The following is a 144,179-nucleotide window of genomic DNA, read 5'->3' on the forward strand; positions in this document are numbered from 1 at the left end:
GGCACGGTGGATTGTGTTCACTGACAATGGTTTCTGGAAGTATTCCTGAGCCCATTCTGTGATTTCCTTTACAGTAGCATTCCTGTTTGTGGTGCAGTGTCGTTTAAGGGCCCGGAGATCACGGGCATCCAGTATGGTTTTACGGCCTTGACCCTTATGCACAGAGATTGTTCCAGATTCTCAGAATCTTCGGATGATGTTATGCACAGTTGATGATGATAGATGCAAAGTCTTTGCAATTTTTCGCTGGGTAACACCTTTCTGATATTGCTCCACTATCTTTCTGCGCAATATTGTGCGAATTGGTGATCCTCTACCCATCTTGGCTTCTGAGAGACACTGCCACTCTGAGAAGCTCTTTTTATACCCAATCATGTTGCCAATTGACCTAATTAGTGTTAATTGGTCTTCCAGCTCTTCGTTATGCTCAAATTTACTTTTTCCAGCCTCTTATTGCTACTTGTCCCAACTTTATTGGGATTTGTTGACACCGTGAAAATTTGAATCAACGTATTTTTCCTTTAAAATGATACATTTACTCGGATTAAACGTTTGATCTGTCATCTACGTTCTATTACAAATAAAATATTGACATTTGTCATCTCCACATCATTGCATTCAGTTTTTATTCACAATTTGTTTAGTGTCCCAACTTTTTTGGAATACGGTTTGTGTATATATATATATATATATATATATATATATATAATAAATATGTATTGTAGGCTTTTACTTACTTCACGGGGGGGGGGGGGGGTATCTGGATAAACTCAAGACACCAGAAAAACCTTTTACCCCCCTAGCCTGGATCGCCTGTAGGATGTATTAGAAGATGAAGGCAGGCAACACCAGTCGGGGCTTCTGTTCAAAATTATTTTATTTAGAATCAAAATCCGTCTCAACGCGTTTTGGGACAAGGAGGTCCCTTCCTCAGGAGAAGCTTACATAAAACATACATAGACCGGACATATATACCTTATTGATCTTGCAAAAGTCCGCCAAAAATAGTGGGAGTGTCTTTGGGTGGCCGAGGTGAGGACGCCATCTGCGCCTATGCGTGTATGTCCGGAAGAGGAGCGGGCGGGCGAGCTCCAGAAGAACCAGAAGAAGAGCCACTGGCGATGCGTGTCACGGTCTGAAACGCAACGACTCCAGTGTGCATGTCCGGAAGTTCCGTTGCGATCCGCTCTAGACTTGAGCGCACCAGAGACTAATGCGCATATCCGGAAATGAAGTCCGGTGCGATGCTCTCCAAGCTGGAACGCATGCTAATGTGGTTGTCAGGGAACTTGCAAGGCTATTGTTGTTGTTATCAGTGCATAGCGACACAACCTCTGGCCAGAAATGTAAGTCTATAGAGTAAACTTTTATATGCTTACATATATAGTGGCTTGTTAGAGTATGATTGCTTTAACCAACTATATATCTATATATTTATGTACTTGCATATAAAAAATATATAATATATACATGAAGAAAAATGCATGAAAGGGGTTGGTAGAGCATGATATTTAGAACCAATCCTATGTTAATAGTGGTGGATCCAAAGTAAAAAAAGGGATATAGTTGCAAAATCTTGAAAGGATCATCTAGAAAACAAATACATAGGTATGGATATAAATATAAATAAAAATATAAATATAAATCCATGAGTTAAAAGACAATATTCCATACATATGAAAAATATGCATAACAGGAGGTTGATAGAGAATAATGTTTAAAACCAAACCTATGTTAATAGTGGTACCAAGGTAAAGAAAGGGATATAATTGTAAAATCTTGAGAGGAACATCAAGACGCAAATACATACTGTAGGTATGAATATAGATATAAATACAAATCTACATATAAATCCATGAGTTTCTTACTCAGAACGTAAGAGACAATATTCCATATTCTTTATTCATATGCCCTAACGAATTGGAATAAAAGTATTAGTGATGGTGTGTATCGACTTAAAGTGTGGAAATAAGAGGCATATGTTATTGTATATATTATAAAATGTACAACGTGCAAATCAAATGTAAATACAACTGATGAGTGGTGAGTTTAAGTTTGAGATAAAGAGTGGGTTCTCTAATAAAGGGAAGGTGGATGATAGAGGAGTCATATATAATGGTTCATCTAGTAAAGATATCCACTAAAACCACTAAAAGAATTATATAATAATAAACCACCAGAGAATACAATAAAATGAAATAAAATAACATCGCCCAAAAATAAAATAAAATTGCCCAAAAATAAAGCAGTTCCTGACTAAGAATTGGGGGCGTGGGATAATATTGGTATGGGCTCTTTTGAAAACCACATCGGCTTGCTCACCACCCTAACGTCGCCTTTTTACAAAAGGTACATCGATGATGTTATCCTTATCTGGCAGGAGAACAATGACGATCTAAGGGCATACATTGAGAAAATAAACAATAATGATTGGAATTTACACTTGACTCTAGAGTCCCACCCTAGAGAAGAAATTTTCTTGGAACTTCATCCAAACAGTATAAATAAATTTTAAAAATGTTGATGCAAATCGTTTTCTCGATTTTAGAAGCTGCCACTACCACAAATGGAAGACAAACATACCATTTAGCCAGATGAAACAGATCAGATGCAACTGTATCCCCCACAACTCATCATTGAATCCAAGAACAGAACCCTACAAATTAATCAAAAACAAAGTCTCCAACCAAAAACTAGTAAAAAAAAACCTCAGAGAACCTATTTAGAACGGGCCTAAAAACAAGTTACAATTATAATCATAAATTTATTAGACACATTTTAACTAAACACTGGACAGTATTGTTAAAATATCCCATTCTGGGCAAAGACATACCCAGACAGCCCAAATTAACTTTTCGTAGAGCAAAAACCCTCAAAAACATGTTGGCCCCCTCATGTCCTAAAATTAAACACCCTCAAACACAAAAACATATCCCCCCAAAAAACACCAGAGACAAAGGGTTTCTCTAAATGTGGCGCACGAAAATGCAAATGCATTTGAAATGTGACATGTGGAAGTAAAAATAGAATATATCTACTACAATGTCCCTGTAATCTCTATTACGTAGGCCGTACCACACAAACTCTCACACTCACAATGTGTCACATCATTTTTCACTAATACATGAGGGAAATTCCATAGGCCTTAAGGTAATTCCACTTGAACAGATCTAATCCTTCTCCCAACAACTGCTTTGAAAGAAAATGTTCTGGATTTACCAGTTGAACACCCTCACACCCTACGGCCTTAACAAAACATAGGAACATGTCAATTATGAAAACAAATAGCAATATTATCCCACGCCCCAAACTCTTAGTCAGGAACTTCTTTATTTTTGGCCAATTTTATTTTATTTTTGGGCGATGTTATTTTATTTCATTTTATTGTATTCTCTGGTGGTTTATTATTATATAATTCTTTTACTGGTTTTAGTTGATATCTTTACTAGATGAACCATTATATATGACTCATCTATCATCCACCTTCCCTTTATTAAAAAACACATTCTTTATCTCAAACTTAAAGGGAACCTGTCACCTCTACAATGCTACCTTCACTGAGCGTTTCTAAATGTTCATTGTGTTACCCTAAACATATAAATTACACTTTTAATTTCATTTGCAGACAAATTCTATAAGTTTTATGCATTTTTGTACTTCCCGCCATTTATGCAAATTAACATAAAAGAGTCATATCTTACTTGTGTGACCAGAGAAGAGTCATATTTTCAAGCTCTGACTCATCTCAGGTTAATTTGCATATGTATCAAATAGGTTTTTTTACACAATAAAAGCACACAGAGCTATGGGGACTAGGTATTGCGGATGTGCTAGTAGCCATCTAGCAACCCAGCTCCTCAGCTCTATACACAAAATCTAGGTGACAGGTTCCCTTTAAATACTTTCCTCACCACTCATCAGTTGTATTTACATTTGATTTGCACGTTGTACATTTTATAATATATACAATAACCTATGCCTCTTATTTCCACACTTAAGTCGATACACACCATCACTAATACTTTTATTCCAATTCGTTAGGGCATATGAATAAAGAATATGGAATATTGTCTCTTATGGTCTGAGTAAGAAACTCATGGATTTATATGTAGATTTGTATTTATATCTATATTCATACCTATGTATTTGCCTCTTTATGTTGCTCTCAAGATTTTACAATTATATCCCTTTCTTTACCACTATTAACATAGGTTTGGTTTTAAATATTTTTCTCTATAAACCTCCTTTTATTAATATTTTTTTATATGTATGGAATATTGTCTTTTAACTCATGGATTTATATTTATATTTTTATATCTATACTTATGTATTTGCTTTCTAGATGATCCTTTCAAGATTTTGCAACAATATCCCTTATTTTACCTTGGATCCACCACTATTAACATAGCATTGGTTCTAAATATCATCCTCTATCAACCCCTTTCATGCATATTTCTTCATGTATATATTATATATTTTTTATATGCAAGTACATAAATATATAGATATATAGTTGGTTCAAGCAATCATACTCTAACAAGTCACTATATATGTAAGCATGTAAAAGTTTACTCTATAGAATTACATTTCTGGCCAGAGGTTGTGTCGCTACGCACTGATAACCACAACAATAGCCTCGCAAGTTCCCTGCATGCGTTCCAGCTTGGAGCGCATCGCACTGGAACTCCATTTCCGGATATGCACATTAGTCTCTGGTGTGCTACAGTCCGGAGCGCATCGCACCGGAACTTCCGGACATGCGCACTGGCGTCCGTGCGTTCCAGACGGCAACACGCATCTCCAGTGGCTCTTCTTCCGGTTCTTCTGGAGCGCTCCCGCTCCTCTTCTGGACATGCCCCATGAAGTGATTAAAAGCCTACAAAATATATTTATTTTATATATATATATTTCTTTTTTTATATATTTCTTTTACTCCATGTTATTTTAACAATTTCATTTACAATCCTCACATGAGATTTATTACCCCCTGACTTTTTTCTACGGGCACATTCCTTGGGCACAAGTATATCTTTACCCCACCCATGAGGTGTCTCCATAGTCCGGGTTTTAAAGGGAGTCTGTCATCAGCATTTCACGTTTTTAACCCTTCCCATAGCTTTCTAGCATGCTTACAGTTAATAAAAATGTTACCTTTAGCCTCAATCCTGGACTTATAAAACCGTCAAAAACATCTTTGTAACATATGCAAATGAGGGCTCGCAAGTGCGAAGCCGACGCATGCGCATTAATTACTGTGATGCATTACAAGGAATGGGCATCGCAGTGCGCATGCGCCAGCCGACGGACTGAGTGTGCAGGTTCGGGATCTCAGCGAAACAACAAGTTAGTAGATAGGCGGTCAGAGGGAAAGGATGGGCGGGCGGAGGGAAGGAAGGGGCGGGTGAAGCGAAGAAAAGGCTGAGCTAGCAGGGCAGCTACGAGGGTAACGCCGCCCCTGGGCACTTGCGAGCCCTCATATGCATATGTTACAAAGATGTTTTTTGACGGTTTTATAAGTCCAGGATTGATGCTAAAGGTAACGTTTTTATTAACTGTAAGCATGCTAGAAAGCTATGGGAAGGGTTACAAACGTGAAATGCTGGTGACAGACTCCCTTTAAATAAGTGACCCTACAATCTGAACTAAGTCATCAACAGTGAACTGGCGCTGTACTTTGGGTTGTTGGAGCAGGTTGTGTTCAGTACAAGGTCACCACGAGCCTGCTGCACTCAACCTTTTTGTCTCTCTTCCACTAATATTATATACAGTGACAGTATATACTGTGACTTGACATTGAGTATATACGTGTAAGAAACAGATGATGCAGCTGCTGGACCTGGTCTGAGAGAGCAATCTTATAATATTAAACATAAGGGTCACACTTACCATAACGAGGAGTGCAAAAACGGTTTAAAAATAATAATGAACAGGTGAAAACCAAGAAAATGCAATAAAAATGCACCTCCAATTAAATAAAATGTATGAAGCTATTTTATTGTGAAGGAAAAACACACAAACACTTGGTATACAATGAAAGGTGTGCCGGTATAGATTAGACCAGGCACAGACAAACAGTTAATACTGTATATAGGACTGGCACTCATATATGGAATAGAGACATGGTTTATTATAATTTTAAAAAAAGTCAGCCTGTCACATATACGATCTTAATAAAATACAATATTGATACAGTCATAAATCAAAAACACAATATCAATGTTAAAAGAATTCTAAAAAATCAGAAACGGTGCAGGAGCCGATGGCACTTTTTCTAGTATGGACCTATAGCGGTCCTAGGTGTCAATTATATATTATTGTCTTGGAGAGACCGTAGTGCCGTCGGTTTCTGCCACCTTTGTTAATATTCCTCCCAAAGGTCAAATTACATGAGACTCTTCCATGTGCTATTCCCAAAGACAGGAACTGATTAACCCCATAAATCTCTGTGTATTGGAAATGTCCTGTATCCACGAAGTTCAGAAATGGCATAAGCAGTCTGCGCTTTCAGTAAGCTTTATAGGATATGTCTGTTTCCGACAATAACCATGCACTCAACAAGTACTTGTCAACAAGGTTACCAACAAGTTACAAGGTGACTAACCTTGTTGACAAGTAAATTACAGCAGCAGAGTGCTTGTTTTGCAACAGTGCATGGTTATTGTCGGAAACAGACATATCCTATAAAGCTTACTGAAAGCGCAGACTGCTTATTCCATTTCTGAACTTCGTGGATACGGGACATTTCCAATATGTCCTGCACCGTTTCTGATTTTTTTAGAATTCTTTTAACATTGATATTGTGTTTTTGATTTATAACTGTATCAATATTGCATTTTATTAAGATCGTATATGTGACAGGCTGACTTTTATTTTTATTTTTATTATAATAAGCCATGTCTCTATTCCATATATGAGTGCCAGTCCTATATACAATACTAATCAGATTCAGCTTTGAAGGGTGTCTCAATTTTGGTTTAGAGCACCTACCCTGAGGGGAATGTGGTGAGTGGATCCCTTTTTCCATTTTCACAGACAAACAGTTCACCAGAGTCCACAAATAGGGAACAGGAAGCTGGGTATGCCAGGAGAGAAGCGTGGGGCAGCTTTTCTGACAAATGCTCACCCACATGTCTGGGACTTATTGAACTTTATTGTATTAGCAGGAATTGTCTTACATTCATTGATGCTCCATTATTATTAATATTTGGATATTGGGTTTGATTCTGTATTGTCCCGGACTTTACATGTTTGTTCCCTATTTGTGGACTCTGGTGAGCTGCTTGTCTGTGCCTGGTCTAATCTATACTGACACACCTTTCGTTGTATACCATTTTTAAGTGTTTGTGTGTTTTTCCTTTAAAATAAAATTGCTTTATAGATTTTATTTAATTGAAGGCGCGTTTTTATTGCGGTTTTCTTGGTTTTCATCTGTTCTGAGAGAGCAATCTTGACTAGACACAGGAGCGGGGGTTGCGAAGAATTTGTTGTGGTGCTCAGTCATTTGTCGTTATGCCACTGCAACAAAGACTAAAATCTCAATTACACTCTTCTCCAATTTCCCTTGGTTACCACCATTATTCCCTGCAGTAGTCTTATCCCAGGCTATAAAAGCAATATGTTCCCCTGCCACCGCCTGAAATCTCATGTACTAAAGGTTTGGTTGGTACTTGTTAAAGATGAGCGAATTTCTTAAAAGTTCGATTTTGCTGATTCACCGAATTTCACAAAAAGCGCATTTTTTTGTAAGTAGCCACTGCCATTGTACCCCTCAGATGCTGAGTTCATACATGATCGCACCATCTGAGTGTAAAAATGTACTTGCCGCCTCCATTTGTTTGCGACAGGCCAGCCGCCGCCATCTGGCTTGAAAATCTTGGCCGAAATCCTGTGCGGCGCAAGATTACGCACAGAATTTCTGCCGAGATCTTCAAGCAAGATGGAGGCTGGCTGCCTGTTACGAGCAAATGGACTAGGTAAGTTTGAATTTTTTAGTTTTTTTATACTATTTCAGGTTAAATCGATTTGATGACACGAATTGAATTTATCCTAAAATTTTGATCGAATTCCACTTTGTGGGATTCGATTCACTGGTCTCTAGTACTTGTGATGGAGCAGCCTTTAAGCCTATGTATTGGAATAAGTCCCTGTAAAATTAAAGGTGTTGTCCGGGCTTTTACTATTGATGACTAGGGATGAGCGAACCCGAACTGTATAGTTCGGGTTCGTACCGAATTTTGGGGTGTCCGTGACACGGACCCGAACCCGGACATTTTCGTAAAAGTCCGGGTTCGGGTTCGGTGTTCGGCGCTTTCTTGGCGCTTTTGTGACGCTTTCTTGGCGCTTTTTGAAAGGCTGCAAAGCAGCCAATCAACAAGCGTCATACTACTTGCCCCAAGAGGCCATCACAGCCATGCCTACTATTGGCATGGCTGTGATTGGCCAGAGCACCATGTGACCCAGCCTCTATTTAAGCTGGAGTCACATAGCGCCGCCCGTCACTCTGCTCTGATTAGCGTAGGGAGAGGTTGCGGCTGCGACAGTAGGGCGAGATTAGGCAGATTAATTCCTCCAAAGGACTTGATTATTGATCGATCTGCAGCTGTGGGTCATTGAGCTGCTGATACTCAATTGCTCACTGTTTTTAGGCTGCCCAGACCGTTTGTCAGTCACATTTTTCTGGGGTGATCGGCGGCCATTTTGTGTCTTGTGGTGCGCCAGCACAAGCTGCGACCAAGTGCATTTAACCCTCAATGGTGTGGTTGTTTTTTGGCTAAAGCCTACATCAGGGTGAAGCTGTCACACCAAGTGCATTTAACCAGCAATAGTCTGTTTATTTTTTGGCCATATACTACATCAGGGGCAAGCTGCGCCCGTCACCAAGTGCATTTAACCCTCAGTAGTGTGGTTGGTCAAGCTGTCACACCAAGTGCATTTAACCAGCAATAGTCTGTTCATTTTTTGGCCATATACTACATCAGGGGCAAGCTGCGCCCGTCACCAAGTGCATTTAACCCTCAGTAGTGTGGTTGGTCAAGCTATCACACCAAGTGCATTTAACCAGCAATAGTCTGTTCATTTTTTGGCCATATACTAAATCAGGGGCAAGCTGCGCCCGTCACCAAGTGCATTTAACCAGCAATAGTCTGTTCATTTTTTGGCCATATACTACATCAGGGGCAAGCTGCGCCCGTCACCAAGTGCATTTAACCCTCAGTAGTGTGGTTGGTCAAGCTATCACACCAAGTGCATTTAACCAGCAATAGTCTGTTCATTTTTTGGCCATATACTACATCAGGGGCAAGCTGCGCCCGTCACCAAGTGCATTTAACCCTCAGTAGTGTGGTTGGTCAAGCTGTGACACCAAGTGCATTTAACCAGCAATAGTCTGTTCATTTTTTGGCCATATACTACATCAGGGGCAAGCTGCGCCCGTCACCAAGTGCATTTAACCCTCAGTAGTGTGGTTGGTCAAGCTATCACACCAAGTGCATTTAACCAGCAATAGTCTGTTCATTTTTTGGCCATATACTAAATCAGGGGCAAGCTGCGCCCGTCACCAAGTGCATTTAACCAGCAATAGTGTGGTTATTTTTTGGCCATATCCCAGTCTAATTCTGTCACTAAATCCATACCGGTCACCCAGCGCCTAAATACTAGGCCTCAAATTTATATCCCGCTAAATCTGTCGTTACCGCTGTACTGTTGTGGCTGGGCAAGTTATTTAGTGTCCGTCAAAGCACATTTTTTGTTCAGGGTTGAAATACAATTCCCAATTTAGCAATTTCATAATTTAGTGGTTTCTGCTATATCAGAGCTATTTGAAATCTATCCCTAAAAGGGTATATAATATTCAAGGTGCACATAGGGTCATTCAGAATAACTTCACACACACGCTACTGTGCATTTCCAAGTCTAATTCTGTTAGTAAATCCATACCGGTCACCCAGCGCCTAAATACTAGGCCTCAAATTTATATCCCGCTAAATCTCTTGTTACCGCTGTCCTGTTGTGGCTGGGAAAGTTATTTAGTGTCCGTCAAAGCACATTTTTTGTTCTGGGTTGAAATACAATTCCCAATTTAGCAATTTCATAATTTAGTGGTTTCTGCTATATCAGAGCTATTTGAAATCTATCCCTAAAAGGGTATATAATATTCAAGGTGCACATAGGGTCATTCAGAATAACTTCACACACACGCTACTGTGCATTTCCAAGTCTAATTCTGTTAGTAAATCCATACCGGTCACCCAGCGCCTAAATACTAGGCCTCAAATTTATATCCCGCTAAATCTCTCGTTACCGCTGTCCTGTTGTGGCTGGGAAAGTTATTTAGTGTCCGTCAAAGCACATTTTTTGTTCTGGGTTGAAATACAATTCCCAATTTAGCAATTTCATAATTTAGTGGCTTCTGCTATATCAGAGCTATTTGAAATCTATCCCTAAAAGGGTATATAATATTCAAGGTGCACATAGGGTCATTCAGAATAACTTCACACACACGCTACTGTGCATTTCCAAGTCTAATTCTGTTAGTAAATCCATACCGGTCACCCAGCGCCTAAATACTAGGCCTCAAATTTATATCCCGCTAAATCTCTCGTTACCGCTGTCCTGTTGTGGCTGGGAAAGTTATTTAGTGTCCGTCAAAGCACATTTTTTGTTCTGGGTTGAAATACAATTCCCAATTTAGCAATTTCATAATTTAGTGGTTCCTGCTATATCAGAGCTATTTGAAATCTATCCCTAAAAGGGTATATAATATTCAAGGTGCACATAGGGTCATTCAGAATAACTTCACACACACGCTACTGTGCATTTCCAAGTCTAATTCTGTCACTAAATCCATACCGGTCACCCAGCGCCTAAATACTAGGCCTCAAATTTATATCCCGCTAAATCTCTCATTACCGCTGTCCTGTTGTGGCTGGGAAAGTTATTTAGTGTCCATCAAAGCACATTTTTTGTTCTGGGTTGAAATACAATTCCCAATTTAGCAATTTCATAATTTAGTGGTTCCTGCTATATCAGAGCTATTTGAAATCTATCCCTAAAAGGGTATATAATATTCAAGGTGCACATAGGGTCATTCAGAATAACTTCACACACACGCTACTGTGCATTTCCAAGTCTAATTCTGTCACTAAATCCATACCGGTCACCCAGCGCCTAAATACTAGGCCTCAAATTTATATCCCGCTGAATTTGAATACAATACATTGGGCCAAATAATATTTTTGTTGTTGTGGTGAACCATAACAATGAGGAAAACATCTAGTAAGGGACGCGGACGTGGACATGGTCGTGGTGGTGTTAGTGGACCCTCTGGTGCTGGGAGAGGACGTGGCCGTTCTGCCACATCCACACGTCCTAGTGTACCAACTACCTCAGGTCCCAGTAGCCGCCAGAATTTACAGCGATATATGGTGGGGCCCAATGCCGTTCTAAGGATGGTAAGGCCTGAGCAGGTACAGGCATTAGTCAATTGGGTGGCCGACAGTGAATCCAGCACGTTCACATTATCTCCCACCCAGTCTTCTGCAGAAAGCGCACAGATGGCGCCTGAAAACCAACCCCATCAGTCTGTCACATCACCCCCATGCATACCAGGGAAACTGTCTCAGCCTCAAGTTATGCAGCAGTCTCTTATGCTGTTTGAATACTCCGCTGGCAGGGTTTCCCAAGGGCATCCACCTAGCCCTTCCCCAGCGGTGAAAGACATAGAATGCACTGACGCACAACCACTTATGTTTCCTGATGATGAGGACATGGGAATACCACCTCAGCATGTCTCTGATGATGACGAAACACAGGTGCCAACTGCTGCGTCTTTCTGCAGTGTGCAGACTGAACAGGAGGTCAGGGATCAAGACTGGGTGGAAGACGATGCAGGGGACGATGAGGTCCTAGACCCCACATGGAATGAAGGTCGTGCCACTGACTTTCACAGTTCGGAGGAAGAGGCAGTGGTGAGACCGAGCCAACAGCGTAGCAAAAGAGGGAGCAGTGGGCAACAGCAGAACACCCGCCGCCAAGAGACTCTGCCTGCTACTGACCGCCGCCATCTGGGACCGAGCACCCCAAAGGCAGCTTCAAGGAGTTCCCTGGCATGGCACTTCTTCAAACAATGTGCTGACGACAAGACCCGAGTGGTTTGCACGCTGTGCCATCAGAGCCTGAAGCGAGGCATTAACGTTCTGAACCTGAGCACAACCTGCATGACCAGGCACCTGCATGCAAAGCATGAACTGCAGTGGAGTAAACACCTTAAAACCAAGGAAGTCACTCAGGCTCCCCCTGCTACCTCTTCTGCTGCTGCCGCCTCGGCCTCTTCTGCTGCTGCCGCCTCGGCCTCTTCCTCCGCCTCTGGAGGAACGTTGGCACCTGCCGCCCAGCAAACAGGGGATGTACCACCAACACCACCACCACCACCTCCGTCACCAAGCGTCTCAACCATGTCACACGGCAGCATTCAGCTCTCCATCTCACAAACATTTGAGAGAAAGCGTAAATTCCCACCTAGCCACCCTCGATCCCTGGCCCTGAATGCCAGCATTTCTAAACTACTGGCCTATGAAATGCTGTCATTTAGGCTGGTGGACACAGACAGCTTCAAACAGCTCATGTCGCTTGCTGTCCCACAGTATGTTGTTCCCAGCCGCCACTACTTCTCCAAGAGAGCCGTGCCTTCCCTGCACAACCAAGTATCCGATAAAATCAAGTGTGCACTGTAGCAAGGTCCACCTAACCACAGATACGTGGACCAGTAAGCACGGCCAGGGACGCTATATCTCCCTAACTGCACACTGGGTAAATGTAGTGGCAGCTGGGCCCCAGGCGGAGAGCTGTTTGGCGCACGTCCTTCCGCCGCCAAGGATCGCAGGGCAACATTCTTTGCCTCCTGTTGCCACCTCCTCCTTCTCGGCTTCCTCCTCCTCTTCTTCCACCTGCTCATCCAGTCAGCCACACACCTTCACCACCAACTTCAGCACAGCCCGGGGTAAACGTCAGCAGGCCATTCTGAAACTCATATGTTTGGGGGACAGGCCCCACACCGCACAGGAGTTGTGGCGGGGTATAGAACAACAGACCGACGAGTGGTTGCTGCCGGTGAGCCTCAAGCCCGGCCTGGTGGTGTGTGATAATGGGCGAAATCTCGTTGCAGCTCTGGGACTAGCCAATTTGACGCACATCCCTTGCTTGGCGCATGTGCTGAATTTGGTGGTGCAGAAGTTCATACACAACTACCCCGACATGTCAGAGCTGCTGCATAAAGTGCGGGCCGTCTGTTCGCGCTTCCGGCGTTCACATCCTGCTGCTGCTCGCCTGTCTGCGCTACAGCGTAACTTCGGCCTTCCCACTCACCGCCTCATATGCGATGTGCCCACCAGGTGGAACTCCACCTTGCACATGCTGGACAGACTGTGCGAGCAGCAGCAGGCCATAGTGGAGTTTCAGCTGCAGCACGCACGGGTCAGTCGCACTACAGAACAGCACCACTTCACCACCAATGACTGGGCCTCCATGCGAGACCTGTGTGCCCTGTTGCGCTGTTTCGAGTACTCCACCAACATGGCCAGTGGCGATGACGCCATTATCAGCGTTACAATACCACTTCTATGTCTCCTTGAGAAAACACTTAGGGCGATGATGGAAGAGGAGGTGGCCCAGGAGGAGGAGGAGGAGGAAGAGGGGTCATTTTTAGCACTTTCAGGTCAGTCTCTTCGAAGTGACTCAGAGGGAGGTTTTTGGCAACAGCAGAGGCCAGGTACAAATGTGGCCAGCCAGGGCCCACTACTGGAGGACGAGGAGGACGAGGATGAGGAGGAGGTGGAGGAGGATGAGGATGAAGCATAGTCACAGCGGGGTGGCACCCAACGCAGCTCGGGTCCATCACTGGTGCGTGGCTGGGGGGAAAGGCAGGACGATGACGATACGCCTCCCACAGCTTGTCCTTACCCCTGGGCAGCCTGGCACACATGAGCTACTACATGCTGCAGTGCCTGCGCAACGACAGCAGAGTTGCCCACATTTTAACCTGTGCGGACTACTGGGTTGCCACCCTGCTGGATCCACGCTACAAAGACAATGTGCCCACCTTACTTCCTGCACTGGAGCGTGATAGGAAGATGCGCGAGTACAAGCGCACGTTGGTAGACGCGCTACTGAGAGCATTCCCAAATGTCACAGGGGAACAAGTGGAAGCCCAAGGCCAAGGCAGAGGAGGAGCAAGAGGTCGCCAAGGCAGCTGTGTCAATGCCAGCTCCTCTGAGGGCAGGGATAGCATGGCAGAGATGTGGAAAACTTTTGTCAACACGCCACAGCTAACTGCACCACCACCTGATACGCAACGTGTTAGCAGGAGGCAACATTTCACTAACATGGTGGAACAGTACATGTGCACACCCCTCCACGTACTGACTGATGGTTCGGCCCCATTCAACTTCTGGGTCTCTAAATTGTCCACGTGGCCAGAGCTAGCCTTTTATGCCTTGGAGGTGCTGGCCTGCCCGGCGGCCAGCGTTTTGTCTGAACGTGTATTCAGCACGGCAGGGGGCGTCATTACAGACAAACGCAGCCGCCTGTCTACAGCCAATGTGGACAAGCTGACGTTCATAAAAATGAACCAGGCATGGATCCCACAGGATCTGTCCGTCCCTTGTCCAGATTAGACATTAACTACCTCCCCTTAACCATATATTATTGGACTCCAGGGCACTTCCTCATTCAATCCTATTTTTATTTTCATTTTACCATTATATTGCGAGGCTACCCAAAGTTGAATGAACCTCTCCTCTGTCTGGGTGCCGGGGCCTAAATATATGCCAATGGACTGTTCCAATGTTGGGTGACGTGAAGCCTGATTCTCTGCTATGACATGCAGACTGATTCTCTGCTGACATGAAGCCAGATCCTCTGTTACGGGACCTCTCTCCTCTGCCTGGGTGCTGGGCCTAAATTTATGAAAATGGACTCTTACAGTGGTGGGTGACGTGAAGCCTGATTCTCTGCTATGATATGAAGACTGATTCTCTGCTGACATGAAGCCAGATTGTCTGTTACGGGACCTCTCTCCTCTGCCTGGGTGCTGGGCCTAAATATATGCCAATGGACTGTTGCAGTGGTGGCTGACGTGAAGCCTGATTCTCTGCTATGACATGAAGACTGATTCTCTGCTGACATGAAGCCAGATTGTCTGTTACGGGACCTCTCTCTTCTGCCTGGGTGCTGGGCCTAAATATATGCCAATGGACTGTTGCAGTGGTGGCTGACGTGAAGCCTGATTCTCTGCTATGACATGAAGACTGATTCTCTGCTGACATGAAGCCAGATTGTCTGTTACGGGACCTCTCTCCTCTGCCTGGGTGCTGGGCCTAAATTTATGAAAATGGACTCTTACAGTGGTGGGTGACGTGAAGCCTGATTCTCTGCTATGACATGAAGACTGATTCTCTGCTGACATGAAGCCAGATTGTCTGTTACGGGACTTCTCTCCTCTGCCTGGGTGCTGGGCCTAAATATATGCCAATGGACTGTTGCAGTGGTGGCTGACGTGAAGCCTGATTCTCTGCTATGACATGAAGACTGATTCTCTGCTGACATGAAGCCAGATTGTCTGTTACGGGACCTCTCTCCTCTGCCTGGGTGCTGGGCCTAAAATTATGACAATGGACTGTTGCAGTGGTGGGTGACGTGAAGCCTCATTCTCTGCTATGACATGCAGACTGATTCTCTGCTGACATGAAGCCAGATTGTCTGTTACGGGACCTCTCTCCTCTGCCTGGGTGCTGGGCCTAAATTTATGACAATGGACTGTTGCAGTGGTGGGTGACGTGAAGCCTGATTCTCTGCTATGACATGAAGACTGATTCTCTGCTGACATGAAGCCAGATTGTCTGTTACGGGACCTCTCTCCTCTGCCTGGGTGCTGGGCCTAAATTTATGAAAATGGACTCTTACAGTGGTGGGTGACGTGAAGCCTGATTCTCTGCTATGACATGAAGACTGATTCTCTGCTGACATGAAGCCAGATTGTCTGTTACGGGACCTCTCTCCTCTGCCTGGGTGCTGGGCCTAAATATATGCCAATGGACTGTTGCAGTGGTGGCTGACGTGAAGCCTGATTCTCTGCTATGACATGAAGACTGATTCTCTGCTGACATGAAGCCAGATTGTCTGTTACGGGACCTCTCTCCTCTGCCTGGGTGCTGGGCCTAAATTTATGACAATGGACTGTTGCAGTGGTGGGTGACGTGAAGCCTCATTCTCTGCTATGACATGCAGACTGATTCTCTGCTGACATGAAGCCAGATTGTCTGTTACGGGACCTCTCTCCTCTGCCTGGGTGCTGGGCCTAAATATATGCCAATGGACTGTTGCAGTGGTGGCTGACGTGAACCCTCATTCTCTGCTATGACATGCAGACTAATTCTCTGCTGACATGAAGCCAGATCCTCTGTTACGGGACCTCTCTCCTCTGCCTGGGTGCTGGGCCTAAATTTATGAAAATGGACTCTTACAGTGGTGGGTGACGTGAAGCCTGATTCTCTGCTATGACATGAAGACTGATTCTCTGCTGACATGAAGCCAGATTGTCTGTTACGGGACCTCTCTCCTCTGCCTGGGTGCTGGGCCTAAATATATGCCAATGGACTGTTGCAGTGGTGGCTGACGTGAAGCCTGATTCTCTGCTATGACATGAAGACTGATTCTCTGCTGACATGAAGCCAGATTGTCTGTTACGGGACCTCTCTCCTCTGCCTGGGTGCTGGGCCTAAATATATGCCAATGGACTGTTGCAGTGGTGGCTGACGTGAAGCCTCATTCTCTGCTATGACATGCAGACTAATTCTCTGCTGACATGAAGCCAGATTGTCTGTTACGGGACCTCTCTCCTCTGCCTGGGTGCTGGGCCTAAATTTATGACAATGGACTGTTGCAGTGGTGGGTGACGTGAAGCCTCATTCTCTGCTATGACATGCAGACTGATTCTCTGCTGACATGAAGCCAGATTGTCTGTTACGGGACCTCTCTCCTCTGCCTGGGTGCTGGGCCTAAATATATGCCAATGGACTGTTGCAGTGGTGGCTGACGTGAAGCCTCATTCTCTGCTATGACATGCAGACTAATTCTCTGCTGACATGAAGCCAGATTCTCTGTTACGGGACCTCTCTCCTCTGCCTGGGTTCCGGGGCCTAAATATCTGAGAATGGACTGTTCCAGTGGTGGGTGACCGGGAAGCCAGATTCTCTGCTATGGGACCTCTCTCCAATTGATTTTGGTTAATTTTTATTTATTTAATTTTTATTTTAATTCATTTCCCTATCCACATTTGTTTGCAGGGGATTTACCTACATGTTGCTGCCTTTTGCAGCCCTCTAGCCCTTTCCTGGGCTGTTTTACAGCCTTTTTAGTGCCGAAAAGTTCGGGTCCCCATTGACTTCAATGGGGTTCGGGTTCGGGACGAAGTTCGGATCGAGTTCGGATCCCGAACCCGAACATTTTCGGGAAGTTCGGCCGAACTTCTCGAACCCGAACATCCAGGTGTTCGCTCAACTCTATTGATGACCTATCCTCAGGATACGCTAGTGTAAAAGTACCCTAAAAGACTCACCCAGTATTAGCCCATCAGAAAGGTGAAAAACATTGCATATTGATTAAAACCTCCCTGGCAGTCTAAGTAAATGGGGGGACTAAAGGGAACCTGTCACCTCAAAAATGCATCTTCACCCGCCAGCAGTACCTCATAGTAGCCCGCAGTCTGATAATAATCATATGTTTCATCCTGTAGTCCGATGCAGCATAAGCTCAAAAAACACAGTTTTATTCTCCATCAGCGCTATATTGCCAGTGAGTTCGAAGTCAAGGGGGCAGCGACCTCCTTGCTTCAAGTCAAGGTAACCATGCCTCCTAACCATCTCCGCCCGTCTGAAAGTCACAGCCTGCAGTTTTGCAGATTGCCAAAGTCTTGCGCATGCGCGGTGCACCACTGATACCCAGCTAACAGCAGCAGCAGCAGGAGATGGGATCACGCACAGGTACAGAGCGCACTCCACATGCGCAAGACTTTGGCAATTGCGGCCTAACTGCAGGCTGTCACTCTCAGGCAAGAAGGGGATGGTTAGGAGGCATGGTTACCTTGACTTGAAGCAAGGAGGCCGCTGCCCCCTGACTTGAAGCTGACCGGCAATATAGAGCTGATAGAGAATAAGACAGTGTTTTTGAACTTATTCCACATCGGACTACAGGATGAAACATATGGATTATTATCAGACTGCGGGCTACTATGAGGTACTAATAAAGTAATATAAACCCCAGCCTATATCCATTGATAACTAATATCTAAAGAGAGTACATCCTATGATGAATAAAGGCCGGAAAGGTCACACACAAAATAGAAAATATATATATACACTCACCTAAAGAATTATTAGGAACACCATACTAATACGGTGTTGGACCCCTTTTGCCTTCAGAACTGCCTTAATTCTACGTGGCATTGATTCAACAAGGTGCTGATAGCATTCTTTAGAAATGTTGGCCCAATGATAGGATAGCATCTTGCAGTTGATGGAGATTTGACGGATGCACATCCAGGGCACGAAGCTCCCGTTCCACCACATCCCAAAGATGCTCTATTGGGTTGAGATCTGGTGACTGTGGGGGCCATTTTAGTACAGTGAACTCATTGTCATGTTCAAGAAACCAGGTTGAAATGATTTGAGCTTTGTGACATGGTGCATTATTCTGCTGGAAGTAGCCATCAGAGGATGGGTACATGGTGGTCATGAAGGGATGGACATGGTCAGAAACAATGCTCAGGTAGCCCGTGGCATTTAAACGATGGCCAATTGGCACTAAGGGGCCTAAAGTGTGCCCAGAAAACATCCCCCACACCATTACACCACCACCACCAGCCTGCACAGTGGTAACAAGGCATGATGGATACATGTTCTCATTCTGTTTACGCCAAATTCGGACTCTACCATTTGAATGTCTTAACAGAAATCGAGACACATCAGACCAGGCAACATTTCTCCAGTCTTCAACAGTCGAATTTTGGTGAGCTTGTGCAAATTGTAGCCTCATTTTCCTATTTGTAGTGGAGATGAGTAGTACCCGGTGGGGTCTTCTGCTGTTGTAGCCCACCTTTCTTTCCCATTCTCACATTCAGTTTGGAGTTCAGGAGATTGTCTTGACCAGGACCACAACCCTACATGCATTGAAGCAACTGCCATGTGATTGGTTGACTAGATAATCGCATTAATGAGAAATAGAACAGGTGTTCCTAATAATTCTTTAGGTGAGTGTATATATATATATCAACCACCTCTAGGCTCACCTGTGGACATGATCAGGGGGAGAAAGGTGTAGGGTGACCAGAAAAAAAAAAATAATTCTGGTCACCCTACACTTTTCTCCCCCTGATCATGTCCACAGGTGAGCCTAGAGGTGGTTGACATTGTTTTTTTCTATTTTGTTTAGAGATGAGCGAATCGAAGCTGACGAAGCGGAATTCGATCCGAATTTCAGGAAAAATTAGATTCGCAACTAATGCGAAATTTCCTCACGCTTCATGGTAATGAATCACATTTTTCCTAAAATGGCTGCTGCACATGTGAGCACATGGTGAAAGGAAGTATGAGAAGACGGGATCACCCAGACTGACATGCATGATGCTGCCAATCAGCAGCCAGCCAGCCCAGTGATGTTACAGCCCGATAAATATGGCGGCCATCTTAGATTCAGACATTTTCCAGAGTTCTGAGTGCAGGGACAGATGTGAGAAGGCGCTAGGGACAGCAATAGGAAAAATCTCAGGAAAAATCTCTGTGAAAAAAAACCATGAAAAAACTATTTATAAGTGCAGGGAAAGGATAGGGAGGAATCATTTCAAAGCATCTTAGTGCAGAGAGAGACATCAGAAGGTGCTGGGGACATTGCTAGAAAAACAATTTACAAATGCAGTGAAAAATTGGGGATCAAAATAGCCATTATACAGCGCTGTGATTCCAACAATTTGTTCTTGTTATTGGGGTGCAAGTGCTATGCTGAAAAGCCTATTTTCGTACAGAAGGAAAAATATATACGCACTTCACTGTTGCAGTTATTTGTGGTGAAAGCGTTCAGTGGCGTATTTCAGTACAAAAAGAAAAATATATTCTCAGTTCTCTTCTGCGGTTATATTGTGCCACTTGGTGGCCTTCTCCTGATGCTGCTGCTGCCGCCACCTCTAGACTGTCATTGTGCCACTGCCTCCTCATACTGCTGTCAACTCCAGACACTGTCATTGTGCCACTCGGTGGTCTCCTCATACCGCTGCCACCTCCAGACTCTGTCATTGTGTCACTCGGTGGCCTTCTCCTAATACTGCTGCCTCCACCTCCAGACTCTATCATTGTGTCGCTCGGTGGCCTTCTCCTAATGCTGCTGCTGCAGCCACCTACAGACTCTGTCATTGTGCCACTCGGTGGTCTCCTCATGCTGCTTCCACCTCACCACTATGTCATTGAGCCACCCTGTGGACTTCTCATGCTGTTCACATCTTCCCCACTTCATGACTGGTCCACTATTTTGGCTTTCGGCCTGGCCGACATCATCATTTATTTGACTTTTCTTCTGATCTGTCAGAAGGAAGGAAAAATTAGACACACAACGGATCCTGACTGTGTAGCAGCTGTAATGCCTGTTTGATCCCATCAGAATTGGCTTGTGATTTGGAAGCCAAAAGCAGGAATGAGTACAAAACACAGAAGACAGAAGACAAATATTCCATTCACGTGTCATCTCTGATCCACTCCTGTTTATCTTATTTTTTTATTAGCAATACTGATGGATTATTGAGCAAATGCTGACCGAGTGAAGGCGTATGCTCCACAGACAGGATCCGTTTTTTGGGGGTTATTGTTCTGACAGATCAGAGGAAGGGCAAATTAATCAGTGACGTCAACATAAACTTACTGCTGACACCCTCTCCACTCTGTCAGGGGGCTTTACTTGTATAAGTGTTTAATAGAACAGGTTATGTAGACAACTATGTGGAACCAGCTGGGGCTAACATCGACCTGTAAGGCTGAGTTCATACTTGAGTTATTTGGACAGATGTGGCCCCGTGACTGCACTAATAAGTGAAGCGTGCAGTGATTCTAAGAGCTACATCTGTCATCTGCATGTCATACGGACTCACAGTATTATTTCACTACCAAAGCAGGCTCCCTATGCGTGTTACTGCAAGGCACAGTGTTCTACACCCCTATAAAGGCTCTCAGTAGCCAGGGAAAAGCCGTTTTTTAACATAATTCGCCTCGAATATATTCGGCTAACGACGCGAAAACACAACAAAGGAGGCGGTCCATCGGCGCATGCACAATAGTTACTGTGATGCCGTACAAGGAATGGGCATCGCAGTGCGCATGCGCCGCCCAAAGGAATGAGTGCGCAGGCGCGGGATATCGGCAGAATTACAAGTTAGTAGAAAGGCGGTCAGAGGGAAAGGATGGGTGGGCGGCAGTGGCGGATCCAGAGCCTGGTCTCGGGAGGGGCACTTTCAGATTATTTTCTGTCCGCCGCCACAAAACAATGGTGCTTATAGAACAGACTACACAGTGTATGCTATATGTGTATAACAAACATATTTCACATGAAAACTCACAGTTACTTGGCTTGGCCCTTCGGGATCTCGGACGCCACTTCCACACTTTGGCCGGGGGCTCGGCAGAGCTGATGTTGTGTTTTATCCTAATGAGAAAGATTTCATAATAAGTATTTGGAGAAGGGGCAGAGGGATAGCAAAGCAGGGAGAGGATGGTGCTGCTACTAGGGGGTCATACCATGGGGGAGTAATAAAGCCCACCATAATGCTCCCCCCCCAGTAGTAATAATTCTCCTTATAATGTGACTTGTAATGCCCCCAGTTGAGCTAATGTCCCCATAGTGCCCCCATAATGTGCCAGTATAAAATACCCCTATATAGTGCCCCTAGTAAATGACCCCATAGTCCTCCACACCCTCCTTCCTCCTAGTGCCCCCCATAATGTACCAGTATAAAATGCTCCAGTAGATGCCCTCAGTGTCCCCCATAATTTGCAAGTATAAAATACCCCTTCTTAGTGCCCCCCGTAGATGACCCCATAGTACTCCTCTCCCCCCTTCCCCATAGTACCCACCATAATGTGTCCCAGTATAAAATTGTACTGTACAGAGAGCCCATATAAAATACCCCTTCTTTGTGGCCTCAGTAGATGCCCCTATAGTGCCCCCAATCATGTGCCAGTAATAGCAGCCCCCCTGTGCCAGTAATAGCAGCCCCCCTGTGCCAGTAATAACAGCCCCCCTGTGCCAGTAATAACAGCCCCCCCGGTGCCAGTAATAACAGCCCCCCCGATGCCAGTAATAACAGCCCCCCCGGTGCCAGTAATAACAGCCCCCAGTCATGTGCCAGTAATAGCAGCCCCCCTGTGCCAGTAATAGCAGCCCCCCTGTGCCAGTAATAACAGCCCCCCCGGTGCCAGTAATAACAGCCCCCCCGATGCCAGTAATAACAGCCCCCCCGGTGCCAGTAATAACAGCCCCCAGTAATAAGAGCCCCTCTGTGCCAGTAATAACAGCCCCCAGTAATAAGAGCCCCTCTGTGCCAGTAATAACAGCCCCTCTGAGCCAGTAATAAGAGCCTCCAGTAATAACAGCCCCCAGTAATAAGAGCCCCCCTTTGCCAGTAATAAGAGACCCCCCTTTGCCAGTAATAAGAGACCCCCCTTTGCCAGTAATAAGAGACCCCCCCTTTGCCAGAAATAAGAGACCCCCCCTTTGCCAGTAATAGCCCCCCCTTTGCCAGTAATAGCCCCCCTTTGCCAGTAATAGCCCCCCCTTTGCCAGTAATACCCCCCCCCCCCTTTGCCAGTAATAGCCCCCCCCCCCCCAGGTGCCAGTAAAAGCATTGTATATAATGAAGAAAAAAAAAAAACACACATACTTACCTCCATGTCAGCGATGCGATGCAGGCCTCTTCAGGCCTGTGTCCCACGCTGTATGGCTCAGGCGGCGTGATGACGTCATCACGCCGCCTGCGCCGGCCTCTGATAGGCTGCAGGCACTAGGCCGCTCATCACTAACCGCGCAGTACAGATGTATGATGTCACCGGATGATTTTATACGTTTCATATACACATAAATATATATAGGTCTTTTTGTTTATATATACATAAACTGCAAACATCATTTAGTATTCCGGGTAAAAGGCCCCGTCCATTACATACATCCCCCACTTAATTTGCATGGGATTATAGATTTTATATATATATCTATATACACACACATCCACTCCAGTAACTTAATCTCATAAACCAATAATTAAATAAGACACATGGACACCTAATATAAATGGATAAATTAGGCCTCTGCCAACTTTATTAAAGAATAGCTTAACAAATGAATAAATACATTAAAACGTATTAAATTATGCTGTGGAAAACCCTTTTATTTCATATGCTAATTAGCTTCTATAGGTGCCCAGGGGTGGCGTTGATACGTCCGGTGCCCATGCCCCTCGGCGCTTTTCAGAGAAAACCACTCCCCTTTCACCCCGTCGGCCCGCCCTAGGTTCTTCTGTTTCCATCCTCTCTTCACTGCTAAATCCCCCGCTGGCACTGTTCAACATAATCCTCGCGCCTGCGCACTGCATTACCCACTACAGGCAGTAGCAGCCAAGCGTTTATTGCGCATGCGCAGATGCAGGATTTAGCGGTGAAGAGAGGATGGAAACAGAAGAACCTAGGGCGGGCAAGAGGGGTGAAAGGGGAGTGGTTTGCTTTGAAAATCGACAAGGGGCATGGGCACCGGACGCATCAACGCCGCCCCTGGGCACCTATAGAAGCTAATTAGCATATTTAAAAAAAGTGGTTTTCACAGAATACAGGCGATGGACAGCAATATGAAAGGTAAGCTTGTAATAGGTGGAAGGTAAGGGAGATCATGATGTTAGTGGTGTAAAAGGATGATTTTACGTGAAAGACTCCCTTTAACCACTGAATAGACCAGCGATAAACTCTGCCTAAATAGCATATAAAAATCTAGTCCGCTCGCCACCTATCAGCAAGCGACTTTACCCCTCCTTCTAATAATAAACTGACAACTAAATCAACAGCGAGGGAGGGCGGGCGGGCAGACAGTATAACGCTGGTAGCCACAAAAAATGATATACCCAACATAACACCATCCAATAACCCCTCATTTACTTTCCGAACTGTTTCTTGGTTTCCCTAAACATCATTAACCCAGCCACAATACCCTATAGGACACCTTCCTAACAAATCCCCTGCTACCTCACCCTACCTTGTAACTTAGGTTAGTTTTACCCATCTGTAACACTGGTTTTGGCATGTTATTTAACACTAAAATGAGGCAAATACACCATGGGGATAATCATAATCCCATGCAGATCCCTCCATATAGGAATTTCTGGATCTTTACCTTTGTTATGATTTCTGAGTTGTTTGTCTAAATTCTTAACATTGTGTGAATACAGGTGTTACCGTTCCATCGGTCAGCCACCGAAGATCCAAAAAGGATTTGAACGTGATGGAGGTCTCCACGGATGAGGAGGAGTCGGAGGAGCAGGCGGGGGGAGAGCAGCATGGACCCTCCGATAATGTTGCGGTGGAGGTAGAGGCAGAGCAGCCCGGATCCTCCCAGCCACGGGATTCCCTTCCCCCATCTCCAGAAGAGAAGGAGGATGTCTACACCCCCCACCAGGAGGGTAAATATTGTGGCAATGTGAACATTGAGGTGTTGTTTTCCCAGGTTCCTGTCCGGGACTTAGGGCATGCTCATGTCCAAGGATCCTATTTAATCCTGCTACTGGATCTTGGGGGTGGCTCACTCTGGAGTGTCTTGTGAAGCAGAGTCCTGGTGAGGATCTGTGTGAGTGGTCTCAGCCGGGTGGGCTGAGGGGCCACGAGGCTAGGCAATAGCCTGAACTTTGGGGACGCGGTGACGCCTGTGAAACAAGGATCACGAGGCCAGAGTCAGGAGGACTACTGGGCCACAATCCCCCAAAAGGTATTGAAGTGTCACAGCCTGGAGGTTGCTGGACTGAATGGCGCATTTGTGTTCCATGTGTGAACAGGGCTCTCTAGGTGAGTCAGGGATACACTTATGTGTTTAGTTAGAGCCTAGCCGGGCAAGCATTTGTTATTTTGTGTGGATGTCACACGTGATAAGTTGAAGCTGCGACTTCGTAACCTGTGCTTTGCTAAAGTGTCTGAAATAAAGCAAGAGTTTGGACATTATAATCGTGTCTGCAAAGATATTGTCTTGTAACCTAAATTGCAATAAAGAAAATTATTTTATATTTTTTACAAACACTACTCAAGAAATGCATCAAACGCATGGCCCAGATGCCCATGGCATGGCCCAGATGCAGCGTGACCACCTAAATGCCATGCAGGATGTTAACAAGCTGCTAATGCGGGTCAACAAGAAGGTGAAGCACATGAATAAAATGCACCTTCAAGGGATGCAGGAAATGGGGGAGCTACTTGGAAAACTGAAAAAGTTGCCCTAGAGTAGAAATTGCCTTGCGGTTCGCCCAGCGGTCGTTTCGTGGCAAACTTTGCTCGTTCGCTGTTCGCCGAACATATGGCGATATTTGCGCCCGCCATATTCTTTTACATTGCAAAGAACTTTGACCCATGCCACATCCATCAGGTGGTACAGGACAGCCAATTGAGACGTTTCAGCACATGGACACACCCCCTACCTTATAAATAAACCGGATATGGCCGCCATTTTACAATCAGTCTTTTGCCAGTGTAGGGAGAGGTTGTTGTGTGGAGCAGGGACAGACTGTTAGGGACACCAAACGCTAGCAAATAGGGCCACAAAAGTCCTTTCAAGGACTGGTATAGGTGTGCTATCGATAGGTGTGACTTATAGAGGGGTGTGATATACTTATAATATACTTTCTACCATAGAACGTATATTATAGTGCATTTGTATTGTGCAGCAGTTGTGAGCGGTTCTGCTGCGATACTGCAGCTACACAGAGTGACAAACGCTATTGGAACCAATAATTTCTACTGGTGTGATAAACTAGTTGCCCCCCAAAAAAAACTGATTGAAGCAGGGGTGTTATATACCAATAATATACTTTCTATATAGTGCATTTAGATAGTGCAGCATTTATTTGCGGTTTTGCTGCGTTACCGCATCTACACACAGAGTGAAAAACACTATTTGAAGAAATAATTTCTACTGGTGTGATATACCAGTTGCCCCCCAAAAAACTAATTGAAGCAGGAGTTTTATATACCAATAATATACTTTCTATATGCCTATTGGCAAATTTTTGGGGCTTTTACTGGCCGACAGTTACATTTTTTTTTTATCTCTACCCCTGTCTCACTCCTCTGCCTCTCATTATGCTGGCGTATGAACCACATTCACCATAAGGACCTTCTAATGTCTCAGGGTCATGTGACTGTGCCCCCTCACACCCTGCATTGTGCCCTCTTACCACACCCTGTGCAGTGCCCCTTGTCATTCCCTGTACTGTGCCCTCTTACCACACCCTGTGCAGTGCCCCTTGTCATTCCCTGTACTGTGCCCTCTCTGGTGGCCATCAATAGATGCCATTTTCTGTCGTCCTCCTCAAATTGTCTTTGATTAGGATATGGATCAGGGGGCTTGGGAGGGGATATTCAAGGCCACCGCAGTTGAATTCAGGACGGCATGTGCGACCATTGGCCGGGTACAAGAGTAACTGATTTTCCACAGATTTAATTATTCTGGAGAGCTCATTATGTACCTGGCCAGCAGCAGAGTTGTAAGGTCTATGGCCTATCAGCCCCTGGGGGCTTCCTTCCAACAGGTGGCAGTAGAGTGCCAGCCTTTGTCCTTCTGTATAACAGGTTATTTATCCAGCAGGGAAAGGGCTCGTGTGCTCTATACTAAAGCATACTAAAGACTCAAGACTCATAAGCCGAGAGATATAATGGAAAGGACAATTAAGTTGAGTATCAAGAAAAAAATGACACATTGGAAAACTGTGTATTTTCACCTATCAAGGTATTACAAGGGAGGGGGAGCAAACACCCTTTAAATATAATTGTATTCTCAAAGTTAAGATACTTTAAAACCATCATATCAGTTCTCGAAGTCACCTTGCATAAAGATGTATGTGAACACCAATATCAACTGATCCTGTGTAAAAAAGTCATTGCCCCCCCCCCCCCAACGTAATACCTAGTTGAGCTGCCTATAACTGGACCAGTTGCAATTAAACATTTCAATTATGTAGAGATAGTTTAGTAAAATAACCTCCTCCAGGAAGAAGAACATTTTTCAGCTTAGAAGTTTTTCCCTTGACCTTGGTTTGTTCACCTCCCCTTCAGCACAACAACAGGGGAAATTAATGTAATAAATGCAATGTCTGACAGGCCTGGAACGCCGGAATGTTCTGTTTGCAGTAGTTCTATGCTCTGTAGTTTACTTGTGTTTTCTCAACCAAATACATTAAAAGAATCTGCTGCCTGGTGTGAGTTAAAACCATGGCATCTATGGCATCTATATAGCGTGCACATATTTAAAAATGGATTGCTTATACAGCACGTCGGCGTACAGGAGAGGTGAAGAGGTGAAGAGGATGACAGTAATGGCTGCGGCAATGAGGATGGTTGTAGTCTTCATGGTGGCTAATAGAGATGAGCAAAAATTTGATTCCGAAACTTTGCCAAATTTAGCCAAAAAATTGGATTTGTTATGAATTAATTTGTAATGAATCGCTATAAATCAGGTATATCCAGGCCACTCTGCCTTTTTAGGGTACTTTCACACTAGCGTATTTCTTTTCCGGCATTGAGTTCAGTCCTAGGGGCTCTATACCGGAAAATAACTGACCAGTTTTATCCCCATGCATTCTGAATGGAGAGCAATCTGTTCAGGATGCATCAGGATGTCTCCAGTCTTTTTGACTGATCAGGATGGAGATAATACCGCAGCATGCTGCAGTTTTATCTCCGGCCAAAAAAACTGAACACTTGCCTGAATGCCGGATCTGGCATTTTTTTCCATAGGAATGTATTAGTGCCGGCATTAAAAATACTGCAAAGCCGGATCCGTCCTTCCAGTCTGCGCATGCGCAGACCTTTAAAAATGTGGGGAAAAAAATATAGAAACTGGTCCGTTTGTCAGTATGGAAGTAGGTTTCATTTCTTTGCTGTGGTTTCTCACTTTATTTGCTGGTAATTATTGTACAAACTGGTAGGTATGTGGTTTTGCAAGTTTTAGGCAAATAAGTAGATGCAGCAAGACATATAAATAGTGCTGCTACCCAACACATTAACTAGTGCTGGCTACATATGATCATGGAGCATCATCGTCACCACATTATAGGCTTACTTCTGATATTAATGAGATACACATATGCATCAGAATGGACTACAGAATCGGTAACTGGTACGTATGCTAAAAAGGCCAAATGATTAAATTCATTGTCATTCATATCTTCTTTTCCTGTCTCTCATTTGCCATTAAGAAAGGAAACAGAAATTTAAAAAGAATTTACAAATAAGTTTTTAAAAATTTTTCTGTTAATGTGTTTTGTTTTAATCTGCAAACAGGAATAAATAAATCCTGCAATGCTGCAATTTTTTTGGGTTTTTACACCATGCATTGTGCATGATAAAATGTATGCTAACTTTATTCTATGTCAATGTGATTCTGTTGACACTAAACTTATATAGGTGTTTATTATTTAGTGCTTATCATAGATGAGAACATATTTTGTGGTAAAACAATATTTTTTCTCCTAAATTTTTAAGTAAAACAATATATATTTTTTTCTTATATAATTATTTTTTATTATTATTTTGGGGATGGAAATGTTTTTGTTTTATTTAACTTTAACTTAATTTCACTTGTACAAAACTAGAAGTTGTGATTGTTTCTCAGTTTGCATAATGTTTAGGAATACTCAGTTTTCCAAATAACTATTCCCTGTCAACCTGTCACCAACAGGCAAATCATAAGCCCATGCCTCAGACAATGCCATGATCTCTAGTATGAACCTGTATGTGTTATAGATTTGTGCAATGTTTTTCTCAAAAATAATTCAAAAATACTCTTTTGTGTGTCAATTCGGAGGCATACAGGGTATAATAGGGATGCACAGCAGGCTATGGAAGCCACTTTTGGGACCAGAGTGATGTGCATCTTGACTTAAAACTTTGTCAGAATTGTATACTTTAAATAAATGTGTGTGGGTATGTATGTATATATACATGTGTGAATGTGTGTGTATCTATATATATATATATATATATATATATACATACACCCTGTAGAGCGCAGTAATCTTGCGATGCGCGAGCTAGCACATGCACAGTGTCCTCATAGTGTTCCTTCCCTGTGCCGGCATCAGCCTCAGGGAAGGAACTGTGCATGCACTAGCTCGCACATTGCTAGATTACGGCGCTCTAGCTTTCTGACATCGGGGAGCAAGGAGGAGATTCTGAGGATGTGGGGTGGTGCTGGGCTCCTTCTCGCTGGATTCATCTCAGGGACAGGACTCATCCCAGGTTAATTTACATATGTATTTACACAATAAAAGCACACAGAGCTATGGGGACTGGGTATTTCAGATGTGCTAGTGGCCACGTAGCAACCCATGTCCTCAGATCTATACACAAAATCCCGGTGACAGGTTCCCTTTAAATCCTAACTGCCATACACACGGTCACATGTCCCTTATCAGCCCATAGAAACTCACAGGTCCTATTCCAGGTTGCCATAACAACTGATCACAGGTTTTAGCAATTTGCAGGTCTGAAACATTGTCATATGACGTATGGCGACACAACTACACTGCTACATGCATGGGGCCAGGGGCCACTATTAAACGGACGGGCACTGTGGAGTTCACAAGTAAAGAGGCGGGTGTTGTGGAGTTCACTGTTAAAGGAGCGGTCACTGTTAAAGGGGCAGTCACTGTGAAAGTCACTGTTAAAGGGGCGGTCGCTGTTAAATGGGCAGTCACTGTTAAAGAGGCGGTCACTGTGAAAGTCACTGTTAAAGGGGCGGTCACTGTAAAAAAGTCACTGGGAAAGTCACTGTTAAAGGGGTGGTCACTATGAAATACACTGTTAAAGGGACGTTCACTGTGAAAGTCACTGTTAAAGTCACTGTTTAAGGGGCGGTCACCGTTAAAGGGGCTGCCATTGTGAAAGTCACTGTTAAAGGGGCAGTCACCGTTAAAGGGACGGCCACTGTGAAAGTCACTGTTAAAGGGGCGGTCATCGTTAAAGGGGCGACCATTGTGAAAGTCACTGTTATTTAATATAATCAGCTAATATATATATATATATATATATATATATACAGGTCCTTCTAAAAAAATTAGCATATTGTGATAAAGTTCATTATTTTCTGTAATGTACTGATAAACATTAGACTTTCATATATTTTAGATTCATTACACACAACTGAAGTAGTTCAAGCCTTTTATTGTTTTAATATTGATGATTTTGGCATACAGCTCATGAAAACCCAAAATTCCTATCTAAAAAATTAGCATATTTCATCCGACCAATAAAAGAAAAGTGTTTTTAATACAAAAAAAGTCAACCTTCAAATAATTATGTTCAGTTATGCACTCAATACTTGGTCAGGAATCCTTTTGCAGAAATGACTGCATCAATGCGGCGTGGCATGGAGGCAATCAGCCTGTGGCACTGCTGAGGTGTTCTGGAGGCCCAGGATGCTTCGATAGCGGCCTTAAGCTCATCCAGAGTGTTGGGTCTTGCGTCTCTCAACTTTCTCTTCCCAATATCCCACAGATTCTCTATGGGGTTCAGGTCAGGAGAGTTGGCAGGCCAATTGAGCACAGTAATACCATGGTCAGTAAACCATTTACCAGAGGTTTTGGCACTGTGAGCAGGTGCCAGGTCGTGCTGAAAAATGACATCTTCATCTCCATAAAGCTTTTCAGCAGATGGAAGCATGAAGTGCTCCAAAATCTCCTGATAGCTAGCTGCATTGACCCTGCCCTTGATAAAACACAGTGGACCAACACCAGCAGCTGACATGGCACCCCAGACCATTACTGACTGTGGGTACTTGACACTGGACTTCAGGCATTTTGGCATTTCCCTCTCCCCAGTCTTCCTCCAGACTCTGGCACCTTGATTTCCGAATGACATGCAAAATTTGCTTTCATCCGAAAAAAGTACTTTGGACCACTGAGCAACAGTCCAGTGCTGCTTCTCTGTAGCCCAGGTCAGGCGCTTCTGCCGCTGTTTCTGGTTCAAAAGTGGCTTGACCTGGGGAATGCGGCACCTGTAGCCCATTTCCTGCACACGCCTGTACACGGTGGCTCTGGATGTTTCTACTCCAGACTCAGTCCACTGCTTCCGCAGGTCCCCCAAGGTCTGGAATCGGTCCTTCTCCACAATCTTCCTCAGGGTCCGGTCACCTCTTCTCGTTGTGCAGCGTTTTCTGCCACACTTTTTCCTTCCCACAGACTTCCCACTGAGGTGCCTTGATACAGCACTCTGGGAACAGCCTATTCGTTCAGAAATTTCTTTCTGTGTCTTACCCTCTTGCTTGAGGGTGTCAACGATGGCCTTCTGGACAGCAGTCAGGTCGGCAGTCTTACCCATGATTGCGGTTTGGAGTAATGAACCAGGCTGGGAGTTTTTAAAAGCCTCAGGAATCTTTTGCAGGTGTTTAGAGTTAATTAGTTGATTCAGATGATTAGGTTAATAGCTCGTTTAGAGAACCTTTTCATGATATGCTAATTTTTTTAGATAGGAATTTTGGGTTTTCATGAGCTGTATGCCAAAATCATCAATATTAAAACAATAAAAGGCTTGAACTACTTCAGTTGTGTGTAATGAATCTAAAATATATGAAAGTCTAATGTTTATCAGTACATTACAGAAAATAATGAACTTTATCACAATATGCTAATTTTTTTAGAAGGACCTGTATATAGTGAAGGCTGTTCACAGCCTGTATTTGTGGGAGGGGCTGCTTCCACTACTTATACCTGGCGGCCGGGAGTCCGCCCCACCCTCCCTTCCCTTCTGCTCATATGTCTCTCCTTGGGTGGCCCACATATGTAGGCCTTACCTCATACCTGGCTCCGGGCACACTTCAGCCAGATAGGTCAGGGTGATGATGTAGGCATGCCTCTCTTCCGTCACACGCTCATCTCAGCTCCTACCACAAATATATATATATATATATATACATACACTATATATATATATATATATTAGAGATTAACGAATCAAAGCTGATGAAGTGGAATTCAGAGCCAAATTAGATTCGCAACAAATGCAAATTTCCTCACGCTTCGTGGTAACGAATCGCAATTTTCCTAAAATGGCGTTTACACTTGTGAAGACTGAGGACATGGGGCAAGGAACTCTGGGAAGGCAGAATCACCCAGATTGACATGCCTGCATGCAGCCAATCAGCAGCCAGCCAGCCCTGTGATGTCACAGCCCTATAAATACAGCAGCCATTTTAGATTCTGCCATTTTCCAGCATTCAGAGTGCAGGGACAGACGTGTGAGGGCGCTAAAGGCAGCAAGTGTCCCTGATTGTGGGAAAAAAAGACAGAAAAAATCATTTCACAGCACCTTAGTGCAAGGAGAGACGTCAGAAGGCGCTAGAGACATTGATAAGTGCAGGGAACGATTATTTGGGGATCCAAATAGTCATTCGACAGCTGTGTCATTCCAACTTTTTGTTATTGGGCTGCAAGTGTTATGTTGAAAAGCCTTTGGAGGCTTTTATCTTTAGTGACGTATTTCGGTGGAAAAACAAATCTTATTCAGCGTTCAGCGCTGCAGTAATATGCGGTAAAATCTTTTGTGATGTATTTCGGTGGAAAAACAAATTGTAATCAGCGTTAAGGGCTGTAGTTATATGCAGTAAAATCTCCATGATGTCTCCATGATAAATCTGCAGCGTGAGGGCCCCATGTGGCTTCTACACACTTTCAAAATCATCCTTCAGCGGAGCGAATAGATGCCGGGTGACCGGGACGCTCCATGACCTTCCCAGGATCTTCTGTCGGGAGCAGCGGTTCATTACTGAGACGTCCGTATAGTCAGGGCCGTTTCTAGGGGAGGGCGGGCCGGATGGCCGCCCGGGGCGCTGTCAGAAGGGGGGCGCCGGCAGGGGCGCCCAATTGTCGTTTCTCTGCCTGTTATTACTCTCGTGCCGTGCGCCCCCCTGGCTCCCTCCCTCTGAGATCTCGCCTGCCCTGCGACCTGCGCCCGAGTGCCGAGTCCTCTGTCCGTACGTACCGAGTCCAGTCACTCAGCTGCGGTGCGGGCGGCACTTACTGACGTCACGCGCCTGCTCCTCCCACTAGGCGGCGCAGGCGCGTGACGTACAGTGAGTGAGTGAGCGCCGCACTGCCTGCCTGTTACCGCCCGCCCTGAGCCCCTGAGCAGTGCTGATTGCTGAAAAGAAGCCTGCTGTGGGGACAGTGACACTGTGGATTGTCTGTGGGGGGGGGGGGCATTAATTACAATGGGGAGCGGGGGCCACTGTGGGAGACATACAAATGGGGGCCACTGTCACTGTGGGGGACATTAAGTTTACTAAGGATCACTATGGTCATTATTTAGAATGGAGGCTGCTGTGGGTGTCATTATGACTATAATGTCTGATAGGCCTAGTCCTGAGCGAGCTGAGTTATATTACCCTGCCCTGTATAATAATGCACCCATCCCTGATACCCCTTAGTTATAAGGGGTATCTGGGTACATTATTATACAGGGCAGGGTAATATAACTCAGGACTAGGCCTATCAGACATTATACAGTTATAATGACACCCACAGCAGCCTCCATTCTAAATAATGTCCATAGTGATCCTTATTAAAAATAATGTCCCCCCACAGGCAGGCAGTGCGGGCGGCAGCGCTCACTCACTGTATGTCACTGTATGTCACGGAGTTTTTTTGACACTCGCCCTGAGAGAAATTTTACCTAGAAACCGCACTGCGTATAGTGCGCGGGATATCCAAACACCCTCTCCATCTACGTGCTCCGTTATATGCAGTAAAATCTTTTGTGACTTATTTGGGTGGAAAAACAAATTGTATTCAGCGTTCAGCGCTGTAATAATATGTAGTTAAATCTTTATTGAAGTATGTCGGTCGAAAAACAAAATTAATTCAGTGGTCAGCGCTGCGGTTATATTCAGTAAAATCTTTATTGCAGTATTTCGGTCGAAAAAACTAATTTATACTGCGGTCAGCGCTGCAGTTACATGCAGTAAAATCTTTAGTGACGTATCTTGATGAACTTTGCGACTTTTACGGGCTCAAAGCTATCTTGACGCTTTGTCTTTTCATTGTCTGAAGCTACTAGAGGCCTGTTCATGCCAGGCATGTTCCCTCTGTGGACTTCTCATGCAGTTACCACTCTTCCCAACTTCAAAACTAGTCCACTATTTTGGCTTTCGGCCTGGCTGACATCATCATTTTTTAGACACTTCTTCTGATCTGTCAGAAGGAAGGAAAAATGAGACACACAACGGATCCTGTCTGTGTAGCAGCTTTAAGGCCTGTATGGTCTCATCAGAATTGGCCTATGAATTGGTAGCCAAAAGCAGGAGAAGGTAGAAAACACAGAAGACATGCAAATATTCAGTTCACGTGTCATCTCTGTTTTAGATCCATTACTGTTTTTTTGGGCTTTAGCAATACTGATGGATTACTGACCAAATGCTGACCGAGTGAGGCCTCTTTCACACTACCGTTTTTTTTTTTCGTTTTGCGGTCCGTTTTTTGCGTTCCGTATACGGTCCGTATATGGAACCATTCATTTCAATGGTTCCGCAAAAAAAACTGAATGTGTTCCGTATGCATTCCGTTTCCGTATTTCCGTTTTTCCGTTCCGTTGAAAGATAGAACATGTCCTATTATTGCCCGCAAATCACGGTCCGTGACTCCATTCAAGTCAATGGGTCCGCAAAAAAAACGGAACACATACGGAAATGCATCCGTATGTCTTCCGTTTCCGTTCAGTTTTTTCTGAACCATCTATTGAAAATGTTATGCCCAGCCCAATTTTTTCTATGTAATTACTGTATACTGTATATGCCATACGGAAAAACGGAACGGAACAACGGAACGGAAACGGAACCACAACGGAAGCAAAAAAACTGAACAACGGATCCGTGAAAAACGGACCGCAAAACACTGAAATGGACATACTGTAGTGTGAAAGAGGCCTGAAGGTGTATGCTCCACAGATAGGATTCGTTTCTTGGGGGTTATTGTTCTGACGGATCAGAGGAAGGGCAAAATAATCAGTGACGTCAACACAAACTTACTGCTGACACTCTCTCCACTCTGTCGGGGGGCTCTACTTGTATAAGCGTTTAATAGAACAGGTTTTGTAGACATCTATGTGGAATCAGCTGATGACTAGTGTTGAGCGCGAATATTCAAATATCACATTTTTTTTGCGAATATCGGCACTTCGCTAATTCGCGAATATTTCGAATATAGTGCTATAAATTCGATATTTCGAATATTCATGTTTTTTTTTATTTTTTTTTATTGTTATATTTTTTTCTTTCCCACTTCCCTAAAGTAGTTCTTACTTGTCCTTAGGATTCCTGGCTTCCTGGCTGCTCCAGTCAGTGCCCGTTGCCGCTTCTGCCGACTTCCGTGCTCATGGAGCGTCCCCATCACCATGGGAACGTCTCCATACTAGAATGTGCTGTCGGATTTGAGAATTACGTTGAAATCGCAATTAGATTAATTCAAGTTATAATAATCAAATTGCGATTTTAACTTGGACCTTGTTTACTATGGTTGGCTTGGCAGAATTAGCAAATATGACGAATGTATTTGTCATATTCCTCAAAACGAAGATAACGAAGTATTCTCCATCTTCGTTTTAGCTACCTATTCATCAACTAATTCTAAGCTAATTCTAGCAATCAAATAGGAAAGTTGAGTATAGTGACAGGTGAGTTTAATTCGATATGCGATTATATTACTTTGCTTTTTTTTTTTTTTAATAGAATTTGATGAATAGGTAGCTAAAACGAAGATGGAGAATATTTCGTTATCTTCGTTTTGAGGAATATGACGAATACATTCGTCATATTCGTCATCTTCGCTAATTCTAGATATCAAACCAATAAGGGCTATTTGACCATGAAGGAGAGTGATGGGGTGCTGCGCCAGATGACCTGGCCTCCACAGTCACCGGACCTGAACCCAATCGAGATGGTTTGGGGTGAGCTGGACCGCAGAGTGAAGGCAAAAGGGCCAACAAGTGCTAAGCATCTCTGGGAACTCCTTCAAGACTGTTGGAAGACCATTTCAGGTGACTACCTCTTGAAGCTCATCAAGAGAATGCCAAGAGTGTGCAAAGCAGTAATCAAAGCAAAAGGTGGCTACTTTGAAGAACCTAGAATATGACATATTCTCAGTTGTTTCACACTTTTTTTTGTTATGTATATAATTCCACATGTGTTAATTTATAGTTTTGATGCCTTCAGTGTGAATCTACAATTTTCATAGTCATGAAAATAAAGAAAACTCTTTGAATGAGAAGGTGTGTCCAAACTTTTGGTCTGTACTGTATATATAGTACTTCAACTAAGCCCAGAAAGAAAACAACACCAAGCTTAGTAGATATATATACAATATATTCAATACTTTAAAAAAGCTAAATAAATGAATATGATACTAGTACCTAGAACATAAGTATAAATATGTTACTAGAACTAAGCTCAATAGGTGCATAAATATGATGCCAGATCCAATCTCAGTTCAGATATAGAGCACCAGAAGAAATCACAGTTAAAGGGGTTGTCCGCTTTTTAATATTGATGATCTATCCTCAGGATTACATCTTAGCCATCCCATTCACTTCTATGGGAAAGCTATTTCCTATTCAAGTGAATAGAACGGAACCGTCCTATAGAAGTGAATAGAATGGCTGAGATATAATTACACCTGCTCACGGTCGACATTGTATGAATGCTGCTTTCTCTTCAAACAGCTGATCGGCGGGGGTCACCCCCCCAGCTTATGTGACATTGATGACCTATCCTGAGGCTTACAGACCTTTTTGCCCTTGAATAATGTACAAGATGTGGAGCGCAAACAGCCATCAATTCCTTCTGTTCTGGATGCAAAATAATGGACCTATTTTGATCTTTGATATGAGCCCTATTGTCTTTCTACATCACTGTGAAATACAATGTTGTATGAGTGTGTACTAGCAATTTAGCTGACTAAAAGTTGAATAAGGAGCGGACATGAGAAATGTTTTGGAGTTGGGGGCAGCAGGGCACGGTAAAGACTTGGATGTGTGGACAGGGTAAAATCAAATGTTATACCAAGGTATCAGAATTGTGTGACTGAGGTAAACCATGGAGCCATTTACTGTGACTGATAGATCTGGTTGGGGCCTGAGTGACATCAGGAAAAGATAATGAGGTTGGTAAACTCCATGTTGAGCTTTATGAAGATGGAGGAGAAGAAAGTAGCTACAGGTGAAACACACTGAGATTCTGGATTGTGACAACTGTACTAAAGAGGTAAATTTGAGTGTCATGTTTATTCAGGTCAGTAACCTTATGTTTTATTTTTCTTTTTTAGATTCTTTTTATGACTTCACCACAGAAATCCCCTTCAGCACCAGAATCCCTTCCACCAACATCAGCTACAGTATTGATAATTGTTCTGAAGATGCAGGTACAAGATAAGATGCATGAATAAAATAGTTTTAAGTAAATTCACTAATGCCCGTTAGGCCAGTAACCTACCTTCAATGAAAGATTATTACCGTAGTCATTGGAAAATTACATAAAACTAGACTAAAAACACAGGACTCCATTCTACCGATGATATACTGTATATGTCAAAAGGCATCAGATCCACATCCGTCAGAGCCCATTTTTGTTTTTTTGAGTAATGGACCATGTAGCTCTATAGTGTAGTGGTTAACATTCTTGGCTGTAATGTAGAAGGTTGTGAGTTTGAATCCCACCAGAAACTTTTCAGAAATAGAGGCTAAATTAGATTTAAATACACTGACTCGAGCACACGCGATATACGGCCGAACATGCTCACTGAATCTAAATACAGAGCTTCATCTCCACTGAACAAGCAGCCAATTGTTGGGAAGAAATGCTCACAAGGTACAAAAGATCTACCCGATTTATCAAAGTGGTAGACTTTTAGACCATCTAGTCAAACTTTATACCACATTTCATAACGTATGGGAATGCTATCAGCACTAGCTCAGAGATTCTGAACTTTAGAGTGCTATTGGCCTACCATTTTCACTACTTAATGGTGATCATGCCGGTATGATTTAAAGGGGTTATCCAGTGTCATGATATTGATGACCTGTCCTCAGGATTGATGAGGATAGATCATCGATATTATGACTCTGCAAAACCCTTTAAAGCATTAAAAATGTTACGTTTAAATCCCATTTGTTGCATTACATTCCAATAAAATTTGTAACTGTATTTATAGCTTTCCCATCCTTTACTCTGGTCATGGATACAACTGGTTCTATGGGGTACGATCTATATCAGTTTCAAAATATTGCCAGATATCTTGCCACTCGTCTAGAAGCCTCATCTGCAAATGTGACAAGAAAATACATACTGATGGAATTTAATGACCCAAGTAAGACATTGCTTTGCTTATTTACTCACAGTTTATATGGTGCTTTTGTTGCATGTAGAGTAAGGTAATGCTTTGTTCACACCACATTTGGTGCTCACTTCCATGTATGTTCCAGGTGATACTGTTGGGGCATATGGTAAATAATTCCATAGACCCAATATCCACCAGATTGTGTCTTCTGCGCATCTGGGCAGCACTGTGGCTAAGTGGTTTACACTGGTGCTTTGATAGTACTGGGTTTCTATGTTCAACTCCAAACAAGGACAACATCTGCATGGAGTTTGTAATGTATGTTGGCCCTGTGTTTGTGTGGGTTTCTCATGGAGGACTATGGATAAAATATGCCACTGCAAAGAATACAGAAGCATACATTTTACCAGTTCCACATACACTTTGGATTTCCTGCATGTATCCACACACAGGGACACTTACTAATCTATTTATGCCACTTTTGTGTCGTAAATAGGTCTTAAAATTTTGTGTGGTACAATTTGCAACTTTTCCATGCTCAAGCCACTTTTCCAGTGTTGAGAATAGGGGGCATGGTGTGGGTGGAGAAACGAGCGGAGTGGGAGGCTTGGTTTAATTATCATTTTACATGCAGTTTTTTTGTTGTGGAAAATGGTTTAAAGGCTACAGTATGTATGTACACCTTTGGGCGACAATTTCTTTATTATTGCATTTTACTCATTTTGAGCTAAAAATAATTTATTCAATAGGTGTTTATTAAAAATGTTGAACCTCTTTCTCTGTACAGCCTTGAGATTCTCTAGCAGAAGGCTTTGTATTTTTTCTCTGTTTCATTAGGCAGCTCAGCTGACTGCTCCTTATCTCGGATCTCTGACATTATAAACACTTATTATAGCTCAATTTTTATCTTACTGATAAGGCCTATTTCACACTACCATATGGCTATTTCAGTGTTTTGCGGTCCGTTTTTCACGGATACGTTGTTCCGTTTTTTTGTTTCCGTTGTGTTTCCGTTTCTGTTCCGTTGTTCCATTCCGTTTTTCCGTATGGCATATACAGTATACAGTAATTACATAGAAAAAATTTAAAACCTTTTCAATAGATGGTTCAGAAAAAACGGAACGGATACTGAAGACATAAGGATGCATTTTCGTATGTGTTCCGTTTTTTTTGCGGACCCATTGACTTGAATGGAGCCACGGAACATGATTTGCGGGCAATAATAGGACATGTTCTATCTTTCAATGGAACGGAAAAACGGAAATACGGAAATGGAATGCATACGGAGTACATTCCGTTTTTTTTGTGGAACCATTGAAATGAATGGTTCCGTATACGGAACACAAAAAACGGCCCGCAAAACGGAAACAAAAAACGGTAGTGTGAAAGAGGCCTAAGAATGTGGCTTAAACAAGTGTTTATAACCTTTTAGTTATTTAGAGATAAGGTTATTTAGATGATGTGCACAAAGTGAAAGTGCTATTCACACAGCTAGACAAACACTTAACACTCTGTAATAGAATTGCTGAATATATTTAATAAAGACCAATAGAAAAAAAGATTTTAGCCCAAAATGAGTAAAATGCAAAAAAAAAACAAAAAAAAACAAAACTTGCCCCTCAAAGTGTACATAGATTTGAAATTTAGGCCAGCAAGAGGGCTGGCATAGAGTTATGCCTGTCGCTTGGTCTGCTGAACGAAATACCAAACTTATGTTGTGGCCTACACCTCTACATAACTTTGGATCTTCCTCTGGCAGGGCAGAGGGACTTGGGCCCGGATTGCAGAACACCAGTCTTATTAAATGTCCCTCCAAAGTCTCGGAAGCTGAGGTATGGGGAATTTTTTATGAGGTCTTCATACACTAGGGAAATGCTTCAGCTATGTTTGATATTGAGGGAACAAGATTGTGATTTTCTGTTCCTGACCATATGGGATGTATACACTGTGAATTTGCCACTCTGGATCACCTGCCTTTTACATTTCAAGCAAGATGGATGAGATTTTAAGAAATCCACATCTTGTGAAAAAAAAAAAAAAAAAAAAAACTGTTGCGGAAATTCACCTGAAGTGAGGACTTTAGATCCGCTGTATGCCAATTTATGCTGGGGGGATTTCCAGCGCAGATTTCACCCTTTGCAAACACCCTTTGCAAAAGCAGAGGTGAAATCCGTGGTGAATCCGCATAAAAAGTTTTGCCAAATCCACATTAGAAAAACGGATGCAGAAATTCTGCCCTTTTTGACCATACGCTTGGGGTGTGTTCAGACTAGAGATGAGCAAAGTTTTGAAAAGTTTGTTTTCACAGCTTCGCTGAAATTTGACAAGAAATTTGATCTGTTACAAATTAATTTGTCAGGAATCGCTGTTAAAAACCCATTCAGCCTATCAATCAATGGGACAATTTTTAACGGCGGCTTAGACAGAAGTGCACCCCTTTAACAGCTGTTAAAAATGGTAATAGCCTTTTGGGTTTTAAAAAAAAATCACTCACCCCATCCACTTGCTCGCAGAGGCAGTCCAGTCCTCTCTTGATTGAATTTTTTTTTCCTGTTCTTTCTATGACAACTCCAGCTGCCATTTTAGGATAACCACGAAGCGCAGGGAAATTCGGCTTAGTTTACAATCAAATCTTTCTAACCGAATTCCACTTCGGATGTTTTTCTTCGCTCAACACTAGTACAGACGGTTAAAACAACAGCAGAAAAACCCAATAGGGGACATTTATCAATAATGGTGTAATTTGCCACAAAAAAAAAATACTAACATTACAAATTAAAAGTTATTTGTTTCACCTCATATATCAAAAGGCGCATGCCAATTTAAAAATATGACTTTTTTAATATAAACTTCGTCTATGTCTTTTGATTTGTGACATTTTAACACAAATAGCAAAAAAATTCAACTTATTAAAATGGAAATGCGCCATTTCAGCCAACCCTGCCAGACCGCACTTGTGACTTTTGAACAATATTAGCAACATTTCCAGTGGTAAATTGCACCTTTTTTCTCAGACTTAGGACGTTTTTGTTACCATTTTGCTTTTGTTGAACGTCAATTTTCTGACAAAACCCTGCTGTTTAGCTCATTTACTGTATATTTGATAATAATAAATACATCGGGTTTTAATACTCACCTATCACTTGTTCCCACGACAAGTTGGTTTTCTTTTCATAAATGCGACTTTTTGCCAAAAAGTCATATCTTTCTGACATAAATGCGACTTTTTACACAAAGCAACGCCACATGAGCTGGCTTAACTGTCCGCAACAATTTGAGCGATTTCTGCTGATAAGAAGATGATAAATGAGGCGCAACATGCGCCAATTTGATAGTCCCGTCCACTTTGACATTAATAACTTCTTTCTGGCGTGATGCTTTTTTTATGGTGGAAATTCTGGAGAAAACTGTTGACATATTTGTCGCAAATAAAAACGCCATTCTTTTTTATGCATTTTATGCCACAATTCTGGTTCGACATGCTTAGTAAATGTCCCCCAATGTGTATTTGCTGTGGAATCGGATGCAAAAATCCAAGTCTAAGCCTTGGATTTCTGCCGTTGTTCTGCAGATAACATGCTGGAGATCTGCCTGCACATTGAGCCCTGTACAATGAGGCTAATCTGCATGCAGATTTCGGTTTCCACACAGAAATTACACCGGGAAGGCATATGTCACTTTTTTTTTATTTATAAACTCTGGTTATTTCTCATTGAAAACAATGGGAGGCAGATTCTAAGCGGATTACAGCACAAAATGCACTCCTGAACTGCAGGATAAATTAATTTTACACAATATGAATATACCATAATATCATGATATAAATTATGATCTCTTGTTTTCAGGTGTTGGGCCTCTTTATGTTACCTGTTCATCTACTGAGTTTTTCAACAATCTCTATAGCCTTTATCCCCATGAAGGGGGTGATTGTCCAGAATATGCAATGTCAGGATTGCTGACAGCCCTGCAGTACAGCCCATATGGTTCCTTTGTCTTGTTGGTGACAGATGCGTCAGCCAAGGACAGTGATTACACAGATACAGTCAACCAGATATATTCTCTGATAGATTCTTTGCAAGTTAAGGTAAGATATACAAAGAGGGGCTATAAGAATGTTATACCTACAGTGCCATATTTTATCGTATCATCATTGCGATTTACATTTAACGCTTAATTGTTTAACACTTCTTTGATGTTACTTAGAGATGAGCGAATTTCTCAAAAAACTCGATTCGGCCGGTTAGCCGAATTTTTCGAAATGATTTGGTTCGATCCGAATTTATTCGTGGCAAATAGTGTTAAAAATCAGCTATTTCCTGGCTGCAGAGATCCTGTATAGTGGTGTAGAACACTGTGCCTTGTAGTAACACGCACAGGGAGTCTGCTGTGGTAGTGAATTCAAACTGTGAGTCAGTATGACATGTAGATGACAGGCGTCGCTCTTAGAATTACTGCACAGTTCACGTATTTGGGCAGTAACGGGCCCAAACTGACCAAATAACTCAAGTATCAACTCAGCCTTACAGGTCGATGTTAGCGTCAAGAAGAAGCGCACTCCTTTTACACCATCGGCAGCTGATTGCACATAGATGTCGGCAGAACATGTTCTATTAAAAGATTAATACAAGTAGAGTCCCCCGACAGAGTGGAGAGGGTGTCAGCAGTAAGTTTGTGTTGACGTCACTGATTATTTTGCCCTTCCTCTGATCCCTCAGAACAATAACCCCAAAAAAACAGATCCTGTCTGTGAAGCATCTGCCTTCACTCGGTCAGCATTTGGTAAGTAATCCATTAGTATTGCTAATGCCCAAAAAAAAAACAGCAGTGGATCCAAAACAGAGATGACATGTGAATGGAATATTTGCATGTCTTCTGTGTTTTCTACCCACTCCTGCTTTTGGCTACCAAACCATAAGTCAATTCTGATGGGAGCACACAGTCCTTAGAGCTGTTACACAGACAGGATCCGTTGTGTGTCTCATTTTTCCTTCCTTCTGACAGATCAGAAGTGTAAAATAAATGATGATGTCAGACAGCCCTAAAGGCAAAATAGGGGCCCAGTCATTAAGTGGGAAGGGTGGTAACAGCATGAGAAGTCCACAGACTGGACGTATTACATAGTGGTGAGGTGGAAGCAGCATGAGGAGACCGCATAGTGGCCCAATGACAGAGTCTGGAGGTGGCAGCAGCATGAGGATGAGGCCACAGAGTGGCACAATGACAGTGTGGAAGTGGCAGCAGCATCGGCATGCCACAGAGTGGCACAATGACAGAGTGCGGAGGTGGCAGCAGCATCAGGAGGAGGCCACAGAGTGGCACAATGACAGAGTGTGGAGGTGGCGGCAGGAGCATCAGGAGGAGGCCACAGGGTGGCAAAATAGGGGCCCAGTCATTAAGTGGGAAGGGTGGTAACAGCATGAGAAGTCCACAGACTGGACGTATTACATAGTGGTGAGGTGGAAGCAGCATGAGGAGACCGCATAGTGGCCCAATGACAGAGTCTGGAGGTGGCAGCAGCATGAGGATGAGGCCACAGAGTGGCACAATGACAGTGTGGAAGTGGCAGCAGCATCAGCATGCCACAGAGTGGCACAATGACAGAGTGTGGAGGTGGCAGCAACAGCATCAGTAGACCACAGAGTGGCAAGGTGACATAGTGTTGAGGTGGCAGCAGCATCAGTAGACCACAGAGCGACACAAATCCAGTGTGGAGGTGGCAGCAGCAGCATCAGGAGACCACAGAGTGGCAAGGTGACATAGTGTGGAGGAGGTGGCAGCAGCATCAGGTGACCACAGAGTGGCAAGGTGACAAAGCGTGGAGGTGGCTGCAGCATCAGGAGAACACAGAATGGCCCAGTGACAAAGTGGGAAGGTGGCCGCAGCATCAGGAGACCACAGAGTGGCAAGGGGACATAGTGTGGAGGTGGCAGCAGCATCAGGAGAACACATAGTGGCAAGGTAACATAGTCTGGAGGTGGCAGCAGCATTAGGAGAACACAGAATGGCCCAGTGACAAAGTGGGAAGGTGGCCGCAGCATCAGGAGACCACAGAGTGACAAGGTGACATAGTGTGGAGGTGACCGCAGCATCAGGAGACCACAGAGTGACCCAGTGACAGAGTGGGGAGGTGGGTGGCAATACCAGTACCAGCTGAACATAGTGGGTGAAAGAAGGAGCTCTTGGCATCATATGTGTGGCATCAGGCTGGTGGCAGCATCAGAATAATAGCTGAGGCAGGTAGCCAGAAGAAACTGGTCTCTTTTGTGAAAGTGTTGTTGTGGCACCATGGATGATCTAGTCTGATGCATCAGGCATTGGTGGGTGGAAATCCTGTCTGATCCACGCCTGATTTTTCTTGACAAAGGTCAGTCTCTCCACATTTTGATTGGATAGGCAAGTTATTTTTGGGTAACTATGGCCCCTGCCGCACTAAACATACTACTGGCAGGCCAGGACAGCTTTTCCAGGGCAAACTCTGCCAGTTGTGGCCACAAACCCAGTTTGGGCTGCCCAGTAGTCCAGCAGATCTTCGATGTGGGGTGGCAGGGTTCTGTCCAAGTATGCCACCACCTGCTGGTTTAGGTCCTGCTCCAGGCCTAGCAGCTGCTGGCAAATAGTTTCTTCACTAGGCGGGTGAAGAAAGCTGCTCATCAGCGACTCTAGACTCAAGTTGCTGCTGATGGAGCTGGAACTGCTCCTACCCCCCCACCCTGCCTCATCAGCCTTGGCAGAGGAACGTTAGCGCAGAGGGCCCCCCCCGGTCAGACCTGCAAGAGGATGGATGATGGCACAGATAGGCAGCGGCCAACTGATTACATAGGATGTCTCTATAGTAGTTCAGTTTGTCCTCCCTCTCAGCGGGTGTAAAAAAGGCACCCATTTTGGACCAGTAGCGAGGGTCCAACAAGGTGGAGAGCCAGAAGTCATCCCTCTATCCAATGGTGACAATTCGGCTGTCACTACCCAAGCAAGTAAGCAAGGATCGGCCCATTTGTGCAAGTGACTCGGAGGGACTCCCTGCCTCTATCTAAACTGCATACTGCCATGGTGTGTCTTGGTCTTCAGCCTCGTCTTCCTCATTGCCCTGTAGCTCCTCTGGCTGCTGCTGCTCCTCCTCTCTTGTCACCTGTGTATAAAAACCACCCATTTCGCTACACATTGCTTGTGCTCCAATGTGCTCCTCCTCCTCATTCAGTTCAACCCCCACAGGGCACATGTGACCATGAGATCTAGGTGCCACGTCTCCAGTCCCCTGACCAGCCAGATTTACCAGCATCTGTTCCAGGGCATGAAGCAGTGGAATGACATTGTTCATCTTGTAGTTCTGGCGACTGACAAATAACGTGGCCTCCTCAAAGGGTCTGAGAAAACGGAAGTGTCACGCATAAGCACTGGCTGACATCGAAATTACACAGGGGAGTACTCCTGTTCGCTTTGATCATCAAGAAATCGTTCATGGCCTTTCTCTGTTCGTACAGTCGGTCCAACATATGGAGGGTGGAATTCCAACAGGTGGAAATGTTGCAGTCTATGCTGTGGGATGCCGTTCTGCCGCTGCAGCTCAAGGAGGGTGTGCTTTGCGGTGTGCAATTGGCTGAAGTGCATTCAAAGTTACCTGTCTTGCAGTTGGGTGGAAGACTTCAGGAACCGCTTGACAACCGCATTGCTCAGCCTTCCTTGACGCAGCGCCGACACCATGTTCTTCCCGTTGTCAGTCACCATGGTTCCGATTTTGAGTTGTCAAAAAGCCATGATTAAATTTTTTTTTTAATGAAGGACATGGAGCAGTTCCTCTCCTGTGACGTTCATAAGTTATTCATTCATTCAGAGTCCAATATAAAGAAGAGCCCCAATCAGACCTCAGATGAGACCCCCCCATGCCTCATATCAGTCCTCCATGCCTCATATCAGCCCCCAGCCATATGTGATCGGCCCCCCTCCATATGTGAGCAGCCCCCCTCCATATGTGAGCAGCCCCCAACCATAATTCAGCAGCCCCCAGGCATATGTAATCAGCCCCCAGTCATATGTGATCAGCCCCCAGCCATATTTCAGCAGCCTCCAGCCATATGTAATCAGCCCCCAGCCATATGTAATAACCCCCAGTCATATAATCAGCCCCCAGTCATATAATCAGCTCCCAGAAATAATTCAGCAGCCCCCAGGAATAATTCAGCAGCCCCCAGCCACAATTCAGCAGACCCCAGCCTCAGATCACAAAATAAATAAACCACTTACCTCTCTTGGACGCCGCCGCTCCTCACCGCCCGCGATCTTCTTCCTCCTGCTGTCGGTTGTGCTGTGAACCAGCGCGCACAGCGCGAGGTCACATCGCGCCCTCATGCTATGTGTAGCCACTGCACAACTGACATCCGAGGACCAGGAAGTGGCTTTCCGGTCCTCCGGTACTAATTAGCGCTTCCATTATGGAAGCGCTCATTAGTATTCACCCCATAAGACGCAGGGACAAATAAGACATAGAAATATTTCCTTGTAATAAACCCTGTTAATGGCTATATCAAAACGCACTTGCACCCCAATAACAAGAATGGTTTGCTAGAATTACAGAGATGTATAATAGCAATTTGGATCTGCAGTCAGTGCAGCAAGGTGTAATAGGATCGTTACTATTACCCAGGCTGTAACCTCCCCTACTTAACCCTGTTCTGCTTCAATACTGTGTAATAATTCCTCCCTATCCTTTCCCTACACTTCTATTGCTCTATCCCTGAACTTCTATTGAGCAAAATATATGTTTTTGAAGTCTTTCCTAGCACTGTCCCTAGCGCCTGCTAACTTCTCTCCCTGCACTAAGTACACTGGAAAATGGCAAAATCTAAGATGGCTGAGGCTATTTATAGGGCTGTGACATCACAGGGCTGGCTGGCTGCTGATTGGCTGCATGCATGGCATTGTGGGTGATACCGCATTCCCAGAGTTCCTTGATTCGTGTCCTAATATGTGCAGCAGCCATTTTAGGAAGAAATGTGATTCGTTACTGCTAAGTGTGAGGAAATTCGGATTCGGTGTGAATTGAAAAATTCCTGAAATTTGGATCAAGTTCCACTTTGTCAGCTTTTATTCACTCATCTCTAATGTTAGTCCCATGTTAGTATTGTTTTTTTGTCATTTGATAATCTAGAAAGATAGTCCTACACTTGCCACACTAGTGTTAACTGAACGTGTTGCACAAGTAATGATTACAGTTGATTTTCTGTTATACAGATTACATGTAAGCCATTTCTACTTTCTTCTCTTTGTAGGTCTTCTTTTTTGCTGGATCTTGTTTCGGTACAGATCAGCCTGACTACAAGATCTATAAAGATATTGCATACCACAGTTATGGCCTTGTGTTTCCCATTAACTATCTAAGCTCTAAAGTAAGTTCCAAAATAGGCAAAAGATAAGTATAAACTAAAGGATTATTTTATGGGCATCTAATAACATAAAAATGTAGGTGAATCTACACTGAAGTATATGTAGGTAACATGTCATACACAACTATTACATATAGTATAGTCTCCAACAAGTAATGGAGCACAAAACACTTTTTTTTTCTATGAGAACCTCTGAGGTGGAACCACTGTGTGCAGGCCTGTAGATATAGTGGAAGAAGGGGAAGTGGCGGCCCAAACTCAGAAGGGGCCCACCCAGGAGGAGGATTGAAAGATTTTGTCAGGTCGCCCTCAACAGTTTTAGGCTAAATTCACATGAACGTATTTTGTTTCCGTGTCCTTTCATTTTTTTTTTGCAGATTAGATGAGGACCCATTCATTTCAATGTGTCTGCAAAAAATGCGGACAGCACACTGTGGGCTATCCACATCCGTATGCCCGTTCCGTAGCCCCGCAAAAAATATAGAGCATATCCTATTCTTGTCTGTTTTGCAGACAAGGATAGTAATTGGTACAATGGGTCTGCAAAAAAACGGATGCAACACGGATGTCACATGGACGTCATCCATATTTTTTGCGGATACACATTTTGCAGACCGTAAAAAAATACATATGGTCGTGTGAATGTAGCCTTATACAGTGACATTATATACATTGACAGTATATACAGTGACTTGACATGCAGCAAATACGTGTAGGAAACAGACAGAGCGGCTGCCTGGCCTGGTATAAAAGAGCTATCTTAACTAGGCACTAGTAGGGACCGGTTTGAAAATTTGCTGTGTGGCCCAGTCAGTTCTAGTTATGCCACTGTCTGTGTGCTACTTTCTTAGATCAGAAATACACAAAAGTAAAGTATGGATCCATATTGGGAATCAGATGTCCATGTGTATGAGTGATTGTCCACCTTTTAAAGAGGTCTTGCCATAAACTACTTTTCACTCTAAAGTGTTCTTTCAATTACTCCACATCAAGCCCCTGAGGAGCCGGGGCAGAGGATGGGCACAGTAGTGGCTTTGGCACTCACAATCTATTAAAGTGATTTCCCTCAGACCATAGCTCCCTAGGGCCAGTGCAACGAATGGAGTGGGCAGAGGCAACCTTTCTTCCCTTGGGACAACCTGATTCTAGGGCTCTTGCTTGATGGTACTTAAAGTGCCTGAAATGTTAGGTGTTTGGATTGGTGTAAGGTTGGGCATATAGAGGATAATGGTCAGCATATGGTGCAGGAGTCAGTTACAGCAGACACAGTTCGAACTGTACACAGTGCAATTCTTCCCAGATAACAATGTATGGATTTAGGCAAGGATGGGAGTTATGGCCCTCTTTCCTCTTGATTTTGATAAAGTCTCTTCCAGTAGGATCTATGGTGAGTAATAGCACTCTTTCAGTGGTGGTTGTAGGGTCCAGTGCGGGACACAGGGAGTTAGTGATACGACTAGCCAAGTTCTATTCTTTTGTAAAGGGTGTCTTAATAGTGTGTTGTGGAATCATATATCTATTATATACTGCAATATTCCTTCTTGGGCAGTTTTTTTTTTTTTTTCAAAAATTACCTTATTTGCAGTTCTCCTTTATCCCCCATGCTTAAATCCTACTTCCTGGTTTGTTATGTGTCTGCTATCCTATCAAGCTTTAGGGCAGTGAGATGTGTCCTGACAGTAGATCATGTGACAATAACCACGTCCCTTGTTCTTACCAATGACACTTTCTACACCCTACATTACAAGGCTCCTCCACAGGATATAACCTACAGCAACTGAATATCATATCAGATTTGCCACATAGTACAATGGTAGGCTAACAACTTTACAATAAGGCAGTTTTGAAAAACGGTGGTATTTGGTACAAGTGATATAACAGCCATATCTGTTGGATGGGATACATTTACATTAGTGGCACAACCCCCTTAACACCTTTTCATTTTAGGTCCAACTTCCTTTTCTGATTAAGTGTTTTTCTGGGACTACGGATAGGGCTATAATGTTTGATTAGGGGGAGTCCAACCTCAGGAGAGACTATCATAAGCCATTTATGACCTGACAATTTTAGGCCTGAATGAATTGGTATTTTTCACTCTTGCATTCCAATTGAGTGGGTGCTGTCAGACCACCAGGATGTTGTTAAAGGGTTAAGGGCAGGCTTGGGCTACACAGAGAAACTGGTCACGCGACACCTGTGACGCCCAGTATTGCTGAGTAGCAGCGACAGGATTCCTTGCGACTGCCTACCGCGATTCCATTCATTTCTATGGGATCACCACTACCCAGCGATCCTGACCAGTGTCACCATGTAAACCCAGCCCAAGTCTCTAGAAACCCCTGTATATCTTTATAATGATTTGAGCTCTACTTATACATAGAGATAATGTTAAATGATAAAATTCTGCAAAAGGGGTTGTCTGCTTTATTTATATTGATGACCTATCCTCAGTATAGGTCATCAATATCAGATCAGACACCCGGCACTCTCGTCGATCAGCTGTCTGAAGAGAAAGCAGTGCTTATACGAACGCTGCCTTCTCTGCTCTGTTTATATGCTTGTTACAGCAATTGCAGTGGTGATCAGTGTAATTTCAAGTATGGCGCCCCCATTCACTTCTGTGGGGAAGATCCATCCTATTCACTTGAACAGACAGATCCATCCCATAGAAGTGTACCACCACCTATCTGGTTTTCATGACCTCTATTAAGCATAGGTTATAAATATGCTGATCCCAGAATATCCCTTTAATCCCTTCCCTTTAAAGATGGCACCCACCCCGGAGATGATTGGTCGTCATAGCTTTAGTCATAGTTTTACACAGCAGACACCTGGTGGCATAGTCCATGATTGGTGATAACATTAATCATAGACTTTTAAGTCTTCAGATGCAGGTTGCTAAGAAGTTACTGGAGGAGGGGGGGCCCATGAAAAAATTTGCTGTGGGCCCCAGTCAGTTCTAGTTACACTATTGAATGCTGTCATACTGTATACTATACATAGATAATGTCACCATACAGTACATACAGTCAAGTCCATAAATATTGGGACATCAACACAATTCTAACATTTTTGGCTCTATACACCACCACATCATGGATTTGAAATGAAACGAACAAGATGTGCTTTAACTGCAGACTGTCAGCTTTAATTTGAGGGTATTTACATCCAAATCAGGTGAATTATGTAGGAATTACAACAGTTTACATATGTGCCTTCCACTTGTTAAGGGACCAAAAGTAATGGGACAATTGGCTTCTCAGCTGTTCCATGGCCAGGTGTGTGTTATTCCCTCATTATCCCAATTACAATCAGCAGATAAAAGGTCCAGAGTTCATTTCCAGTGTGCTATTTGCATTTGGAATCTGTTGCTGTCAACTCTCAAGATGAGTTCCAAAGAGCTGTCACTATCAGTGAAGCAAGCCATCATTAGGCTGAAAAAGCATAACAAACCCATCAGAGAGATAGCAAAAACATTAGGCGTGGCCAAAACAACTGTTTGGAACATTCTTAAAAAGAAGGAATGCACCGGTGAGCTCAGCAACACCAAAAGACCCGGATGACCACGGAAAACAACTGTGGTGGATGACCGAAGAATTCTTTCCCTGGTGAAGAAAACACCCTTCACAACAGTTGGCCAGATCAAGAACACTCTCCAGGAGTTAGGTGTATGTGTGTCAAAGTCAACAATCAAGAGAAGACTTCACCAGAGTGAATACAGAGGGTTCACCACAAGATGTTAACCATTAGTGAGCCTCAAAAACAGGAAGGCCAGATTAGAGATTGCCAAACGACATCTAAAAAAGCCTTCACAGTTCTGGAACAACATCCTATTGACAGATGAGACCAAGATCAACTTGTAGAAGAGTGATGGGAAGAGAAGAGTATGGAGAAGGAAAGAAACTGCTCATGATCCTAAACATACCACCTCATCAGTGAAGCATGGTGGTGGTAGTGTCATGGCGTGGGCATGTATGGCTGCCAATGGAACTGGTTCTCTTGTATTTATTGATGGTGTGATGTCACGGAAGGTGTACAGAAAACTAGAAGACACAAAATGAAGATCCGACTGACTGGATCCAAAACTAAGGAACCAGAGGGTAAGCCCTGTAACAGACCTGGCTCTCTCCCTTACTGCTCAGCCTATGCAAAAATGTCAGTGGTAGATGATTGCATATCCTCGTTCCTCGACTGTATGACACCTGAACACCCTATAATAGTGAGGGGACACGACCACCGGCTCCCTACACTTAATACGGAGGGAGTTAGGGTCACCTAGGATCCAGCAAACAGGAAAACACAAATGAATGAACAAACTTATCTGTAGAAGACTCAGTAGTAGCATCCAGCATGCACACACTCCAGGAAGTTGTATAAACCGCAAAGTGATGCAGTATGGGAAGGGATTTAAAGGGATGCAATCAGTACAACTACATGACAGCTGAGAGAGGCTAACGAGATGAGAAAACGAAAGCAAAACAAAAGGAACCTCAAGCAGGAGGTTCTGAAGAACGACTGTCAGAGCTTCTCAGATGTCTGGTGGTACATGTGACTGCTGACAAAAGCAGCAGGATGAATTCTGAAGTGTTTCGGGCAATATTATCTGCTCATATTCAGCCAAATGCTTCAGAACTCATTGGACGGCGCTTCACAGTGCAGATGGACAATGAACCCAAGCATACTGCAAAAGCAACCAAAGAGTTTTTTAAGGGAAAGAAGTGGAATGTTATGCAATGGCCAAGTCAATCACCTGACCTGAATTCGATTGAGCAGGCATTTCACTTGCTGAAGACAAAACTTAAGGGAAAATGCTCCAAGAATAAGCAGGAACTGAAGACAGTTGTAGTAGAGGCCTGGCAGAGCATCACCAGGGATGAAACCCAGCGTCTGGTGATGTCTATGCGTTCCAGACTTCAGGCTGTAAAGGACTTCAAAGGATTTGCAACCAAGTATTAAAAAGTGAAAGTTTTATTTATGATTATTATTCTGTCCCATTACTTTTGGTCCCTTAAAAAGTGGGGGGCACATATGCAAACTGTTGTAATTCCTACACCGTTCACCTGATTTGAATGTAAATGCCCTCAAATTAAAGCTGTCAGTCTGCAGTTAAAGAACATCTTGTTTGTTTCATTTCAAATCCATTGTGGTGGTGTATAGAGCCAAAATTTTTAGAATTGGGTCGATGTCCCAATATTTATGGACCTGGCTGTATAATGTTCCCATACTATACAAATGAATATTTCCACTATACAGTATAATTTAATAATCATGCAGTGGCTGCTAATATAACAGGTACTCAGCAGGTGTTTCTCACTCTGGTGATATATTAACAAAGTAGGAAAAAGTCTTGTAGTCACATTTTGTCCCCTCAAGGCGACATCTTTATTATAAATGTAACATAGTAGATGGGGGATCTGCTACAGGTTTTACATTGGGGACCAGGAGCTACAAGTTTAACCTCTTCCTATCTGTTTTTGTTTCTCACCAGGCTGCAGACCTGGTCAATTTCTTTCTAAAAATTCCAGTGAACAGTACCACGCGCCTGTTTTCTGTGGATAACGACAACACAATTTACAATGCTACCTTCTCAGTGCCAGCAGGTCTTAATTCACTGATCATATCAATATCAGGTTCAACCTCCTCATTCACTCTTTATGATCCATCTGGTAAGTACTCGTATTGCATAGTACTCATCATGCTGCAGTGTAAAAATTGCATGTTGTTGTCGTATTTCCCAGGTTGTATAAAAAAATATAATAGTGACCACGACATGGACAGATCACCCACATGGAAGAAAAATATATTTGAAATATATGTGATATATATAAATTATGTTGCTAAATATATTTGAAATATATTTCTCTTCCATATGGCAGGCAGTATCTACATATTGTTATGTGCTTGTCCCGGAGAGACTCACAGAAGAATCTGAGTGTACTTATATATTTGGGGCGATTTATCAAAACTGGTGTAAAGGAGAACTGGCTTAGTTGTATATAGCAACCAATCAGATTCCACCTTTCATTTTCTAAAGGAGCTCTGAAAAATGAAAGATGGAATCTGATTGGTTGCTATGGGCAACTAAGCCAGTTCTCCTTTACACCAGTTTTGATAAATTTCCCCCTATAGACTGGCAGCCTGCGAGTGTCCTTCCCTCATCGTGCCTGCACAGAATACCAAATGTCGCGAGATTTCACCAGCGCACAGGGCAGGCAGAAGGATGCAAACGATGCCTGGCCCTGTCAATCAAAACTTGGAAAGCGTGACTTGAGGTGGGAGACGGGAGCCTCTAGGAGCAGGAGCAACACCCCCCTGCTCCTAGAGGCTTATTTACATATTATAAAAGTAAGAATTCTACAGTAACGGGGGCACAGATAATCATTAGAATAGCAGAGTTAGGTGCAGCTGACATCAGCACATCGCTAATATCAGCCAGTTTAATACTGAAAATTCTAGTGACAGAAACCCTTTTAGCAACAATGGTTTGAACCAGGTAACCAGTCTGGTAAAATGCTGACACATGTGGTACACAGCAATATGGCAGCCCCAGCAGTGTTACTATACATATAAATACTAAAGAGGGTTCCCTGGTGGAAGATTTCAGGGCATAGAGAATAGATTTCAGGAATTCTACCGAGAGTTGTATAGCTCAGCGGTAAAGTTTACCCATTCTGAACAGAATCTGTAGGATATTACTTACCCCAAGCTGAGTGAGGAATATAGGTAGTTCCTGGATGGAGATATTACCCTTGAGGAAGTAATGAAAGCTATTAAAGGACTAGCTACAGGAAAGTCACTGGGCCCTGATGGCATCCCACTGGAGGTCTATTCTAAATATATTGAAATCTTAGGACCACAGCTACACAAAATGTACATGGCTGCACAGAAGAAGGGCCCCTTCCAGAGTCATTATATGATGCTTTGATTGTAGTACTTTTAAAGCCTGACAAGGATCCCCTAGAGTGTGGGTCTTACAGACTCATCTCCTTGTTGAACATAGACTATAAGGTACTCACGAAGATACTAGCGTATAGGGTAACTAAAGTAATAACTACTATTATACATGAGGACCAATCAGGCTTTATCCCAGGATGCTCAACATTTAACAATATCAGACAGGCACAGGCCATTACGCAGGTGGGAGTGGGAGACAATAAACACTGGGCGCTAGCCTCATTAAATACAGCCAAGGCATTTGAATGACCCTACCTATTAGAGGTACTGAAATATTTTGGGTTTGGTCGCATGGATTTCCATTCTATATAAATATTATATCCCAAAGCTAGTATATTAGTTAATGGCTTATGGTTAATTAGTTAACTCAACATTGTTCAACCTTGGCAGAGGTACCCAATAAGGATGCCTTCTATAGCTCCTGCTGTTTGCAGTAGCCATAGAAGCCCTCACCCTTATAATCTGTCAAGACACCTTGCTTAAAGGAACATCTATGGGAGAACATGAGGATAGGGTAGGATTATATGCTGATGACTTAATACTATTAATCGACAATGTAGAAACCTCTCTACTAAATCTCTTCTAAATCTAATTGATTGGTTCGGGCATTTCTCGGGCCTCCGCATGAACTGGACCAAATCAGCTCTCATGCTGCTGTGGATAACTACCTCGTCATCATTTTATTACTATCTCCCTGTAATAGATTACTTTAAGAACCTTGTCATAATTATCACTAGAGACCCCCACCTCTCTTTCTCCAAAAGCATTGCCTCCATTGAGTCCTCCTTTTGTTGAAAAGTTTAGATCATGGAAAACACTTTCCCTGTCAATAGTGGGCAGACTCAACCTAATCAAAATGATTTTGCTCCCTAAAGGTCTTTATCTGCTGGAGCATGCCTGCGCTCCTATCCCACACAGTTTATTTAACCAGTTACACTCATTGATGACCATTTTTATATGGGGGGACAGCTAGACGTAAACTTCCCCTACACACCTTACAAAGACCGAAAAAACAGGGAGGAGTTGAATTAACAGATTTCTATTTTCTGGCAGGTCAATTGAGATTTCTTATGCCCTGGGTTACATAGTGACTGCATTACCAATCGCTGAATATTACCTACGGCAATATTTGCAACTATCTACTCTATGGTCAGTCCTGAATAGTATTTATCTATTCCATAGACGGGCCCTTCCCATACACAGATTGGCTCATCAGTTGTGGAGTTCAACAAAACTTTGCCAATATAGTGATTTGGTGGTTGTTATTCCATTATGAAATAATCCAATGTTTCGCCACTTACAGGGACTAGAGGGTGTGGATATATGGGTGGGGTATGGGACACTTACAGTTAAAGATCTAGATGAAAATTGGATTATGTTTTCATTCACGCAATTACAGGAAGAATTTTAAGTGCTACGCACTCACTTCTATGGATATTTGCAGGTGCACCATGCTCTCCACATACCGTTTTTGAGTGATAGAAGAGCCATCTGTCATGGTCCCTCAGGTGACTGATGTCAGGAAGTCAAGGAGATTGGCTGAGCGTGGAGGAATCTAACAGCCTCCTTGATTTCTCTTGATTCAGTGTTAATAGAGTTATGACCAATTCCCTTTTCTCAGCTGTTGCTCAGTGGTCATCACTTCTACCCTTTATAGTCTGACCCCACCCTTCTGACTATGTGGTAGATAGCGTCATTTGGGTTTGGCTGAGCTAGTGTGAGTTTGTCTCTGGTGTTCCTGCTCGAACATCTCTACAGAAGTTAAGTGTCGCATTTGTTTGTGTTTGTTATATTTCCTGTTGTTTGTATCTGGGCCTGAGACAGAGACTTCAATTCGTCCATCTGGGGATTAATGGGTTGTCTCTGGTCCTAACCTTTTTCCAGGGCATTATAGGGATATAAAGGCCTAGGTATCCTGCATATGAATATTCCTACCTTCAGGGTCTATTCATATTGATAGATAGTTAGGGCCCAGATTAGGGTTGGTTAAGAGGTGACCTGGTTCTTCCCTAGTTTCCAGGCCCAGTTACTGTTCCCCTTCCCTCCTGTGTTCAGTGTGGAGCCCCCCCCCCCCCCCCCACACACTGATCGTGACACCATCTGAATATACCCTTTAACAGGAATATTCTTAAAACAAGGACCAAGGGGCATCATATCTGTCCTGTATACTCATTTATTAAGCTCTTGCATGGCCTTAACTCCACTGCTGGTTGAAACCAAATGGAAGCAATATATTCCTTCTTTAACTACAGAGGAATGGCAGGAAGTTTTATAGTCTCCGCTAAATGTTTCGCCTTCAGCCAATAACAGATTAATACAACTGTTCATTCTACACAGATGCTATTTGACCCCTACAAGGTTGTATAAGATGGGCAGAATACCACACACTCTGTCATAGATGTATGAAGAACAATGCTGACTTTTGGCATATGATTTGGGAATGTACGTAATTGAAATCCTTCTGGCAGGAGGTTATGCTACAGTATATTTTCTGTGGTGATTTCCAGACCAGTTCCAGACAAGCCTGAAGTTTGCTTTCTGGGTCTCCTAGAAAAGGAGGCATAGCCCCATCACACCAGGATATTCTTGTGAGAAGCTCTATTCCTGGCAAGGAAAGCTGTCGTACTAAGATGGATGGGAGACCGTTCACCCACTGTAAGCCAATAAAAATCCCTAGTAAATCAAGTTATCCCCTTTGAGAATATAGTATACAAAAATAGGCGATATCCCCAGAAATTCTGGAGACAGTGGGGAGCGTGTTGCATGTCGACTTTAACATTTCTCCATTCCAGACATATGCGTTCTACAATAGTGTTTGAAACACTGGTGCGCATTTTTGCTTTTGATTTTATTTCTATGTATGTAACATATACACCCTATGCATTACCTTGATATACGTGCTAATGCTGTACCTTACTTGTTTATTGTTCAATTAAACAAGTTAAAACTAAATAAAGGCTATACTGTATATGGAGTTGGTTGTATCCAGATTAAAGAGTTAAACTTTCTTTTTTAGATAATGTACAAAATCAATCAGCCTTCTTCTTAGAATCTTGGGCATCTGTATATCACTTGGACACTCCCAGGTCTGGAGTTTGGTCATTTGACTACTATGGATCGGGTCCTTTTTCCATACGTATTGAAGGATATGAGGGTAAATATTTAAGGTTCCTCTGAAGATGAAAAAACTAATTGTCTCATCATAATCTGGAAATAATGGGCCTAACATTTACAACACTTATATCCCTAAAGAGACAATATTGCTACTTTCTAATAATTACATTCCTAACAATTACATTTATTGGTCCTTTTACCTAAATGTGTAAAAGAGGAAATGTATCAAGATGGCCACCAGCAAACCATTCTAGGACTATACTGTGCAGTAGCATTCAAATGCAGTCACTTCACGCTGATGAGATGCGCTGTGAGGCTACTCAGCCTGACATCATATCTGATGTAAGAACGCTCCAGGGCTACCTACTGTAGAGCAGTATGCTGCTGTACAATAAGTAGTAATGAGACAATCCTATTTCATGGTTGAGCAGTATGACAGGTAAGAAGAGAAGGATCACATCCCTCCTTTCTGTTCCTATCAGGCTGCTCAGCCACGACAGAGGAAATCTACATTACTTTTGGAACTAGGAGCGCTACTCTACAATAGATAGTACTGGAGTGATCGTATATGAGATATGCCATGAGGCTGAGCAGCCTCATAGCACATCTTTTCACTATGAAGTGACTTAGTATGATGCTGCAGAGCAGTATAGCGAGGCTCCCACTATCTCCTCCAAGCAGCTCTAGAAAAGGAGTCAACCCATTCTATTCTAGAATGGGTTGCTGGAGGCCATCTTGATACCTTCCTGGAAAACCACTTTAACACAAATCTATATTTTTTCTTTTTGTTTAAAGTGTAAAATATACATTGAGAGTATAACATTTTAGACATGGGGAATGTGATCTAAATAGTAGTAATGATCTAATAGTAACCAGTTTTGACCATGCGTAATTGCTGACAGCACTAGATAAAGCCTGGAGAGAGCAGAACAAATCTTTTTTAACCTTTTATTTTCAGGAGTAGTGTGAATATGAAGTTATAATTCTGCTCCTATAAAGACACAAGAGGTGGAGCTGCACTGTGAAATGCTCTCTGCGTTGAGCTGCTTCACGGCCTCTCCCCTCTGCTCTGACAACTGTAGCATCCAACCAGGATACAATTGCAGCTGTCATTCAGCACAGAGGAGTGGGGCTGTGAAGCAGCTTAAAGCAGCAAGCAGAGAGCACCTCACAGCTTGCAGTCCACTTAGGGATTAGAACCTAGTAGAAAACTACGTGCATGAAGAAAAACTGACATCAGTGAAAAATGCATTGTATCCGAATGCCTTCCGTTTTTCATGTCAGCCCCATTCATTTCTATGGAGCCAGAGCTGAGTGATGAATGCACACTATTGATGCGTGAATAACAGCGCTCATGTACACAGACCCGTTGAAATAAATGGGCCAGGATTCCGTCCAGCTAATATGCGTTCTCTACATGTATCGCACCCATACGGAAAACTCGTTTATGTGAAATTAGCCTTAGTGCTGTCAGCAGGTTTGCAAGGTCAGAATTGCTGATAGAGTGCCTTAAAACGAGAACCTAGAAATTACCAGTAGTGGTCAGAGCTGTTCACACAGGAGGAGGGGGGGGGGAACCAGTAGTTAATTATACTTTTTAATGACTGTTCTGTTTTCTTTCTTTTTTTCAGTAACTGTTGATTGGGGTAAGTTATACATTTATCTTTTGTGCTTTCAATTTTCTTTACAACCCAGATATATTATCTTTGGAGCTATTTTTGTATCTATATTATGCCTATGTATCTATTGATAGTGTTGAAAGTGATAGAATTGTTCTATCATATCACATAGGTAATATTATATTGGTCTTTAACCTTATTTGGGACATATAAAGATATTCAAGCATGAAGTCGCTAAATGGTATCTAACATTTTATTATTTAGGAATCTTTCATATTGATCTATTAGATAGATCTATACATCTTTGTAGCTGATTTAGTATCTATACCGTATATTTTATCTATTGATAGTGATAGAATATATTTACTGCATAATACAGGGTGGCCCACAAAAAATTTAAAAAAGTAGCCCGTCTCCAGCGATAGTATGCAAGTGGATTGTTTTATTTTTTTAATTACCCACAAGTCACAAGAGATGCTGAGAGTGGTCCCTGTTCAGGTCTCTGCATCTTTGGGCACGTCAGATTACGTTGGCGGATACTGCTTTCAGCTCTTCAGCAGTGATGATGTGGACAGTGTTTGTGATGTTCTCCTTGAGTTCATCCAGGGGATGTGGATTGTTAGTGTGCACTTTCTGTTTTAAATTTCCCCACAGATAAAAATCACATGTGGACAAGTCTGGGGAACATGGTGGCCAAAAACCCCTCGCTCACAGTTTGCTCCCCCGTAAACAGTTCATGAATTTGTGCCAGTGAGTCCCGCGAGGAGCGGCATGTTGCCCCATTTTGTTGGAAAAAGCAGGACATTTTTTCTTCTGCAGCGTCACTGTTGAAGAGGTTTAAGCAGTATCCACCGACATAATCCGACATGCCCAAAAAATTGGATCTCTCTATACATTTATTGTGTCCCTTTAATTATATGGCTTTACGGGATTCTCTGGGATGTACATACTGATGGCCTATTCTCAGGATAGATCATAAGTATGAGATTGTCTGGAGTCCCAGTCCTGGCACCCCTGCCGATCAGCTGTATGAAGAAGACGCTGTGCTTAGGCCTCCTCCTAGGCCATGTGATGTCACATTCATCGTTCACATGGCCTAGGCCGAGTTCAGCCCCATTCAAGTGAATGGGGCTGAACTGTGATACCAAGCACAGCTGCTATCAAATGGACGGCACTGTGCTTGGTAATGCTACAATGAGCCTCCTCGAACACCTGATCGGCAAGGGTACCTGGAGTCAGACCCCCACCAATCTCATATTGATGACCTATCCTGAGTATAGGTCATGGTCATGGTCATCAGTATCAATCCCAGAAAACTCATTTAAAGGAAGTCTGTCAGCAGTTTTTTCCATGCTGAAGTGATGACAGCACGAGGTAGGGGCTAGGAAGAGCAGTACAAAAATACCTTTGGGGAACTTTTATTAGGAATAGTGTGACTATACGCTAGGTTCTGCTTCTACAAGTGCCCAGGATGCAATGCTTTAGTGTGAAGTGCTCTCTACACTGAGCTGCTTCACAGCCCTTCGTCTCTGCTCTGAGTGACACGTGTAGCATCCAACTAGGAGACCACTACATCTGGAGTGTTCCTGTGAAGCAGTGAAGCTTTGCTTCCAGGGCACTTAAAGGGGATATCCAATGTATGGCATGGAATCCTGGACAGCACAGAATTGAGGCGCAATCTTTAAGAAGCAGAACCTAGCAGAAAAAGGTTCATATTCTTATTATGTATGCTTTTACTGCTCTCTCCAGCTGCTATCTTGGGCTGTCAGCCATTAAACTTCAAATGGACCAATTCTTTCTCAGTTCTCTATCACGCATCTCAGGTTGTCTTACATTTGACACCATTTTTACTTTATTCTTTTTTTTCTTCATTTAAAGGTGAAACATTCAACTCATCTGGTAAGTATCAATTGCTTTCAATTTATAGGATATATTTAACCAAAATTTTATACATTTACCAGACCGTTTCCTTAGTTAGCAGATATATTATGTCCAAGGAGACCTTAGAGTGTAGAACCAGCACTTCATTACTATTGAAGGTGCCATCTTGCATGATTGTCCCTAGCAACAACGCAGCTGACCAAACTCTTTCCAGTACTGTCTAGTAAGCTAGAAGCTTGTATAATTTATTTACAGCACTATTTCCTGGGAGCGGGCTAGAAGCTGCGATATAGTATGTGGTCATTATTATATAATTACATTTTTTTTATTTTGTGTTTATTTTTGTAATCTTATTTTACACTTTGTGGCCCTGATAAGATCATGCAAGGTCTTTAGGGGACATTAAGGCTTATTTAGGCTCGCGTTAGGCTTGTCCGGCAGGCTGTTTCAGACACACACTATAATGGGGACAGGCCGGAGATCTGGCCGCAGGACGGCAAACATGCCGGGAAGCGGCCGGACAAAAAATGCAGCGTGCTGTGAATTTCTAAACTGCTGTTCAGAAAGTAGAGCAAAATTGCTTCCTTATGATCATATACAAATATACAATAAAACAATATACATTCAGAAAATATTTATTTTTTTAGAAAAAATCTAGTTTGTTTGTTAGAAAAAAGTATAGACAGCAGTGGCTGTCCAGTAGAAAAAGAGGATCTGCTTTTGTTCCTTTATATAAACAGAGCAACTCTTGTCTGTTATTGCAGTTGAAAGGGTTTCCCCAAGATATTTTTACTAATTAACTTTCCTCTGGATAGGTCTTCAGTATCTGATCGGTTGGAATCCGACATCTGGGAACCCCTGCAGATCAGCTGTTTGAGAAGGCACCTGCGTCCTGACCTTCTCTCAGCTTAATCTAGGCCATGTGATGTCACGTTCATCTGTCACATGGTTTAGGCCAGGGATGGGCAAACTCGGCCCTCCAGATGTTTTAAAACTACAAATCCCATCATGCCCTGCTGTAGGCGTAGCGTGGGTAGCCAGCACCTGGGGCAAGCCAAGTATTGCGCCCCCCCCCCCCCCCACCTGTGACCTCGCCCCTTTTTTTTGCAAATAATGTAGTAGATATCACCTGCAGTCATACGTAACACTACAGATAACATAGTGATAACTCTCTGAGTACAGATAATGGAGTAGATGGGTGTGTGACCTGAAGTCTGGGGCCAGGCTGAGGCAGTGTGGGCCAAATTCTATATACCCCCTCCCCCCCTACCCTACCGTAAAACAGATATTTGGATGAACATAACATTCATTGCTATGAAATATACAGGAGAATATAGCACCATACCTGTTACATTCAGTGACATCTCCTGTGATGTAAACTTTCCTTAGTGTCTTCATTCGGCGATAGGACCGTCATAACAGCGTCTAGTCTCTGCAAAGTTTTGCAGATTTTTTTTTAGATTCCTCACTTTACTATCATCTTCAGATAACAGACTTCCCCTCCCCACGTAGTGCCCATAAGTATAATGCCCCCTGTATAATTATATGTAATGGCCCCCTCTGTATTATTATTATTATTATAATGACTACCTCTGTAGTATTATTGAAATAATGATGGCTCCCTCTGTATTATAGTAATAATTATGGCCCCCTTCAGCCCCTCCAGCCCCTCCAGCATACAGTCCCGTGTAAGATAAATCACTCCCCTGCCTTTAGCCCCTCCAGCATACAGTCCCATGTAAAATATATCACTCTCCTTTCAGCTCCTCCAGCATATAGTCCCATGTAAGATACAACCCCCAGAGGATGCCATCTGCCCATCTCTGCTGTCCATATATCAGGCCTACCAGTATTACCCCTTCATATACCGCCTGTCTGCCTGGTCATCCCACACCTAACAGTCTGAGTCACTTATCTCCCTGAGTGTAAGGTGTGGTGACCAGGCGGTATATCAAGGGGTAATGCTGGTAGGCCTGGCCTGGTATATGGACAGCAGAGATGGGCATATGGCATCCTCTGGGCAGTACTGTCTCTCTGGTCATCATTCACCAGCACCCTGACTGCCACTTGCTTGGCCTGGCTCTCATGGCACTTCACTACCTGGTGCTTGGCTATCAGCACTGAGTGACAGTCAATGTCGCAGTGTGACTGTCACTCAGCGCTGATAGCCAAGCACCAGGCAGTGAAGTGCCATGAGAGCCAGGCCAAGCAAGTAGCAGTCAGGGTGCTGGTGAAGGATGACCAGAGAGACAGTACTACCCAGAGGATGCCATCTGACCATCTCTGCTGTCCACTCCATAAACCAGGGTGGGCAGAATGCAGATGGCATCCCAGAGAGGCATAATGTCTCAGTCAGTGTCCCTGGGCTGGTCATCCTTCACCAGCACCCTGACTGCCACTTGCTTGGCAGCCTTGGCCTGGATCTCCTGGCACTGGCATAGTGGCACTTCACTCATATATTACCCCTAATGCCTGACCTCAGCCCATGCCAACACACCTAACACACTCAGGGTGGAAGGGACACTGACTGTCACTCACTGTCAGTGTTGCTTTCAGGCTGCCTCTGTCTCTGGACAAACTCTATAGTCTCAGTCCTGAAGCGACAGTGCGGCAGCCATCTTCTCCTTCATTTTGCTCTGGCTCTGCACTGTCTTTCCCGCCTGGAAGGTGGGCGGAGCCTATCAGTGTGAACTAACTGCCGTACTGCCGTGCACTCCCCGCCTCCTCACTCTGCTCTGCGGCGCTGTGTGAAAAAAAAAAAAAACGTGTCAGCGATTAAAGGTTTTGTTGTGACAGACGGACAGCACCCCCCTTCAGTGTGGCGCCCGGGGCAATGCCCCCCCACGCTATGCCCCTGGCTGTAGGCAGACTGGAAAACAGCTGGAGGGCCGAGTTTGCCCATCCCTGGTCTAGGCCATGTCAGCAGCCGTAAGCATAGCTGCCATCAAATGGATTACGTTGTGCTTAATGAGCAGAGAGAAAGACGAGGAGCTACTGCGAGTGGTGGTTCCTTCTCAAACAGCTGATCGGTGGGGACCCACACTGATCAGATACTGATGACCTATCCAGAGGATAGGGTACTCCACATGTGAAGCAAAAGAAGGAGATGGAGACAGCATGTCCTTATGTTAGAATTTATTCCAATTGCAACGTTTCAGGCTTCCAAGCCGAAACGTTGCATCTGGAATAAATTCCAACAGAAGGACGTGCTGTCTCCATCTCTTTCTTTTGGTTCGCATGTGGATTACCCTACCAAATACAGGAAAGCTTACCACTTTGCCTGGAGACGTGCACCTACCACTGTCTTGTGCTGTCCACCCCCCTATATTGGACTATGCAGAAGATAGGTCATCAGTAAAAATATCTCAGAAAACCCTAAAATCCTTTTAAGCTATATGTTTATAGAAAATAAAAATACGTCTTTATCCCCACTCATTTTATCCTCTTATTGTCCTGTACAAGCCAAATGGATCATTTCATGAGTCTCTTCAACCTAAATTCAATATAACACCTGTTACCTAAATAACAATGTATATGTTTTTTTCACAGCATTTTGTGCAACGTGTGATAGCAATGCAAGTTGTAGAAAAGATTTACTCGACTACACCTGTGTGTGTAATGAAGGCTTCAGTGGAGACGGATTTTCTTGTTACGATATCGATGAATGCAGCTCTTACGGATATTATTCAAGCGGCAAATGCGGCAGTCATGGTTACTGTGTCAACACATACGGCTCATACTACTGTAACTGTTACACAGGCTACACTTGGGATAATGCAACTTGTGTTGATGTGGATGAGTGTTCTTCACCCTCGCTGAACAACTGCGACCCAGCAGCAACATGTGTCAACTACTATGGATCCTATTCCTGCTATTGCCCCGAAGGATATTATGGAAATGGATATAAATGTGAGGTCGATGAATGTACAAGGGATGTTTGTGGATTTGGTAGAGAATGTACCAAATTCACCGGGTACCATAACTGCACTGATCCATGCTTTACCTATACCACCCTGAATGACCCCACCAGGAGCACATCATATTATGATTACTATTATTACTATTACTACTATTATGGACGTTCTGACTATTACCTAAGCGGTTGGTATCGATTTGTAGGTAGTGGCGGAGACCGCTTGGCAGATTTTTGTCCCTCTGTGGGTAGTTGTTACACCAGATATCCCATGTGGATGAATGGAACACATCCAGATCCCTCAGATGGAATCGTGAATCGTACAGTTTGCGCTAACTATTATGGTTATTGCTGCTATTGGACATCAGACGTGAAGATCAAGGCTTGTCCTGGGGGATTTTATGTGTATAAATTCAGCACGCCCCCTGAGTACTATTCTGGATATTGCACAGGTAAGAAAATAAAACTCATATGCAATCACATAATATACAGTACTTGGGAAAATATTTGAATCTTGAACAAAGGAGATTCTAATCTTATGTAAATAAACTTAAAGGGGTCTTCTCATTTGTTGTATGAAAAGTCCCTCTTTTTGCCAAAGCTGAGAGTTCCTTCAAAGAGTGACTCAGTTGGACCATGTATTACATTTGAATAGCCGTCATGTAATACCACATTTCTCATGCAGTGGCTACTGCAGGAAAGATGTGTAGCTGCTGTCAACTTTCACTCATGGTAACAGCTGATTACTGTTTGTACAGCTCTTAAAGGGGCTATTCACATGACCGCATCCGTTTTGCTGTCCTGCAAATCGAGAACCTGCAAAATACGGATGTGGTCTTGCATCCTGCACTTTTAGATAGCTCCATTGTAACAATGCCTATTTTTGTCTACAAAACGGACAAGGATAGGACATGTCCTATCTATCTATGATAAAAATCTCTTGTCATAGTCTCAAAATTGACATTTCTTATTTAAAGTGATATTTTGTGAACAGGACTGTGTCAGGAATAGATTTCAGCCTCACAATGCAAGTGATGAACGTATAACATGCATAAGATTGGACAAACCCTTTAGCCTGGAAATACATAGAACACTGCCATGACCAATGATAGGAATAAAGGGAATCATCAATAAGCATAAAAAGTGGTTTCTGTAAAAAAAATTAAAAACTTTCATTGCCCTTAGGGCCCCATAATCAATGGATCCTTAGGGGTCAGTGCTTCTCCAGGTATGGCAGCTTGTCCACATGGAAACATTTGGAGTCTCTGAAAGTCCAACCATCTGCACCTGATGCAACATTGGAGGACTCTTCTCCCTTTCTCATGCATCACACATAAGTAAAGATGAAGAGACCTCGTGAACGTAGCATCAGGTGAAGATGGACACAGCACTTTCAGACACTCACCATGTGTATCCATGTAAGAATCTGTACCTACACTGAATGAAGGGGCTGAATTACTCCTAATAAACATGGAACCAGGGACATAGTTATAGAGGAAGCACGGGAAGTGGCTTTTTTTGTGGCCCAAACTCAGAAGGGGCCCACCCAGAAGGAGGACTAACTTATTTTATTGTCAGGGCCCCCTCAACAGTATTATACAATGACACTGTAGGAAAGGGACGGACCGGCTTCCTGGCCTGGTCTGAGAGCGTGATCTTGACTAGCCTCAGGACTGGGGGTTGCATTGGAGGCGGGGATAGTGAAGAAGTTGTTGTGGGTGGCCCTATTTAAAAAATTTGTGTGGGCCCAGTAATTTTTAGTTATGCCACTGCATTGAACGGTGAGTATATGTCATGTAATATTTTTGGGGGGATTGAAACCCTTTGAAAATCTGTCATTATATAATGAACAGCAGCTAAAATCTTTCCTGACAGTTTCCAGGTAGAAAAAGATTGATACGACTTTTGCTTTTTTTAGATCCATCCACTGTTTCTGACTCTTGTGCCTGTGGTGAAAATGAAGAATGTAGAAAAGTTGGTGATCATTATCGCTGCTACTGCAAAGATGAGGACCTAAGTATGTTCAGATAAGTATGCTAGTGTTGCCTGAGCTTTGCTCCAGAGTGAGCCAGGGCTAGCTGCTATGATATCTCCCATATACTGCATACATAAAGGAGACCCTGTTCCCCTGTCTGTCTGTAGTACACTCTCTGAACCAGCAGCATAATGGAGGACAGTATAAAGCACCGAGCAGTGTAGTTGTGAACTTAGCACTGGAGTTTTTAGAAAACATACCAAGGGCTCATGCACACGAATGTATTTTCTTTCCATGTCCGTTCAATTTTTTTGTGGACCGTATGCAAAACGATTCATTTCAATGGAAGTTGTGCTTTCCATTTCTGTATGTCCATTTCGCAAAAAAACAAAAACATGTCCTATTATTGTCTGTAATATTCATTCATCCTGCAACCTGATTCCTCAGTGAGACAATAATCTGTCTCATCTCTGAAGATGGATTTCAGCAGGGAATGGAAAGTTATTGATCAGTGTAAGAGACCGAGGTGAAAAGTGGAATAAGAGACACTTTTTTTTGTAATAAGATATACTACAAAGTTTCTTATAGACTTATGCAAAGTTGTTTAAAACTATTTAAAAATCTTGCCAATTAGGAATATCGCAGCCATTTTCCAAGTACAGGTATTCCTGGTGGTCAGTGGTAGATGTAGCATCTAGTCCCATTTGGTGGACACTACATACAGATTGAAGTTCAGTGAGCTATTAAATCTGACCTTTAAGGGACTAGTTATTGTATATAGCTAGCTATATAATTTAGAATCCAACTAGTATTTTTATGTAGGTGGTGAAGTGACAGACCGCCAGACATTTTCTGAACTGTTCCTGAGTGTTTATAACCAAGGTGGATGTTCTGCTGTGTATGACATGAATTGTAGTGCAATCTACACTTTACCGTATATGATATTGTTTATCTTGGCATTGATTTTTCTTCCAACATAAGTGTTACTACCCCCATGCCTATTTCAAAATAGAGATAGGGACTTACTGTATGGGCCTAGGCACCATGACTGGTGAGAAGACATGGGAGAGTCCATAGGAGTCCATAGTAGAGATGCTACCTTGCTCACTCTGGGCAGAGCAAATTAGTCTTTATTAGGTACTGCCCTTCCCACAGAATTTCGGGGAAATGTTGGGTAAGTGCAGTGGATTAACCTGTATGTTCCTGTTATGTGCCCAATAAAAGTTGATTCAAAGATGTGCAGATATTCACATAATCAATGCTAACAATGTTGTGCCCTCTTTTTCAGCCATAAATGACATTAGTCCGGTGATTTCATGCAGTAGTCAGGAAATGAAAGCTTCCTTCAATAAATGTGCTCTGGAAAAATTCAGTCTGAACACCACAAACATACATCTCAAAGACAGCTACTGCACAGGATTTAATGATTTCAACTTGACAAACCTCATTTCTGTAGTATCTGTCTTGAAGACCGGAATCTGTGGAAATGAGCTGGAGGTATGTAGTGATGATGGAAACACAGGGAGAATATTTCATTCCCTTTGAGCTAGAAAATGGCATAAAAAAATTGTAAATTTTGGCACACATCATTTTTGCTAAAGAGTTTGAGCCTTCTTGCAACTTTCCGCCAAGCTTGCCACGTTCAAATAAAGGCCGGAAAGCGTTATCGGGAGGGCAGGGCCTCCGCAGCCTGGCGCATGTACTATATATAATTTCAGAAACTACTAGTGATGAGCGGCATAGGCAATATTTGAATTTGCAATATTTTGCTAATTTTTGGCTGAATATTCGCCATAAATTTGCAAGTTTCTCCAGTCATTGTTTATTTGATTGCAAAAATCGTCAAAGTAATATATTCGCGATTAGAATATTCAACACTATTCGCGAATATGAATATAAAGCACTATATTCTAAATATTAGCTAATTCTCGAAGTGGTGATATTTGCGATTAAAATTCGAGATTCGAATATTCGCGCTCAACACTAGAAACTACCATAAAATATATAGTAAATCTACACCATCAGGTGAGCTGGCGGAGATTTGCATTTCTGGCATACAGTCAGGCAAAGATGCAACAAATTAATTAAGAGGTCTGTGCCTCTTAATAAATGTGTTACACCAAAGTACTAATGGTGACACAACCCCATAAAAAAAATATAATAATAATAGTATTATTTATTTCCTCCTACAGAACAACGGCACACATGCCATCTATATGAACACCCTTTACCTATCCAAAAATACAGGAGAATCCTTAGGTGCAGACGATCAACTTACATTTGATTTTGCTTGTGTATATCCATTAGACATCGAAGTGTCCCTGGACACAGCTCTCAAGCCCTTTAAAAAGTAAGACACAGGGGTAATGTAATATGAATCTTTAATATGACATCTTATTCCTTTATAAGCACCCCCTTTGTCCACCGGTCATATGACAATATTTTCTTGTCTTTGTAATTGTTTTATCACTTGAATTTCTTGTGTGGTAAGGTTATTTCTTCTTAATGTTGCATTTCTCATTTTCCTTATATCTGTTTCTACACATTTGCGGAAAGTGGCTATTTCTTGTCCTATCTCTTGTCTTGGGCACATTTTAGATTTTTTTTTAATTCAAATTAACAATAGCATTTTCGTTTGATAGTCTCTGCTAATTTTTGTGATTGATTCTTTTTCCCTTTTCGTCTTCGTATCTTCTTCTTCCTATCTTTTGTGTTTGTTGTCTGTGACATTGTCTCTGAGTTATTCCTTGAGTGTAACCTGGTGATTGATGTTGATGTGTGCCCCGTGATTGAGTTGTCCTCTGTTGTTGTTGTAATGGTCTGTTGTCCCATTCCTGGTTGGTGTATCTGTGTCTCAAGTTGTATTTGTACAAAGGTGGTGGTGATGTCGGTGTCTTTGTTCTGGTGAATGATACCATGTTTGTTGAGTGCGTATCTTGTAATGCGGTGAAGTCCTGTCTAAGAAATTGGGATTTGACAATGTTTCATATCTATTGTTAACGGGGACATTGTATCTCACTTGTCCATTATTATTCCAATGTTCCTGTATTTGTCTATTATTATACTGTTTTGTATACTGTTCCTTCTGTTCCTCCTCATCATATACTTTTATTTATGATCTCCTGTTCTATTCTATCTAAGCCTTTATATATTCTCTCCTGCCCTGTGTTGAATTCTTCATGTTGTGGGAGTTTGTGTCGCGATCAGTGGGCCTGGAAACTAGAGAAGATACAGGTCACCTCCTAGACAGCCCTAATCCGGGCCCTGACTACCTATCAATATGAATAGACATTAATGGTAGGAATATTCATATGCTGTATACCTAGGCCCTGATTTCCCTATAAGTCCCTGAAATACGTATAGCACCAGATACAACCCATTCCTCCCCAGATGGACAAATGGAAGTCTCTGTCTCAGGCCCAGATACAACAACAGGGAATATAACAAATACAAAGAAATGGGACACTTAACTTCTGTAGAGATGGAAGAACAGAAACACCAGAGAGGATCTCACACCAGCTCAGCCAAACCCAAATGAAGCTATCAACTGCATAGTCAGAAGGGTGGGGTGAGACTATAAAAGGTAGAAGTGATGACCACTAAGCAACAGCTGAGAAAAGGGAAGTGGTCATTAACACTATCAACACTGAATCAATAGAAATTAAGGAGGCTATTAGATTCCTCCACGCTCAGCCAATATCCTTGATTTCCTGACATCAGTCACCTGAGGGACCGTGACAGTTTGTCAACTGAATCTTTCATTTTATTTATTTTTTCTGTTAATTCATCCAGAATCTGAGTTCTTCTTTTAATAATTAGCCATATTAATGCTACTGATTGTGTTGTAAAAAAAGAGCCCCATTGTTTATTGAACTCTTCATTGCACAAATCCAGTTTCTTGGTCTTCAAATATAAATGTCTCTACCATTTAAAATGATTATGGCCATTGAAGAAAGAGTTAGCATAACTCGGAAACGCGTCTGGTAATATTGGCAATCATTTGCAAAAATCCAAGACCCACCAAAACAACCCAATGACCTATTGATAAAAATCCAGACTTTGGAATACTAGCAGATGATGTGTGGAGCATTACACAAACGGGACATGAGATACCCTACCCTGTATAATTGAAGTCTAGGGAGTCAGGATACAGTGTTCTGGTAGTTACAACGTGGGACGCCGGGATTCAGTGGTTACATAACAGGTATCGCTACCCGTGCTGTAGACATATATAACGAGAGACGCCAAACTCAAGGTGAGTGCTGCAGCTACCACGTGGGACTCCACAGTGGATAGTAGCACATTACTCTTAACAGTGAGTACAGACTCTCGATTGTTACTGAATATACAGTATTAACTGTTATCAACATACAGGAGATCCAGAAACCAGTATATTGATAATGCAGAGTAACAAAATATTTCCATAGCAATACAATACTGGAATGGATTATTTGTTTATATATTGACATTAAGTTTCTCAATTGCCCTGGAAAGAAGGAAATACAATATTGTTACATAAGTTCTGTTTTATATATTGGAATCACAGAGACAACATTTCAAAATCAGTATAATATTGAACTACAAAATTGGACATTTACCTAGGTTGCAAGAAACACATGTATTAGAATTGTCCTATTGGTTGCTTCAATGGAGGTGAAGAGGGACATTATACAGGGCGTAATATAACTGTGGGGTATCTGGGTAAATTATATAGGGGGTAATATAACTGAGGAGGGCTATCAGGGTACATTATACAGGGGAAATATAACTGAGGAGGGCTATCAGGGACATTATACAGGGTAATATAAGTTATATTATCCCCTGTATAATGTCCCCTGATAGCCCTCCTCAGTTATATTACCCCCTATATAATTTATCCTGATACCCCTTAGTTATATAATATAACTGAGGGGTATCAGGGTACATTATACAGGGGGTAATATAAAGGAGGGGGTAGCAGGGTACATACTTTATATGCGTTATACTGTAATATAACTTATTATGGTAGTAGGGTGACCTACTAGGGTTTCAGCCAGCCAGGGAGGGCAGAGTTCTTGTAGTTAATCTGGACTGGAGCGAGCAGCTGGGCACCTTGAATGAACACTACACTATCACCGTCACGCCGCCACCCCCAGCTCACTGGCAGGCGCGCGGGCCGACATGTACGCAGTTTCAGGCGGCTCTTCCTTCCACGTCAACTCTGCTGTGTCCAGCCCAGACAGCACCACTCCCAGCCTGCGCCTGCACGGCTCTGCCTCCGCCCCCTATGTGAATTACTAAGCCGCTGCCCACCGGCAGCATGCAGGTATTTTAATTTACAGTGCGGCGGGGTCAGCACGTTAAACGGGAATCTGTGTGGGGCAAGCAGGGGGGCAAAGAATAACATGGGGGGGCAATTGCCCCCCTGTAACAACGCCAGTGCATACAATTACAAAAGTATTTAGATCCAGGTGCTGGTTTGAAATATGCTAAATATTTTTCATGGGACAACCCTTTTAGAAGACACTAGTTTTATGAATACCACTTGGTAGAAGGGGGTGCTACAGATTTTTGAGGTCCAGACTCCAGAAGCATTAATTTATGTCTCTAATGCTAAAACAATATTGTAGCAACATAACCCATGCTTTTCTTACCTTACAGCTCAACTATAATTGTCCCAGGGAATCTAGAGGTAACTATGGCTCTCTACACTGACTCGACCTACACATCACCCTATCAAGGATCTGCAGTTATACTGACATCCCAAACCAATCTGTTTGTTGGAATTCTCCTGAAGCTAGCAGATGTTTCTCAATATTATGTGCTAATAAAGAATTGCTATGCTACACCTTCATTGAACTCCACAATAAAATATGACATCATTAAGGACAGGTATGTACTTCATTAACATATATTCTCAGTCGCTTGGCCTCATATCCGGCATTTACCATTCATTATATGCAGTGTGGGTTCCTTGACCAAACCAGAGGATGTAATTCCGTGGACGTGTCCTCCACCTATACAGAACGTGAGCACGTCCACTTTTCAAGTTTTTCTGCCTTGTAAACCCTATTGTTATCGTTGCACATATCACGAGTGAGGTCTAGTAGGTTATTAGTGGACCATCCCATAAGAAATAGACCCTAGTGGCAAACATTTGTTTCCAAAGTCATTTTTAAGATGGGGTTGTCTTCTGCTGTACCATTGTAGATTAGACTCAGCAAAGAATCACCTGGTATTCTTGTGGGTCAGACCAAACCCGCTTACAGTTTTAAATTCATGTATGATGCTGAAATAACTCCAGATGGGTTATGCTCTTTTCTTCCAGCTGCCCCAGCAAGCAAGACTCTAGCATTAATGTGATAGAAAATGGAGGGTCTTTGCATGGACGATTTTCTGTTAAGCTTTTTGGATACGTAAAGGATTCGGATGTTGTGTATCTGCAATGCGACATCCATCTTTGTAACAGCGCCTGCGCACCGGTGAGTTTCGTCTTAATAAATAATAGGAAACATCTGTATGGTTCATGTATCAATTAGTGTGAAAGAACATAAGGAATGATGGGCAAAAATCTGACAACTGGTTGAAATGCTTCACCTGCGGTTTAATTGGAGTAGTCAGGCAACTGTTTCTAGTCTGTTCACTGACAGTAAGCAAAACGGTGAAGAATTGAATGACACATCATATAAATGTTAAAGGCTATTGGCAATTAGTTTTTATGTTTGCATTTTACTCATTTTGGGCTAAAAATCATTTTTTTCTTTTTCAATTGGCCTGTATAAAAAATGTTCAGACGTGTTTGAGATACAAGGGTTAAAAATCAGTCTGTTTGCAGAGTATCACTCCTCAGTTCTCATATTATAATCGGTTTTATAAGAGTTTAGCTATAGTAAGTGCTTATGAGTAGAGTTGAGCGAACACCTGGATGTTCGGGTTCGAGAAGTTCGGCCGAACATCCCGGAAATGTTCGGGTTCGGGATCCGAACCCGATCCGAACTTCGTCCCGAACCCGAACCCCATTGAAGTCAATGGGGACCCGAACTTTTCGGCACTAAAACGGCTGTAAAACAGCCCAGGAAAGGGCTAGAGGGCTGCAAAAGGCAGCAACATGTAGGTAAATCCCCTGCAAACAAATGTGGATAGGGAAATGAATTAAAATAAAAATTAAATAAATAAAAATTAACCAAAATCAATTGGAGAGAGGTTCCATAGCAGAGAATCTGGCTTCCCGTCACCCACCACTGGAACAGTCCATTCTCAGATATTTAGGCCCCGGCACCCAGGCAGAGGAGAGAGGTCCCGTAACAGACAATCTGGCTTCATGTCAGCAGAGAATCAGTCTTCATGTCATAGCAGAGAATCAGGCTTCACGTCACCCACCACTGTAAGAGTCCATTTTCATAAATTTAGGCCCAGCACCCAGGCAGAGGAGAGAGGTCCCGTAACAGACAATCTGGCTTCATGTCAGCAGAGAATCAGTCTTCATATCATAGCAGAGAATCAGGCTTCACGTCAGCCACCAATGCAACAGTCCATTGTCAGATATTTAGGCCCAGCACCCAGGCAGAGGAGAGGGGTCCCGTAACAGAGGATCTGGCTTCATGTCAGCAGAGAATCAGTCTTCATGTCATAGCAGAGAATCAGGCTTCACGTCACCCACCACTGTAAGAGTCCATTGTCATAAATTTAGGCCCAGCACCCAGGCAGAGGAGAGAGGTCCCGTAACAGACAATCTGGCTTCATGTCAGCAGAGAATTAGTCTGCATGTCATAGCAGAGAATCAGGCTTCACGTCAGCCACCACTGCAACAGTCCATTGTCATAAATTCAGGCCCAGCACCCAGGCAGAGGAGAGAGGTCCCGTAACAGACAATCTGGCTTCATGTCAGCAGAGAATCAGTCTGCATGTCATAGCAGAGAATCAGGCTTCACGTCACCCACCACTGTAAGAGTCCATTGTCATAAATTTAGGCCCAGCACCCAGGCAGAGGAGAGAGGTCCCGTAACAGACAATCTGGCTTCATGTCAGCAGAGAATTAGTCTGCATGTCATAGCAGAGAATCAGGCTTCACGTCAGCCACCACTGCAACAGTCCATTGTCATAAATTCAGGCCCAGCACCCAGGCAGAGGAGAGAGGTCCCGTAACAGACAATCTGGCTTCATGTCAGCAGAGAATCAGTCTGCATGTCATAGCAGAGAATGAGGCTTCACGTCACCCACCACTGCAACAGTCCATTTTCATAAATTTAGGCCCAGCACCCAGGCAGAGGAGAGAGGTCCCGTAACAGAGGATCTGGCTTCATGTCACCAGAGAATCAGTCTGCATGTCATAGCAGAGAATCAGGCTTCACGTCACCCACCACTGCAACAGTCCATTTTCATAAATTTAGGCCCAGCACCCAGGCAGAGGAGAGAGGTCCCGTAACAGACAATCTGGCTTCATGTCAGCAGAGAATCAGTCTTCATATCATAGCAGAGAATCAGGCTTCACGTCAGCCACCAATGCAACAGTCCATTGTCAGATATTTAGGCCCAGCACCCAGGCAGAGGAGAGAGGTCCCGTAACAGAGGATCTGGCTTCATGTCAGCAGAGAATCAGTCTTCATGTCATAGCAGAGAATCAGGCTTCACGTCACCCACCACTGTAAGAGTCCATTGTCATAAATTTAGGCCCAGCACCCAGGCAGAGGAGAGAGGTCCCGTAACAGACAATCTGGCTTCATGTCAGCAGAGAATTAGTCTGCATGTCATAGCAGAGAATCAGGCTTCACGTCAGCCACCACTGCAACAGTCCATTGTCATAAATTCAGGCCCAGCACCCAGGCAGAGGAGAGAGGTCCCGTAACAGACAATCTGGCTTCATGTCAGCAGAGAATCAGTCTGCATGTCATAGCAGAGAATCAGGCTTCACGTCACCCACCACTGTAAGAGTCCATTGTCATAAATTTAGGCCCAGCACCCAGGCAGAGGAGAGAGGTCCCGTAACAGACAATCTGGCTTCATGTCAGCAGAGAATTAGTCTGCATGTCATAGCAGAGAATCAGGCTTCACGTCAGCCACCACTGCAACAGTCCATTGTCATAAATTCAGGCCCAGCACCCAGGCAGAGGAGAGAGGTCCCGTAACAGACAATCTGGCTTCATGTCAGCAGAGAATCAGTCTGCATGTCATAGCAGAGAATGAGGCTTCACGTCACCCACCACTGCAACAGTCCATTTTCATAAATTTAGGCCCAGCACCCAGGCAGAGGAGAGAGGTCCCGTAACAGAGGATCTGGCTTCATGTCACCAGAGAATCAGTCTGCATGTCATAGCAGAGAATCAGGCTTCACGTCACCCACCACTGCAACAGTCCATTTTCATAAATTTAGGCCCAGCACCCAGGCAGAGGAGAGAGGTCCCGTAACAGAGGATCTGGCTTCATGTCACCAGGGAATCAGTCTGCATGTCATAGCAGAGAATCAGGCTTCACGTCAGCCACCACTGCAACAATCCATTGGCATATATTTAGGCCTAGCACACAGGCAGAGGAGAGAGGTCCCGTAACAGACAATCTGGCTTCATGTCAGCAGAGAATCAGTCTGCATGTCATAGCAGAGAATGAGGCTTCACGTCAGCCACCACTGCAACAATCCATTGGCATATATTTAGGCCTAGCACACAGGCAGAGGAGAGAGGTCCTGTAACAGACAATCTGGCTTCATGTCAGCAGAGAATCAGTCTTCATATCATAGCAGAGAATCAGGCTTCACGTCAGCCACCAATGCAACAGTCCATTGTCAGATATTTAGGCCCAGCACCCAGGCAGAGGAGAGAGGTCCCGTAACAGAGGATCTGGCTTCATGTCAGCAGAGAATCAGTCTTCATGTCATAGCAGAGAATCAGGCTTCACGTCACCCACCACTGTAAGAGTCCATTTTCATAAATTTAGGCCCAGCACCCAGGCAGAGGAGAGAGGTCCCGTAACAGAGGATCTGGCTTCATGTCAGCAGAGAATCAGTCTGCATGTCATAGCAGAGAATCAGGCTTCACGTCAGCCACCACTGCAACAGTCCATTGTCATAAATTTAGGCCCAGCACCCAGGCAGAGGAGAGAGGTCCCGTAACAGACAATCTGGCTTCATGTCAGCAGAGAATTAGTCTGCATGTCATAGCAGAGAATCAGGCTTCACGTCAGCCACCACTGCAACAGTCCATTGTCATAAATTTAGGCCCAGCACCCAGGCAGAGGAGAGAGGTCCCGTAACAGACAATCTGGCTTCATGTCAGCAGAGAATTAGTCTGCATGTCATAGCAGAGAATCAGGCTTCACGTCAGCCACCACTGCAACAGTCCATTCTCATAAATTCAGGCCCAGCACCCAGGCAGAGGAGAGAGGTCCCGTAACAGACAATCTGGCTTCATGTCAGCAGAGAATCAGTCTGCATGTCATAGCAGAGAATCAGGCTTCACGTCACCCACCACTGTAAGAGTCCATTGTCATAAATTTAGGCCCAGCACCCAGGCAGAGGAGAGAGGTCCCGTAACAGACAATCTGGCTTCATGTCAGCAGAGAATTAGTCTGCATGTCATAGCAGAGAATCAGGCTTCACGTCAGCCACCACTGCAACAGTCCATTGTCATAAATTCAGGCCCAGCACCCAGGCAGAGGAGAGAGGTCCCGTAACAGACAATCTGGCTTCATGTCAGCAGAGAATCAGTCTGCATGTCATAGCAGAGAATGAGGCTTCACGTCACCCACCACTGCAACAGTCCATTTTCATAAATTTAGGCCCAGCACCCAGGCAGAGGAGAGAGGTCCGTAACAGAGGATCTGGCTTCATGTCACCAGAGAATCAGTCTGCATGTCATAGCAGAGAATCAGGCTTCACGTCACCCACCACTGCAACAGTCCATTTTCATAAATTTAGGCCCAGCACCCAAGCAGAGGAGTGAGGTCCCTTAACAGAGGATCTGGCTTCATGTCAGCAGAGAATCAGTCTGCATGTCATAGCAGAGAATCAGGCTTCACGTCACCCACCACTGTAAGAGTCCATTTTCATAAATTTAGGCCCAGCACCCAGGCAGAGGAGAGAGGTCCCGTAACAGAGGATCTGGCTTCATGTCAGCAGAGAATCAGTCTGCATGTCATAGCAGAGAATGAGGCTTCACGTCAGCCACCACTGCAACAGTCCATTGGCATATATTTAGGCCCTGGCACCCAGACAGAGGAGAGGTTCATTCAACTTTGGGTAGCCTTGCAATATAATGGTAAAATGAAAATAAAAATAGGATTGAATGAGGAAGTGCCCTGGAGTCCAATAATATATGGTTATGGGGAGGTAGTTAATGTCTAATCTGGACAAGGGACGGACAGGTCCTGTGGGATCCATGCCTGGTTCATTTTTATGAACGTCAGCTTGTCCACATTGGCTGTAGACAGGCGGCTGCGTTTGTCTGTAATGACGCCCCCTGCCGTGCTGAATACACGTTCAGACAAAACGCTGGCTGCCGGGCAGGCCAGCACCTCCAAGGCATAAAAGGCTAGCTCTGGCCACGTGGACAATTTAGAGACCCAGAAGTTGAATGGGGCCGAACCATCAGTCAGTACGTGGAGGGGTGTGCACACGTACTGTTCCACCATGTTAGTGAAATGTTGCCTCCTGCTAACACGTTGCGTATCAGGTGGTGGTGCAGTTAGCTGTGGCGTGTTGACAAAAGTTTTCCACATCTCTGCCATGCTAACCCTGCCCTCAGAGGAGCTGGCCGTGACACAGCTGCCTTGGCGACCTCTTGCTCCTCCTCTGCCTTGGCCTTGGGCTTCCACTTGTTCCCCTGTGACATTTGGGAATGCTCTCAGTAGCGCGTCTACCAACGTGCGCTTGTACTCGCACATCTTCCTATCACGCTCCAGTGCAGGAAGTAAGGTGGGCACATTGTCTTTGTAGCGTGGATCCAGCAGGGTGGCAACCCAGTAGTCCGCACAGGTTAAAATGTGGGCAACTCTGCTGTCGTTGCGCAGGCACTGCAGCATGTAGTCGCTCATGTGTGCCAGGCTGCCCAGGGGTAAGGACAAGCTGTCCTCTGTGGGAGGCGTATCGTCATCGTCCTGCCTTTCCCCCCAGCCACGCACCAGTGATGGACCCGAGCTGCGTTGGGTGCCACCCCGCTGTGACCATGCTTCATCCTCATCCTCCTCCACCTCCTCCTCATCCTCGTCCTCCTCGTCCTCCAGTAGTGGGCCCTGGCTGGCCACATTTGTACCTGGCCTCTGCTGTTGCAAAAAACCTCCCTCTGAGTCACTTCGAAGAGACTGGCCTGAAAGTGCTAAAAATGACCCCTCTTCTTCCTCCTCCTCCTCCTCCTGGGCCACCTCCTCTTCCATCATCGCCCTAAGTGTTTTCTCAAGGAGACATAGAAGTGGTATTGTAACGCTGATAACGGTGTCATCGCCACTGGCCATGTTGGTGGAGTACTCAAAACAGCGCAACAGGGCACACAGGTCTCGCATGGAGGCCCAGTCATTGGTGGTGAAGTGGTGCTGTTCTGTAGTGCGACTGACCCGTGCGTGCTGCAGCTGAAACTCCACTATGGCCTGCTGCTGCTCGCACAGTCTGTCCAGCATGTGCAAGGTGGAGTTTCCACCTGGTGGGCACGTCGCATATGAGGCGGTGAGCGGGAAGGCCGAAGTTACGCTGTAGCGCAGACAGGCGAGCAGCAGCAGGATGTGAACGCCGGAAGCGCGAACAGACGGCCCGCACTTTATGCAGCAGCTCTGACATGTCGGGGTAGTTGTGAATGAACTTCTGCACCACCAAATTCAGCACATGCGCCAAGCAAGGGATGTGCGTCAAATTGGCTAGTCCCAGAGCTGCAACGAGATATCGCCCATTATCACACACCACCAGGCCGGGCTTGAGGCTCACCGGCAGCAACCACTCGTCGGTCTGTTGTTCAATACCCCGCCACAACTCCTGTGCGGTGTGGGGCCTGTCCCCCAAACATATGAGTTTCAGAATGGCCTGCTGACGTTTACCCCGGGCTGTGCTGAAGTTGGTGGTGAAGGTGTGTGGCTGACTGGATGAGCAGGTGGAAGAAGAGGAGGAGGAAGCCGAGAAGGAGGAGGTGGCAACAGGAGGCAAAGAATGTTGCCCTGCGATCCTTGGCGGCGGAAGGACGTGCGCCAAACAGCTCTCCGCCTGGGGCCCAGCTGCCACTACATTTACCCAGTGTGCAGTTAGGGAGATATAGCGTCCCTGGCCGTGCTTACTGGTCCACGTATCTGTGGTTAGGTGGACCTTGCTACAGATGGCGTTGCGCAGTGCACACTTGATTTTATCGGATACTTGGTTGTGCAGGGAAGGCACGGCTCTCTTGGAGAAGTAGTGCCGGCTGGGAACAACATACTGTGGGACAGCAAGCGACATGAGCTGTTTGAAGCTGTCTGTGTCCACCAGCCTAAATGACAGCATTTCATAGGCCAGTAGTTTAGAAATGCTGGCATTCAGGGCCAGGGATCGAGGGTGGCTAGGTGGGAATTTACGCTTTCTATCAAATGTTTGTGAGATGGAGAGCTGAACGCTGGCGTGTGACATGGTTGAGACGCTTGGTGACGGAGGTGGTGGTGGTGGTGTTGGTGGTACATCCCCTGTTTGCTGGGCGGCAGGTGCCAACGTTCCTCCAGAGGCGGAGGAAGAGGCCGAGGCGGCAGCAGCAGAATAGGCCGAGGCGGCAGCAGCAGAAGAGGTAGCAGGGGGAGCCTGAGTGACTTCCTTGGTTTTAAGGTGTTTACTCCACTGCAGTTCATGCTTTGCATGCAGGTGCCTGGTCATGCAGGTTGTGCTCAGGTTCAGAACGTTAATGCCTCGCTTCAGGCTCTGATGGCACAGCGTGCAAACCACTCGGGTCTTGTCGTCAGCACATTGTTTGAAGAAGTGCCATGCCAGGGAACTCCTTGAAGCTGCCTTTGGGGTGCTCGGTCCCAGATGGCGGCGGTCAGTAGCAGGCGGAGTCTCTTGGCGGCGGGTGTTCTGCTTTTGCCCACTGCTCCCTCTTTTGCTACGCTGTTGGCTCGGTCTCACCACTGCCTCTTCCTCCGAACTGTGAAAGTCAGTGGCACGACCTTCATTCCATGTGGGGTCTAGGACCTCATCGTCCCCTGCATCGTCTTCCACCCAGTCTTGATCCCTGACCTCCTGTTCAGTCTGCACACTGCAGAAAGACGCAGCAGTTGGCACCTGTGTTTCGTCATCATCAGAGACATGCTGAGGTGGTATTCCCATGTCCTCATCATCAGGAAACATAAGTGGTTGTGCGTCAGTGCATTCTATGTCTTTCACCGCTGGGGAAGGGCTAGGTAGATGCCCTTGGGAAACCCTGCCAGCGGAGTCTTCAAACAGCATAAGAGACTGCTGCATAACTTGAGGCTGAGACAGTTTCCCTGGTATGCATGGGGGTGATGTGACAGACTGATGGGGTTGGTTTTTAGGCGCCATCTGTGCGCTTTCTGCAGAAGACTGGGTGGGAGATAATGTGAACGTGCTGGATCCACTGTCGGCCACCCAATTGACTAATGCCTGTACCTGCTCAGGCCTTACCATCCTTAGAACGGCATTGGGCCCCACCATATATCGCTGTAAATTCTGGCGGCTACTGGGACCTGAGGTAGTTGGTACACTAGGACGTGTGGATGTGGCAGAACGGCCACGTCCTCTCCCAGCACCAGAGGGTCCACTAACACCACCACGACCATGTCCACGTCCGCGTCCCTTACTAGATGTTTTTCTCATTGTTATGGTTCACCACAACAACAAATATATTATTTGGCCCAATGTATTGTATTCAAATTCAGCGGGATATAAATTTGAGGCCTAGTATTTAGGCGCTGGGTGACCGGTATGGATTTACTAACAGAATTAGACTTGGAAATGCACAGTAGCGTGTGTGTGAAGTTATTCTGAATGACCCTATGTGCACCTTGAATATTATATACCCTTTTTGGGATAGATTTCAAATAGCTCTGATATAGCAGGAACCACTAAATTATGAAATTGCTAAATTGGGAATTGTATTTCAACCCAGAACAAAAAATGTGCTTTGACGGACACTAAATATCTTGCCCAGCAACAACAGTACAGCGGTAACGAGAGATTTAGCGGGATATAAATTTGAGGCCTAGTATTTAGGCGCTGGGTGACAGGTATGGATTTAGTGACAGAATTAGACTGGGATATGCACAGTAGCGTGTGTGTGTGAAGTTATTCTGAATGACCCTATGTGCACCTTGAATATTATATACCCTTTTAGGGATAGATTTCAAATAGCTCTGATATAGCAGAAACCACTAAATTATGAAATTGCTAAATTGGGAATTGTATTTCAACCCAGAACAAAAAATGTGCTTTGACGGACACTAAATAACTTTCCCAGCCACAACAGGACAGCGGTAACGAGAGATTTAGCGGGATATAAATTTGAGGCCTAGTATTTAGGCGCTGGGTGACAGGTATGGGTTTAGTGACAGAATTAGACTTGGAAATGCACAGTAGCGGGTGTGTGTGAAGTTATTCTGAATGACCCTATGTGCACCTTCAATATGATCTACCCTTTTAGGGATAGATTTCAAATAGCTCTGATATAGCAGAAACCACTAAATTATGAAATTGCTAAATTGGGAATTGTATTTCAACCCAGAACAAAAAATGTGCTTTGACGGACACTAAATAACTTTCCCAGCCACAACAGGACAGCGGTAACGAGAGATTTAGCGGGATATAAATTTGAGGCCTAGTATTTAGGCGCTGGGTGACAGGTATGGGTTTAGTGACAGAATTAGACTTGGAAATGCACAGTAGCGGGTGTGTGTGAAGTTATTCTGAATGACCCTATGTGCACCTTCAATATGATCTACCCTTTTAGGGATAGATTTCAAATAGCTCTGATATAGCAGAAACCACTAAATTATGAAATTGCTAAATTGGGAATTGTACTTCAACCCAGAACAAAAAATGTGCTTTGACGGACACTAAATAACTTTCCCAGCCACAACAGGACAGCGGTAACGAGAGATTTAGCGGGATATAAATTTGAGGCCTAGTATTTAGGCGCTGGGTGACCGGTATGGATTTAGTGACAGAATTAGACTGGGATATGGCCAAAAAATAACCACACTATTGCTGGTTAAATGCACTTGGTGACGGGCGCAGCTTGCCCCTGATGTAGTATATGGCCAAAAAATGAACAGACTATTGCTGGTTAAATGCACTTGGTGTCACAGCTTGACCAACCACACTACTGAGGGTTAAATGCACTTGGTGACGGGCGCAGCTTGCCCCTGATGTAGTATATGGCCAAAAAATAAACAGACTATTGCTGGTTAAATGCACTTGGTGTGACAGCTTCACCCTGATGTAGGCTTTAGCCAAAAAACAACCACACCATTGAGGGTTAAATGCACTTGGTGACAGGCGCAGCTTGCCCCTGATGTAGTATATGGCCAAAAAATGAACAGACTATTGCTGGTTAAATGCACTTGGTGTGACAGCTTCACCCTGATGTAGGCTTTAGCCAAAAAACAACCACACCATTGAGGGTTAAATGCACTTGGTGACAGGCGCAGCTTGCCCCTGATGTAGTATATGGCCAAAAAATGAACAGACTATTGCTGGTTAAATGCACTTGGTGTGACAGCTTCACCCTGATGTAGGCTTTAGCCAAAAAACAACCACACCATTGAGGGTTAAATGCACTTGGTGACAGGCGCAGCTTGCCCCTGATGTAGTATATGGCCAAAAAATGAACAGACTATTGCTGGTTAAATGCACTTGGTGTGACAGCTTCACCCTGATGTAGGCTTTAGCCAAAAAACAACCACACCATTGAGGGTTAAATGCACTTGGTGACAGGCGCAGCTTGCCCCTGATGTAGTATATGGCCAAAAAATGAACAGACTATTGCTGGTTAAATGCACTTGGTGTGACAGCTTCACCCTGATGTAGGCTTTAGCCAAAAAACAACCACACCATTGAGGGTTAAATGCACTTGGTGACAGGCGCAGCTTGCCCCTGATTTAGTATATGGCCAAAAAATGAACAGACTATTGCTGGTTAAATGCACTTGGTGTGACAGCTTCACCCTGATGTAGGCTTTAGCCAAAAAACAACCACACCATTGAGGGTTAAATGCACTTGGTGACAGGCGCAGCTTGCCCCTGATTTAGTATATGGCCAAAAAATGAACAGACTATTGCTGGTTAAATGCACTTGGTGTGACAGCTTCACCCTGATGTAGGCTTTAGCCAAAAAACAACCACACCATTGAGGGTTAAATGCACTTGGTGACAGGCGCAGCTTGCCCCTGATTTAGTATATGGCCAAAAAATGAACAGACTATTGCTGGTTAAATGCACTTGGTGTGACAGCTTCACCCTGATGTAGGCTTTAGCCAAAAAACAACCACACCATTGAGGGTTAAATGCACTTGGTCGCAGCTTGGATGCACTTGGTCGCAGCACCGCACAAGACACAAAATGGCCGCCGATCACCCCATAAAAATGTGACTGACAAACGGTCTGGGCAGCCTAAAAACAGTGAGCAATTGAGGATCAGCAGCTCAATGATCCACAGCTGCAGATCGATCAGTTAATCAAGTCCTTTGGAGGAGTTAATCTGCCTAATCTCGCCCTACTGTCGCAGCTGCAACCTCTCCCTACGCTAATCAGAGCAGAGTGACGGGCGGCGCTATGTGACTCCAGCTTAAATAGAGGCTGGGTCACATGGTGCTCTGGCCAATCACAGCCATGCCAATAGTAGGCATGGCTGTGACGGCCTCTTGGGGCAAGTAGTATGACGCTTGTTGATTGGCTGCTTTGCAGCCTTTCAAAAAGCGCCAAGAAAGCGTCACAAAAGCGCCAAGAAAGCGACGAACACCGAACCCGAACCCGGACTTTTACGAAAATGTCCGGGTTCGGGTCCGTGTCACGGACACCCCAAAATTCGGTACGAACCCGAACTATACAGTTCGAGTTCGCTCATCCCTACTTATGAGGTCAGGAGATCAGAGATAAGGCTTCACTTGAGCCATCAGCTGACTGGACAGAGAAGTGATATTCTGCAAACTGATTAATTTTTAACCCTTGTAACTCAGAAATGGCTGAACTGTCTTTAATAAAAACCTATTGAAAAAATAATAATAAGTTTTAGCCCAAAATGAGTAAATTGCAATAATAAAAAATTGCCTTAAAGGTGTCCATATCCTGTAAGATTTTCTATGAAACCAAATTTTGACGTTTCTAAGAGACATTATTAGCAGTTATGACTGCTAATAGTCCAGGCCTCAGACCACCACTGACCCTTGGAACAGAAGGGAACAGATGCTCTGCTTTAAACTCTTCCACTTCACATCCTTTCTGCTCTGTTCACAATTATCTTACACACGGGCATATAAACACCACTGGGCCACCCCAATGGAAACTGGAGAGCCACTGAGTAAGAGTCAACTTAGGCTGGTCATGTTCTGTATTACATGGACAGTGGACACCAATTGTTTTGAAGGGCCTATGCAGGACTACATTTCCTCTGTTTTTAGAGAAAGAATTGTCTGGGTGATATCATCTAACAGTAATAATGACTGTTGCAGCTTTAACATTTGCATCGAATCCTTTTACTTTTAGACTTGCAATGGAGTGAGGGCAATGAGCACCTCCGATACCGTGTCGACTAACGCCACTTTGACTTTGGGCCCTATCATTAGAAAAGGTTTGTATATTTTAATGTTTTTGATTTTTGCATTATTAATATATGGTAATCAACGTTTATTGTATCGTTTATATATTGTCTTGGATACTATAAGGCATCAATGGTTAATCAGATTCTGCATTGTAAGAAATATCTCACTTTTCTGCTTCCTAATTATCAGTGTGCCATTTGTAGAATCTAGACTCATTGGAACCAGCACAGGAATAATGCACAATGTGAGGTTATAGTGCAGGGATACAATGAGATGTCACTGCATAGAGATAACACACATGATAACGTAACATTAAGGCCTCATGCACCCGGCCGTTGCTTGGCTGTTCCATGCATTGGGGACCGCAATTTGCAGTACCCAATGTACGGGCACTATCCATGTGGATTCCGCAGACGGATCCAGACCCATTCAACTTGAATGGGTCCGTGATCCATCCGCACTGAAAAAATAGAATCAACTTGGAGGATAACAAGCTGAACTGGATGGACAGATGTCTTTTTTCAGCCTTTTAAACTATGTTACTATGTATGTTCTTTTTTTTTTGCGGTGCGGAGGCACGGAAAGAAACCCCATGGAAGCAGTCCATAGTGCTTCCGTGGGGTTCCATGCCTCCGTTCCGCACTGCCCCTTCTGAATTGCAGACCCATTCAACTGATATAACCTATTCAAGTATAATATTGCACAATGATGTCATAGTACAATGATAATGCAGAGGAAAAGTGCACACAGCAGAGGCACAACAAATAAATATGCAGCATCACAGCAAAACTTAGTGAAGAAAAAAAGCGGATCCTGTAAAAAAAAAAAAAAGTATACTGTAATAAATACGGATTCTAAAAGGATCTTGAGCATCCGTTATGCATAGTATTTTGCGTCTGTCTCAGCCATTTCTGTCTGAGATCCATTTTTTTAGACGGAAAAAAGTCTGGAAAATAATACATGACAGACTGCAATGGCTTCCATGATGTGAACCCGAACTTAGAAAGACATTATCCAACTAGTGTAAAGTAGAACTGGCTTAGTTGCCCATAGCAGTCAAGATTACTCTTTTCATTTTCCAAAGGAGCTCTAAAAAAAAGTGAAAGATGGGATCTGATTGGTGGCTATGGGCAACTAATCCAGTTCTACTTTACACCGGTTTTGATAAATCTCTCCCATTCAGTTTTTTTATACTCCTCTTCAATCGTGCACAGTCACCTTTAATTGCCTCTGAGGTGGGACATCTCATAAGATTTTATCTCCATTGCAGCTGTTTTACCTGTTATCTTGGAACTTACACTTATTTTTGGGATCCAGAGTTAGGGCTTGTTCTGTATCGATGTGTTTTCTCTAATGGTGTTTCTTTGTATCTGCAGGTGATATTATCTACGTCATTGGAGGTAAGGGCTTGATTCTTAATGGTCAAAATATTAGTGATAAAAAAAATAACTTGTCTGCAGGGAAAATATCCCCCCTAGGAAACTGTCTATGTAGATTCTTATTCATCCAGGTCATGGTGTATCAGTAGTAAAAAGTCAGTAAAATAAAAGAGACGCACACATTGAGAGGATCCCTGGAGGAAAGGAGGTAGTGTAGGCAGATGGGTGTTCACCTTAAATGGTTGTGCAGGAGGCACCTCAAGGTGTTCTTCTGATCCACCGTCACGAGCAGAGCCACTTATCCTCCATCTTTACCGTGTTTCTAGCAAAAAAGTCAGAGCAACTGGACATGTATTTTCTATTAAAGACGTTTCGCTATTCATCTGACTGGCTTTCTCAATTAGAATGACTTGGACAAGGAATCTCCAAATATTAAAAACTGGAGATTCACCACTTTTGAGTCACCAATATTTAATGCCGGGGATTCCTTGTACATGTGGAGGAGCTTCTTGATATCAGGGAAGAGAAGTATGGATCTGAAGGGCAGTGTTTTTAGTGTATGTGGCAATACTTCCTGCTCCAACTTCCCGGCCTCTACATTCAACATCTCTGGACGCAGATAATGCTGCAGATCTCCTCTCCTGCACTGTGCGTGCAGCTAAAGTTTGCGGGCTCTTTGAACATTTAAAGACTACTAGTGTTGATCGAGAACCAAAGTGCTTGGGTGTTCCAGTAGAACACTTTGGGATGCTTGGGTGCTCTACAGAGCACTCGAGCACAATGGAATTGAATGTGAGAACCCAAGCATTAAAGCAGGCACCCCCTGCTCTAAAGAGTGGAGGGTGTCTAGTTTATAGGAAAAGGTCATAAATTGATGGAAACACCACTGAAATGGTTCAGGAACAGCATGAGGAGGTTGTCTGGATGCATCTTGGACTCCCAGGTCGCTGCTGGGAACGATGTTGTCCGAGTAGTACGCCACTTTTACAGACTGACAATAATACGGACCAAACCGAAGATAAAATCGATTTTAGAGGAAAAATTGTTAGGAAACATTCTTTCCTGTATATTTACTTGTATATAAAATGCAAGTACTGCCAAAAATTACAAGGAAGAGGCACTCTGATACAACCTGCATATCACATAAAGCAGGGCCTCATTCACATTGTGGTCCAATTGTTCAGTTAGGACTCATAAATAGGGATGAGCGAACTCGAACTGTATAGTTCGGGTTCGTACCGAATTTTGGGGTGTCCGTGACACGGACCCGAACCCGGACATTTTCGTAAAAGTCCGGGTTCGGTGTTCGTCGCTTTCTTGGCGCTTTTGTGACGCTTTCTTGGCGCTTTCTGAAAGGCTGCAAAGCAGCCAATCAACAAGCGTCATACTACTTGCCCCAAGAGGCCGTCACAGCCATGCCTACTATTGGCATGGCTGTGATTGGCCAGAGCACCATGTGACCCAGCCTCTATTTAAGCTGGAGTCACATAGCGCCGCCCGTCACTCTGCTCTGATTAGCGTAGGGAGAGGTTGCGGATGCGACAGTAGGGCGAGATTAGGCAGATTAACTCCTCCAAAGGACTTCACTTGATTAATCGATCGATCTGCAGCTGTGCATCATTGAGCTGCTGAAATTCAAATGCTCACTCACTGTTTTTAGGCTGCCCAGACCGTTTGTCAGTCACTTTTTTCTGGGGTGATCGGCGGCCATTTTGTGTCTTGTGCGGTGCTGCGACCAAGTGCATCCAAGCTGCGACCAAGTGCATTTAACCCTCAATGGTGTGGTTGTTTTTTGGCTAAAGCCTACATCAGGGTGAAGCTGTCACACCAAGTGCATTTAACCAGCAATAGTCTGTTCATTTTTTGGCCATATACTAAATCAGGGGCAAGCTGCGCCTGTCACCAAGTGCATTTAACCCTCAATGGTGTGGTTGTTTTTTGGCTAAAGCCTACATCAGGGTGAAGCTGTCACACCAAGTGCATTTAACCAGCAATAGTCTGTTTATTTTTTGGCCATATACTACATCAGGGGCAAGCTGCGCCCGTCACCAAGTGCATTTAACCCTCAGTAGTGTGGTTGGTCAAGCTATCACACCAAGTGCATTTAACCAGCAATAGTCTGTTCATTTTTTGGCCATATACTACATCAGGGGCAAGCTGCGCCCGTCACCAAGTGCATTTAACCAGCAATAGTCTGTTCATTTTTTGGCCATATACTACATCAGGGGCAAGCTGCGCCTGTCACCAAGTGCATTTAACCCTCAGTAGTGTGGTTGGTCAAGCTATCACACCAAGTGCATTTAACCAGCAATAGTCTGTTCATTTTTTGGCCATATACTAAATCAGGGGCAAGCTGCGCCTGTCACCAAGTGCATTTAACCCTCAATGGTGTGGTTGTTTTTTGGCTAAAGCCTACATCAGGGTGAAGCTGTCACACCAAGTGCATTTAACCAGCAATAGTCTGTTTATTTTTTGGCCATATACTACATCAGGGGCAAGCTGCGCCCGTCACCAAGTGCATTTAACCCTCAGTAGTGTGGTTCGTCAAGCTGTGACACCAAGTGCATTTAACCAGCAATAGTCTGTTCATTTTTTGGCCATATACTACATCAGGGGCAAGCTGCGCCCGTCACCAAGTGCATTTAACCCTCAGTAGTGTGGTTGGTCAAGCTATCACACCAAGTGCATTTAACCAGCAATAGTCTGTTCATTTTTTGGCCATATACTAAATCAGGAGCAAGCTGCGCCCGTCACCAAGTGCATTTAACCAGCAATAGTCTGTTCATTTTTTGGCCATATACTACATCAGGGGCAAGCTGCGCCCGTCACCAAGTGCATTTAACCCTCAGTAGTGTGGTTGGTCAAGCTATCACACCAAGTGCATTTAACCAGCAATAGTCTGTTCATTTTTTGGCCATATACTAAATCAGGGGCAAGCTGCGCCCGTCACCAAGTGCATTTAACCAGAAATAGTCTGTTCATTTTTTGGCCATATACTACATCAGGGGCAAGCTGCGCCTGTCACCAAGTGCATTTAACCCTCAGTAGTGTGGTTCGTCAAGCTGTGACACCAAGTGCATTTAACCAGCAATAGTCTGTTCATTTTTTGGCCATATACTACATCAGGGGCAAGCTGCGCCCGTCACCAAGTGCATTTAACCAGCAATAGTGTGGTTATTTTTTGGCCATCTCCCAGTCTAATTCTGTCACTAAATCCATACCGGTCACCCAGCGCCTAAATACTAGGCCTCAAATTTATATCCCGCTAAATCTCTCGTTACCGCTGTCCTGTTGTGGCTGGGAAAGTTATTTAGTGTCCGTCAAAGCACATTTTTTGTTCTGGGTTGAAGTACAATTCCCAATTTAGCAATTTCATAATTTAGTGGTTCCTGCTATATCAGAGCTATTTGAAATCTATCCCTAAAAGGGTATATAATATTCAAGGTGCACATAGGGTCATTCAGAATAACTTCACACACACGCTACTGTGCATTTCCAAGTCTAATTCTGTCGCTAAATCCATACCGGTCACCCAGCGCCTAAATACTAGGCCTCAAATTTATATCCCGCTAAATCTCTCGTTACCGCTGTCCTGTTGTGGCTGGGAAAGTTATTTAGTGTCCGTCAAAGCACATTTTTTGTTCTGGGTTGAAGTACAATTCCCAATTTAGCAATTTCATAATTTAGTGGTTCCTGCTATATCAGAGCTATTTGAAATCTATCTCTAAAAGGGTATATAATATTCAAGGTGCACATAGGGTCATTCAGAATAACTTCACACACACCCGCTACTGTGCATTTCCAAGTCTAATTCTGTCGCTAAATCCATACCGGTCACCCAGCGCCTAAATACTAGGCCTCAAATATATATCCCGCTAAATCTCTCGTTACCGCTGTCCTGTTGTGGCTGGGAAAGTTATTTAGTGTCCGTCAAAGCACATTTTTTGTTCTGGGTTGAAATACAATTCCCAATTTAGCAATTTCATAATTTAGTGGTTTCTGCTATATCAGAGCTATTTGAAATCTATCCCTAAAAGGGCATATAATATTCAAGGTGCACATTGGGTCATTCAGAATAACTTCACACACACCCGCTACTGTGTATTTCCAAGTCTAATTCTGTCACTAAACCCATACCTGTCACCCAGCGCCTAAATACTAGGCCTCAAATTTATATCCTGCTAAATCTCTCGTTACCGCTGTCCTGTTGTGGCTGGGAAAGTTATTTAGTGTCCGTCAAAGCACATTTTTTGTTCTGGGTTGAAATACAATTCCCAATTTAGCAATTTCATAATTTAGTGGTTTCTGCTATATCAGAGCTATTTGAAATCTATCCCTAAAAGGGTATATAATATTCAAGGTGCACATTGGGTCATTCAGAATAACTTCACACACACCCGCTACTGTGTATTTCCAAGTCTAATTCTGTCACTAAACCCATACCTGTCACCCAGCGCCTAAATACTAGGCCTCAAATTTATATCCTGCTAAATCTCTCGTTACCGCTGTCCTGTTGTGGCTGGGAAAGTTATTTAGTGTCCGTCAAAGCACATTTTTTGTTCTGGGTTGAAATACAATTCCCAATTTAGCAATTTCATAATTTAGTGGTTTCTGCTATATCAGAGCTATTTGAAATCTATCCCTAAAAGGGTAGATCATATTGAAGGTGCACATAGGGTCATTCAGAATAACTTCACACACACCCGCTACTGTGCATTTCCAAGTCTAATTCTGTCACTAAACCCATACCTGTCACCCAGCGCCTAAATACTAGGCCTCAAATTGATATCCCGCTAAATCTCTCGTTACCGCTGTCCTGTTGTGGCTGGGAAAGTTATTTAGTGTCCGTCAAAGCACATTTTTTGTTCTGGGTTGAAATACAATTCCCAATTTAGCAATTTAAAAATTTAGTGGTTTCTGCTGTATCAGAGCTATTTGAAATCTAGCCCTAAAAGGGTAGATCATATTGAAGGTGCACATAGGGTCATTCAGAATAACTTCACACACCCGCTACTGTGAATTTCCAAGTCTAATTCTGTCACTAAACCCATACCTGTCACCCAGCGCCTAAATACTAGGCCTCAAATTTATATCCAGCTGAATTTGAATACAATACATTGGGCCAAATAATATTTTTGTTGTTGTGGTGAACGATAACAATGAGGAAAACATCTAGTAAGGGACGCGGACATGGTCGTGGTGGTGTTAGTGGATCCTCTGGTGCTGGGAGAGGACGTGGCCGTTCTGCCACATCCACACGTCCTAGTGTACCAACTACCTCAGGTCCCAGTAGCCGCCAGAATTTACAGCGATATATGGTGGGGCCCAATGCCGTTCTAAGGATGGTAAGGCCTGAGCAGGTACAGGCATTAGTCAATTGGGTGGCCGACAGTGGATCCAGCACGTTCACATTATCTCCCACCCAGTCTTCTGCAGAAAGCGCACAGATGGCGCCTGAAAACCAACCCCATCAGTCTGTCACATCACCCCCATGCATACCAGGGAAACTGTCTCAGCCTCAAGTTATGCAGCAGTCTCTTATGCTGTTTGAAGACTCCGCTGGCAGGGTTTCCCAAGGGCATCCACCTAGCCCTTCCCCAGCGGTGAAAGATATAGAATGCACTGACGCACAACCACTTATGTTTCCTGATGATGAGGACATGGGAATACCACCTCAGCATGTCTCTGATGATGACGAAACACAGGTGCCAACTGCTGCGTCTTTCTGCAGTGTGCAGACTGAACAGGAGGTCAGGGATCAAGACTGGGTGGAAGACGATGCAGGGGATGATGAGGTCCTAGACCCCACATGGAATGAAGGTCGTGCCACTGACTTTCACAGTTCGGAGGAAGAGGCAGTGGTGAGACCGAGCCAACAGCGTAGCAAAAGAGGGAGCAGTGGGCAAAAGCAGAACACCCGCCGCCAAGAGACTCCGCCTGCTACTGCCCGCCGCCATCTGGGACCGAGCACCCCAAAGGCAGCTTCAAGGAGTTCCCTGGCATGGCACTTCTTCAAACAATGTGCTGACGACAAGACCCGAGTGGTTTGCACGCTGTGCCATCAGAGCCTTAAGCGAGGCATTAACGTTCTGAACCTGAGCACAACCTGCATGACCAGGCACCTGCATGCAAAGCATGAACTGCAGTGGAGTAAACACCTTAAAACCAAGGAAGTCACTCAGGCTCCCCCTGCTACCTCTTCTGCTGCTGCCGGCCTCTCTGCTGCTGCCGCCTCGGCCTCTTCCTCCGCCTCTGGAGGAACGTTGGCACCTGCCGCCCAGCAAACAGGGGATGTACCACCAACACCACCACCACCACCTCCGTCACCAAGCGTCTCAACCATGTCACACGGCAGCGTTCAGCTCTCCATCTCACAAACATTTGAGAGAAAGCGTAAATTCCCACCTAGCCACCCTCGATCCCTGGCCCTGAATGCCAGCATTTCTAAACTACTGGCCTATGAAATGCTGTCATTTAGGCTGGTGGACACAGACAGCTTCAAACAGCTCATGTCGCTTGCTGTCCCACAGTATGTTGTTCCCAGCCGCCACTACTTCTCCAAGAGAGCCGTGCCTTCCCTGCACAACCAAGTATCCGATAAAATCAAGTGTGCACTGCGCAACGCCATCTGTGGCAAGGTCCACCTAACCACAGATACGTGGACCAGTAAGCACGGCCAGGGACGCTATATCTCCCTAACTGCACACTGGGTAAATGTAGTGGCAGCTGGGCCCCAGGCGGAGAGCTGTTTGGCGCACGTCCTTCCGCCGCCAAGGATCGCAGGGCAACATTCTTTGCCTCCTGTTGCCACCTCCTCCTTCTCGGCTTCCTCCTCCTCTTCTTCCACCTGCTCATCCAGTCAGCCACACACCTTCACCACCAACTTCAGCACAGCCCGGGGTAAACGTCAGCAGGCCATTCTGAAACTCATATGTTTGGGGGACAGGCCCCACACCGCACAGGAGTTGTGGCGGGGTATAGAACAACAGACCGACGAGTGGTTGCTGCCGGTGAGCCTCAAGCCCGGCCTGGTGGTGTGCGATAATGGGCGAAATCTCGTTGCAGCTCTGGGACTAGCCAATTTGACGCACATCCCTTGCTTGGCGCATGTGCTGAATTTGGTGGTGCAGAAGTTCATTCACAACTACCCCGACATGTCAGAGCTGCTGCATAAAGTGCGGGCCGTCTGTTCGCGCTTCCGGCGTTCACATCCTGCTGCTGCTCGCCTGTCTGCGCTACAGCGTAACTTCGGCCTTCCCGCTCACCGCCTCATATGCGACGTGCCCACCAGGTGGAACTCCACCTTGCACATGCTGGACAGACTGTGCGAGCAGCAGCAGGCCATAGTGGAGTTTCAGCTGCAGCACGCACGGGTCAGTCGCACTACAGAACAGCACCACTTCACCACCAATGACTGGGCCTCCATGCGAGACCTGTGTGCCCTGTTGCGCTGTTTCGAGTACTCCACCAACATGGCCAGTGGCGATGACGCCGTTATCAGCGTTACAATACCACTTCTATGTCTCCTTGAGAAAACACTTAGGGCGATGATGCAAGAGGAGGTGGCCCAGGAGGAGGAGGAGGAGGAGGAGGAGGAAGAGGGGTCATTTTTAGCACTTTCAGGCCAGTCTCTTCGAAGTGACTCAGAGGGAGGTTTTTGGCAACAGCAGAGGCCAGGTACAAATGTGGCCAGACAGGGCCCACTACTGGAGGACGAGGAGGACGAGGATGAGGAGGAGGTGGAGGAGGATGAGGATGAAGCATGGTCACAGCGGGGTGGCACCCAACGCAGCTCGGGTCCATCACTGGTGCGTGGCTGGGGGGAAAGGCAGGACGATGACGATACGCCTCCCACAGAGGACAGCTTGTCCTTACCCCTGGGCAGCCTGGCACACATGAGCGACTACATGCTGCAGTGCCTGCGCAACGACAGCAGAGTTGCCCACATTTTAACCTGTGCGGACTACTGGGTTGCCACCCTGCTGGATCCACGCTACAAAGACAATGTGCCCACCTTACTTCCTGCACTGGAGCGTGATAGGAAGATGCGCGAGTACAAGCGCACGTTGGTAGACGCGCTACTGAGAGCATTCCCAAATGTCACAGGGGAACAAGTGGAAGCCCAAGGCCAAGGCAGAGGAGGAGCAAGAGGTCGCCAAGGCAGCTGTGTCAATGCCAGCTCCTTTGAGGGCAGGGTTAGCATGGCAGAGATGTGGAAAACTTTTGTCAACACGCCACAGCTAACTGCACCACCACCTGATACGCAACGTGTTAGCAGGAGGCAACATTTCACTAACATGGTGGAACAGTACATGTGCACACCCCTCCACGTACTGACTGATGGTTCGGCCCCATTCAACTTCTGGGTCTCTAAATTGTCCACGTGGCCAGAGCTAGCCTTTTATGCCTTGGAGGTGCTGGCCTGCCCGGCGGCCAGCGTTTTGTCTGAACGTGTATTCAGCACGGCAGGGGGCGTCATTACAGACAAACGCAGCCGCCTGTCTACAGCCAATGTGGACAAGCTGACGTTCATAAAAATGAACCAGGCATGGATCCCACAGGATCTGTCCGTCCCTTGTCCAGATTAGACATTAACTACCTCCCCTTAACCATATATTATTGGACTCCAGGGCACTTCCTCATTCAATCCTATTTTTATTTTCATTTTACCATTATATTGCGAGGCTACCCAAAGTTGAATGAACCTCTCCTGTGTCTGGGTGCCGGGGCCTAAATATATGCCAATGGACTGTTCCAATGTTGGGTGACGTGAAGCCTGATTCTCTGCTATGACATGCAGAATGATTCTCTGCTGACATGAAGCCAGATTGTCTGTTACGGGACCTCTCTCCTCTGCCTGTGTGCTGGGCCTAAATATATGCCAATGGACTGTTGCAGTGGTGGCTGACGTGAAGCCTCATTCTCTGCTATGACATGCAGACTGATTCTCTGCTGACATGAAGCCAGATTCTCTGTTACGAGACCTCCCTCCTCTGCCTGGGTGCTGGGCCTAAATATATACCAATGGACTGTTGCAGTGGTGGCTGACGTGAAGCCTCATTCTCTGCTATGACATGCAGACTGATTCTCTGCTGACATGAAGCCAGATTCTCTGTTACGGGACCTCTCTCCTCTGCCTGTGTGTGTGCTGGGCCTAAATATATGCCAATGGACTGTTGCAGTGGTGGCTGACGTGAAGCCTCATTCTCTGCTATGACATGCAGACTGATTCTCTGCTGACATGAAGACAGATTCTCTGTTACGGGACCTCCCTCCTCTGCCTGGGTGCTGGGCCTAAATATATGCCAATGGACTGTTGCAGTGGTGGCTGACGTGAAGCCTCATTCTCTGCTATGACATGCAGACTAATTCTCTGCTGACATGAAGACAGATTCTCTGTTACGGGACCTCTCTCCTCTGCCTGTGTGTGCTGGGCCTAAATATATGCCAATGGACTGTTGCAGTGGTGGCTGACGTGAAGCCTCATTCTCTGCTATGACATGCAGACTGATTCTCTGCTGACATGAAGCCAGATTCTCTGTTACGAGACCTCCCTCCTCTGCCTGGGTGCTGGGCCTAAATATATGCCAATGGACTGTTGCAGTGGTGGCTGACGTGAAGCCTCATTCTCTGCTATGACATGCAGACTGATTCTCTGCTGACATGAAGCCAGATTCTCTGTTACGGGACCTCCCTCCTCTGCCTGGGTGCTGGGCCTAAATATATGCCAATGGACTGTTGCAGTGGTGGCTGACGTGAAGCCTCATTCTCTGCTATGACATGCAGACTGATTCTCTGCTGACATGAAGCCAGATTCTCTGTTACGAGACCTCCCTCCTCTGCCTGGGTGCTGGGCCTAAATATATGCCAATGGACTGTTGCAGTGGTGGCTGACGTGAAGCCTCATTCTCTGCTATGACATGCAGACTGATTCTCTGCTGACATGAAGACAGATTCTCTGTCACGGGACCTCCCTCCTCTGCCTGGGTGCTGGGCCTAAATATATGCCAATGGACTGTTGCAGTGGTGGCTGACGTGAAGCCTCATTCTCTGCTATGACATGCAGACTAATTCCCTGCTGACATGAAGACAGATTCTCTGTTACGGGACCTCTCTCCTCTGCCTGTGTGTGTGCTGGGCCTAAATATATGCCAATGGACTGTTGCAGTGGTGGCTGACGTGAAGCCTCATTCTCTGCTATGACATGCAGACTGATTCTCTGCTGACATGAAGCCAGATTCTCTGTTACGAGACCTCCCTCCTCTGCCTGGGTGCTGGGCCTAAATATATGCCAATGGACTGTTGCAGTGGTGGCTGACGTGAAGCCTCATTCTCTGCTATGACATGCAGACTGATTCTCTGCTGACATGAAGCCAGATTCTCTGTTACGGGACCTCTCTCCTCTGCCTGTGTGTGTGCTGGGCCTAAATATATGCCAATGGACTGTTGCAGTGGTGGCTGACGTGAAGCCTCATTCTCTGCTATGACATGCAGACTGATTCTCTGCTGACATGAAGACAGATTCTCTGTTACGGGACCTCCCTCCTCTGCCTGGGTGCTGGGCCTAAATATATGCCAATGGACTGTTGCAGTGGTGGCTGACGTGAAGCCTCATTCTCTGCTATGACATGCAGACTAATTCTCTGCTGACATGAAGACAGATTCTCTGTTACGGGACCTCTCTCCTCTGCCTGTGTGTGTGCTGGGCCTAAATATATGCCAATGGACTGTTGCAGTGGTGGCTGACGTGAAGCCTCATTCTCTGCTATGACATGCAGACTGATTCTCTGCTGACATGAAGACAGATTCTCTGTTACGGGACCTCCCTCCTCTGCCTGGGTGTGTGCTGGGCCTAAATATATGCCAATGGACTGTTGCAGTGGTGGCTGACGTGAAGCCTCATTCTCTGCTATGACATGCAGACTGATTCTCTGCTGACATGAAGCCAGATTCTCTGTTACGGGACCTCCCTCCTCTGCCTGGGTGCTGGGCCTAAATATATGCCAATGGACTGTTGCAGTGGTGGCTGACGTGAAGCCTCATTCTCTGCTATGACATGCAGACTGATTCTCTGCTGACATGAAGCCAGATTCTCTGTTACGGGACCTCCCTCCTCTGCCTGGGTGCTGGGCCTAAATATATGCCAATGGACTGTTGCAGTGGTGGCTGACGTGAAGCCTCATTCTCTGCTATGACATGCAGACTAATTCTCTGCTGACATGAAGCCAGATTCTCTGTTACGGGACCTCTCTCCTCTGCCTGGGTGCTGGGCCTAAATTTATGAAAATGGACTCTTACAGTGGTGGGTTACGTGAAGCCAGATTCTCTGCTATGGGACCTCTCTCCAATTGATTTTGGTTAATTTTTATTTATTTAATTTTTATTTTAATTCATTTCCCTATCCACATTTGTTTGCAGGGGATTTACCTACATGTTGCTGCCTTTTGCAGCCCTCTAGCTCTTTCCTGGGCTGTTTTACAGCCTTTTTAGTGCCGAAAAGTTCGGGTCCCCATTGACTTCAATGGGGTTCGGGTTCGGGACGAAGTTCGGATCGGGTTCGGATCCCGAACCCGAACATTTCCGGGATGTTCGGCCGAACTTCTCGAACCCGAACATCCAGGTGTTCGCTCAACTCTACTCATAAAGCCTATGCACTAAGTGAAAGAGCTGCCAAAAATTACAAGGAACCGGCACTCCAATACACCCTTTATTATACATAAAGGAGGGCATCACGCACTCTTGAAAAATTATGATTGATGGCCTGCTGGTGACCCTCAAAAACATTAGGGACGAGGCCCTGCTGCTGATCTGACCATCTAAAAATATACGGGTGAGGGTCTGCTGCTGATCTGACCATCTAAAAAATTAGGGGTGAGGGTCTGCTGCTGATCTGGCCATCCAAAGAATTAGGGGTGAGGGTCTGTTGCTGATCTGACCATCTAAAACATTACCGGTGAGGGTTTGCTGCTAAGCTGACCATCTAAAACATTAGGGCTGAGGGTCTGCTGCTGATCTGATTTTCTGAAACATTAGGGGTAAGGGTCTGCTGCTGACCATCTAAATCATTAGAAACAAGGGCCTGCTGCTGATCTGACCATCTTAAAAATGAGGGATGAGGGTCTGCTACTGATCTGACCATCTAAAAAATTAGGGGTTAGGGTCTGATGCTGATCTAACCATCTAAAACATTAGGGGTGAGGGTCTGCTGCTGAGCTGTCTCTCTAAAACATTAGGGGCGAGGGCCTGCTGCTGAGCCTACCATCTAAAACATTATGGGCGAGGGCCTGCTGGTGACCCTCTAAAACATTAGGGGTGAGGGTCTGCTGCTGAGCTGACCCTCTAAAACATTAGTAGCGAGGGCAGCATAATAAGCATGTTGATATGATGGAGGAGGACGAGAAAAGAAAGATTAAACCATATACCCTGTTTTGTGGTGGAAGGGGTGCATGGGAATACAGTTTATTCAATACACCATAAAATACACATTTAAAGTGACTTTATATTTAGCCGCTTTCCTCTGGTGGAGTAGAGAAGCCCTAACAGACAAGACTTTGCTGTCCTCATCAGGAGGATGACTCTCAATTTATTCATCCTCTTCCTCCTCTTTGGCCCATCCACGCTGAACAGATGGAATAAACCTGCTATGGGTACTACCCTCTGTATCGGAGGCAACCGTCTCCTGCTCCTCCTCCTAATCATCATCTTATTTGTGCTGAGAAGACAAACTGAGGGTGGTCTGGCTATCACCCTGTGTACTGTCTTCCCCCATTTCCACCTCTTCCACATGCAAAGCTTCCGCCTACATTGTGAGCAGCAGGTATTTCAGTAGACACAGAAGTAGAATGATGTTGATAATAGCGTTATCGCCGCTTACCATCTGTGTTGATTCCTCAAAGTTGCGTAAAACCTCACAGAGGTCAGACATCCATGCCCACTCGTCGCTTGTGAAGAGCGGAGCTGACTGGAAAGGCGACGACCATGTTGCAGCTGGTATTGCACTACTGCCCCTTGCTGCTCACAAAGCCTGGCCAACATGTGGAATGTGGAATTCCAGAGCGTGCTCATGTCGCACAACAGTCGGTGAGCTGGCAATTTCAAGCTCTGCTGCAGCATTGCCAGACTGGCGGCGGCTGTAGATGACTTTCGGAAATAGGCACACATGCGGCGCACCTTCACCAGTAGCTCAGGCAAATTGGGGTAGGTTTTGAGAAACCACTGAACCACTAAGTTGACATGTGGGCTAGGCATGGTATGTGTGTTAGCTTGCCAAGCTCCAAAGCCGCCACCAAGTTACAACCATTATCAGACACAACCATGCCTGGTTATAGGTTGAGTGACGAGAGCCACAGCTCAGTCTGGTCCCTTATACCCTGCCACAGCCCTGTGGTGGTGTGCTGTTTGTCACCTAAGCAAATTAGTTTCAGTACGGCCTGTTGCCCCTTCCCCACTGCAGTGCTGCACTGCTTCCAGCTCCTGATTGATGGCTGACTGGTGCTGCAAGATTAGAATTCAGAGGTGGAAGTGGAGGAGGAGGTGAAGGTGGGTTTGCAGCCACTAATACAGGTGGTGGCGTTAATCCTGATGGAAGTAGGGCCTGCAATCCTTGCTATCGGTAGCACCTGTGCCATCCCAGGGTACGACTCGCTCCCGGCCTCCACAACGTTCACCCAGTGTGCCGTCAGGGAAATGTACCTTCCCAATAAGTGGACCTTCCTAATAACTGTGTTGGTCAGGGCACGGGTTATGTTACGGGACATATGTTGGTGTAAGGCGGGGACGGCACACCGGGAAAAATAGTGGCGGCTGGGGACTGAGTAACGAGGGACCGCCGCCGCCATCAGTACACAATTAATCTAAATATATATTTTATTAATTCATCCCAGATAATGTTAAAAAGTCTGTAGTAGCGGCATACATATGCAAAAGAATAGAACCACAATGGACGTGTAACACTCCGAAAAGAGATCCCGTCAATGAACTAGGAGCAGACCTATACTACACCTCATACATAATCTAATTCCCAACAGATTAAATAAATACATATTCAAAAGTGGCCAGTGCAAAACATATAGTACAAAATTCATAAGGGAATAACACTAACTGATTATGGCTCAAACCTCCTTAAGCAAATAAGTATTTAAAGTGCCTAGTGCAATCGATCTAAAACACAATTTATTAGGGAATACATAATAAAACAATTTTTTTTAAAACATTAAAAAAAAGTTTTGTTATTTTTTAATTATACTGACCAGTGTGACTCAGACCTTGATGTGCGTTTCGCATCTTTCTACCTCAGGGGAGGAAATATAGAAATATAACAGGCCCAGTGCAGTAATATCATCAGATGTGACACTGCACCATTGTCCCACTGTTGCCTTATGTGGTACTATAGACAGATCTACCTGAGCAGTGCTTTATAAAAACTACTGTAAAACCTAAATAAATGTATTTATTAATAAAAATATTAATATGAAGTAGACATACCCTGCTATGTGACATGACTTGTTATGGTATGTGGTATGCATTACGGTATATTAGCACGGTTATTGGAACTCCTGTACGTCGCGTTGCACAGAATATAGTGTTCACAGTACCTGCTAACTTTGTATTTTTTTCTTTTTTTCTGTAGGATCAGGCTCCATGGTGTCGAGCTTGGCAGTGGTTTTCTTGTTGCTGTCAGGAACCTTTCTTTTTGTCTTCTAAAGGGGATATCCCATGATTAATGTAGTGTATAATGAAAATCGGACATGATTTAGTGCATGACACTCTTTGTAACAGAGTTAGAACCAATCCTGCACCACACATGGATTCCCATTCAGTGCTCCTATTGCTCTACTAGATTTATTTCAAGTCGGCAGCTCAGGGGAGGGTACATTGTCATAATTGTTTGATGTAAAATGTAATTTGATTACCTGCTTGCTCAGCAGTCAGCATTCAGTATGATTACATGCAATTATAATCAAGCAACATATATTTTAGTGAAAACACAATCATTGTGAATAAACACTATCCTGACAATGGAAAAATGCTTTTGTCTATGTCTTTTTGTTCAATATTTGGCATGTGTTAGTTTGAAATGTACAATTATCACGAAACAAGGATACATAGGTAGACGTCTCAGTAATATATATAATTCCCTGCCTGAGCGAGACTCTAGAAAGCAAAATAATAAATAAATCAAGGCAGATAGGTAAGGGACCTTACAAATAGCAACACATCCATGGAGGTTTTTTCCATGCTGGTGTCAGGCTGATAAATGGGCTACCTACATGGAGCCCTGCCTGTACTAAAGAATGCCGTGCCAGTCGCAGTGATGAATAATTCATAGGCACTGAAAACCCTGCTGATGTGTTATTTGGGTTTCTTTAGGTCCCCTGTTAATTTGTTGAATTTTGATCGGTCCTTTCACATTAATCTGGGAGTGTTGACACAGGACGACACATATGATTTTTGGACCTGACACACCAAGGACACACCTGAATAGTGCAAGGTTTAGGGCACCACCGCTGGTGACACACGGTTGATCCACCAGCCAATATAGGGTTGTTCCCTTTCTTCCAACATTTGGCACTTCGGTGTTGCGCTCCTGTGTCGTAGGGAATATCTGCCTTGACTTTAAAGGTGGGGGGGGGGGTACTCCACATTTTAAGTTATTATTTTGCCCAGGCAGTGAATTTGAAATACACAATGTTTTAAAACTGGCTTATTTTAATTAGTGTAGTATAAAGCTGAAGCCTGTTCTCCCTGTATTCATTGGCACTCTGCTGCCACCAGAGAAGGCAAAAATACAGAGCGGGTTCAGTGTATATGTGGAAACTGTCTTCCGTAAATTCACTGGATATCTGTTGGCACTAAAAGAGGTAGCTTTTAATGTAGGTTCCCATCCAAAAGATGTCACCTTCTAGTGGTGGACAGGCACAAATGATTTTGATGATAATGTATTTGCTAAGTAGAGATGTCGCGAACATAAAATTTTCCGTTCGCGAACGGCGAACGCGAATTTCTGCAAATGTTCGCGAACGGGCGAACCGGGCGAACCGCCATTGACTTCAATAGGCAGGCGAATTTTAAAACCCACAGGGACTCTTTCTAGCCACAGTAGTGATGGAAAAGTTGTTTCAAGGGAACTAACACCTGGACTGTGGCATGCCGGAGGGGGATCCATGGCAAAACTCCCATAGAAAATTACATAGTTGACTCAGAGTTGGATTTTAATCCATAAAGAGCATAAATCACCTAACAATCCTAAATTTTTTTGAACAACGTGGTTTAAAACATCCAGTGTGTGTATACGATCAGGTATGATGTTGTATCGATCAGGTAGTGTAAGGGTTACGCCCGCTTCACAGACATTGACAGACCAAACTCCCCTTTTAATGCACCGCAAACATTTGCCCAACAGCAAACTTCCCACTTGCACAAGGTTGGATACCAAGCTAGCCATGTCCCGTTGATGTCATTGATGGTTTCTTCCTCCACCCAGCCACGTACAACACCAAGGGTCCCCGAAGGGTGAATTGAATTGATTTTTCGAATGGGGAGATGGTTAAAAAAACGCTGGCTCCCTCCCCTTTGTTTGAATCCACGCCACGGTCACTGCGTCTGCGCCGTGCAATTTACTGTCACACCCGATATGAGTGGAATTTTCTGTAGTACTATTCTCATCAGTTTAATCCCTGTTACGTCCCATATCAGGGATTGCCTTTTGTGAAAAAAAATTTAGGCCGGGTACCTTCCACTGTGGTGTCCCAATAGCGACAAATTTTTTGAAGGCCTCAGACTCCACCAGCTGGTATGGTAAAAGCTGGTGGGCTAAGAGTTCCGTCAAGCCAGCTGTCAGACGCCGGGCAAGGGGGTGACTCTGTGACATTGGTTTCTTACGCTCAAACATTTCCTTTACAGACACCTGACTGTGGGCAGATGAGATGGAACTGCTGAAGGTGAGAGGCGGAGTGGCGGGTGGTTGAGAGAGGGCAAGGAGGACAGCAGTGGTTGACGTGGCTGAAGATGTTGGACCAGGAGGAGGATGGTGGCTTTGAGCTTGTGTGCTGCTTCTACTCGTCATCATGTGTTGATCTCATAGGCGTTTGTGATGTGCGATCATGTGCCTTCGCAAAGCAGTTGTACCTAGGTGGGTGTTGGATTTCCCACGACTCAGTTTCTTTTGGTACAGGTTGCAAATGGCATCGCTGTTGTCAGAGGCAGACACACAAAAAAAATGCCACACTGCTGAGCTTTGCAATGACGGCATTCTGGTGGTGGCAACAGCATGCGTTAATTGGCGTGCTGTCTGACTGTGCCACTAGCTCCTTGCGACGACCTCCCCCTGCTTCCAACTCGTCTCCTCCTTCTCTCTGTCTCCCCTTCTGAACTTTCCCCCTCTTCTTCTATTCGAGCAGGCACCCATGTGGCATCCACGGACACATCGTCATCATCAACCACTTCACTTGTATCTGACACCTCAGCAAAGGAAGCAGCAGTGGGTACAACATCATCATCACACTGTACGTCCATATGTGTAATGCTGCCTGACTGAGACATATCCCTGTTATCTACATCCCCTGGCAATAATGGTTGCGCATCACTAATTTCATCCAACTGATGTGTAAATAACTCCTCTGAGGGATCAAGTGAAGCGGCTGTGGTGGTAGTGGTGGTGGTGGCGGCGGGCGGGAGAATGGTAACTTGAGAGCAGGTGACCAAAGCTGAGCTGGAGGAGGATGGTGCGTCAAGGTTCTTAGCGGAAGCTGTTGAAGATTGGGTGTCCTGTGTAAGCCAGTCAACTATTTTCTCAGAATTTTTTGGGTTCAGGGTACGTGGCCTCTGAACACTGGGCATTATTCCAGGGCCAGTGGAAATCAGAGCACCACGACCACGACGGCCCCTGCGGGGTGGCCTGCCGCTGCCTGACATTTTTTTTAGATAAGTGGTTTATGCGTGCAAGGTACTGTGCCACCCTATATAAGTTGTGGGCAGTGGGCACAGTACAGTCTGTGTGGGCCTGACACACACGGGCTTGCAATTTGCAAAAGTGATAATATCACAGAAAAATTTTTAATATAATTTTTTTTATCTGCAAGGTATTTGAGTGAATGACACCCTGTAACGGTATGAGTGGAGGCCTAGCCACTAGCCAGTGGCCACAATACAGTCTGTGTGGGCCTGACACACACGGGCTTGCAATTTGCAAATGTGATTATATCACAGAATTTTTTTTAATATAATTTTTTTTATCTGCAAGGTATTTGAGTGAATGACACCCTGTAACGGTATGAGTTGAGGCCTAGCCACTAGCCAGTGGCCACAATACAGTCTGTGTTGGCCTGACACACACGGGCTTGCAATTTGCAAATGTGATTATATCACAGAAATTTTTTTAATATAATTTTTTTATCTGCAAGGTATTTGAGTGAATGACACCCTGTAACGGTATGAGTGGAGGCCTAGCCACTAGCCAGTGACCACAATACAGTCTGTGTGGGCCTGACACACACGGGCTTGCAATTTGCAAATGTGATTATATCACAGAATTTTTTTTTATAGAATTTTTTTTCTCTGCAGGGTATTTCAGTGAATGACACCCTGTAACGGTATGAGTGGAGACCTAGCCAGTGGCCACAATACAGTCTGTGTGGGCCTGACACACACGGGCTTGCAAATGTGATTATATCACAGAAAAATTTTAAATATAATTTTTTTTTATCTGCGAGGTATTTTCTGTCACGCCCTGTATGAATGGTGTGCACACAGTGCTGTCTGTGACTGAGCCTGCAGCCTCTCACACACGGGCAGCCAGGCAACTGCAATATATATATATATATAAAAAATAAATAAAAAAAAGCACACTGATGTACCAGCCCTGAAAAGGGCTTTTTGGGGTGCTGTCAGGACGCTGTCCTTACAGGAGATGAGTCTGTGGACACAGAACACTGCCCTAGCTAACACTTTCCCTATTGAATCAGCAGCAGCAGCAGCACTGTCCCTCCTCTCACTGAGAATGCAGCTTCCGAATGAATCTAAAATGGATGCTGTCCAGGAGGTGGGAGGGTCTGGGAGGGAGGGTCTGCTGCTGATTGGCTGGAATGTGTCTGCTGACTGTGAGGTACAGGGTCAAAGTTTACTCAATGATGATGTATAGGGGGCATATGTTCGCCCGCAGCGGCGAATACGAACAAGCAATGTTCGCCGGGAACTATTCGGGACATCACTATTGCTAAGTAGTTCAAATTCATTTATCTAGTGAGTATATCATTACTTTATACATTTTGTGATCAAGTATTTTGTGTATGCAGAGTATTCTTGCATTGTGTTTCATTGTGTATAAACTTTCTGTCCTGACTAACAATGGAAGCAAAATAAAGGTAATTTTTAATTTGTGCTTTTAAAATACACAAGCCTAAAGGTTTTACAACATATGTGGTATAGGCATGTTAGCAATGGTTGTGGTAATGTGACATTCCCGTCGTTTAATATTATTGCTGGCATATTCAATAAAATGATGATGTAATGATCTGATCTGAACATTGAGATCTTGTTATTTCCAAAGGGAAGGAACCAAGAAGCATAACCCTGGAGACCCCCAGTAGCCAAGCTGACCACCAAAGTAAAAAAAAATAAAAAATCCTGTTTACTGCGAAGCATCTCAGGCCCTGTTATTCATCATGCCCCCGTTATATACCTGTGGATGAAAATAAAGTTCCCAATCTACCTTATTCTTTCATCCCAATACAGATGCCTTCCATTTTTCACACAAGCCCTATCCATTTCTATAGGGACAGGGCTGCATGAAAAATGCACAATATAGATGATGATCAGTGATAAACAGTGCTCTTGTGCAACCTACCCATTAAAATGAATGGGTCAGGATTCAGTCTGGATGCTATCCGTTCATAACACACATTGTATACGGACGGAAAACTCCCACATTAGACTTTAGTGAATTTGATGAGGGAAAGCTTTGAGGGAGTGAGGGATTGGTGATCCAGTTGTGTGTTTAAAGGGGTTATCCAAGATTATTAAATGTCCCCCGTATGCTCGGGCCCCTCACACTAAATATATTTGCTTTGCTCCCTGCACCGCTCCTGGTTCCCGTCCTGCCGCTTCTCCCTGTGTGCGGATAAAAAAACATCCGGTGTTGGAAGGGAGCAGCCAATGGCAGGAGGTGACGGGGACGAGCCTCCCTAGCGTCACCCTAGGGAGGCTCCTCCCTGTCCCTGCCTGTCATTGGCTGCTCCCCCCCAACACCAGTTGTTTTCATCCACGCACAGGGAGAAGCAGTGCGGGGACCAGGAGCGGCTCAGGGAGCGAGGAGCCAGGTAAGTATATTCATTGTGAGGGGCCCAAGCATATGGGGGGCATTTCCATTTGCATTACAGTAAAAGCATTTAAGGCAATCAATAACACCATTATTATAAGTGTATTATTAAATGCCTTGCATATTACTGCAAAATAAAGTTCAGTTATAGCACCAGAATTTGACGACAATAACACTTTTTTATACCCATGTTATTGAACGCATAGTTCAAAGACATTTTAACACAAACATTGCAATACACCTGTTATTAACGCATTACTGCATTAGACAATGTAGTTCAAAGACATTTCACCACAAAAATGTAATTTTTTTACCCATATTATTAAACATATAGTTCTAAGACATTTTATAGCAAACACTGTATAGTTACACCCATTTTATTAAATTCATTACTGCATCAGACTGTGTAGTTTAAAGATATTTCACAGCAAAAATTGCATTGTTATAGCTGTTATAGACTATGTAGTTAGTTCAAAGATATTTTACTGCAAATGTTGCATTGTTATACTAGTGTTATTGAATGTATTACACCATTAGACTCTATAGTTCAAAGACATTTCACAGTAAAATTTGCAGTTATACCCATGTTATAGAATGCATAGTTCAAAGACTTATTACTGCAAACATTGCATCATTGAACCCATGTTATTGAACGCATTTCTGCATCAGACCATGTAGTTCAAAGACATTTCATCACAAAAATTGCATCGTTATGTTTGTATTATTGAATGAATAGTTCAAATAACTTTTCCCACAAACATTGTATTGTTATACCCGTGTTATTGAATGCATTACTGCATCAGACTCTGTAGTTCATAAACATTTCACCATAAAAATTGCATTGTTATACCTTTTTTAATTGAAAACAAAATTCAAAAACATTTTAGTGTAAACATTGCTTTGTTATACAGATGTTATTAAACACATTACTGCATCAGACTATGCAGTTCAGAGACATTTCACAGCAAAAATTTGCATTATTATGCCCATCTTATTGAACACATAGTTTCAAGACATATTTACTTCCAACATTCCATTATTACCGAAGTAAATTGCCAATACCAATGTGAAGTGTGATTGTAGAAATGGGGAGGAAAATTTAATTGCTCCTCTGTATTTAAATGACAGAAAACATACTTGGAATTTTGCTAGTACAATTTAATAATTAGTGATGAGGAGCAGGGGTCATATTCGTATTCGCGATATTTCGCGAATATTTTGTAGAATATTGTCAAATATTAGCGAATTCGAATATAGTGCTATATATTAGTTTTTTAGAATATTCGTCATTTTTTTCCATCTGAAGTCATGATTCCTCCCTGCTTAAGTTGCTTGACAAGCAACTTAAGCAGGGAGGAATCATAACTTCAAATAGAAAAAAATGACGAATATTCTAAAAAACTAATATAGCACTATATTGAACACTGAACATTTTCTATAGTGCTATATATTCGTTTTTGACCCACGCCTGTATTGATCGCGTAATATTCGCACACTACACGATTACCTTACCGATTTTCGAGTAAAAAAAAAAAAGAATGTAGAATATAACGAATATACAAAGTCACGAATATTCAACGAATATTCTACAAAATATTCACGAAATATTGCGAATTCAAATATTGACCCTGACGCTCATCACTTAATGCATGGTGCAAAACATGTGTTTCGGGGATATTAGCTCCCTGTCACGAGTTGGAGGTCCCAGGAGAGACCTCTGCGTCGTCAAGCAATAAACAAACGGAACTCAGGTACAGACACAACAGAGTTTATTGCACAAACAGAAACCAAGGAGGGAAACATAGGGAAAATTGAGAGCTCTATGTACCGTTCACACAGTGGGAGGAAAACCCCCACTGCGCCACTGTCTAGTAATAGTCCAGAGGGGCGTGACTAAGCAACTCCCGGGTTTCACTAGGGCCCCAGATGGTAGGGTTAGGCTTTGCCGCAGGGAGTTGCCAGGGTACACTCTGGAGCGTGAACTAGACAGTGACAACAGGAGCAAACTGACAACAGGTACAAGAAGGTACCGACGGTACATAGGCAAACATAACAAACAGGCAAATACAAGCAGGCAACTAAAAACACAAGCAGAAGTTCATAGCAAGGAAACAGGAGTGACAATGAGCAGAGAAGGACTTGCTCCACCAGTAGTAAACTGCATGGCCTTGCCCATGGCACTCTGCTGCAAAGAAAGGTGCAGCAAGGGCTTGCTGAACAGAGACATATGAATACAAACTAGGTGACTAAAACATGACTGGCAGAACAGATAAAACACAGGAAAGAGGATGGGAATGAACAAGTAGGAAACCCACAGAGCACAGACAGACAGGGATCCCATGGGTCAGCAGCATGGGCGAGTGAGTACAAACCAGGAGCAGGACAAGACAACACACACCAGGAGAGCTGAAACAGAACTGAGGAAACCTCAGCCTTAGGCCTCATGCACACGACAGTTTATTTTCACGGTCCGCAAAAACGGGGTCCGTAGGTCCGTGATCCGTGACCGTTTTTTCGTCCGTGGGTCTTCCTTGATTTTTGGAGGATCCACGGACATGAAAAAAAAGTCGTTTTGGTGTCCGCCTGGCCTTGCGGAGCCAAACGGATCCGTCCTGAATTACAATGCAAGTCAATGGGGACGGACCTGTTTGACGTTGACACAATATGGTGCCATTTCAAACGGATCCGTCCCCATTGACTTTCAATGTAAAGTCTGAAGTTCTTTTATACCATCGGATTGGAGTTTTCTCCAATCCGATGGTATATTTTAACTTGAAGCGTCCCCATCACCATGGGAACACCTCTATGTTAGAATATACTGTCGGATATGAGCTACATCGTGAAACTCAGATCCGACAGTATATTCTAACACAGAGGCGTTCCCATGGTGATGGGGACGCTTCAGGTTAGAATACACTACAAACTTTGTACAAGACTGCCCCCTGCTGCCTGGCAGCACCCGATCTCTTACAGGGGGATATGATAGCACAATTAACCCCTTCAGGTGCGACACCTGAAGGGGTTAATTGTACTATCATATCCCCCTGTAAGAGATCAGGGCTGCCAGGCAGCAGGGGGCAGACCTCCCCCCTCCCCAGTTTGAATATCGTTGGTGGCACAGTGTGCGCCCCCCATCGGGCCCCCCCTTCCTCCCTCCCTCTATTGTAATAAATCGTTGGTGGCACAGTGTGCGCCCCCCATCGCCCCCCCCTCCCTCCCTCTATTGTAATAAATCGTTGGTGGCACAGTGTGCGCCCCCCATCGGACCCCCATTCCTCCCTCTATTGTTATAAATCGTTGGTGGCACAGTGTGCGCCCACCATCGGCCCCCCTCCCTCTATAGCAGTAACAACATTGGTGGCAGTGTGCGGCCTCCCATCTCCCCCCCCCCGATCATTGGTGGCAGCGGAGTTCCGATCGGAGTCCCAGTTTAATCGCTGGGGCTCCGATCGGTAACCATGGCAACCCGGACGCTACTGCAGTCCTGGTTGCCATGGTTACTTAGCAATAGTACAATAGTAGAAGATTTATAGTTACCTGCTTGCTGCTGCGATGTCTGTGTCCGGCCGGGAGCTCCACATACTGGTAAGTGACAGGTCTGTGCGGCGCATTGCTAAAGAACTGTCACTTACCAGTAGGAGGAGCTCTAGGCCGGTCACAGACATCGCAGCAGCAAGCAGGTAAGTATGAATCTTCTACTATTGTACTATTGCTAAGTAACCATGGCAACCAGGGCTGCAGTAGCTTCCTGGTTGCCATGGTTACCGATCGGAGCCCCAGCGATTAAACTGGGACTCCGATCGGAACTACGCTGCCACCAATGATCGGGGGGGGGGGGAGATGGGAGGCCGCACACTGCCACCAATGTTGTTACTGCTATAGAGGGAGGGGGGGCGATGGGGGGCGCACACTGTGCCACCAACGATTTATTACAATAGAGGGGGGAAGGGGGGGGGCGATGGGGGGCGCACACTGTGCCACCAACGATTTATAACAATAGAGGGAGGAAGGGGGTCCGATGGGGGGCGCACACTGTGCCACCAACGATTTATTACACTAGAGGGAGGAAGGGGGGCCCGATGGGGGGCGCACACTGTGCCACCAACGATATTCAAACTGGGGAGGGGGGGTCTGCCCCCTGCTGCCTGGCAGCCCTGATCTCTTACAGGGGGATATGATAGTACAATTAACCCCTTCAGGTGCCGCACCTGAAGGGGTTAATTGTGCTATCATATCCCCCGTAAGAGATCGGATGCTGCCAGGCAGCAGGGGGCAGTCATGTACACAGTTCGTCGTATATTCTAACTAGAAGCGTCCCCATCACCATGGGAACGCCTCTGTGTTAGAATATACTGTCGGATATGAGTTTTCACGAAGTGAAAACTTAGATCTGAAAAAGCTTTTATGCAGACGGATCTTCGGATTCGTCTGTATGAAAGCAACCTACGGCCACGGATCACGGACACGGATGCCAATCTTGTGTGCATCCGTGTTCTTTCACGGACCCATTGACTTGAATGGGTCCGTGAACCGTTGTCCGTCAAAAAAATAGGACAGGTCATATTTTTTTGACGGACAGGATACACGGATCACGGCCTCGGCTGCAAAACGGTGCATTTTCAGATTTTTCCACGGACCCATTGAAAGTCAATGGGTCCGCGAAAAAAAACGGAAAACGGCACAACTGCCACGGATGCACACAACGGTCGTGTGCATGAGGCCTTAGGCCTCTTTCACACGACCGCATGGCTTTTTCAGTGTTTTGCGGTCCGTTTTAAACAGATCCGTTTTTTGTTTCCATTGTGTTTCCGTTTCCGTTCCGTTTTTCCGTTCCGTTTTTCCGTATGGCATATACAGTATACAGTAATTTCATAGAAAAAATTGGGCTGGGCATAACATTTTCAATAGATGGCTCCGCAAAAAACGGAACGGATACGGAAGACACACGGATGCATTTCCGTATGTGTTCCGTTTTTTTTTGCGGACCCATTGACTTGAATGGAGCCACGGAACGTGATTTGCGGGCAATAATAGGACATGTTCTTTCTTTTAACGGAACGGAAAAACGGAAATACGGAAACGGAATGCATACGGAGTACATTCCGTTTTTTTATACGGAACTCATAAAACGGCCCGCAAAACGGAAAAAAAAAACGGTCGTGTGAAAGAGGCCTTATATACAGGTTCCATGGGTGCAGCAGAGAGGCCACACCCATGGAGCAGACAGAGGATTAACTCCTAATAGGCACACAGGGGAGTTAACCCATAAAGAACCACAAACACACAGGAACGGAGCTTCAGCGAGAGCATAGACAGAAGGTCACAGCCAGAGGTAACGACTGTGACACTCCCCCTTCATCAGGTAAAAATTGCTTACCTCCTGCAGTCTCCACTACCACAAGCAGCAGTCAGTTTAGTATCATTAACATGATGGAGCCATTTTTCCATGTTCTGCACCAGGCTGACACAAATCAGTAAATGGAGACCTACTGTCTCAACACCCATGTTCACTGGACTCTGGCCTTTCCCTGATGCACACCGTGTTCCCTGCCTCCATGGATTTTACCGTCCAAACTATCTCTCTAACACTGGTGTATGTATCTGATGAAGGGTTCAGTCCGACCCCGAAACACGTTGTTATTACATCAATAATGACAGCCAGTATTACTACTACTACTTTTACCCCTAAATAGCCAAATACACATTTACTATCTTGTCTGTTCCATGCTGTGCTGCTATTGTCAGCTTCCGTATTAATACTGTCTTATTTAATCAAACAGGTGGCCTATGTGGCCTATTTATGCTAACTACATCTCTATGAGCATAGCAGTATGGCGCCGGTCATGTGACATTTGTGCGATCACATGGTTCGCACTTCATGACTGCTGGGGGCGTGAGCGCGATCACGTGACCGATCGGTTCAGCGCATAATCTGTGCCACGTCATAGTTGGGGGCAGGGCTGTCTTTATTATTGATTGGACCCTGGGCAAGAATGTTATTTGGGCCCCCTGGATCCCGCCCACCCCCCGCACTTTGCTGTACTTACTATACAGCAGCACTTACCTGTCACGTCCAGGGCCTCCAGGTGATGTCTCCTCTCTGTCATCATGTGCATTGTGATCCTAAAACTCAACTTTTATAGTCAATATCATTAATTGAATAAATGTTACATAAATTGTAGTCATACCTGATAAGGCAATTTAAATCTTTTTAGGTGGAAGGGTTGACAGGTATCACCTGTATGTGTCCCGGTGCATGGTCCACGCGCACCCGCGAACGCCAGCTAGGTCGGCGTGTTGACATCGCGGGTGCGCATGCGCAAAATGGCTCCCGGAAGTGACCCCAGCCCCACGATGCGCTCCAAACAACGGAAGTACAAAATTTCCTGCATGGGAGGTCACTACTGAATTTAAAGAGACCTGGGAACAGGGACTCCTGCAATGTTCTAAAATAATGATTGAGATGTTGATCACACATGATAAGGAATTGTTACAACAGACCAAATTAAGATTGATGGAGTTAGAATCAAAATTGAGTCAGCATGATAAAGAGAAAGTTGCGCTATTTCAAGCGAGATTGAAAGAAACATTGGAAGGCTTTGATAAAGAGATCATGATAGGCAAAAAAACGAAATTTCAACGTGATAAAAGTGATTTTGAAAGGGGACAGGCGTTTAGGTGGAAACACAGTGGTAACACACGGGCACCCCCTAGGGGCTATCAAACCAACAAAGCAATTACAAAACAAGTGACACCTGGCACAATGAGTGATGCCGATTTTTTATCCGAAAACAGCGAAGACAGCGAACTCGGAGGGGATTACGAAAATCCCAAAAGGAGGGGACCTCAATTACGCAGGGGCAACAATCAATCAGTACCATACAAGAAACGGATGTAGATATTAGATCATCACAGGTTAGCAGGTCACTACAAGTCATAAATCTCTCCTCTTATGTATTATCAGAACCAGAAACACTTGTCCTACAAAAAGGACTGTCTTTCTCTCCTATGAATACATTAGACAAGTTTGAGTTTGTGAAAGATGTTTATTTATTTTGCAGACAGTTATGTTTCAAGTTACTCTATGCCCAACCCACACTCTTGATGGAATTAATGGAGGATGAACGTGGTGTCTTTCTTGACCTAATGGATTTATTAAAAGAAAGTGAGAGTGACCTAGGTAGGAGAACTTTTTGTTTATCGAAACCATCTACGATTACACCATCATTGAGTCTCTTTCCTAATATCAATCTGTTCTTTCAGGCTGTTCTCCAGGAAATTCGCAAAATCCCCAAAAATACCATCAGGGGACGAAATATGGCTGCAACAGAATCGATTATTATTAAACAGCTGCAACAAAATAGTTCCTTTGTCATCAAAGAAGCCGACAAAGGTGGGAATGTGGTTCTGTGGGATACTGGTAAATATGTAAAGGAGGCCAAACGACAACTGGGCAATAAGATTTTCTATACTCCCATTCCAGCAGATCCCACAACCACCTTCAAAAAGAAACTGGACCAACTCCTAAAAAGGGCCTTTGACATGAGAATTATAACGAAACGGGAACTTCAATTTCTGGAGGTGAGCTGTCCCATAACACCAACTTTTTACATGCTACCTAAGGTGCACAAAAATCTAGAGGACCCACCAGGTCGGCCAATTGTGGCAGGAATTGGGGGATTGTGTGAGCAAGCATCTATTTATTTAGATTTCTTTTTGCAGCCGTACGTCCTGGGATTAAAATCCTACATCCGTGATTCTATGCACCTTATCCAACAACTCAAGCAGATTATCTTGCCATCAGATATTCTATTGGCCACATGCGACGTTGAGTCGCTATACTCCAATATTGCTCATAACCATGGGATTATGGCCGTCGAATTTTTCTTGTCTTGTTCCACTACAGGCGATCCAGCCCACCACACCTTCCTGGTGAGTTTATTGACATTTGTTCTTACCCACAATTATTTTGTTTTTGACCGGGTTTTTTACAGACAGGTCTCGGGCACGGCCATGGGGGCACGTTGTGCGCCCTCCTATGCCAACTTATTCTTAGGTTGGTGGGAGGCCACGCGTGTCTACCCAATGGACGGCTTTAGGGACCGTGTGGTGGGCTGGTATCGCTTCATAGATGATATTTTATTTTTCTGGCAGGGTTCAAGACAGGAATGTGAGGATTTCATCAACCAACTGAATGACAATCAATACAATATAACCTTGACATCTAATATTTCGGAATCAAAGGTTGACTTCTTGGATCTTCAAATCAAGGTAAATGATGGCAGATTGGTAACCTCTCTTTTTCGAAAGCATACAGCAACCAATAATATATTGCACTTCTCAAGCTTCCACCCTAAACATCTAAAAATGGGTATACCTGGGGGCCAGTTTCTACGTTTACGACGCAACTGCACGGAAATGAATGATTTCAAGATGGCATCAGAAGATTTATCTATGAGACTTTATGAGAGGGGTTACCCAAAAAAAGTCATATCACGGGCATTTGAGAATGCAAAAGGTTCAATACGTGAGGATCTGTTCATACCTAGACCCAAATCAAGGGATGGCAAGGTACGGTTAATCACCAAATATAATAATCAATAGTCGGACCTCTATAAAATCTTGAACACTCACTGGTTTCTACTCCAATCGGATGCTAAATTGGCAGCACATGTTGATGATAAACCCAAGATCATAGCACGGAGGGCAACCAATCTAAAAGATACATTAGTATCTAGTCATTTTCAACGCCCGGTAACCTCCACGGGTAGAGGCACTACCCTCAAAGGTACATATCCCTGTGGGAATTGTAATACATGTCAATTCATGTTGAATTCAAGCATTCTTTCCCGTGGGGACAACTCTAGAGTATACCTAAAACATTATATCAATTGCCGTTCTAGGAACGTAGTATATGCTCTTCTGTGCCCCTGTGAGAAGATCTATGTGGGCCAGACAATGCAAGAATTGAGGAAAAGAGTGCAACAACATACATCTAATATTCGACTGGCAGTAAGAGATAGTAGCAAGGGCGAGAAACCACTTACATCAGTGGCAGCTCATTTTTTGGACCACCACAACGGCAGGTATGATGACCTACGGGTGGTGGGATTGGACTTGATCCGGGGCAACATTAGGGGTACACACATCTCCAGATGTTTGCTCCGATCTGAAGCAAGATATATATATAACCTTGGTTCACAATCGCCGGGGGGGCTCAATGAGGAACTCACCTTCACTGTTTTTTATATGTAGACCCATCTTTTTTTTTTTTATCAACTTCTCTTTATTTGAAGAAGGCAGCAATGACAAGTTACATACTTTTCCAGAGCACAGCATTGTACAATTATTTTTTTTTTTTTTTTTTAACACAATCCCCAAACAACTTTTTCCCCTCCCTCCCCCTCCCCCCTCTCATCTCGACTTCAGCATATGATGAATCTATCAACGCAGACTGCCATCCCTCTCACTGATTTCCTGACCTGCTTTTTCAGTTAGCAATTGATACCATGGATCTGAGGTTCCCAATTTTAGGAACCACTCCGTTTGGACAAACGGCCTCACAATACCTCGAATTTCATCCTTGTTGAGGAAATGTTCCATATACGGTCTCCACTTTTTGAAAAAGGGCCCTGTCAACTTTGACTTGCAAATTTCCACCTCAACACATTCAAGTTTCAAACAATGCGTGGACAATCGAAAAGCCTCATCAATATTGGGAAGCTCCGGATACAGCCAGTGAGCCAGTAAACTCTGCTTGGCTGCCAGTAGTATCACATGTATTGAGTCGTTTAGACGAGGTTGCAACTCAGCTCTCCCCACTTGGAATATAATCAATTCTGGGTCCAAAGGAACCTTTAATTTGTATTTGTTATTTATCTTATCAATGATAGAGTTCCAATAACCCTGAACTTTTACACACGCCCACAGCCCATGTGTGAGATCAGTATTTGGAATGTTGCACTTCGGGCAATGTGTTATTCTACCTGGTAAACTATTGGCTGCCCCCCTTGGCAAGTGGAAACCGTATATGGCTCTATGTAATATCTTAAAGTAAGATTCCCGCCATATTTCACTGCTAATTATTTTCCGTATCTTGTCCCATCCTTCTAACAACTGATCAGGCAGGTTCATGTTCGGGAAGTCCTTAAGCCAGCTCTTAAATAAAGCTGCATCTCCTCTCCTTGACTCCTCATCCCGCAAACAGCTATAAATGAAGGACAGATCTTTTCGGCTCCCTTCACTACCTATCAAAGTGTCAAAGGGTCCAGGTAAAAATACCTTAGCCAAATCCCTCACCCTTCTCCGTAGAAAAGCTTTTATCTGGTAATATGCCAGAAAATGATTAGGAGAGATTCCATATTTAGACTGAATTTCCTGGAACTCATATAGCCTCTTTTCTTCCTGATTCCATAGATGGCTGACCCTTAGGATCCCCTTCTGCCCCCACTGAACCAATTGTTTATCACTCATGGCCGATTCAAACTCAGGATGACCCCACCAAACCATTCTACCAGAGACCTCACATGATAGACTGAAAGTTTTCCGAACTGCCCTCCATGTTGCTATAGTGTCCCTAAGGAGAACGCTTCGCTTCACTGACGAGGGCAGTCGAGAGAACTTAGTGTGTAAAAGAGCATTCAGTTTCCACGGCTTTACTAATTCCCTTTCCACGTGAAGGACCGAATAGTAGGATGTATCCTGAATCCAGTCCAGGCCATGTCTCATCAAGCTTGCAAGATTATACTTCCTAATGTCTGGGAACCCCAATCCCCCTCTCGATTTATGCCTTGTAAGCGTCCGGATAGATATCCTACTTTTCTTATTCTGCCAGATGAATGCGCGAAACGCCCTTGTTAGCACTTGAATATCAGCATGTTTCAGGAGGAGTGGCAAGGTCTGCATGGGATACAGGAGTTTACTAAAGCTCATCATTTTAAGCAGATAAACCCTACCTAGAAATGAGATAGGCAAGTTCTCCCACTTTGTTAGTTCCGTCAAAATTTTCCTAATTAATGGAGGGTAATTTAAAGAATAAAGTGTATCCGGGGTCCTACCAATCTTATGCCCAGGTATTTGATGTGTTGAAGAGCTATCTTAACTGGGATATCCCTTTGATCCTTCACCCCCCTATGTTGAGTAGGAGATAGATCTAATAATTCAGACTTGGTCATATTGACTCTAAAGCCCGACATTCTTCCAAAATTTACTAGAAGGTCAAAGAGTGCAGGGATGTCAGAATCCGGACTGGGCAAGGAACACCAATAAATCATCAGCAAACAATGCGTGGGTGAGCACTTGAGCCCCAATACGTATTCCCCTAATCGAATCATTTGACGCTCAGTGCCTTTGATAGCGGCTCCAAAGCTATATTAAAGAGCAGAGGTGACATTGGGCACCCCTGCCTGGTACCTTTCTGCAGTTGAAAGGGGGTGGATAAAAACCCAGGGATAGCCACTCTAGCCATCGGGGAGTTGTACAAGGAGGTGATATAGGTCCGAAAAGCACCCGTAAACCCCATGACGTCCAATACCTTGTTCAGCCATCCCCAGCTCACATTATCAAAAGCTTTTTCCGCATCAATAGCCAGTAGAGCTGGGGATGGATGAAGTTGTGGATTGGTCTTGATATCATCTAGCACCGCCATTATTTTCCTGATGTTATACACAGCTGACCTGCCCTGTATGAACCCTACTTGATGGGGGGATATAAGTTTTGGTAAAAATGATGCCAGCCTATCTGCTAGCAGCTTGGATAGGTATTTTAGATCATTATCTATAAGCGAGATTGGGCGATACGATGCTGCTAGCCTACTATCTCTCCCCTCCTTGGGTAATACCTTAATATAAGCTGTGTTCATATCAGTCGGTATCGGCTGCCCCTGTAGTATGTCGTTATACAGTTTTGTGAGTGTCTTAGACACATCCTGGAGCCATGACTTTGTAAAATTCGTTAGTAGTACCCATCCGGGCCTGGGGCCTTCCCATTGCTTGATTTTTTAATCACCTCTGTGACCTCTTCCTCCGTGACTGGTCTGTTTAACGCCTCTAAATTTTCCTGCGATACTCTTGGCAAGTTCAAAGAATTCAGCCATTCCTACCCCCTCTGTGTCTCTCTTCTCCTCGCTTGAGTAAAGTGACTTATAAAAGTCGCTCAAAATACTCACTATTTCTTGTGGTTGGTGACACAAGATACCCCTGTCATTGTTTAATCCAGTAATGGGGGTAGACTGACGCAGACCCTTCGCTAATGAGGCCAGCATCCTCCCAGATTTATTCCCGTATCTGAAAAATTTTGCTTCGCGCTTTTTACCCTCTAGCTCCTCCTTTTGTCTCAACCAATGTTCATAATCTGATTTCTTCTCTTGCCACTCTTTTTTTGTACCTTCCGAGGGGTTACTTTGGTGGGCTGTGTAAGCATCTTTTAACGCCAATGATAACACTCTAAGTTTCTGCGCTGTTGTTTTTTTAAGCCTATTTACGTGGGCCATAATATTTCCCCTAAGAACTGTTTTCCCTGCTCTCCATATCAGCTGAGTGTCACCCGAGTCAGCATTATGTTCCAGATATTCCATCCACCAATGTTTTAACATCTCTACAAATGACTCATTTGAGGCTAGGTCAGACGGAAATCTCCATAGAAAATCCTTACCCCTCGGATAATTATCTGTAAGACTCATGATCACGGGAGAGTGGTCAGATATAACCAGATCTCCTATTTCCACCTCTTGGATTTTGCGTAGTATCGAGTCAGACGTCAGAAAATAATCCAGACGGGACCAAGAGTCGTGTACTAGGGAGAAGTGGGTATATTCCCTGTCCTCTGGATGTTTAACTCGCCATGCGTCGTATAAGCCCCAGATCTCCCACTACTGTACCCAAGATCTTATCCCTCTGACGAGGTGTTATGATCTTGCCTTTCACATTACGCCTGTCTTCCTCATGACACATCACCGAGTTCATGTCCCCTGCTATAATTTTATGAACATTAGTGTCCTGCATGACCAAACTCCTCACATTGGAATAGAAATCTTTGTTAGCTTCGTTCGGTCCATATAGATTATAAATGCTTACAACTTCAGCCGGGAATTGTAAAACTACCTGCACCCACCTTCCCTCTGTATCCTCCTGTACCGAAGTGACCTGACATTTAGATTCCTATGCTAGTAATATCAATACCCCTCCCTTATTTCCTAATGGCGGAGAGCCTAAAACTTGCCCCACCCACAATTTATGCATGCGGGGGAAGTCTTTCCTGTCTAAGTGGGTTTCTTGGAGTAAGGCAATATCCGCCTTAAGGCGTTTAAGATGTCTGAGAACCATCATTCGCTTTTGGGGGGACTTCAACCCTTTGACGTTCCAAGTAACCAACTTTATCATCTTGCTATTCTTATGCATTCCGGCCGAACCATCATATTACAGTCGAGATGAACCCCTGTTACCCTCCCCTTCCTCCCCCCCCAAACCCCTAATGTAAAAAACATATTAACTACAACTTGAACCATAAGCCCATCTTTAGGCCATAAGTAGTAACAAATGTTGACTTCACTTCTTCCCAGCATAATCTCTCCTCCTCACCAGGACGCACTGCACCCAACCTCCACTCCTGAGCATGACTTAGCTCTTATCATAGGATACGACATATAAACAGTTTTACCACCCCCCCTTAAAGGAACAGTACCCCGCAACATTACCCAACGTCCCATAAAGCATAGAGTTCGGGTGAAGATCGTACTTGTCTGTGGTCAAATCTTCTTTTTGTTCTCGAGTAGCCGCCCTTCCCTGGTCTCCATCAGGTCTTGGGTAAGAACTGCTGCAAGTCTCGGCGCGCTATCTTCGGATCTTGAAATGTGTATAGTTGGCCGTCCGGCGAATGCACTTTCAATGTGGCAGGGTAGATCAGCGCAAATTTGATTTGCTCCTGATAAAGACCGGAGCAGATTGGCGAAAACTCCCTCCTGCGCTTCGCAACGTCCACAGAAAAGTCCTCAAAGAGGAGGATTCGGGAGCTTCCTATCTCTAGAGGGTCTCTCCGCTTCTTGTATGTTCGCAAGATTGCCGCTTTATCCGAGTAATCCAGGTATCGGACTATCACTTGCCTTGGCCTTGGAGTCAGCGCTGTGTGACCTTGCGAGCTTCCCTGTCGCTGCTCCGCCGGTGGTGGAGGCGCTGGGCCAATTCTGTGGGCCCTTTCCACTTTGCACGCTGCTGGCAATTGTAATGCCATGGGCAGATCTTTCTCACAGAGAGCCACCAGGTCTCGCGCAGGAACCGATTCTGGTACCCCGACCAAGCGCAAGTTGTTCCGGCGGGAACGATTTTCTAGATCTTCTATTTTCGCCTTCATCTGTTTGACCCATCTTTTTAATTCATGGGCCTATATATTACTTTGTTTGATTTTCCTCTTTTTTCTTTTTCACTTTATTAAAAATATATTTTTATTCCTTTATGTTTAGGACCACAGGTTTAAAGTTCACTGCAACATGGATTCACTGCAACACGAATATATTCTCTTCCTCTGGATCTTCTGTCTAAATTGACCCTACAACAGAGGGATGACTTATCAAATGGACATCTCTGATATTTTCACTGACCTCGGATCTTTGGACTCGCTGGATGATTCCAATGACCCTAGGCCATATTTCTTCTTAGTACACACAATGTCCTCATTTTTAACCCATCCTGGTGACCATTTAGGCTTTTTTACATTATATATCTCCATCCACATGCTGTATGAACCGCTGATAATTTGGTGTCGGTATTAAAATGGTGGGATTTGCAATTTGTAATTGGTAATTGTATGTTGCATGGACCCTTGATAATTTGATTTTGGTATGATAATAGTGGGATTTGTAACTGATAATTATCAATTTAGATATGTATTATTCATCCCTCTATGAGTGCTTCAGGTTTGATCTTTTTTGCTCATTTATGCGCTTGCGTTTGCTTGGTCCCTTTTGTCCCGGTGCATGGTCCATAAATCCCTTGGATGTGCGGGGTGCGTGTGCGATCACTGCTTCAGCATAAAAATATGTTGGTGGATAGTAGTATGCTAATAGATATTATGGTTATTAATGATGATTTAGGATTGACTGTTCGGGCATTACTGATATGGATTATGGTCCCACATATAATCATGGTCTATGAGGTATATATTTTTGTGTGTCCGCACATTATGATGATGATTCTCTATCTTTCCTTCAATCATGCATGATATGTAATATCCTCTAAAAAATCTGATTTTATAAATTATATTGCGCAGACTGTCATTACTGATATGAATTATAGTTCATGATATATATATTTTTGTGTGCTCGCACATTATGATGATGATTTTTCCATCTTTCCTTTAATCATGCATGACATGTAATATTCCCTAGAAATCTATGAATTTGGCTTCACAAATTATATTATTATTGCTAAGAATGTTGTGGATCAAATAAATACATACTGTGTATATATTTTGTATTTTTTATATATTTTTTATATTTCTGTATGACTATATATTCATTGTGGGATATAATATCCATTTTCAGGAGATTAATCCGAAATGGAGTATTTTTCTCACATATTGCTCCATCATCATGCATATTGAGGATTTAATCATGTTTAAGAATATCGCATAAGCATTGTGCATTAGTATTTTTTGCTGTGGCTGTGCGTGCCCGTGCTTTGCGTCATATGGGGAGTATTTTGCGACGTGGCTCACGGATGTGACGTCGGGCTCCACGCTGTACTTCCGTTGTTTGGAGCGCATCGTGGGGCTGGGGTCACTTCCGGGAGCCATTTTGCGCATGCGCACCCGCGATGTCAACACGCCGACCTAGCTGGCGTTCGCGGGTGCGCGTGGACCATGCACCGGGACACATACAGGTGATACCTGTCGACCCTTCCACCTAAAAAGATTTAAATTGCCTTATCAGGTATGACTACAATTTATGTAACATTTATTCAATTAATGATATTGACTATAAAAGTTGAGTTTTAGGATCACAATGCACATGGACCTCTGAGGAAGCTGGTCGGACCTCTGAGGAAGCTGGTCTAGGAACCAGCGATACGCGTTAGGCTGCTGTGCATTCCTCTTGGATGGGTTTTGTATGCCTTGTGTGTTACCATTGATTATGTTCTCACCATAGGATTGAGGGATACAATTTCTTGACAGTGATTTTATGGTTATCCCGCCTATTCATTGCCATCTCTGTGGGAGTAATGTTGATTTTTATGGTTATCCCGCCTATTCATTGCTATCTCTGTGGGACATTATTGTAATGTTGATATTGTTAAAATCACCCTAAATTAGGGCATTTTAGATACACTCTGGTGTTCCAGATCAATGTACCCCCCCCAGGGGTTAATATCCACGCGTGGCTGAGAGACTGGACACTGACACAGAAGTTGGTCAAAGCAATCTCTAACTTTATTAAATGGGCTAAGCGTTTATGAATCTTCAGAAGAGGGCAGTCCTCTCTGAGGCTAAAACATTGTTTCATTGGTCAAAAAGGAAAAAGTGATAAGAGAAACAGAGATAACACTCCAACATCTGCGCAGTGAGTACCACTTTGGAATGTGAACTAATGTAAACATCTGGTTACCATCGCCATTTTGTAATGGAGTTTATTCTAACAAGAATACTGCCTACGTCATATGTGACACTTCAAAGAGGTGCTTCTCTATAGGCAGTGAATAATATATACATATCATCAAGCCATATGATTGGCCTACGCATTCCACCTGTTCATGCATAAGGCAATGCCTGACACTCTATGGAACACCTGTAGAAAGATGAGAAATCAGACACTTCCCACAGCACAGCTCTTTGCCCCCCTCTCTCTCCTCTCCAGTCTTGAAACAAAGAGGGGGGTGGGTGGGCACTTTGAAGTAGAAAAAGTTAACTCATTACAATCCTAGATATACAAAATATAGAATAAAATTCACCCATCTTTAACAGTCCCCCCTTGAATTTCATTCTCTCCCTAAACCTAAACATCTGTCCCAATGCTCCGCCTCCTCTTCACCAGCTTCCACGACAAGCCATACCTAGCGAACAGCCTCCCGTGACACTGGATTTGAGCAAGGGGAAGTCAGATGATCTTTCCCTAACTGGCGTTGACATTATACGGGGGGACTGGAGATCATCAGTGCTCCTGATTTTCTGGATCGAAGTTTTCATGCAATTTTTCATATTCTTTTGAGTCATGATCAACAGTCACACAAGGGAAAACCAGTCTCAACACTTCCTTGAAATCAATCCAATTATGCTTTTCTTTGAGCTTCACTGTGCTTGTGGTCAACAACACTCGGAATGGACCATCAAACCAGGGTTTTGGGACTTTTCTAACGTGTCTTTTCCTACCACCCAATCTCCAGACACAAGTGGGTGGGTTCCTGGTATTTTATCAAAACCTGGAAGTGAAGCAAAAACTCGAAAATGTACTTTAGTCAAATGCTTATACAAAACTGATCACATAATCTGTCAGACAACCATGTTGCATCTGGAGCTGCTGAGGGAAGTAAAATCCTATTCTAGGGGCTGACCCAAAAAGGACCTTATAGGGACAAAGGCCTGTCTCAGGGTTAGGCGTATACCTTACTAAAAGAGGGCTACCAGCAGGTACTCTATTAAGACTTTAAATCTTTAACTTAGTGTCCCGTTCAGTTCCTTTTCCCTACTCTACTGCTGCTTTGTGGATGGTACTAAGCATGTAAGGCCTGTCCTACACCCAAAACCTTCGTCATCTCCTGCATCACTTCACCTGTGAAGTGAACACCTGTGTCACTTTCAATGATCTAAGGTACCCCATACTTGCACATAATCTTCTTTACTTCTTTGGGTACAGTTTTGGCCATCCTGAAAACAAGTCATCACATATCAATATATACTCATACATGCCCACCTTGGATATTTGAAGGTAGTCTGCAAACGTTGAAACAGATACAAAAAGCAAGACGTGTTTCTTGGGTACCTTAACCACCTTGCCCATGTTGTTCTGGGCACAAACCATTTATCCTTGAGTATGTCTGACTGTTACAGTGCTGAACCCTGGGGCGTACCATATGCTACGTACTAAATCACACATAGCAGTTTTTGTCTGGTGCATCACTCCATGGGTTGCCTGTGCCATCGTGGAGTAGAGGGACCTGGGAAGGTAAAGTTTCCCTTCTTATTTGTAGTCCCCCCTTTTTCATCCACCAGTCCCTTTCCTCCTTCCCCATCTGGTTCTGTAAGGTCTTAAGAACTTTCGGGAGACAGGTGGAGTTATTTCAGGGACCTGAACTGTGGCCACTTAAGACAGGGGTCTGCTTAGGTAATTTGACAGCCATTTTTGCCGCCTGAACTGCCGTGGCTTTCCCCTTTGCCTCCTCTGCATCTGTTTACAGTGGCCTTTCGTTGCTATCATCACCCCTCATGTTAGTGACAAGAGGGCTTCCATCAGAGACCTCACTGCTTCCCCATTTTCAATGGGTTTACCTGAAGCGATCAAGGAGTCTCTGGCTTTCCATATGGGCCCATAGTCATGGGCTATCCCAAAGCACACCTGGAATCAGTGTAAATGGTGGCTGTTTTCCCATCTGCATATCTGCAAGCCATCTTCAGAGTCTTTTATCTCCACTTCTGAGCAGACAAGTGTGGTAGTTCACGTTTAATCACCACTGCCCAACCTGTGTAGTACCTGCCATACCTCGATCCATCCACAAAGAGCACATGATCTAGATTACCTAATGGCTGATTTACCAAGTCCCACTACCTCTTGTGACATCATCTGCAAACAGTCAGGAGCCTCTTCCTTTGAATCTGAAAGAAAAGTTTAAAGTGCGGTGCCCTAACTCTTCCCTCCCCCCTTGGTCCAGAGGCAACAGGGTGGCTGGGTCCAAAGTATTACACCTTTGGAGAGCAACATTGTCAGGCAACAAAATGGAACAATAATGGGCAACAAAACAATCATTCGGATTGTACGTTCATGAGGATAGATGTAATATTACCATCACTTTGTGGTTCAGAACTATCTCAGAGCTTTCATCAAGCATAGCTAGTACAACTACTACAGCTCTGATGCAGAAAGGGGCACCTCTGGCCGCGGGATCAAGTCTGACTGAATAATATGCTACGGGGCGTTATTGCTGGCCATGCAGTTGGGTGAGAACAGCTGAGTCATGGCCACTCACTTCATTAACAATACAATCTAAATGTAATAATCTGATAGGCTCAGTGTGGGGGAACACAAAATTGCCAGTTCTAGGCACAAAAAGCATCTACCACCTCATCTGTGAGGCGGTAGGGACTAAAGGACAAATCAATCACAGTGGAGTGAGTAGGGGTAATGGGAACCTGAGCCGACAAGGTGTGTGTGCGCATTGGGCACGATGTGGGTGTTAGAAACTGTGGCTTCATTAACGGCATGTAGGTCATGTACCATCCAATGGTGAGTGGTTTGCTTTTCTCAGCTTCTGGGAGTACTGATACAAACATGGACCAGGGAATTTTATCACTAATGGCCAACAAACAAAGTTCTTGGTCGTGGAGGGCACCTGTAAGCGTCACAGTGCCGTCCTCCTGATGTGAGATACCAGCATGTACTTTTGCAAACAAATCTGCACCTAGGAGACAAAAAGGAGCGTACTACTTTCCCATCCACTTCTACCCAAAGGCTGGTGTCCTTGGAGAGTAAATCAGGGGAGGCCATGTTTGCTGTGCACAACTGTCTTGGCTGCTCCAGTATCAATCAAAAACGGGACTACTTCTTTATCTCCCAGAGTGAGGGATATCATTGGGCAAGACTGAATCTGCAAAAAATGTTTAAAGATAGAGCCGATACTGTATTTCCTGTTTCTTAATCTTGATCTAACTCCCCCCCCCCCTCACCTGTCTGTGTTCCCCTTATGACAAAAAAACATGGGTGTCTGTGGGGACGGACAGTGATCCGGGCATGGTCAACATAGAATACAATCCTCTCGTGTGGTGTAGACGAGGAGTACCACACACAGCACAACACTCTCTCTTCTGGGATCTGGGTCCCACAGACTCTGCAGGCCCACCATAGGGTGGCAGACTTACTTTTCCCTCACTTCAATCAGGCGTTTGACATCAGGGCTGAAGCAATGCCAAAGGAACACTACCTATGGTTGGCACCACTGAACCCCCCAATGCTGCTTGATGTTACTCTGCATTTTGGCTTACAGAAGTATCCAACTTTTCCTATCGCAGAATTAATAGACTGGAAAACAAAACAGGACTTCTCATCTTCCATGGGAGTGTCTGTAACTAGGGGATGGGCACAAGGGCTGTCGTTGTCTGTAACGTCCACCCCTATCCTGTCCCTCCGCTCTGAGTCATCTAAGTCCACTCCCTTCAGTCGGACGCTGTGGTCCTCCTTCTTTCTGTCATTAGTGCCCCAGCCGCTCATGAGAACAGAGCTCTGATGTGAAGCACAACACTTAACATGTAACACGTAACTTCAAACATTGAAACAAACAGATCTGACAATACAGACATGAACACACAAAGGGCCCATAAGAAACTTTTCATTGACTTCAATTTAAAAATAAAATAAATAAATAAAAATGTACAGCTTGATCAATGCTGTTGGCACCAATAAAAACACAAAAACTTCCAAGAAAAATAAAATAAAATCCTCAATGCGCATATTATTTAAAAAACAAAACAAATATCGTACTCCATACGCATTCATATACATTTTCATGTACTAATTTTCACAAGCAGCTCATAACCACGCCCTCATACATAAAAACTGAATTGCATTCACAACTCTGCTAAAAACCTCCATCAGTCTTCACACATATTCGCCTCAATCACAACTCAAAGCCACACCCATTCACATTCCACTGAATCATTTGTCTTCCAACCCACATTGTTTCATCCCAAAACTTGCAGCACAGACAAACACAGCTTTCCTGGAAACAGATAGCCACACCACACCCAGAATTGCTGATGGTCTGTCGCTGTAAGAGAATATACATGTTATCATACAGTCATTTTGTTAAAAGCTGGATTCCCACAGTACACTGCTTGGGAAAGAAGAAAGAAGAAAGAAAATTATTGAACAATTCTTTGTCTTGTATAATATATTACACATCACTGACTCTGCATCATTCCCTCATTCCCTCCCACCTTTTTCCTTCGTCTGCTACTCTTATCTCAGGAATGTTTCTGTTAAGGTGGGGGAAGTGAGTCTCTGTAGCTCACACTGGATACAACACCTATCCATTAACTGGCCGTCTTTTACTGCTGTAATCTCTAGGATATTCCCTATTTAAACACACACATATTATTAGGGTAACAAAACGTAACCGGTTCGTTTCGGAACATTTAACAGAAGCGCCGTTCTGATTGCAGACACTGGGGCACTTTCTTTCTTTCTTGTTAATGCCATCAATTAACATCCTGACATTGCTGTTTCTCACTCATTAGAACTCCCCCCCTCAAAATCACGGGAGTTCTGATGCCCACAGTCTGTAAGCTCTAACTTCACAGATTCTTACAGATCTTCATCCCTGTTGCCAGGGGGCGACCTCTTTCCGAGTCTACACTTTCTCTAACATTCTTTTTCACATTTTAACTTTCAATTCTTCCCTCACTACTAGCTAGGGGCTGTATTTTCTCCTTCATAATGCTGGGACTGACCGATATCAAAACAACAGTATTTCAGACTGACACACACACAAAACAGAGGAGTGATCAGCACCTTTAGCCCTTTCTTCTGCAGACAAAGGATTCACCCTCCCCTCTGGTTGGCTCAAATCTGACTATCACGTCTGACTCGTCAGCCGGGACTCCCCGCACGTCTTCCCCAAAACCAGGGGTCAGGCGGGCTCCGTCGCATCTTCCTGGGGTCAGGTCAGGTAGAGAATATCACCGCAGTCTTTCCCTTGATCAAAAGGTCATGAGAGGTTCTACCATCTTCCTAGGGTCAGGTCAGGTAGTCTCCGCAGTCTTCCATCAGATCAAAAGATCATACGGCTCTATCTTCCTGGTCAGGTCAGCCGGAGTTCCCTGTCCCACACCTCGGGGCGATAGCGCCCCCTTCCCAACCAGGAGGTTACTGTTCCCTCCCTTTGTCTGTGGTTTTACCGTCTGTGCTCAATTCACTCCTCATATAAATCACAGACACACACAAAACATATACACACCAGATCTATGATTTCAGACTATTGGTTCAATAGACTCCAAGCTTTCAGCATTACAGCCGACTACTATACTTACATCGGTACCACCTCACAGCAGACTGAGCTATGACGAAGTAACTAGCAGAAAGGCAGATGAGATAAAAAGTTTTCTCACCTTTCTTTGAGGTTGCAGTCCTCTCTCCTCTGCCGTTCGTCAAGCTCAGGGGCCCGTCTTGTCAGCTGTCTGATGCTACGTTCGCTCAGAATCCAATCTGGGCTGCCATTTGTTAAAATCACCCTAAATTAGGGCATTTTAGATACACTCTGGTGTTCCAGATCAATGTACCCCCCCCCCCAGGGGTTAATATCCACGCGTGGCTGAGAGACTGGACACTGACACAGAAGTTGGTCAAAGCAATCTCTAACTTTATTAAATGGGCTAAGCGTTTATGAATCTTCAGAAGAGGGCAGTCCTCTCTGAGGCTAAAACATTGTTTCATTGGTCAAAAAGGAAAAAGTGATAAGAGAAACAGAGATAACACTCCAACATCTGCGCAGTGAGTACCACTTTGGAATGTGAACTAATGTAAACATCTGGTTACCATCGCCATTTTGTAATGGAGTTTATTCTAACAAGAATACTGCCTACGTCATATGTGACACTTCAAAGAGGTGCTTCTCTATAGGCAGTGAATAATATATACATATCATCAAGCCATATGATTGGCCTACGCATTCCACCTGTTCATGCATAAGGCAATGCCTGACACTCTATGGAACACCTGTAGAAAGATGAGAAATCAGACACTTCCCACAGCACAGCTCTTTGCCCCCCTCTCTCTCCTCTCCAGTCTTGAAACAAAGAGGGGGGTGGGTGGGCACTTGGAAGTAGAAAAAGTTAACTCATTACAATCCTAGATATACAAAATATAGAATAAAATTCACCCATCTTTAACAATATAATTATTGTCATACCATTTATTGCACCATCCTTGGGGTTTGCTCCATGTGCATGCTGTTTTTAACTTTGATATTTCAATAAAATATTTTCTATTTTCTACTCTGATGTGCGGCCATTATATGGTATTTCTTTGTCTGGTAGTTTTCATGTTTTACATATATACCAGGCCAGCACTCTGTTAACAATGATTATTGGTGTGCCCCCCGTGTTTTAGTATTTTTCCTCTCTGTCATCATCTTCTCTCTCATCATCTTCTCCACTCGGTCCGGACACTTCTCTCAGCCGCCTCGTCTCTGCAGAGTGTGACACACAGACATCTTAGCTTCCTCACATTCTATCATTATCCCCCAACTGAAGTCCCCACAGTGTTATCCTGCTGCTTGCTGTGCCCCCCCCAGGGGTGTAGCTATAGGGGGTGCAAAGGTAGCAGTCGCTACCGGGCCCAGGAGCATGAAGGGGCCCAAAGACACTTGTGCCGCATAAGAAGACACACAAAGCACTGAGCCTTTAGTTACGCCCCTGCCCCCTCCCCATACCCCCAAATACTATCCTGAAGAAACATTACTGCCCCCCATAGTAATAGTGCTCCTCATAGTCCCACCAATAGTAATTCCCTTCTAGAATGCCCTCATTAGTAACACTGCCCCAACCGTGATAATGCTCCTCAACAATGCCCCCATTATTAGAAGAGCCCTCCTATATTAATAATACCCTCACAGAGTCCCCAGTAGAAATAAGGCCCCCTATTGTTCTCCCAGTGGTAATAAAGCTCCCTACAGACCCCTCAGTAGTAATAAGGCCACCATAGTGCAGTTAGTAGAAATAAGGCGGATCTATAAGACCCTCCTATAGAGCCCCCAGTAGTAATAAGATCGCCTATAATGTCCCCTGGATCTGCAGTGCCCCCTGCAGTTATAATCCTCCCTCCACCATACAGTCCCATGTAAATAACATCACCTCCTCCCCAGCCGCCTCCAACGCACAATCCCATGTAAACATCACCCCCTAAAGCTACTTTCACACTTGCGTTTGTGCAGATCTGTCCTGTACTTGTACAGGACGGACCCGAACCGATATAATACAAACCAATGCATCCGTTCAGGACCGATCCGTTTGTATTAGATTTGAATTTCTAAGTCCCAATACGGATCCGTCCTGACTTACATTGAAAGTCAATGGGGGACAGATCCGTTTACAATTGCACCATTTTGTGTCAATGCAAAGAGATCCGTCCCTATTGACTTACATTGTAAGTCAGGACGGATCTGTTTGGCTCCGCAAGGCCATGCGGACACAAAAACACTGCTTGCAGCATTTTGGGGTCTGCCTCCAAAACGGAACAGAGGGACGTACGGAGCCGAACGAATGCATTCTGAATGGATCCGCATCCATTCAGAATGCATTGGGGTTAAACTGATGCATTTGGGGCTGTTTGTGAGAGCCTTGAAACGCAAGTGTGAACGTAGCCTAAACATTAAAGCGAACCTTTCACCAGGATTTCACATAATAAACTATTACCAGTACCTTATAGATATCCTCATTGTGTTTCAATGCATTATTGTGCCGCTTTCCTGGGATGGATATTCATGAAAAAAAACAAGTTATAAAGTCCTGTCTCCAGCTCCTGAAGTCAAGGGGGTAGCCCTTCCCTCACTCCGGGCTGTACCTCCCCTGCCCTAACCCCGCCTCTAAGTAGTGTAACTGACACCCGGCTCAGTCGCCGGGACCGCGCTTGTACAGGCGGCGCATGCGCCGTCGGACTCGAACGCAATCCTGTAACTGAATCGCGCATGCAAGTCCGACGGCGCATGCGCCGCCTGTACAAGCGTGGTCCCGGCGACTGAGCCGGGTGTCAGTTACACTACTTAGAGGCGGGGTTAGGGCAGGGGAGGTACAGCCCGGAGTGAGGGAAGGGCTACCCCCTTCACTTCAGGAGCGTGACTTCAGGAGCTGGAGACAGGACTTTATAACTCGTTTTTTTTCGTGAATATCCATCCCAGGAAAGCGACACAATAATGCATTGAAACACAATGAGGATATCTATAAGGTACTGGAAATAGTTTATTATGTGAAATCCTGGTGAAAGGTTCGCTTTAAGTCCCATGTACATAAACATCATTCCCCCCCCCCCACCATCCACTTTCAACATACAGTCCCATGTCAATAACATCCCTCCCTTCAGCCCTAACATACATCCCAGTTAAATAACTACAACTCCCAGCATTGCTCTGCCTCTCCCTTCACTTACCTCTCCAGTCCTGATATACAGATATCAGCATTAGGCTCCTTCTCCTCTTCACTCCGGTCCAATCCTGCACTGGTCACATGATGGTGACATCATCCAGGTCATCCTATCACAGCCTGTTTTGCTGATCACATGACCTGTGATGTCACCAAAGGTCCTTCACCTCTTCCCAGTGTATTAGATTTAATTGTATTGCCGTTCTGTGTACGGCAATACAGTTGTATCTAGCAGGCAGGCAGGACATTCGGGGGCTGGGACAAAACATCAGGGGCCCAGGCCCCGAATGTTTTAACCTAGCGACGCCCTGTCACTAGTGAATGGGAGTCGGGAGACGGAGCTCCCTTGGGCCCCCAGGAGCAACTGGGCCCAGGGCAGCTGCCCCTTTTGCCCTGCGGCAAAGACGGCCCTGGTTGGGGGTAGGACGTGAGTCCTGGTATTCTAGATAGCGTCCTATTAAACATCCAATACAAATGCTCCACGTACATCCGGCGCCTTATTTAAAGGGTTTCTACCACCAGAAATACTGTTATATAGCTGACTGACATTGGCGATGCGCTAATGTCCGCACTACATAACTGTATGTTTTTTACATTTCTCCCTGCAGCCGTTCTGATAAAATAAGCACTTTTATAATATGCTAATGAGCCTCTAGGTAATATGCTAATGAGCCTCTAGCCCAGGCCCCGAATGTTTTAACCTAGCGACGCCCTGTCACTAGTGAATGGGAGTCGGGAGACGGAGCTCCCTTGGGCCCCCAGGAGCAACTGGGCCCAGGGCAGCTGCCCCTTTTGCCCTGCGGCAAAGACGGCCCTGGTTGGGGGTAGGACGTGAGTCCTGGTATTCTAGATAGCGTCCTATTAAACATCCAATACAAATGCTCCACGTACATCCGGCGCCTTATTTAAAGGGTTTCTACCACCAGAAATACTGTTATATAGCTGACTGACATTGGCGATGCGCTAATGTCCGCACTACATAACTGTATGTTTTTTACATTTCTCCCTGCAGCCGTTCTGATAAAATAAGCACTTTTATAATATGCTAATGAGCCTCTAGGTCAGTGTTTCCCAACCAGTGTGCCTCCAGCTGTTGCAAAACTACAACTCCCAGCATGCCCGCACAGCCAAAGGCTGTCCAGGCATGCTGGGAGTTGTAGTTTTGCAACAGCTGGAGGCACACTGGTTGGGAAACACTGCTCTAGGTGCTATGTGGGCGTGAAATCAGCACCTAGAGGCTCCGTCTACTCACCCTTTATCCCGCCCAGGTCCCCTGTTCTGCCCGCCCCGCTCCTCTTGATTGATGTCACGGTTCGCAGAATCGCTGACGAAATCCTGCGCCTGCGCCGTTCACTTCTGTATTCGACGCAGGTGGGCATTTTGCTATAGATATCTGAGTAGCGCCTGGTTTTCATGGCACCTGGTGCACCTGATATACCTTTGACTAAAGTCTTGAATATTTCATCATAGACAGTATGCTGCATCGGCCCACTGATGTTACCAAACAACAACTATACTGGCTGGTTATCTTTCCCAGCACTTCTGATTAAACATATGGAGCACACAAGTATCTTCTACTCTGACAATAATTGACTGAGCAGTATCTATTTTGCACCTCATGTGAGGACGTATATCATTTATCCACACTTGAGTAGGAGGGGGATATCTGGTTGACTGGCCCAACTTCATTATTGTTTTCTATTTGTTGAATCAGTATTTCATGACTAACTGGTGTTGCAAAGAAATCGCTAGACACTAGGTCGGATTACTTATATGAAAAACTGTTTGGATGTTTATTTAAATACTGCATGTGTGTCCCCTGATGAGCCCATGTAATGTATTGGGCAAAATGCTTTGGGATGAAGGGACCTAAACTTTGAATGTTATGATTAGAGTTGAGCGAACACCTGGATGTTCGGGTTCGAGAAGTTCGGCCGAACATCCCGGAAATGTTCGGGTTCGGGATCCGAACCCGATCCGAACTTTGTCCCGAACCCGAACCCCATTGAAGTCAATGGGGACCCGAACTTTTCGGCACTAAAAAGGTTGTAAAACAGCCCAGGAAAGAGCTAGAGGGCTGCAAAAGGCAGCAACATGTAGGTAAATCCCCTGCAAACAAATGTGGATAGGGAAATGAATTAAAATAAAAATTAAATAAATAAAAATTAACCAAAATCAATTGGAGAGAGGTCCCATAGCAGAGAATCTGGCTTCACGTCACCCACCACTGGAACAGTCCATTCTCAGATATTTAGGCCCCGGCACCCAGGCAGAGGAGAGAGGTCCCGTAACAGAGAATCTGTCTTCATGTCAGCAGAGAATCAGTCTGCATGTCATAGTAGAGAATCAGGCTTCACGTCAGCCACCACTGCAACAGTCCATTGGCATATATTTAGGCCCAGTACCCAGGCAGAGGAGGGAGGTCCCGTAACAGAGAATCTGTCTTCATGTCAGCAGAGAATCAGTCTGCATGTCATAGCAGAGAATCAGGCTTCACGTCAGCCACCACTGCAACAGTCCATTGTCAGATATTTAGGCCCAGCACACAGGCAGAGGAGGGAGGTCCCGTAACAGAGAATCTGGCTTCATGTCAGCAGAGAATCAGTCTGCATGTCATAGCAGAGAATGAGGCTTCACGTCAGCCACCACTGCAACAGTCCATTGGCATATATTTAGGCCCAGCACACACACAGGCAGAGGAGAGAGGTCCCGTAACAGAGAATCTGTCTTCATGTCAGCAGAGAATTAGTCTGCATGTCATAGCAGAGAATGAGGCTTCACGTCAGCCACCACTGCAACAGTCCATTGGCATATATTTAGGCCCAGCACCCAGGCAGAGGAGGGAGGTCCCGTAACAGAGAATCTGTCTTCATGTCAGCAGAGAATCAGTCTGCATGTCATAGCAGAGAATCAGGCTTTACGTCAGCCACCACTGCAACAGTCCATTGGCATATATTTAGGCCCAGCACACACACAGGCAGAGGAGAGAGGTCCCGTAACAGAGAATCTGTCTTCATGTCAGCAGAGAATTAGTCTGCATGTCATAGCAGAGAATCAGGCTTCACGTCAGCCACCACTGCAACAGTCCATTGGCATATATTTAGGCCCAGCACCCAGGCAGAGGAGGGAGGTCCCGTAACAGAGAATCTGTCTTCATGTCAGCAGAGAATCAGTCTGCATGTCATAGCAGAGAATCAGGCTTCACGTCAGCCACCACTGCAACAGTCCATTGTCAGATATTTAGGCCCAGCACACAGGCAGAGAAGGGAGGTCCCGTAACAGAGAATCTGGCTTCATGTCAGCAGAGAATCAGTCTGCATGTCATAGCAGAGAATCAGGCTTCACGTCAGCCACCACTGCAACAGTCCATTGGCATATATTTAGGCCCAGCACCCAGGCAGAGGAGAGAGGTCCCGTAACAGAGGATCTGGCTTCATGTCAGCAGAGAATTAGTCTGCATGTCATAGCAGAGAATGAGGCTTCACGTCAGCCACCACTGCAACAGTCAATTGGCATATATTTAGGCCCAGCACACAGGCAGAGGAGAGAGGTCCCGTAACAGACAATCTGGCTTCATGTCAGCAGAGAATCATTCTGCATGTCATAGCAGAGAATCAGGCTTCACGTCAGCCACCACTGCAACAGTCCATTGGCATATATTTAGGCCCAGCACCCAGGCAGAGGAGAGAGGTCCCGTAACAGAGGATCTGGCTTCATGTCAGCAGAGAATTAGTCTGCATGTCATAGCAGAGAATCAGGCTTCACGTCACCCAACATTGGAACAGTCCATTGGCATATATTTAGGCCCCGGCACCCAGACAGAGGAGAGGTTCATTCAACTTTGGGTAGCCTCGCAATATAATGGTAAAATGAAAATAAAAATAGGATTGAATGAGGAAGTGCCCTGGAGTCCAATAATATATGGTTAAGGGGAGGTAGTTAATGTCTAATCTGGACAAGGGACGGACAGATCCTGTGGGATCCATGCCTGGTTCATTTTTATGAACGTCAGCTTGTCCACATTGGCTGTAGACAGGCGGCTGCGTTTGTCTGTAATGACGCCCCCTGCCGTGCTGAATACACGTTCAGACAAAACGCTGGCCGCCGGGCAGGCCAGCACCTCCAAGGCATAAAAGGCTAGCTCTGGCCACGTGGACAATTTAGAGACCCAGAAGTTGAATGGGGCCGAACCATCAGTCAGTACGTGGAGGGGTGTGCACACGTACTGTTCCACCATGTTAGTGAAATGTTGCCTCCTGCTAACACGTTGCGTATCAGGTGGTGGTGCAGTTAGCTGTGGCGTGTTGACAAAAGTTTTCCACATCTCTGCCATGCTAACCCTGCCCTCAAAGGAGCTGGCATTGACACAGCTGCCTTGGCGACCTCTTGCTCCTCCTCTGCCTTGGCCTTGGGCTTCCACTTGTTCCCCTGTGACATTTGGGAATGCTCTCAGTAGCGCGTCTACCAACGTGCGCTTGTACTCGCGCATCTTCCTATCACGCTCCAGTGCAGGAAGTAAGGTGGGCACATTGTCTTTGTAGCGTGGATCCAGCAGGGTGGCAACCCAGTAGTCCGCACAGGTTAAAATGTGGGCAACTCTGCTGTCGTTGCGCAGGCACTGCAGCATGTAGTCGCTCATGTGTGCCAGGCTGCCCAGGGGTAAGGACAAGCTGTCCTCTGTGGGAGGCGTATCGTCATCGTCCTGCCTTTCCCCCCAGCCACGCACCAGTGATGGACCCGAGCTGCGTTGGGTGCCACCCCGCTGTGACCATGCTTCATCCTCATCCTCCTCCACCTCCTCCTCATCCTCGTCCTCCTCGTCCTCCAGTAGTGGGCCCTGTCTGGCCACATTTGTACCTGGCCTCTGCTGTTGCCAAAAACCTCCCTCTGAGTCACTTCGAAGAGACTGGCCTGAAAGTGCTAAAAATGACCCCTCTTCCTCCTCCTCCTCCTCCTCCTCCTGGGCCACCTCCTCTTGCATCATCGCCCTAAGTGTTTTCTCAAGGAGACATAGAAGTGGTATTGTAACGCTGATAACGGCGTCATCGCCACTGGCCATGTTGGTGGAGTACTCGAAACAGCGCAACAGGGCACACAGGTCTCGCATGGAGGCCCAGTCATTGGTGGTGAAGTGGTGCTGTTCTGTAGTGCGACTGACCCGTGCGTGCTGCAGCTGAAACTCCACTATGGCCTGCTGCTGCTCGCACAGTCTGTCCAGCATGTGCAAGGTGGAGTTCCACCTGGTGGGCACGTCGCATATGAGGCGGTGAGCGGGAAGGCCGAAATTACGCTGTAGCGCAGACAGGCGAGCAGCAGCAGGATGTGAACGCCGGAAGCGCGAACAGACGGCCCGCACTTTATGCAGCAGCTCTGACATGTCGGGGTAGTTGTGAATGAACTTCTGCACCACCAAATTCAGCACATGCGCCAAGCAAGGGATGTGCGTCAAATTGGCTAGTCCCAGAGCTGCAACGAGATTTCGCCCATTATCGCACACCACCAGGCCGGGCTTGAGGCTCACCGGCAGCAACCACTCGTCGGTCTGTTGTTCTATACCCCGCCACAACTCCTGTGCGGTGTGGGGCCTGTCCCCCAAACATGTGAGTTTCAGAATGGCCTGCTGACGTTTACCCCGGGCTGTGCTGAAGTTGGTGGTGAAGGTGTGTGGCTGACTGAATGAGCAGGTGGAAGAAGAGGAGGAGGAAGCCGAGAAGGAGGAGGTGGCAACAGGAGGCAAAGAATGTTGCCCTGCGATCCTTGGCGGCAGAAGGACGTGCGCCAAACAGCTCTCCGCCTGGGGCCCAGCTGCCACTACATTTACCCAGTGTGCAGTTAGGGAGATATAGCGTCCCTGGCCGTGCTTACTGGTCCACGTATCTGTGGTTAGGTGGACCTTGCTACAGATGGCGTTGCGCAGTGCACACTTGATTTTATCGGATACTTGGTTGTGCAGGGAAGGCACGGCTCTCTTGGAGAAGTAGTGGCGGCTGGGAATAACATACTGTGGGACAGCAAGCGACATGAGCTGTTTGAAGCTGTCTGTGTCCACCAGCCTAAATGACAGCATTTCATAGGCCAGTAGTTTAGAAATGCTGGCATTCAGGGCCAGGGATCGAGGGTGGCTAGGTGGGAATTTACGCTTTCTCTCAAATGTTTGTGAGATGGAGAGCTGAACGCTGGCGTGTGACATGGTTGAGACGCTTGGTGACGGAGGTGGTGGTGGTGGTGTTGGTGGTACATCCCCTGTTTGCTGGGTGGCAGGTGCCAACGTTCCTCCAGAGGCGGAGGAAGAGGCCGAGGCGGCAGCAGCAGAAGAGGCCGAGGCGGCAGCAGCAGAAGAGGGAGCAGGGGGAGCCTGAGTGACTTCCTTGGTTTTAAGGTGTTTACTCCACTGCAGTTCATGCTTTGCATGCAGGTGCCTGGTCATGCAGGTTGTGCTCAGGTTCAGAACGTTAATGCCTCGCTTCAGGCTCTGATGGCACAGCGTGCAAACCACTCGGGTCTTGTCGTCAGCACATTGTTTGAAGAAGTGCCATGCCAGGGAACTCCTTGAAGCTGCCTTTGGGGTGCTCGGTCCCAGATGGCGGCGGTCAGTAGCAGGCGGAGTCTCTTGGCGGCGGGTGTTCTGCTTTTGCCCACTGCTCCCTCTTTTGCTACGCTGTTTGCTCGGTCTCACCACTGCCTCTTCCTCCGAACTGTGAAAGTCAGTGGCACGACCTTCATTCCATGTGGGGTCTAGGACCTCATCGTCCCCTGCATCGTCTTCCACCCAGTCTTGATCCCTGACCTCCTGTTCGGTCTGCACACTGCAGAAAGACGCAGCAGTTGGCACCTGTGTTTCGTCATCATCAGAGACATGCTGAGGTGGTATTCCCATGTCCTCATCATCAGGAAACATAAGTGGTTGTGCGTCAGTGCATTCTATGTCTTTCACCGCTGGGGAAGGGCTAGGTGGATGCCCTTGGGAAACCCTGCCAGCGGAGTCTTCAAACAGCATAAGAGACTGCTGCATAACTTGAGGCTGAGACAGTTTCCCTGGTATGCATGGGGGTGATGTGACAGACTGATGGGGTTGGTTTTCAGGCGCCATCTGTGCGCTTTCTGCAGAAGACTGGGTGGGAGATAATGTGAACGTGCTGGATCCACTGTCGGCCACCCAATTGACTAATGCCTGTACCTGCTCAGGCCTTACCATCCTTAGAACGGCATTGGGCCCCACCATATATCGCTGTAAATTCTGGCGACCTATGGTAGTTGGTACACTAGGACGTGTGGATGTGGCAGAACTGCCACGTCCTCTCCCAGCAACAGAGGGTCCACTAACACCACCACGACCATGTCCGCGTCCCTTACTAGATGTTTTCCTCAATGTTATCGTTCACCACAACAACAAAAATATTATTTGGCCCAATGTATTGTATTCAAATTCAGCTGGATATAAATTTGAGGCCTAGTATTTAGGCGCTGGGTGACAGGTATGGGTTTAGTGACAGAATTAGACTTGGAAATGCACAGTAGCGTGTGTGTGAAGTTATTCTGAATGACCCTATGTGCACCTTCAATATGATCTACCCTTTTAGGGATAGATTTCAAATAGCTCTGATACAGCAGAAACCACTAAATTTTTAAATTGCTAAATTGGGAATTGTATTTCAACCCAGAACAAAAAATGTGCTTTGACGGACACTAAATAACTTGCCCAGCCAGAACAGTACAGCGGTAACGAGAGATTTAGCGGGATATAAATTTGAGGCCTAGTATTTAGGCGCTGGGTGACCGGTATGGATTTAGTGACAGAATTAGACTGGGATATGCACAGTAGCGTGTGTGTGTGAAGTTATTCTGAATGACCCTATGTGCACCTTGAATATTATATACCCTTTTAGGGATAGATTTCAAATAGCTCTGTTATAGCAGAAACCACTAAATTATGAAATTGCTAAATTGGGAATTGTATTTCAACCCAGAACAAAAAATGTGCTTTGACGGACACTAAATAACTTGCCCAGCAACAACAGTACAGCGGTAACGAGAGATTTAGCGGGATATAAATTTGAGGCCTAGTATTTAGGCGCTGGGTGACCGGTATGGATTTAGTGTGACAGAATTAGACTGGGATATGCACAGTAGCGTGTGTGTGTGAAGTTATTCTGAATGACCCTATGTGCACCTTGAATATTATATACCCTTTTAGGGATAGATTTCAAATAGCTCTGATATAGCAGAAACCACTAAATTTTTAAATTGCTAAATTGGGAATTGTATTTCAACCCAGAACAAAAAATGTGCTTTGACGGACACTAAATAACTTGCCCAGCAACAACAGTACAGCGGTAACGAGAGATTTAGCGGGATATAAATTTGAGGCCTAGTATTTAGGCGCTGGGTGACAGGTATGGATTTAGTGACAGAATTAGACTGGGATATGCACAGTAGCGGGTGTGTGAAGTTATTCTGAATGACCCTATGTGCACCTTGAATATTATATACCCTTTTAGGGATAGATTTCAAATAGCTCTGATATAGCAGAAACCACTAAATTTTTAAATTGCTAAATTGGGAACTGTATTTCAACCCAGAACAAAAAATGTGCTTTGACGGACACTAAATAACTTTCCCAGCCACAACAGGACAGCGGTAACGAGAGATTTAGCGGGATATAAATTTGAGGCCTAGTATTTAGGCGCTGGGTGACCGGTATGGATTTAGTGACAGAATTAGACTGGGATATGGCCAAAAAATAACCACACTATTGCTGGTTAAATGCACTTGGTGACGGGCGCAGCTTGCCCCTGATGTAGTATATGGCCAAAAAATGAACAGACTATTGCTGGTTAAATGCACTTGGTGTCACAGCTTGACCAACCACACTACTGAGGGTTAAATGCACTTGGTGACGGGCGCAGCTTGCCCCTGATGTAGTATATGGCCAAAAAATGAACAGACTATTGCTGGTTAAATGCACTTGGTGTGATAGCTTGACCAACCACACTACTGAGGGTTAAATGCACTTGGTGACGGGCGCAGCTTGCCCCTGATGTAGTATATGGCCAAAAAATGAACAGACTATTGCTGGTTACATGCACTTGGTGTCACAGCTTGACCAACCACACTACTGAGGGTTAAATGCACTTGGTGACGGGCGCAGCTTGCCCCTGATGTAGTATATGGCCAAAAAATGAACAGACTATTGCTGGTTAAATGCACTTGGTGACGGGCGCAGCTTGCCCCTGATTTAGTATATGGCCAAAAAATGAACAGACTATTGCTGGTTAAATGCACTTGGTGTGATAGCTTGACCAACCACACTACTGAGGGTTAAATGCACTTGGTGACGGGCGCAGCTTGCCCCTGATGTAGTATATGGCCAAAAAATAAACAGACTATTGCTGGTTAAATGCACTTGGTGTGACAGCTTCACCCTGATGTAGGCTTTAGCCAAAAAACAAACGCACCATTGAGGGTTAAATGCACTTGGTGACAGGCGCAGCTTGCCCCTGATGTAGTATATGGCCAAAAAATAAACAGACTATTGCTGGTTAAATGCACTTGGTGTGACAGCTTCACCCTGATGTAGGCTTTAGCCAAAAAACAACCACACCATTGAGGGTTAAATGCACTTGGTCGCAGCTTGTGCTGGCGCACCACAAGACACAAAATGGCCGCCGATCATCCCAGAAAAATGTGACTGACAAACGGTCTGGGCAGCCTAAAAACAGTGAGCAATTGAGGATCAGCAGCTCAATGATCCACAGCTGCAGATCGATCAGTTAATCAAGTCCTTTGGAGGAGTTAATCTGCCTAATCTCGCCCTACTGTCGCAGCCGCAACCTCTCCCTACGCTAATCAGAGCAGAGTGACGGGCGGCGCTATGTGACTCCAGCTTAAATAGAGGCTGGGTCACATGGTGCTCTGGCCAATCACAGCCATGCCAATAGTAGGCATGGCTGTGATGGCCTCTTGGGGCAAGTAGTATGACGCTTGTTGATTGGCTGCTTTGCAGCCTTTCAAAAAGCGCCAAGAAAGCGTCACAAAAGCGCCAAGAAAGCGACGAACACCGAACCCGAACCCGGACTTTTACGAAAATGTCCGGGTTCGGGTCCGTGTCACGGACACCCCAAAATTCGGTACGAACCCGAACTATACAGTTCGAGTTCGCTCATCCCTAGTTATGATCTTTGGAAGCAGAAGGTGTCTTTTGGCATATAACTATTGAATCCGACATGACAGTAATTGCACTGAGCATATATTTATTGTGATATATTCGGCATGTATCCATCTTTATGTACTCAGATTTTTTTTTTTTTGGCATTTATAGTAGGTCATTGAATAGACCCACTTTAGGGCACCCTATCCAGGCTTGCCCCCGAGAATCTGTTTTCAGGGTCACCCAAGGGCTTGTAGGAGGTTCCTATTCCGTTCTGTAGGCAGGGCTACATGGCATAGGGTGAGAATCAGGGAAAGGCCCCGCAAACTTGCCTACAGTACTATCATATCCTGTATTGTGGAATATTTATCACTATATCTATTTTTTCATATTTGTTTTGATATATTATTTATTTTTTGGTTTTGGTATTAAAATTTTTGTTTTGTGTCATTTTAGTGCTTATAATAAAGGCTACGGTTTAAATTAGGGTGGTACTCTGTGAATAGTCTATTGTGGCCACGTATCACTATTATCCTACCCTTTCCACATCCACACTGTACCACTGTTGCTCGTAATTAAAAGGGAAACATTTTCTCCTTCTATGGATCTGCTGTGATTACTTTCATCCACCAGATGTCCCCCTTGTTGCTGTTCTTCTCCTTGTAAATTCTTTATGAACATTTTTATTAAAACTTGTTTTTATTTTTGACAATCATAAAGATGCATATTTTTAATGAAGTTTTGCCTAGCATGACTTGTTATGTATAGATGTTGACTGTCTTATTCCTCGTGCTTTTTTTTACCTTTACTTTATAGGGAAATTAATAGATACCTTATCACTTGGAGC

The 144,179-nt window shown here is 44.7% G+C and overlaps 1 protein-coding gene across 1 annotated transcript; it reads left to right on the forward strand.

The window, feature by feature from the left end:
• Positions 1–23,914: 23,914 nt before the first annotated feature.
• On the forward strand, positions 23,915–88,168 carry LOC122923184 (uromodulin-like). Its single transcript, XM_044273918.1, has 18 exons — positions 23,915–23,933; positions 24,521–24,751; positions 37,640–37,735; positions 38,525–38,680; positions 42,496–42,734; positions 47,793–47,843; positions 47,914–48,030; positions 53,516–53,693; positions 59,727–59,741; positions 61,593–61,613; positions 65,145–65,960; positions 67,427–67,525; positions 68,772–68,980; positions 69,676–69,833; positions 73,124–73,354; positions 73,791–73,944; positions 87,543–87,566; positions 87,950–88,168. The coding sequence occupies exons 1-18, from the start codon at positions 23,915–23,917 to the stop codon at positions 88,166–88,168; spliced, it is 3,033 nt and encodes a 1,010-aa protein (XP_044129853.1).
• Positions 88,169–144,179: the final 56,011 nt, after the last annotated feature.

Source organism: Bufo gargarizans, unplaced genomic scaffold (genome assembly GCF_014858855.1).
Source record: "Bufo gargarizans isolate SCDJY-AF-19 unplaced genomic scaffold, ASM1485885v1 original_scaffold_1327_pilon, whole genome shotgun sequence".
Taxonomy (NCBI): Eukaryota; Metazoa; Chordata; class Amphibia; order Anura; family Bufonidae; genus Bufo; species Bufo gargarizans.

Excerpts from the sequence above, each read along its gene's own strand:
- LOC122923184 (XM_044273918.1), top strand. Across the intron at positions 38,681-42,495 it reads GATGGAATTTAATGACCCAA|GTGTTGGGCCTCTTTATGTT; the intron begins GTAAGACATTGC and ends TCTTGTTTTCAG. Across the intron at positions 73,945-87,542 it reads GTAACAGCGCCTGCGCACCG|GTGATATTATCTACGTCATT; the intron begins GTGAGTTTCGTC and ends TTGTATCTGCAG.